Below are 144,179 nucleotides of genomic sequence, written 5' to 3' on the forward strand. Positions count from 1 at the left end.
GGACTTTTCTGATTCATCACCTTGTATTCCCGACCGCTCCGTATTCTACGAAGAGCGAACTCCTGGGATTCATACAGACTTTCCAACCTTCAGACTTTGAAGAGTCTTCTTGATTAATATTCATGATCGTTGCCATTCTTTCACCGTCTTTTCACCATTCTTCAATTCATTCGTCCCTGATTGGACTCCACGGGGATCTTTTGCCAAAAGCTTCACATCACAACCTGCAAGTGAGTGAAAATATCTAACAGTACCTGCAAAAGAGATCGTTAGACAAAAACGTGCCCCAGGCGTGCCAAAATTTCAACACTTGGGTCACTCAACCTTCCGAATAAGATTTCAAGTTTTCAATCTTATAAGCATGTATCGGAAGGGATCTCCATGTTTCAAGATGCAAATATTCTTATCAAAATAAACGGATGTTTTTGCAATCAAAGCGGTTATGAAAACAAAAAACAAAATTATTTGACTGAATATGCATTTTATTAGTTGAACAAGGTGGCTCAAAAACTGAGCAATACAAAGGAAGCAATTCCTGAAAAGAGGTAATTGCACACAAAAGGAAAAATCTATCCTAATGGCAATGTGAAACCGCGATCTCATCGGGTTCCAACTCGGTTACACCCCATATGTCCTCAGACTCTCCGCTCTTTCCGCCTTCTGAACAAGACGCTTCCGATCGATCCCTGCTGGGGATTATCCCTGTCATATCCGAAGCACAAACGATCATGCCAAACGCAGTTGTTCGTTTCAATCCCTCTTTTTCCTGGACCGCCCTTTCGGTTCCTCAGTCCACCGGGATACCCTTTTTTGCCCAAGCCGCCTTTTCAGGTTTTCGACTTGCCGGGTGTACAGTTTTTTTTCTTTTATCCATAATTTTTGCCCGAACCTTTTTCTTTTCTTTTTCTCTTGGTTCATCGGGATGCCCTTTTTTGCCTGGACTCTCTTTTCTTTGTCCAGCGGGTCAGTTTATGCGAAGTACTTTTTAACTGCGTCCGCATTCACAGGGGATGGAAAATCCTCGCCATCCATGGTCGTCAACAACAAGGCTCTTCCAGAGAAAACCTTATTGACCACGAATGGGATCCATAACTGTATATCCACTTGCCCCACGATCGCCTTGAGGAGGAAGGATCCTTTTCAATACCAGCTCTCCCACGTGATACACACGAGGTCGCACCTTTCGGTCGAAGGCACACTTCATCTGTTGCTGGTATAACTGCCCATGACAGATGGCCGCCAGCCTCTTTTCCTCAATCAGGCTCAACTCTTCATACTGAGTCCTTACCCATTCAGCCTCTTGCAATCTTACGTCCATCAGGACTCTCAAAGAGGGAAATTGAACCTCAACCGGTAGCACCGCTTCTATTTCATACACGAGTGAGAAAGGCTTTGCCCTAGTAGATGCACCGAGGTACAATACCCAGGATACAAGCTTCATACTTGCCGCATTGTCGGCGCCTTCAAATGTTAGCCTAGCAGCACAAGGAGTGGGGTCCTTTCGGCGTAATCAAAACGGTACCAACTCTGTTACCATTCACATAAACAACCCCATCAGACATCAGAATCCGTTCGGATTCAGGGTCAGGCCCCTCCTCCGGGATCGGTTCCTCACAATCTTTCGATTTGAGCACCTCGAGATGTCCTCATCAGGGAACTCAAACTTCCTTGGTCGATAATCCTCGATGGGTTGCTAGGCGAGGTAATCGGACAATACACTCCCCTTAATCGCTTTCTAAGAGGTATACTGAATATCCCATCAGTCAAAAATCGTTTACGACCTTGCAACCCGTCTGGTCAATGCTGGCTTCTCAAATGCATACCTGATCAGATCCGTCTTGGAAATCCACAAAGTGGTATGAACCAGCATACACTGTCTCAGTCGGCGAGCAGCCTATGCCAAAGTACAACAAGTTTTTTTCGAGCAGTGAATGTATTGTTTCACAGTCGATAAACTTTTTGCTATGGTAAATTGCATGCTCTTTTCGACCAGACCCGTCATGCTGATCCAGTACACACCTCATAGACCCCTCGAGGGTTGTCAAGTACAGGGTTTACGGTCTCCCTCCACAGAGAGGCATCAGAATCGGAGGCTCCTGCAACTTATTCTTTTATTATTCAATGCCCCTTGGCGATCATTATTTCACCTGACCGTTTGATCTTTTCTTTTCTTTTCCTTTTTTTCAACTCGAATGGGCTCACCCGTGGCTGTTAGATGAGATGTGAACCATGAAATGTAGTTCAATCTACCTAAGAGACCACGAACCTCTTTTTCTGTTTTCGGTTCAGGCATTTCTCGTATTGTTTTTGTTCTTCTTCTTTTTTTTTTTTTAGCAGGATCAACCTCGATTCCTCTCTTACAATGAACCCCAGCAGCTTACCGGACCGCACTCTGAAAGTGCACTTATTTGAATTCAACCTCAGTTTGAATTGTCTCAACTGGTCCACTCAGCTTGGCCAGATCTACCAGATGCCCCTCTTCTGTTTGGGACTTTGCTATCATGTCATCAACATAGCATTCAATTTCATGATGAATCATATCATGAAACAAAGTCACCATGATACGTGGCACCGGCGTTCTTGAGACCAAATGGCATCACCTTCGCTCTTGACACTCGCCTCCAGGGTGGAACCAACTTTCACTTCCTCTCCGACCTCGCCGGTGCCTGGATTAACAATCCCAACTCGCTCCTCGTGCGGTTGAATCACCTTCTCCTCTTGTTTCAACAACCTGGCTAATTCCTCCGGCAGTTCACAATCTTCTTCGCCTTCTTCTTCGGCATGATAGATCGGATTGTCGAAGCCATACAGAGGTGTAACCGAATTGTTATCAATGAGATCCGGAGAATTATCTTTTTTGAAGTCGGAACGAGACAAATCAAAAAGAGAAAAAAATGAAAACAAACATTGCCATTTTTATTTGTTTTAAACTGCAAAAATGAATGAAAAACAGGGAACACCGTTTTTAATTGAAAAACATCCATTTATTAATGATGCAAAATGTTGCAAAATGAAACACATGAGGTGGCCCTTACAATGGACCATTACGTTTCGGGCAAAACGTATGGCTTTCATGCAAACAGATTTGAAAAACAGAAATATTACTCTTCAGGATGAGTGACAGTGATGATCTTTTCAGCCTTCCAGTTCCCTGGTACGCACGATTTTATCCACGACTCCAGCTCGCGGTCACTGTCAATCTCTTCACCTACTGTATAGACGTGACCTGGATCCAGCACTCCGGCACTGACAAATGTGAGCGGTGGACGACGTCCTCTATTTTGTCTAGACGACTCTTGATCCGGCTGATAGCCAACCCCGAACATATCCGCCTTCACCACAATGTCTATGATCTTTCCCCAGCCTGGGATCCCTCCATTTCTCACCACTTCCACGGCCTGTTTGTAAGAAGAAATGGACGGCTTTTTCTCTTTCCCAGCAATAATGGCATTCTCCACCTTGACGGTTTCAACTGCCTGGCATGGTGTTTCAAATTTTTCATCATCCATTTCCACCTCCATCATTCTCTGAGCCGTTTCCCTCATCATTACACACCCGTTTGTGGCGATAGCCTGTAGCGGTGTATTCGTCGCTATATGATCTATTGATTAAATCATAAGCTAGGAGATACATTGAAATTTCCGAGTCGCCACCGCACTTTTATTTATCCAAAGGATTGGCTAAAAAGCGAACAAAAGCCTAAGAAGTTTTACACGTAGAAAACTAATAAAAAGATCAGAGATTCTGGGTAAGGGGTAAATTACGCAATGGGAAGGTGTTAGGCACCCACTACGTCCTAGGTACTCCTAGGGAGCCCTTTTCACACTTGTTATGCAAAAATTTATTATTTGTTATGACATAAAGATTGTGCAATCATGATTGGGATGATGAGAAAAGAATATACATTTTTATTGGGTTATTGGGTTCGAACGGATGAACCCGTTGCCTACGTACCTTCCATCAAAGGTAAGGATCAGAACGCCGTAGTTCGGCTAAAAGATTTCCAAAAGTGGGTTAGGTTCAATTTTAAACACAAACCCTAGGTCTTACGTTATCCACGGGAGAAAACTCAACCTTATACAAACAACAACGTCCACCATGTGAGAACAGCTTCAACCTGCCAGAGAGGGGTTAACCCTATAATAGGCAAGGAAGACTTACAATTCAATCACTAAAGACAGAAGGTGAGATTAACATCAACCACTAAGATAAATCAAACCTATAGCTCATGTATGAAAACATTAATGGACAAAGCCAAAACAAGTGAATGAGTGGAGTTACTGATTATGATTATGAAAATGGAGTCAAAGTATGATTAAGATCAATTCAAATAAGTATTATGAAATGAAGTTTGAAAAAAAAGTCAAGGACTTGAGTCCAGGTTTTTAGTTAGAAAAACATGAAGATGTTTGCACAACACTTATGTCAAGTTTGAAAAGTATAGTGTGAAAAGGTTTAGGACATAATGAATGATGAATGGATGAGAATGGGATTGTAAAACTTCTTAGAAGGTTCACTTCTTGAAATCATATAGCAGATGATTCAAGTGTGTCCTTTGGAATGGCAATTAATAATAACAGACAAGCAAAGCAAGCAAAAGCGGATATCGGATGCCAATCAATGGTCTTAAACCAATCTCCTAAGACAAAATGGGATATCAGAAGCCACTCTATGGACTTACACTAATCTCCACAGGCAAAGAAATAAAAGCGGATACCGGATACCAATAGATGGATTTACACCAGTCTCCTAAAACAGAACAGGATATCAGATGCCACTCAATGGTCTTACACTAATCTCCTCAAAAGAAAACAAAAATGAAACAGGGAAGTCAACTGCCAATCTATCTGGACTTAGGTTAACTCCACAGTATGCTCACAGGAAATCCAATGCCACATCACAGGGGCTTACAATGGATCCTCACATACAAGAACAAAAGAAACAATATGATCACAGGAATGCAAATGCCAACTTACAGGGACTTATAATTGCAACCTCTCATACAAACAGATAAACAAACTATGATCACAGGAAAGCAGATGCCAACTTACAGGGACTTATAACTGTATCCTCACATACAAACAACAAACAGATCAAATTATGATCACAGGATAACAGATGCCAACTTACAGGGACTTATAACTGTATCCTCACATACAAATCAAGCAACAGAAGATATGAGTGACCAATGAGGTCTTACACTCTATCCTTCCATATCATAGGAGCAAATGCCAAAGCAATGGACTTACAATTGTCCTCAATGGGAAAACAACAATGATAGCATCACAAAAGCAAATGAGATGATCATGCATTAATGGCAATTGACGATGATGATAAATGCATAACATATAAGCAGGCAAGTGCATATGAAGCAAATCAAACAATCAATGAATAACAAACAGCACACTCTATAGCCAAAACAATGGGGGCTCACACAAGAGGGTTTGACTTTAAAAGTCCACTGTAATGGGTAAAGGTCGCTCTTAACCTGGCCATTGAGGGGCTCAGGTGAAGCAGATGAATAGGAGATGAGGGGTGTGCCTCATTGCTTCTATCTCAGATCAGAGAGAGCATTAAAGAAAGTGTGGGAGTTCAGGAAGTAGGAACTCTCTCCACATTATTGACTCGATTGGATCTTGGGTATTTATCTCATTGCTTCAACCAGGTACTGGGAGCAAAGAGAGGACACACTGAATAGTGGGGGATAGATTGCTTATCCCTACCTTCCACCAATTGCCTTACTTGAAGGACTTTTCCTGCTTAGGACAAATATAAACAAACACAGGCATTGCCTCTTAAGGAGGACTTCAGACAGTTTGCCCGGTCAAATAACAGACCGGGTCTCCAGACTACATGAAGAAGAAGTAATTATACCTCAAAGCAAATGCTAAAAAGCAAAGCAAGCAAGCAAGTTCAAAGAACTTAGGCAACTAAAGTACCTGAAAAAAGTCAAACCAATTAGTAAACAGTTCAACAATTAAAACAAAGAGAAATGAACCAAAAGTCAACCAACAGAGGGACCAATTGTGCAAGGCACAAAGACTCAAGCATATGAGTCACCTACAAAACAAATGTTAGCACAATATAAACAATTCAAATCAAGCACATTAGAATGATCCTCAAGGCATTGGTGCTTAACCTGAAACAGATGAACTCAACATAAGCTCAGAAGACCACTAGGACTAGCCTAGGGTCAAAGATGAAAGAAAAAGTCAAGGCAGCAAGCAATGTTCAATCAAAGTCAAATTCAATCATGTAGGAAAGTAAACACAATTGGATTCAAACTTATATCATGCATCAAAGTCATTTCATATGCAAAAGAATGCAAAGCATAGCAAAGGAAGCATGCAAAAGTCAACAGCAAAGACTTCATCCAAAAGTCAACTCAAACATTTTCAAAAATTATGAAATAAATCACACTCAATCCTAACATCTAACATAGCTAGCATGTCAAATTTCAATGCATTTGGATGAGAGGAAGGCAGTCAATTAAAATCATGAAGTCAAGTCAAATTCAAGTAAGCATGGTGAAAGTCAACAAGCATGGGTCAACTTCAAAAAATCATATCAATTTGAAAACAGAAGAGAAATGAATGAGATTAACACCAATGCAAAGCTTGAGATGTCTAGTTATCACATATGAAATTTCATGGACATACAATATGATTTGAGAATTTCACAAAGGATTTGGCAAGGCATAGCACAAAAAGTCAACAAATGACCACATATGGAAGAAAATTCTCAATCAAATGGAAAACAGCAAGATTAATTCCAAGAAAATTCATACATCAATTAGACATACAAGGGATCATTCATGCAAAATTTCAAGTGATTTGGATAAAGGGGAAGCATGTGAACAAAAATCATACATTTGCATATCATTGGTGTGACACAAATTGTCACACCCTAATTCAAAAATTCATATCTATCAAACCACAAATGAGAAATCCACAAACTTTATATGGAAATGAAGATCAATGTGTCTAGTATTACCACAAAAAATTTCAAAGGCATTGGATATAACATGAGAATTTCACAATTGAAATGGCACAATGTATCATTTTGGCATACATGTCAAGAAAATAATTACCATAAAAAAAATCAGCCAATGGAAAAATCATTAAAAATCACAATTAAATGAAGGACACATTCATGATCATGAGGAAAAAATTTCAAGATTTTTGGATGAAATGTGAATGAGAAATAAATTATGGAAGTTGGATGATAAATTGGTGCAAGCATGAGCAAAAGGTATAACAAATGGTCAAACCAAAGTCAAAGCAGTGGCACAAGTGTAATTTTGGACCTCATTAAACCAAACTGTGCGTTTTGATGCATGGAAACGGAATGTTCTCATTGGCCAACGGCTAATGGAACAGTAAACACCAAAGAAACTTCATATTTTCTGATTTTTAGAAACCCTAGGGTTTAACATACAGCAGGGCAGCTCAAAATGCTCATCTTCAATCGATTATCATGGCCAACAAACCTCAAGCAAAATCACACAGACCAACATGGTAACACAAATGTGGTATTCATGCAGCATAGAACAACAGCAACCAACCAGACAATATGGGAAATGTATGAGTTCATCATCATAAAAACGAGCTTCAAGCAACATCACACAGTAACATGGCATTGGGACTACTCATACTGCAACCAAACAACAGCATACAAAATGCTTCACATGGTCATGAGGTTTCAAACAGCAGCAAGGCAACAGCATGGCATCGTGTATTCATCAACATGTAACCAAATGAAATAAACAAACAGCATTCAACACAAGCAAACATAATATGAATCAAGGTGGATTTCTGGACATGTTCCTAGAGTTTCAAACAAGCAGCAACATGGTTTCAGCATTGTAAGCACCGAATTTGGCAATGTGTAGCAGCAAGTAATCAGTCAGCATACCACACATAAACATGGGAAAAAATCCTGGACAGGGTAGTTTTGCAAAACAGCAGCAGGGTATGTATTACAGCATGTGTTCATCAGCATCATATCAACCCAAACAACAGTACATGACAGCATACAACAGCATGGATTTGAACAATAAAACAACAAAAACAAATGGAATTTCTGGATAGGGCAGGTTTTGGAAACAGCAGCATGATATCATCATCATTCAAACAGCAGACCAAACAACAGCATGGTATTAACAGCATGGTTTGGTGTTTTCAAGCAAGCAACAACAACATCAAATCAACATGATTCGAACAAACATACAACCATCATGCATTACCAACCAACACAGCATAAGCATACTTCATGAGATTTTCTTGACAAAGTAATTGGTTCAGCAGCACTCATCATATTCAGCCACATCAAACAAAAATGATTCAACCAAAACACACAACATAAGCATGAAAACCTAGGCATATTAAGATGGCAAAATAGCAGCAGGTATACATTCATGTTCATTAACAACTAAAACTCAAACAGCCCCATGGACACCACATGATAATACACTCATGATGTTTATGCAACATATAACACACAGCAACCAAAACATATGCTGGATTTCTGGAAACAGTATGAGGGTTTGGCTTATGCAGCAACACAATTAACATCATCATTCAAACAACAAGAAAACAGCAACAATCAACAACATTCAACACATCCAGCAACAATAATCTAACAGGCCCTGCAACAATTATCATCATAGAACATCAACCAACATTGGAACAAGCATGCTCATGGGAAATTTCAACCAAGTTGAGCCAACATCCAAACAGAACCAAACAACAGCAACATTGGAAATGTTCATACAGCAAGCAGAGTTTATGGTTTGGCATGGACAGCAGCATGTACATATTAAGCATCATCAAGCTAACAACAAAACCAAACACAACAGGTGGAATCCCTGGGCAGTTCAACATAACAGCAACATCACACAATAACAGCCAGCATACTCATGTTGTCACCAACATCAAACAAAATGTCTCGACCAAAACACACAATCAGCACAGCATTCAAGCATCATTCCCAAGCTCAATATCAATTGAAATTCGAACAAGGCAACAACAGCAGCAAATAATCAACCATGAACAAAATAAAACTAACCAGCCTCAATGCTCATGCAACAACTAACATCAACTAACATCACTCAACAACAGCATAAGCACAATCATGGGGATTTCATAGGCAGAGTTCTAGGTTCAAGCATAAACAGCATACACATTCATCATCAATAATTCGAATTTTCAATGATATTTCCAGAAATTAAAAACACACACATAAAGATGCTCAGCATGGCAAGGTGAATGAGAAACCAACATCAATTTTCAACCAAACATGTTGTGTACCAGGAATCGAGCAAAACATCATATGAGCACCAAACTTATTTTTCAGATTTCTTGGCCAAAATACAACCAAATTAAGCATGCTTTAGTTCTCTAGAGTCAGCATAAGAATACCTTTCAAAAGCATATTATAGCATGGTAAAAAGGGGAGGTCGATTTACTTACTTATTTTTGAAGAAAGTGTGAAGCAGTGTTGCTTTGGTGGATTTAAGGGCAAACAGATGATGATGATGCTTTGCAATGAAGGGTACTTGAGGTTGCTTGGCTCAAAGATGCAGGAAAATGTCCAATTTCGATTTCACCATGGTTGGATGCTTGGAGATGCAGAACAAAAGGAGGTGTTCCAGTTGACCAATGATGCTCAAAAGCACTCCCAAACAATGTTTAGATGATGGAGGAAGCAAGGGTTGCTCGTGTCTCTTGATGGTTGGGACAGAATTTTTCCAAATGCAAATTTGCAAGAAGAGAGTGAGAGTGTGTTTTCTGTGTGGTGGCTGTCAAAATTAGGGTTCATTTGTGCAGAAACAAGGCTTTATATCATCTGTTTAAGGTCAGCTAATGATGTGTTAAGCTGGTTTAGTGTTAATGCACTCATTTGCACTTTTGCTAAGTGGAAGAATGTGGAATTGGAGGTGCAAAGCTGTACCCGAGTTGGGCTTGGAAATGCTGTAAATGACCTTGCCAATTGCTTCTTTTGTGTGCTGCAGACCTGCTGTACTTGATTTGTTCAAATGAAGCCAATTGCCAATTTTGTCCATTTTGCATTTTGATTCAAAATGATGGGAAAATGGTGGTATGATGATGGTTTATGGCTTGAGGCAAGTTTCAAATATGGTTTAAAGCATTTCCCAATTGACCAAATCAAGAAAAAGTCAAAAACTCAAAAAGTCAAAGTTTGGTCAAACTTTGAATTTAAATGCAAAAGGTCCAAAAATGCCATTTTGAATGGTAAGGTTTTAGGTCATGAAATTTATATTTTTGGAAAGAGGATGAAAAATGTGGTGTGTAGGAAAAAACCCCACCAAATTTGGCCTTATGGTTTGAGAGTTATGGCTTGTTGAAGTTCAAAAATTGGTGAAAATGATTTGATCATATCTTGACAACCACACATGGGATTTGAGAGTTCTTGGACTTTTTGAAAATGGGAAGACAAGATCTTCAACTTTCATGTTGGGCAAAAATTCATTTGAAGCTTGTATCATGATGTAAGTTTAAGATCAAGAAGTTTCCATTTTTGGCAGTTGAAATTACAGGTCCACTTGCTATTTCTGGAAAATTTTCTGATTGGCTTGATTTTCTTCCATGATGAGGTTGAACATGATAGATGAGGCTTATACAAGCATGAATGAACTTCTTCAAATCAATTCCATCCATCAAATTCTTGATTAAATCAACTGTTGACCAAGTTTGACTTTTCTAGGGTTTTGAGTGACTGGACTTCTTCTGATGAATTCCAAACCCTAATTCCTTGAGAACTTGTTTTCAAATGATGTCTCAAGTTGTATGAATCTTTGATTGTTGATCATGGTGCCCAAATTCTGCAAGAATGGCCATCATCCATTGCTTTGACTGACTGTTGACCATCTTTGACCTAATTGCTGATGATTGCTTCCACTGCAAGCAACAAGGTTAGACTGACAATATTTTTGTACTTTTTGAATGATAAACATATGAAAGGCAAAGATATACAAATGCAAGGTATGCTTGGTGATCAAGAAACAAACCTACAAGGCAATCTACCCACTAGGAGGGGACAAAGGCATGCATTGATCCTTGAGGTTATGATATGAATGATATGGGCCATGAGGGATCTTAGGGCCCAAAATTGGGGTCTTACAGATGCCCCTATTTAAGGTCATTCTATCCGGAGAAGTGAAGTTTAGAAATCTTCATTTCGACGCGGTAGAATGGACTTAAATAACAGTAATGAGACAAATTTTGGTCCCTAAGAGACCTCATGATGCAGATGTATGTATGCAAAAGACACAAATTCTGTGGGGCATATGGTTCACACAGAAGAAAAGACGATCCATCGGAGTAATATACTCACCAGGAACAGAGACTCTAACAAGACTCTATGGGGATAATAAAAGACAAAGAAATGTGTGAACGATACACGACTCCAAACTGGGGAAAAACAAAACTGACCTAACGCGATCAAAACACGACTCTGATTAAGAAAACAGAAAACAGACAGGAGCACTCACTGGGGAGTGAAGGACTCACACTGGGAAAAGATTTCCAAAGGAAAATAAATCCATTGGAGAGACACAAGCTGACTCCTGAGGAGAAGCAACAAAAAGTTCCACTGGGGAAGGCAACAAAGAAAATGAGATGTTACCAGGCATACGGGTAACAAACTCAGGAAAAATCTGACTCCACAGGGGGACCGAGGTCATAATAGGGAGCAGAAAGGAGGGAACACCAAGGATACCGGTTACTGGGTATATAATAGGTAACCGACCAAAGCGTGAATTGGATTTCACTTCCAAAACACTCATCATCCTGAAGAGAAATAGAAAAAGCAAACTTGTTTATAGGATGGACATTCAATTCCACAAGGAAAATGAATCTTACTCTGAGGGGAAAACAATCAAAAGATTGACTCAAGAGTGAACGAGATATAATATCCATTACCGTCAGAACGTGGATAGAATACTCAGATGAGACATATTATTCATTACCGGCAGACCGTGAATAATATACTCGAAAGGAAAATTATCCTGAACCGGTTACTGGGTTGTTTATAGGATAAAATCCGAAGACGTGAATTGGTTTTCACTTCCAAAACACTCATCATCCGAAAGGAGGGCTTGAAAAAGCAAAACAACTTACAGGATGGATATTCGAATCCACAACGGGAAAACGAATCTTACTCAACTGGGGACACAAACCCAAAGAGTGCATGAGATATAATATCCATTACCGGCAGACCGTGGATAAGAAACTCGCATGAGATATATTATCTATTACCGTCAGAACGTAGATAATAAACTCGCATGGTAAGAAACACCAGAGATACCGGTTACTGGGTATATAATAGGTGATCTACCGAAACGTGAATTGGTTTTCACTTCCAAAACACTCATCATCCAACACACAAACTAGTTAAAGGATGGATATTCGATTCTACAAAGAATACGAATCTTGCTCAGTTGGGGAAAATCAACAAAGGATTCCAACTAAAGAGCGCATGAGAAATATTATTCATTACCGGCAGACCGTGAATAATACACTCGAAAGGAAAAGACACCAGAGATACCGGTTACTGGGTATATAATAGGTGACTAACCAAAAAAAGAGACAATCGATACCAAGCATACGGGTAAACGAAAGACAACTCAAAGGAATAAATTGCAAGCATCCGGCAATTATCCAACAACAAGAAATATTCGACTCCACAAAGGGAAATAACGAATCTTACTCGACTGGGGAAACACAAAAGGCTTCGACTGAAGAGTGCATGAGATATATTATTCATTACCGGCAGACCGTGAATAATATACTCGCATGGAAGATTATCCACAACCGGTTACTGGGTTAACAAAGGATAAATCAACCGAACAGAAAGGCATCGGGATACCAGAATAGGTATATAATGATAACCAATCAAAGGAGCAACAGACATTACCGACAAAAGGGTAAATGAAAGGCGAACTGCTGAGGATAAATTGCAAGCATCCGGCAATTATCGACAGGGACGAGCTGGGGATGCATTGGTAAACAACCAATGATCCGGGGAACAAATCACTAGCATACGGTGAAAAGACCCACTGGGGATAAAATTGCTAGCATACGGCAATTATCCACAAAAGACTTGCTAGGGATATAAGTGCTGATCTGAGCAACTTATACAAGCAAAAGGAAAATCATCATCAAATACTAGAATGAAGATAACCACAAAATTAGGGTTTATATCTACCGAATACGGGGTAGAAGACCAACAACTCCGCGTGGGGATAGAACAAATCACAAATCCGCACGGGAAACCAAAATAGGGTTTATAACAAACCACCAACTGCTGAAGAGCAGGAAAAATAGGATTTTACAACTACCGGGTAATAGGTAGAAAACCAAAAACTCTGGCTGGAGAATAAAAGGTGTATAACCACAAATTCTGTCAAGAAAGCCAGGAAAGATAGGACTTACAACTACCGGTTACTGGGTAGAGGCCCAAAAACATTCCGCTGGGGAACAACCCACTGGGAAGCACAAGATATCTGACAAATAGCCAATTCGGGAATGATCCGAAGAGACGGACTGAATAAAGACACGTCCTAATGAGGATATAACTCAAATAGGAAAATCCATCCCAATATATGTGTTGGGAGGAAACGGAAGAAACCGTCATCCACGAGGATATATCTCAGTGGGGAACTGCAGAAGGAAAGACAACATTTTCTGCTTATGGGGTTGACTCTATATGGAGAGATTTTAAACACCCAACATCTGCTTGGGGAGATCTGTAAAGAGATCTATATCACCATAGCAGGAGACACGACAAACAAAAGATATATGGCGAGAAATGCAACATGAATATCTGAATGTTTATGAATATGCATGAATATGCGTGATTTATGTTTGATGAATGCTGACAAAACAAACAATTCTAACACAAACAGGTTCAAAAACCAAACATCCGGTATTATACTTCCAGGGGAAAAAACAGCTGGAGAGCCAATCTGCGGAGATCCATATGCCGTAAAGCAAAGATCTGCGAGTACTGCTGAAGAAGCAGAGAATCAGATATCAGGAAACAACCCGAAACAGGGTACAGAAAGTCACAACGGGCATAACAGCCACCAAGACGAATCTGTAGGGGAACAAGAGAAATCCCAAAGTATATTTGCAGGGGATCCCAGTGTCGACTGAGAAACAAAAGTGCATGAATAAGCACGAACTGCTGTAGAAACAAATCCACAAAACTCCACTGGGGGAATAACCCACTGAGGGAGAATGATATCATCCAAATAGAATCTAACTGCATAAGCAATTCTACTGGGGAAAACTGTCGGCTACTCTCTTGGGGAACAACCACTGAGGGAGGACAGATCAAACAAGTAGATTCTGTAACGAACCACTCCACTTGGGGAGAATATACATAGCAAACTGATCACAACAAGTAGATTCTGCAATATAAGCCACTCTACTGGGGATCACAGACAGTCAGGAAATAAATCCGTTCACTGGAGGCTGAAGCCATCATCCGACCATACCGGGGGTTGAAGGAGTATTCAACAGGCGAAGCTGCCACAACAACACTCTGCAGACTAAGCTGAGGAAAAGATGGTTGCAATACTGGGATGTCAACCCAAATCAAAACTGCTCAGGAAAATAAATCCTGCTCTGCTGGAGAGAAAAACTCTGATGGAGAGATAGCAACAATTCCACAGACGACTTTGCCGGGGAAAAGGGTAAAGTACCGGGTATCAAACCACTGACTTACCGAATCTTCAAAGAGAAAGCGATCGTGCTGAGGAAACAGACAAATCCTGCTGGCACACTGTATGGGGAAAAGCGGTAACAACTCCACTTGCAACCCTGGTGGGGATACTAATAACAGCTCTACTCGCGACTCCGAGGGGAGTACCAATCAGTCAGTTATACTCATGACTGCGCTGAAGGGACAAATAAAGTCTGGGGCATACGACCCACTGGAGAAAGTGACGGGGCACCAAGGTGACAAACTATCAACCGCCAAAACTTCTCAAGAAAACACCCATGCTAGGGGAAAACTGCTGCTGGAGAGAACGAAGTCTTCAACAACACATCACTTGCAACTGTACTGGGGAACAGCCCCAACAACAACTCTGCTCGAGGAACAGCCTCAACAAAGATCTGAAGAAAGAAGATACCACCAAACCAGGAATATGAACGAATGTCTTACCTGTTGGGAATCATGCCACCCTCGGGAGAGCACTGAGATATTCTTGAGTATCCTTTCAATCTTGTGAATGTTCACTTTGTTTAAAACAGCAATTTTGAAAAATTTGATTGTTTGAAACAATGACATTTTATCAATTTAAAACATGCAAAACATTTGTTGAATTGAAACAAATAAGAGTGCAAATAAATTGGATAAAAAAAAGCTCAAATTGATTTGATGGAATGGTAGTCTGCAAATGGCAAGACTCCATAGATCTGTACAAATTTGAAATCAGTGATATATATTGGAAGAGGGCTACATTGAACATAATGATCCTTTCTCTACCAATTTGAATCTCGATGTATCCGAAGCTTCAGTTGACGACGAATCGAGAATTTGCTGACGAAATGACGACTGATGAACAGAAAGTCTTGTCAGGATGCAGTTACTTGCCAAATCCCTAATTTTTGCCTAGATTGCCCCAAAGTGAGGTACTCAATCTAGCGGGATGCAAATATATTCTTTTTTCAAGTCTCTAATTTTTGCCTGGATTACCCTTGCGGGTTCTCCACCGAGACGCTCATTTTTGCCTAAGCCGCCCTTTTTCGGGTTTTCAACTTAGCGAGCTATTCTGTTTTTTCATTTTTTTTTTTTTTTTTTTTTTTCATTTGCATATACTTTTTTTTTTAGGCAAAGTATCTCTTGACTGCATCTGAATTCACAGGACGAGTGAAATCCTCCCCATCCATTGTTGTAAGCATCAAAGCACCGCCTGAAAAGGCTCTCTTAACAACATATGGACCCTCGTAGTTTGGAGTCCACTTGCCCCTGGAATCGGGCGCGAAAGACAAAACTTTCTTGAGCACAAGGTCACCTTCTCGGAACACACGAGGCTTGACCTTCTTGTCGAATGCTTTCTTCATTCTCTGCTGATACAACTGACCATGGCACATGGCAGTTAATCGTTTCTCTTCAATCAAATTCAGTTGGTCATAACGACTTTGAATCCATTCAGCGTCAGTCAACTTGGCTTCCATCAAGACTCGCATTGATGGGATCTCCACCTCCACTGGGAGAACGGCTTCCATGCCATAAACAAGAGAGAAAGGGGTTGCCCCTGTTGAAGTGCGTATAGACGTACGATATCCATGCAAAGCAAATGGCAGCATCTCATGCCAATCTTTGTACGTGACAGTCATCTTCTGGATAATTCTCTTGATATTCTTGTTAGCAGCTTCAACAGCCCCATTCATCTTAGGTCTGTAAGGAGAGGAATTGTGGTGTGCAATCTTGAATTCAGCGCACAACTCATCCATCATCTTGTTATTCAGATTGGATCCATTATCAGTAATGATCCTCTCTGGCACACCATAACGGCAAATCAACTGATTCTTGATAAACTTCACAACCACCTGCCTGGTTACATTCGCGTACGAAGCGGCTTCAACCCATTTGGTGAAGTAATCAATTGCTACGAGAATAAACCGATGTCCGTTGGACGCTTTCGGCTCAATCATACCGATCATGTCGATTCCCCACATAGAGAAAGGCCATGGTGATGAAATCACATTCAGGAGTGTCGGAGGAATATGAATCTTATCCGCATAAATTTGACACTTGTGACATTTCTTCACATACTTGCAACAGTCAGACTCCATTGTCAGCCAATAGTAGCCTGCTCTCAACATTTTCTTAGCCATGGCATGTCCATTGGAATGAGTACCAAATGAACCCTCATGGACCTCAGTCATCAACAGGTTTGCTTCGTGTCTATCCACGCATCTGAGCAAAACCATATCAAAATTTCTCTTGTACAGCACTTCACCACTGAGGTAGAAACTGCCTGACAACCTTCTCAAAGTTTTCCTATCTTTCACAGATGCCCCAGGCGGGTAGACCTGGTTCTGGAGGAAATTCTTGATATCAAAATACCAAGGCTTGTCATCTTTCACGTCTTCGATTGCAAATATGTGAGCTGGTCTGTCCAAACGCATCACAGTAATATTGGGAACGTCATTCCACCATCTGACAACAATCATGGAAGCAAGCGTTGCAAGGGCATCTGCCATCCGATTATCCTCTCGAGGAATATGATAAAATTCAACTTCTGTGAAGAAAGTTGAAATTCTCCTTGCATAATCTCTGTATGGGATGAGACCTGGTTGATTTGTCTCCCATTCACCTTTGATCTGATTGACAACCAAAGCTGAATCACCATAGACATCAAGATATTTGATTCTCAAGTCAATGCATTCTTCAAGTCCCATTATACAGGCTTCATACTCCGCCATGTTATTCGTGCATTTGAAGGTTAGCCTTGCTGTAAATGGAATGTGCGAACCCTGGGGATTAACAATTACTGCCCCAATTCCATTTCCATATTGATTAACAGCGCCATCAAACACCATCGTCCATCTGGAACCAGGTTCTGGACCTTCATCAAGTGTAGGCTCATCACAATCTTTCATCTTCAAATACAGAATTTCCTCGTCAGGGAAGTCATACTGAACAGACTGATGATCTTCAATTGGCTGGTGCGCTAAATGGTCAGCCAAGATACTACCTTTGATAGCCTTCTGAGCTCGATACTCAATATCATACTCAGATAACAACATCTGCCAACGGGCAATCCTCCCAGTTAAAGCAGGCTTCTCGAAGATATACTTAATTGGATCCATTCTGGATATCAACCAAGTTGTATGATTAATCATGTACTGGCGCAAACGCTTAGCTGCCCAAGCTAAAGCACAGCACGTCTTCTCAAGCATAGAGTACCGAGACTCACAATCAGTAAACTTCTTACTGAGGTAGTAAATAGCAAACTCCTTCTTCCCTGATTCATCTTGTTGACCGAGTACACAACCCATCGAGTCTTCAAGAACTGTCAAGTACATAATCAGAGGTCTTCCTTCCACAGGCGGAGACAAAATCGGAGGTTCGGACAGATAATCCTTGATACTGTCGAAAGCTTTCTGGCAATCCTCGGTCCAATCATGAGACTGATCTTTCCGGAGGAGCTTGAATATCGGCGCACATGTGGCAGTCATGTGGGATATAAATCTGGAAATGTAGTTCAAGCGGCCAAGAAAACCTCGGACTTGCTTCTCAGTTTTGGGTGCGGGCATCTCTTGTATTGCTTTGACCTTTGCAGGATCAACCTCAATACCTCTTTCACTTACCACAAAACCCAACAACTTTCCGGAACGGACTCCAAAAGTACATTTGTTCGGATTCAGACGAAGCTGGAATTTCCTCAAACGCTGAAAAAGCTTCAACAAATGCTCAATATGCTCAACTTCCGTTCGGGACTTAGCAATCATATCATCAACATAGACTTCTATCTCCTTGTGCATCATATCATGAAACAAGGTAGTCATAGCTCGTTGATACGTGGCTCCGGCGTTCTTCAAACCGAAGGGCATCACTCGATAACAGAATGTTCCCCAAGGTGTGATGAATGTTGTCTTCTCCATATCCTCTGGTGCCATCTTGATTTGATTATATCCGGAAAATCCGTCCATAAAGGAAAAGACTTTGAATTTAGCTGTATTGTCTACCAACATGTCAATGTGTGGTAGAGGAAAATCATCTTTTGGGCTAGCTTTATTCAAATCTCTGTAGTCAACGCACATACGGACTTTTCCGTCCTTCTTAGGAACAGGCACAATATTGGCCACCCATAGAGGATATGTCGAAGTCACCAGAAACCCCGCATCAATTTGCTTCTGAACTTCCTCTTTGATCTTCACTGCCATATCTGGATGAGTTCTTCTGAGCTTCTGCTTCACAGGCACGCACTCAGGCTTCAAAGGCAGGAAATGTTGCACAATATCTGTATCTAAACCCGGCATGTCTTCATAGGACCAAGCAAAGATATCTGAATATTCTCGTAGCAAGCTGATCAAATCTTCCTTAACAGACCCTTCAAGAAGTGCCCCAATCTTCACCAGGCGCTCACAATCTTCAGATCCCAAGTTGACTGTTTCCAAGTCTTCGAGATGCGGCTGAATGATCTTCTCTTCGTGCTCAAGGAGACGGGTGATCTCATCAGGAATCTCTTCAACGTCATCTTCCTCTGCCTCAAATACAGGGAATTCAAAATTGGGAGATGGCGTTGGATCATTATGTTCAATGGGTTTTAGGATCAACCTGCATAATGATTTTGGTTAAGAAAAACTTCAGAATTTAAACAAACAAATCATTATGCAGATGAAAAATGTTGCTTTTACAGCTTTTATTTTTGTTTTTATGGTTTTTTGTGATCACTGATTTCATAAAGAAAAGCAAAAAGTGAAAACAAAGGAAAAACAAATGTTTTGACAATGCAAAAATTGAATGAAAACATCATTGTATATATGCTTTGCCAACAATGTCATCACTTCTCCTTTTGGCATGGGAGAAGGGTTTTAAACAAAATGAACAATTACTCTGATCTATGGATAACTGTAGGAACATCCACAGCGACCCAATTGTGGCAGACACCACCAGGAATAACAAAATTGTTCAAGTCTTCTGCATCTTCTTCTTCAATGATAGCAGCAGCTTCCTCTTCTGCAGGTTGATCAGCATGGATGAATCCTCCACTGGTGAACAGACCTTGCTCATTGCATGCCCCAGAACCATAGCCAATGCCAGCCCGGGATCGGTTATCTTCAAGTTCAAGCACTTTCCCTAATCCAGCGACTGCACCACATTCAATGGCCAGCTTAGCATCACGGTAGGAAGTGAATGAAGGAGACTTCTTCTCGATTGGTTTATCAATAGATAAAGCTTGGAACTGGGTTCCAACTTCATCCTCAGCATCAATGTACGAGAAAGAAGACAAGTTACTGACCAGGAGAGCCTTTTCTCCCCCTACTACAACCAATTTCTTGTTTTTGACAAACTTCAGTTTTTGGTGTAGGGTGGATGTCACGGCGCCAGCCTCGTGAATCCATGGTCTGCCCAAGAGACAGCTATATGATGGGTGAATATCCATTACTTGAAAAGTGATCTGGAAATCACTTGGTCCTATCTTGATCGGGAGATCCACTTCCCCAATCACGGTCTTGCGCGACCCATCAAAAGCTTTTACAACAACCCCACTCTGCCTCATAGGAGGACCTTGATATGACAATCTGGAGAGTGTGGATTTTGGCAATACATTAAGGGACGATCCAGTGTCCACCAACACATTGGACATTGCATCAGATTTGCAATTCATGGATATATGTAAGGCCATGTTGTGGTCTCTTCCCTCCTCAGGGAGATCAGCGTCACAAAAGCTCAGAGTGTTGCAAGCAGTAATGTTTGCAACAATGCTATCGAATTGTTCCAAGGTGACGTCGTGATCGACATATGCCAGGTCCAAGACTTTCTGAAGAGACTCCCTATGAGGCTCTGAATTCAGCAATAGAGAAAGAATGGAAATCTTGGAGGGCGTGTGTAGAAGCTGGTCTACAATATTATACTCACTCTTTCTGATGAGCCTCAGCATCTCATCAGATTCTTCATCAACAATGCCACTCGGGCCAACAGAAGAAACAGGAGTCTTTTGTACAGACGAGGAGGGCTGGGCAACAGCAAGTGCCGGATTCTGAACATTCACAGCATTCCCTACAGGGCGCTCAACAGATTCAGAAGAAACAGCGGGAGCTTTAGCAGGTGCGGAAAACACACGACCACTGCGGGTCAACCCACTAACATCAGCAATAGTGGTCACGGAAGTGGAAGGCAAAGGTACTTCAACCCCATCCTGGACAGCAACAGGATTGTATCTGAAAGGTACAGCCTTATCAGATGAATAAGGCGCAGGGCCAGCTGGCTTGATGATCAAAGCAGGCGATGCTTTAGGCTTGTTGCTATTATAACGAATAACAACGGGCTCAGGCAATTTGAACACCGGGGAGATGACACTCACTTCGGGCTCAACTGTATCAACATTTCGATTCTGGAGAATCTCAATGGTACCTTCATTCAACATCATTTGCAATTCACGGCGGACTTGGTCACAACCCAAGCGATTAACAGAACAGACACGGCACTTATCGTGGTTATGCTCCAAATAACTGTGCTGACACAGCATTTTATGTAAATCAACCAACGATTGCCGGATATGACTGACATACTTCACCTTGTACTTCCCAAGGTCTTCCTGGATCATATTCACGGATTTCCCATGCGAAGGCAATGGGTTCCGGGTGACATTAGGGTTGGAGTCTTCAAAACTCAGAATTCCGCTTCTCATGAGGTCTTGAACCTTATTCTTCAGCGGGAAACAGTTCTCAACGTTGTGGCCCGGAGCACCGGAATGATAGACACAATGCTGGTCTGGTTTGTACCACCATTGCGGATTGGCAGGAATTGCAGGAGGATCCCTGGGTGAAACCAACTTTCTCTCCAATAAGGAGGGATAAAGCTCTGTATATGTCATCGGAATAGGGTCGAAGCTGACCTTCTTCCTATCATAGTTCATATTTGCTTGATTGGTCGTACTTCCACGAGGCTGGTAAGCCTGTTGCTGTGGACGCTGCTGTTGCTGTTGATATTGCGGTTGTGGATATTGCTGCTGATGCTGATACTGTTGAGCATTATCCTTGAATACAGGTGCTACATGAGCCACCTGATGCTGATGTCTGGAATGATGTGCAGGCTTCCTCTGAACAGAGGGTTTTCGATGTTTGGGCTGAGACTGCACAGCATGAGCTTCACCTTCTTTCCTCTTAAATGCTCCATACCGCTTAGAGGAAGAACCATCATCTTTTGTTAACCGTCCTTCACGGACGCCTTCTTCAAGACGCATCCCCATGTTCACCATCTCGGTGAAATCAGAGGGAGCGCTGGCCACCATTCTCTCATAGTAAAATGACCCAAGAGTCTTCAGAAAGATCTTGGTCATCTCCTTCTCTTCTAATGGTGGAGTAATTTGAGCTGCCAGCTCACGCCATCTCTGGGCGTACTCCTTGAACGACTCTTTGTCCTTTTGTGACATAGACCTGAGTTGATCTCTGTCAGGCGCCATGTCAACGTTGTATTTATATTGCTTGACGAAAGCTTCGCCAAGATCATTGAAAGAGCGGATGTTGACGCTGTCCAGGCTCATGTACCAACGGAGAGCAGCACCAGACAAACTGTCTTGGAAATAGTGGATCAAGAGTTGATCGTTGTCTGTCTGCGTGGACATCTTTCTGGCATACATGACCAAGTGTGCCAAAGGACAAGTGTTCCCCTTATATTTCTCAAAGTCAGGGACCTTGAATTTAACAGGTATCTTCACACCGGGAACCAAGCAAAGTTCGGCTGCTGACTTGCCGAAGAGATCTTTGCCTCTAAGAGTTCTCAATTCCTTTCTCAGCTCAAGGAATTGATCGTTCATTGCATCCATTTTCTCGTGTACATCTGAGCCCTCAGACGCTTCAGAGTGATAAATGGTGTCGTCTACCCTCGGCATGGTATGCACGACAGGAGGAACAGGAATAGGGACCGGGCTAGATGCCGGCATTTGTGCAAATGTAGGAGCTGGCAGATCGGGCATGAAGCCGGGAGGCATCCCCCAAGGAAAACCGGGAGGCATAGCATTAGGCTGATGGGCACTGACAGGCACCGTTGAGGTAGCTACTTCAGAAATAACCGTCCGCTGAACCGGAGTTGCTGGCTGTTGAGGAGCAGGCTGATTCTGAGCAGCAAGAAGTTGCTCCATCAGAGCGCCAAGTCTGGCGACCTCATCTCTCAAACTCTGGTTCTCTTGTTCCAACTGCTCCATAATCCTTGCAGAGTTGACTCTCGTATAATACCGGTGAGTCAGCTTGTCTTCAAAATAAATGAAGAGCAGAGGGTTAGAACCAGAAGACCAGAAAAATGGGTACCTGTTTATGCAAGAATGATGCATGAAATGCTTGTGCAAATGCTTTATTTTCAAGGAACCCTCAGGGTTTTGTTTGCAATATTTTTGAATATTTAAACATTTTGATTGCTCATGGAAAATATTTTCATTCAAAATATTAGGTCAAAGAAGTACAGCATTCTTTTAATTCATTACAAAGAGAAAAGGTAAATAACATCCTATGGATCCCTATCAGCTCGGGATGCTGGAAGACGAGAAGTGTACAACTTCTTGATCTCTCTCTCATAGGCAGCCTCCATATCAGCCTTCTCCTTTGCAAGTTGATCATACTTCCTTTTCCAAAATTTGGAAGACTGAGGAAGCAGAGAAGTCCAAGCGTCGTTCGGATCATCGATCACTCGGTGCTCGAGAAATTCAATCATATCATCCTTCTCCTTGAGCTGCTGCAGCAATTCCTCTCTCTCACGGATCCAGGCACGCGAAAGGTCTTCTTCTCTCAACTCCTCTACACGTTGGGTAGGGAGGGTTGAAGGCCCAGCCACATCCAACAGTGTAGGTCTTGGATGATCATACGGCATCAAGTAGGTAGCAGCCCTCTGTCTGACCCAAGAGGTATATGGCTCCAAAGCAATGCAGTTCTTTGGACCCAATTCATTCCTACTCTTTATGCGAATATTGCGCCAAGCGCGGACAAATCTGGCTTTCAGGCCTTGGGGATCTTTACCCTCCTGAAAGAATACACCTTCTAACAGAATGTTATGGGGTTTATCCTTTAGGGGGAACCCAAGCTGACGACGTGCAAGCGTAGGGTTGTAGGTAATCCCACCACATGTACCAAGAAGAGGCACATTAGGGAATTCACCACAAGAATTGATGATCTGGACGGTATCATACACGCGATCATACCAGGTGATATCATCATTGGTGAGAGACATGAGTCTCTGAGACCACCGTAGACATCCCTTGTTCTCCTTGAAAGCAACTGTCTGCGGCAAGTGCGAAATAAACCACTTGTACAGCAGGGGTAAACAGCAGACAATAACTCCTCCATTCTTCATATTCCTCAAATGCATGGAGACATACGCATCACTCAACAAGGTCGGAACTGGATTAAGGACTAAAAAGATCCTAATGGCATTCATGTCGACGAACTTGTCGAAGTTGGGAAACAGCACCAATCCATAGATAAGCAATACGAATAGAGCCTCAAAGGCATCCTCACTCATGGCCTTCCCATAAAAGGTAGCTTGGGCAATAAGGAACTCGGAAGAAAAACCTTGAATTCCGCCTTTGATAGTCAGATTAGCTCTAATCAGATCTTCATCTATGTGCAACAGACTGGAAATCTCTCGAGCAGATGGAATACTCTCTAAGCCACTGAACGGCACTTGATCCAGAATCGGAATCCCAATAAGGTGAGAGTATTCTTCCAAAGTCGGCAACAACTGGAAGTCCGGAAATAAGAAGCAATGATAGAGCGGATCATAGAACTGAGCCAGAGTGCTCATCAATCCCTCATCCACTTGAGTAGTCAGCAACGGCAGAAGCTTCCCATATCGAGCTTTGAAACCCAAGGGATCTAATACATACGATGTCAGATTCCTTAACTCTTTGACATCAGGCTGCTTAAAGCTGTACTTCTTTGTATGCCTTTTCGGTCTTTCCATGTCTGAAAATTTTGCAAATAACCCTTTAAGTTCCTTGAAAATTTTCTTTTTTCGATGACATGAATGCGGATGAATGCGTGAATGCATGAATGCAACAAACACACTCAAGGATCAAGCAAAGCACACCAAACAAAGGTCGTGGGAAAGCTCATTGTATCCCTAATATCAATCATCCATTTTGGTGGATTTAGGTTTTCACCTTATCGACACCCAAGTTCCATTGATATTAACGGTACATGAACCGGTTCAGACATTCTTAATATCAACCAGCCGCTTTGATGGATTTAGGTTTTACACCTGATCCGGGATCCATTGATATTAACAATGCTTGAACGACTCAACCACGAATCACGGGTTTGTTGAGAGTCACGAGCATGGAGTCTCGGTTAAGAACCACCCAAAGGGAGTGTACTAGGGTTTAAACCTGCCAGACATGTTCTATCAGAGGTTCCCATAATCATCGTTCCATCTTTCGAATATTTTCGGAGGAACGAATACTCGTATTCCAAGAATATTCTCAAGAGAAACTCTTATGAGTGTAGTATCGCGTAACAATCGTATCAGAACTGACATCTGAACGACCTCCGCACTACGGTCCTAAAAATAGGCCAAGATGGGTTTGGTAAACTAAGGTCCTTGGCTTCTACGGAACATGATTGAAAGAATAATGCCTAACCACAAATAACTTGTGTGACATTATTAGTTCAACATGACCTCCACCAAGTGAATGGACTCGCAAGTCAACTGGCTAAGGACTACTCCACACCAGTCAACAAGACTATGCCATTCTCCTATCCTAGAGAGCACTCGAGTTCGGGTACAGAACTCATCTCACAGATCACCAAAGCAAACAGCAAATGTATATCAAGCAATTCAAACATTACAATCAATACATTCATCCCAAATTGTACAAAAATATGTCAGATAAAGAATAACAATATAGCACAACAAGGGTGAAAAGTAGGCAATACCACCAGGGATGCTGGTGAGGTCTCCCCAGCAGAGTCGCCACTTTTCTGTAGCGGTGTATTCGTCGCTATATGATCTATTGATTAAATCATAAGCTAGGAGATACATTGAAATTTCCGAGTCGCCACCGCACTTTTATTTATCCAAAGGATTGGCTAAAAAGCGAACAAAAGCCTAAGAAGTTTTACACGTAGAAAACTAATAAAAAGATCAGAGATTCTGGGTAAGGGGTAAATTACGCAATGGGAAGGTGTTAGGCACCCACTACGTCCTAGGTACTCCTAGGGAGCCCTTTTCACACTTGTTATGCAAAAATTTATTATTTGTTATGACATAAAGATTGTGCAATCATGATTGGGATGATGAGAAAAGAATATACATTTTTATTGGGTTATTGGGTTCGAACGGATGAACCCGTTGCCTACGTACCTTCCATCAAAGGTAAGGATCAGAACGCCGTAGTTCGGCTAAAAGATTTCCAAAAGTGGGTTAGGTTCAATTTTAAACACAAACCCTAGGTCTTACGTTATCCACGGGAGAAAACTCAACCTTATACAAACAACAACGTCCACCATGTGAGAACAGCTTCAACCTGCCAGAGAGGGGTTAACCCTATAATAGGCAAGGAAGACTTACAATTCAATCACTAAAGACAGAAGGTGAGATTAACATCAACCACTAAGATAAATCAAACCTATAGCTCATGTATGAAAACATTAATGGACAAAGCCAAAACAAGTGAATGAGTGGAGTTACTGATTATGATTATGAAAATGGAGTCAAAGTATGATTAAGATCAATTCAAATAAGTATTATGAAATGAAGTTTGAAAAAAAAGTCAAGGACTTGAGTCCAGGTTTTTAGTTAGAAAAACATGAAGATGTTTGCACAACACTTATGTCAAGTTTGAAAAGTATAGTGTGAAAAGGTTTAGGACATAATGAATGATGAATGGATGAGAATGGGATTGTAAAACTTCTTAGAAGGTTCACTTCTTGAAATCATATAGCAGATGATTCAAGTGTGTCCTTTGGAATGGCAATTAATAATAACAGACAAGCAAAGCAAGCAAAAGCGGATATCGGATGCCAATCAATGGTCTTAAACCAATCTCCTAAGACAAAATGGGATATCAGAAGCCACTCTATGGACTTACACTAATCTCCACAGGCAAAGAAATAAAAGCGGATACCGGATACCAATAGATGGATTTACACCAGTCTCCTAAAACAGAACAGGATATCAGATGCCACTCAATGGTCTTACACTAATCTCCTCAAAAGAAAACAAAAATGAAACAGGGAAGTCAACTGCCAATCTATCTGGACTTAGGTTAACTCCACAGTATGCTCACAGGAAATCCAATGCCACATCACAGGGGCTTACAATGGATCCTCACATACAAGAACAAAAGAAACAATATGATCACAGGAATGCAAATGCCAACTTACAGGGACTTATAATTGCAACCTCTCATACAAACAGATAAACAAACTATGATCACAGGAAAGCAGATGCCAACTTACAGGGACTTATAACTGTATCCTCACATACAAACAACAAACAGATCAAATTATGATCACAGGATAACAGATGCCAACTTACAGGGACTTATAACTGTATCCTCACATACAAATCAAGCAACAGAAGATATGAGTGACCAATGAGGTCTTACACTCTATCCTTCCATATCATAGGAGCAAATGCCAAAGCAATGGACTTACAATTGTCCTCAATGGGAAAACAACAATGATAGCATCACAAAAGCAAATGAGATGATCATGCATTAATGGCAATTGACGATGATGATAAATGCATAACATATAAGCAGGCAAGTGCATATGAAGCAAATCAAACAATCAATGAATAACAAACAGCACACTCTATAGCCAAAACAATGGGGGCTCACACAAGAGGGTTTGACTTTAAAAGTCCACTGTAATGGGTAAAGGTCGCTCTTAACCTGGCCATTGAGGGGCTCAGGTGAAGCAGATGAATAGGAGATGAGGGGTGTGCCTCATTGCTTCTATCTCAGATCAGAGAGAGCATTAAAGAAAGTGTGGGAGTTCAGGAAGTAGGAACTCTCTCCACATTATTGACTCGATTGGATCTTGGGTATTTATCTCATTGCTTCAACCAGGTACTGGGAGCAAAGAGAGGACACACTGAATAGTGGGGGATAGATTGCTTATCCCTACCTTCCACCAATTGCCTTACTTGAAGGACTTTTCCTGCTTAGGACAAATATAAACAAACACAGGCATTGCCTCTTAAGGAGGACTTCAGACAGTTTGCCCGGTCAAATAACAGACCGGGTCTCCAGACTACATGAAGAAGAAGTAATTATACCTCAAAGCAAATGCTAAAAAGCAAAGCAAGCAAGCAAGTTCAAAGAACTTAGGCAACTAAAGTACCTGAAAAAAGTCAAACCAATTAGTAAACAGTTCAACAATTAAAACAAAGAGAAATGAACCAAAAGTCAACCAACAGAGGGACCAATTGTGCAAGGCACAAAGACTCAAGCATATGAGTCACCTACAAAACAAATGTTAGCACAATATAAACAATTCAAATCAAGCACATTAGAATGATCCTCAAGGCATTGGTGCTTAACCTGAAACAGATGAACTCAACATAAGCTCAGAAGACCACTAGGACTAGCCTAGGGTCAAAGATGAAAGAAAAAGTCAAGGCAGCAAGCAATGTTCAATCAAAGTCAAATTCAATCATGTAGGAAAGTAAACACAATTGGATTCAAACTTATATCATGCATCAAAGTCATTTCATATGCAAAAGAATGCAAAGCATAGCAAAGGAAGCATGCAAAAGTCAACAGCAAATACTTCATCCAAAAGTCAACTCAAACATTTTCAAAAATTATGAAATAAATCACACTCAATCCTAACATCTAACATAGCTAGCATGTCAAATTTCAATGCATTTGGATGAGAGGAAGGCAGTCAATTAAAATCATGAAGTCAAGTCAAATTCAAGTAAGCATGGTGAAAGTCAACAAGCATGGGTCAACTTCAAAAAATCATATCAATTTGAAAACAGAAGAGAAATGAATGAGATTAACACCAATGCAAAGCTTGAGATGTCTAGTTATCACATATGAAATTTCATGGACATACAATATGATTTGAGAATTTCACAAAGGATTTGGCAAGGCATAGCACAAAAAGTCAACAAATGACCACATATGGAAGAAAATTCTCAATCAAATGGAAAACAGCAAGATTAATTCCAAGAAAATTCATACATCAATTAGACATACAAGGGATCATTCATGCAAAATTTCAAGTGATTTGGATAAAGGGGAAGCATGTGAACAAAAATCATACATTTGCATATCATTGGTGTGACACAAATTGTCACACCCTAATTCAAAAATTCATATCTATCAAACCACAAATGAGAAATCCACAAACTTCATATGGAAATGAAGATCAATGTGTCTAGTATTACCACAAAAAATTTCAAAGGCATTGGATATAACATGAGAATTTCACAATTGAAATGGCACAATGTATCATTTTGGCATACATGTCAAGAAAATAATTACCATAAAAAAAATCAGCCAATGGAAAAATCATTAAAAATCACAATTAAATGAAGGACACATTCATGATCATGAGGAAAAAATTTCAAGATTTTTGGATGAAATGTGAATGAGAAATAAATTATGGAAGTTGGATGATAAATTGGTGCAAGCATGAGCAAAAGGTATAACAAATGGTCAAACCAAAGTCAAAGCAGTGGCACAAGTGTAATTCTGGACCTCATTAAACCAAACTGTGCGTTTTGATGCATGGAAACGGAATGTTCTCATTGGCCAACGGCCAATGGAACAGTAAACACCAAAGAAACTTCATATTTTCTGATTTTTAGAAACCCTAGGGTTTAACATACAGCAGGGCAGCTCAAAATGCTCATCTTCAATCGATTATCATGGCCAACAAACCTCAAGCAAAATCACACAGACCAACATGGTAACACAAATGTGGTATTCATGCAGCATAGAACAACAGCAACCAACCAGACAATATGGGAAATGTATGAGTTCATCATCATAAAAACGAGCTTCAAGCAACATCACACAGTAACATGGCATTGGGACTACTCATACTGCAACCAAACAACAGCATACAAAATGCTTCACATGGTCATGAGGTTTCAAACAGCAGCAAGGCAACAGCATGGCATCGTGTATTCATCAACATGTAACCAAATGAAATAAACAAACAGCATTCAACACAAGCAAACATAATATGAATCAAGGTGGATTTCTGGACATGTTCCTAGAGTTTCAAACAAGCAGCAACATGGTTTCAGCATTGTAAGCACCGAATTTGGCAATGTGTAGCAGCAAGTAATCAGTCAGCATACCACACATAAACATGGGAAAAAATCCTGGACAGGGTAGTTTTGCAAAACAGCAGCAGGGTATGTATTACAGCATGTGTTCATCAGCATCATATCAACCCAAACAACAGTACATGACAGCATACAACAACATGGATTTGAACAATAAAACAACAAAAACAAATGGAATTTCTGGATAGGGCAGGTTTTGGAAACAGCAGCATGATATCATCATCATTCAAACAGCAGACCAAACAACAGCATGGTATTAACAGCATGGTTTGGTGTTTTCAAGCAAGCAACAACAACATCAAATCAACATGATTCGAACAAACATACAACCATCATGCATTACCAACCAACACAGCATAAGCATACTTCATGAGATTTTCTTGACAAAGTAATTGGTTCAGCAGCACTCATCATATTCAGCCACATCAAACAAAATGATTCAACCAAAACACACAACATAAGCATGAAAACCTAGGCATATTAAGATGGCAAAATAGCAGCAGGTATACATTCATGTTCATTAACAACTAAAACTCAAACAGCCCCATGGACACCACATGATAATACACTCATGATGTTTATGCAACATATAACACACAGCAACCAAAACATATGCTGGATTTCTGGAAACAGTATGAGGGTTTGGCTTATGCAGCAACACAATTAACATCATCATTCAAACAACAAGAAAACAGCAACAATCAACAACATTCAACACATCCAGCAACAATAATCTAACAGGCCCTGCAACAATTATCATCATAGAACATCAACCAACATTGGAACAAGCATGCTCATGGGAAATTTCAACCAAGTTGAGCCAACATCCAAACAGAACCAAACAACAGCAACATTGGAAATGTTCATACAGCAAGCAGAGTTTATGGTTTGGCATGGACAGCAGCATGTACATATTAAGCATCATCAAGCTAACAACAAAACCAAACACAACAGGTGGAATCCCTGGGCAGTTCAACATAACAGCAACATCACACAATAACAGCCAGCATACTCATGTTGTCACCAACATCAAACAAAATGTCTCGACCAAAACACACAATCAGCACAGCATTCAAGCATCATTCCCAAGCTCAATATCAATTGAAATTCGAACAAGGCAACAACAGCAGCAAATAATCAACCATGAACAAAATAAAACTAACCAGCCTCAATGCTCATGCAACAACTAACATCAACTAACATCACTCAACAACAGCATAAGCACAATCATGGGGATTTCATAGGCAGAGTTCTAGGTTCAAGCATAAACAGCATACACATTCATCATCAATAATTCGAATTTTCAATGATATTTCCAGAAATTAAAAACACACACATAAAGATGCTCAGCATGGCAAGGTGAATGAGAAACCAACATCAATTTTCAACCAAACATGTTGTGTACCAGGAATCGAGCAAAACATCATATGAGCACCAAACTTATTTTTCAGATTTCTTGGCCAAAATACAACCAAATTAAGCATGCTTTAGTTCTCTAGAGTCAGCATAAGAATACCTTTCAAAAGCATATTATAGCATGGTAAAAAGGGGAGGTCGATTTACTTACTTATTTTTGAAGAAAGTGTGAAGCAGTGTTGCTTTGGTGGATTTAAGGGCAAACAGATGATGATGATGCTTTGCAATGAAGGGTACTTGAGGTTGCTTGGCTCAAAGATGCAGGAAAATGTCCAATTTCGATTTCACCATGGTTGGATGCTTGGAGATGCAGAACAAAAGGAGGTGTTCCAGTTGACCAATGATGCTCAAAAGCACTCCCAAACAATGTTTAGATGATGGAGGAAGCAAGGGTTGCTCGTGTCTCTTGATGGTTGGGACAGAATTTTTCCAAATGCAAATTTGCAAGAAGAGAGTGAGAGTGTGTTTTCTGTGTGGTGGCTGTCAAAATTAGGGTTCATTTGTGCAGAAACAAGGCTTTATATCATCTGTTTAAGGTCAGCTAATGATGTGTTAAGCTGGTTTAGTGTTAATGCACTCATTTGCACTTTTGCTAAGTGGAAGAATGTGGAATTGGAGGTGCAAAGCTGTACCCGAGTTGGGCTTGGAAATGCTGTAAATGACCTTGCCAATTGCTTCTTTTGTGTGCTGCAGACCTGCTGTACTTGATTTGTTCAAATGAAGCCAATTGCCAATTTTGTCCATTTTGCATTTTGATTCAAAATGATGGGAAAATGGTGGTATGATGATGGTTTATGGCTTGAGGCAAGTTTCAAATATGGTTTAAAGCATTTCCCAATTGACCAAATCAAGAAAAAGTCAAAAACTCAAAAAGTCAAAGTTTGGTCAAACTTTGAATTTAAATGCAAAAGGTCCAAAAATGCCATTTTGAATGGTAAGGTTTTAGGTCATGAAATTTATATTTTTGGAAAGAGGATGAAAAATGTGGTGTGTAGGAAAAAACCCCACCAAATTTGGCCTTATGGTTTGAGAGTTATGGCTTGTTGAAGTTCAAAAATTGGTGAAAATGATTTGATCATATCTTGACAACCACACATGGGATTTGAGAGTTCTTGGACTTTTTGAAAATGGGAAGACAAGATCTTCAACTTTCATGTTGGGCAAAAATTCATTTGAAGCTTGTATCATGATGTAAGTTTAAGATCAAGAAGTTTCCATTTTTGGCAGTTGAAATTACAGGTCCACTTGCTATTTCTGGAAAATTTTCTGATTGGCTTGATTTTCTTCCATGATGAGGTTGAACATGATAGATGAGGCTTATACAAGCATGAATGAACTTCTTCAAATCAATTCCATCCATCAAATTCTTGATTAAATCAACTGTTGACCAAGTTTGACTTTTCTAGGGTTTTGAGTGACTGGACTTCTTCTGATGAATTCCAAACCCTAATTCCTTGAGAACTTGTTTTCAAATGATGTCTCAAGTTGTATGAATCTTTGATTGTTGATCATGGTGCCCAAATTCTGCAAGAATGGCCATCATCCATTGCTTTGACTGACTGTTGACCATCTTTGACCTAATTGCTGATGATTGCTTCCACTGCAAGCAACAAGGTTAGACTGACAATATTTTTGTACTTTTTGAATGATAAACATATGAAAGGCAAAGATATACAAATGCAAGGTATGCTTGGTGATCAAGAAACAAACCTACAAGGCAATCTACCCACTAGGAGGGGACAAAGGCATGCATTGATCCTTGAGGTTATGATATGAATGATATGGGCCATGAGGGATCTTAGGGCCCAAAATTGGGGTCTTACATAGCCGCACAACAATTATCACAACCAGGGAAATCTCCATTCTTCATCAAAGGTCTCTGAACCACAGACATTGGAGCTTTTAACTGATCCCCATTCATCAGCCCAATCGTCCTCCTATCCTCAGAAATTACATTCATCCTCATCGGACCAAGCGCGAGCATGTGATTAGCATTAACATTTAGAGATTGTGCAAAATTAATGGCCTTGGAATCCACCAGGTCTTGGACAATATGCTTAAAAGCTTTACAATTCTCCACATTGTGTCCTGGGGCACCAGAGTGAAATTCACATTTGGCATTCTCATCATAACCGGCAGGCCTCTGATCAGGTTTCAACGGAGTCAACATCCTTGGTCGCACCAATCCAAGATCCTTCAACCTCTTCAACAGAAGAGCATACGTCATGGGTGGCCTATCAAATTGACGATCAACCCCCTTTCCTCTCACTTGGTACCCAGCTCTCTGTGCTCTATGTTGAGGTGGCTGATGTTGCTGTTGTACCGATTGATTACCAGCAAGCATTGTTATCGCAGCAGTGTACGGGTGATAACGATCCTTACCCCTCTTGGCATGCACATCATTTGATTCACCCTCCTTCTTATGCTGACTATTGCCAGAGGGCTTCTTTACTCCAGACGACAGAGCATCTCTCTGGATTTCCCCCATTCTCAGCCAATTTTCAATCCTCTCCACCTTCTCGGCGATTGCCTTCTGCCCCAAGGCGAGCCCTCGCACAACATTGAATAACTCCCTCATCATCTCTTTCAATTCGAGAAGGTCGGCGTTGGGAAGATTCATCATTCCTGTGTCAATCAAACAGGTTAGAAACTGACACCTGCAAAACAGAAGACAAGTTATTATGGTTCATGCATGAATGCAATGTCTATCCATATGAGGAACTGAGCAATCACAACCATCTGAGGTACTGAGCAATCACAAATCCGACTTGGGGTTCCGAAATAAACGGAACGGAATGATACATCACCATCATCCCTAGAAAGCCCTCTGAACAGATAACCACCAGATCCTCTGAACCAGCCCAGGGAATCCTGAAATAAACGGATTCCCACTGATAAATACCACGGACAGAACTCCGGCGTCTCAGAAATAAATCCATAAATCCGACTTATAAATAGGACTCAGATCAACGGCTGAACCATTAGTCACCAGCAAAGTCACCACCAGAACATGCATCTGTAAGAATCAACCCTCCCCTCGCAGGTGAATTCTAATCAGGTCATCCTAAGGCGGATAATGGTCTCGACAATCGGGCAAAGATACTCAACGGGTTTGCCCTTTCGGGTGTGCTGTTGCAGCTCTCTTAAGATCGTCTAAACCAAAGATCCGGGAAAGAACGGTCACCGAAGTCAATAGCTCAGATGAGATAACCCAACCTAAGCGGAATAACTCCACCCGGAAGGACTCTCTCAAATGAACCTCGTCCGGCTGTGGTGACACGTCTCCTCATCATGTCGTACAACATGTGAAGAAACATGAGACCACGCTAATCCTAGGTGTATGCTCAGGCCTGGGTATTGGGCCTCACTCAGAACACCCACCCCAAAATCAGAGAAACCACCTGTACAGAAGACAGCACGATGATAATATGATGCATGCAAACAAATATGCACATATATATAACATAATAATCATAAATGCAATAAATAGAGCAGCACAAGCAACCTAAACTATCCTAGAGAGCGCTAGGAGAGACTCGCTTAGGGAAGATGGACCAGCAAGAGGTCAACTTCTGATGTCCCCAGCAGAGTCGCCAGCTGTCGCATCCGCGAAAAACAACCGGCGGGCTAAAACAAAACAAACAGAGCCGCCACCGTGCGTTATTTATCCCAAAGGAGGGAAAGGAAACGCTCGAAGTAAACCTGAAAAAGACATGGTCTCGCGACCAGAGAGAGATGGGATCGGGAGTCGGTTATGCGAAGGGAAGGTATTAGCACCCCTACGCATCCGTCGTACTCGACGGGATCCACGCTCAGAAAGATAGAAGAAAGGTTGCTAAACACCGCTCAAAAGAATGCACACTCACACTAGAATAAAACACAGATGGAAGAAGAGGGGAAAGGGCTTGCTAGGATATTGCATCCTATGCCTACGTATCTCATCTGGAATGAGAATCAGAGCTACCGTAGTTCGGCTCACGCACGCCGAAACAAAACCAACACAGGAAACCGACTGCCAATCGTTGGACTTACGTCAGACTCCACACAAACAGGCAAACATGGAAACCGAACGCCAATCGCTGGACTTACATCAGACTCCGAACCAACAAACACACTCAGGAAACCAACTGCCAATCACTGGACTTATGTCGGACTCCAACACACACCAAAGGTTAACCGGACGCTGAGTCGTCAAAAAGCAACAACAAAGGTTGAACAAACAAGCTAACAGGGAGTCTGGTACTCGAGCCTGCTAGCTGTCAAGCAAACACATGCAAAAAAGGAAAAGGGTGCCCGGAGAGACCTCGTACGATCTCCTGCCTACGTACCTCATCTGGTATGAGGATCAGTGCGATGTAGTTCCCCTGAACAGGGAAAGAACTTCTAACTTAACCAGAGACTGGGAAATGACAAACTAGAAGGGAGACTAACTCGAGCCTAATAGTTATCATGAAAATTCACCATGGTCCTAGGTTAAGGTTTCTATCTAACTTGCACAGGGAGCAAGCTATCCTAAGCAGCACAAGCAAAGCAATACAAATACAAGAGCAAGCATACACACAGTTAGCACACACTATATACAAACAAAGTGGGCTCACACAGGGTTAAGCTTTAGTCAAGGGGTCATGTCAACCTCGACAAACAAGCCACTGTATCAGGGTGATGTTAGCTCTTAACCCTAACATTGAGAGTTAGGGTGAAGCAGATGAAATAGGAAATGAGGGGTGTGCCTCACAGCTCTTATCCCTGGTCAGGAAGAGCATTGAATAATAGAAGGTGTGGGAGTTCAGAAAGTTGGAACTCTTCTCCACAAGGATTTAGACTCTATAGATCTTGGGTTAAGATCCACAAGGCATCAACATGTAATATGAGCCAAGGGATGACACACTGAATAACAGGAGATGGACTACACATCTCTTGTATCTGCCAATTGCCTTATCAAAGGACTTTTCCTGCTTAGCACAAAATTAAACACACAAAGACATTGCCTCTTAAGGAGGGCTTCAGACAGGTGCCTGGCCACATAACAGGCCAAGTCTTCCAGACTACATGAAGAAGAGAGGTTATACCTAATTGGTTAAGTAACCAAGCACAAGCAAGTTCAAAGTGAACTTAAGCAACTTATGTATCTGAAAACAATCTAACTCAGTCAGTATACAAGTCAAAAAGTCAAACAGACAATCAATAGTCAACAGTCAACAGACATAGTCAAACAAGCAATGCAACAAGGTGCAAGACACAAGCTCAACTCAAATGAGCTAAAAGCAACCTACAAAACAAGTCAAGGTTAGTCAACATCAACCCAATAATACAACTCAAGCAAATGAATCAATCCTCTCATGGCCATATGCTTCTTATCCTGAAAACAAAGCTCAAACATAAGTAACTGACCACTAGGGCAAAGCCCAGGGTCAAAGAGGGAGAAATAATTCAAAACAGAACATGAAAATTGACATGAATTAAGCTCAACCAATTAAGAACAATATCCAAGTGGTCCCATGTCAATAGAATCAACCAATTTCATTTCACAAATCATATAAGGCAAGGCATGCAAATTGGAAACTCATTAAAGCAACAGAATGAATAAATCCACATCAATTCAAAAATGATTCAATAAATCTCAAGAAAAATCATGGCTAAACAGAACACATCACATGATCATCACACCAAAATTCAAGGCATTTGGACTAGTTTAAGCATGGAAATCAAATTCATCAAGTCAAGGTAAGCAAAACAAGCTCAAATAGGGCACAATTAGATGCATCAAGGTCACACAAGCCTAAAACAGAATTGACAAATGATAAATGTCCCAAACCAAAGCCACAATAAACTTCAAAGTGTCTAGAAACAAAGTGCAAAATTACAAGTTCATAGGATAAACATCCGTCATTTCAAAAATCATTGAAGTTCATGACTATTCAAAAGTCCACAAATGACCAACCATAATGGAAAATCCCAAACAAATCAGAAATCAAATCAAAACTTTCACAAAAATTCATGATCATTCCTAACATCCAGAAAAAGCATCATGCAAAAAATCACATCAATTGGCATTTATTTGGCATGGCAAAGAAAATCAACAAGTTGAGCAAGAAAAGGTGTGACACACATTGTCACACCTACATTAACCAGATCATATCTCAACAACCAGAAATGCTAAAAATTCAAACTCAACACCAAAAGGTTCCTAAGGATGTCTAATTTAAGCATGCAAAGTTTCAAAGGCATTGGATTAAAATTCATCATTTCACAAAGCAAATGGCAAGCAAGGTTCAAGATAGCACATGCATACACAAACCCTAGGTCCAATTTAATTTCAACCGTGCACAATTTCTGGAAAAATAGTAAAAAAAAACTAGACATGATGAGGAACAACATGCAAAAATTCCCAGGTCATTTGGATCAATATTCATGGAGTTATGAATTTTCAAAACGAATGAAAAAATAAAAAAACATGAACAAGGCTAGTATGAATGGCATGGCATAAGATGAAATAATATGCAAAGCAATAATTGAAACCGTCCTCAGCCAGATTCGAACTGAAGAGGAATTTGAATTGTGGCGCTTAACAATGAAACGCGTTGTTTCATTAAAGTTGCGTGGCAAGGCAAAACAGCGAGGACCAATCATAATGCCATGTAACTGCCAGCGTGGACCAATGCATGGCTTATAACAACGAAACACATGCAAAACACGCTATCAAAGATCAAACAACATTCTGGAACAGAAACCCTAAGTTCTTCATCATGTTCATACGTGTTCTTGAGCTCAAGAACAAAATCGTCCAGAAATTCAAAACAATCACACCATTGGATTCGTCTTTCAACATACAACACTAATCTAAGCTCAATTTAACCTAACTCCACATGTATCAAGAGATTCGAGCCAAAGAATATTCACATGTCAAACTTAAAATCACAATATCTATCTCATTTCTGCATGGATCTTAATGAAACAAAGCTCAGCTTGTTCAGTGATGAAAGATCTACCATAAGCATACAACAATTTCATGAATCATGACATTCGAATTCTGACCTTAATGGAAGTGCAAAAGTGAAATTGATGCTTTCAAGCCTTGCCAAGCACAAACAGATGCTCCAATACTCTTGTATGATGGAATGGATGAATGCTTGATGCTTAACCTTGCACGATTTTGCTTGAATCTTCAATTGCCATTAATGGATGCAACCTTCAACAGTCCCAAATTTGCACGAAATCCTCTTGATCCCGCTTCAATCCAGCTCAAAAATGCTTCTAGGTGATGATTCAATCAAGGAAATAGCAATGTGTATGAAGAAAATTGAAGAACAAGTTTGAGAGCACAATGTGTGAAAATTTCAGATCTGGAAATTATGAAGTGTTAATCCAATTTCTGTTATGATTATGCTATATATATGATGTGCTAATGAAACTCTTAATCACAATTAAGCCAATGCAAGTGGATTAAGCTAAAACCAAGTGTTTATGCAAATTGTCCAATTCACCCTCATGTATGTAAAGCAATGTGTTAATACCTCAGGATTGGCATTAATTTTAGAAAACAAATAATGTAGTCACCTCTGTTGTTTTAATATGTTGGGTTGAAGAAATTCAACATCTGGACCAACATGTCATGTACGATGTCACGACATCAGGTCTGTGACATCGCACATGTGTAGGAAACTGAATTAATTAATTCAGTATATGTTTTGGGATCAGCAAGGATATCTGGTGAATATCCTAACTCCCAGGTGGAGGTCTTGAAGACTAAATCAGAAGATATATAGGCTCAAAATATGGAGATATATATGGAGAGAGTTTAGGAACTTGAAGACCTTGTTTGTAGCAGAATTTTTCTGCTGAAGTTGCAACAGCAAAGAACAAGTCTGCTGCAACTTTCTGAAGGCCCAAATCCAGTTGGGTGATTAGGTTATAAATAGCTGATTGTAATCTAGTTTTTGTAAGCCTCTTAGAATGAATTTTTAAGGGTGTGTGTAAGGTAAACCTCCCAATCTGTGGGAAGGTTACCATGTGTCTCTCAGTGGTAAACCTGAGAGTGTTTGTCACTCAAAGCCTGTAGGCAAGAGTGATTATGTTCTTGAATGAAGCTGTGAAGCAAGTTCAAGGTGTTTGCACATTACATTGTATTTGTAGTGATAGGAATGGAAACTGGAGGTTTCTATCTAGGAGTTCCTAGGTATAGATTGCATTGGGTAGGGATTAAGTGATGAGTTGTAAACGGGGGAGTTTAACTCTGAATTGATACTACTAATAGTGGATCTTCTTCCTGGCTTGGTAGCCCCCAGATGTAGGTCAGGTTGGACTGAACTGGGTTAACAATTTCCTGTGTTTGTTTACCTACTGTATGTTATAATCATGTCTGCCATAATTCAGGTTGTGTTACAGTCTGCCAATCAAGTTAATAACAAACCTGATACACAGCCTTTTGTTGGTATGTCAATCAGAATGTTTTGACATTCATCAACAACAGCACATACTGTTTAATAAGCTGATGAATTCAGTTCAGTATGTAGTGAAGTCTGGTTTTAAAAGGCATATCAGACCTGGCCAAAAGAGCAGTGTGAAATTGTCAAACGGGATGTCTTGACAGTTCTTCCAGCAAGCTGATACTGAAGTAGAGACTGGTTGGTCTTTTACAGTACAGTAAATTTAGCAGTCTGTGTTCAGGAACTAAACAGACTGAGCATATGGCTCTGGGCTTGGATGTCAGACGGAATGCTGTGACATTCATTCCTGACAGCATATGCTATATTGTTGGATGGTTAGTTTTTCTGTTTCAGGATTTTTCTCAGGCTATTCTTCAGGAATCCACCAGCTGATCTAAAATCTAGGAAACTAACAACTAAGCTACAATTAATGAACCTAACAAATAATCTATTTGTTAGCTTCTTAATAAGTGGAGATTAGTTTAACTTGTTACAACCTTTAATCTAGGAAATACAAGTACATGACCAACAAACTGGAACAATGTAACAGAGGATGTCCAAAACAGGATTGAGACATCGTGCTGATAACTGTGTAGGAAAACAACAGTAGTGAATGTTATGGTGCCCATAACAAATTGTTCCTCCTCTATAGGATGACATAGAAGGAGAGGTTGTGACACTGTGAAAAGGTGCACAATAGTACAGAGTGTAATAACTGTCTTGCTGTAATAAGTACAATGTTAGATCAGATGTCATGACTTGAAGTAGAACATCTGAATACTGACTACACCAGAATTTCAATTGGTATCAGAGCAGGCATCCTGTTCTGTCTCTGGATGAGATCCATGGGTGATACTTTCTGGTAGCTGGCAAGGAGTTATGTTAGTACTGAAGCTGGACCCTGTGTAAGGTTCTGCAATTCCCTGAATGGTCCCTTGAAGTAGGTGGATGGACTGTTCATGACAGGAATGGTGTGTTCCTGTCTCTGGAGATTGGCAATTGGCCTGAGTGTGAGACAGCTGTGCCAGTACTTAATCACATTCAAACCTGGTATGGTCTTGGAGGCCAATCTGGTGAAGTGTGTGTTCACAGGTTGAGTTGTATTATGATTTCCGCTGCATAATACCTGGCAGAACTCAAACTCTGATGTAGTTTCCCCTCATGTGGATGAAAGGCTGCTGTGTTCAAGATCTCATCATAATCTACTGAAGATGTCAAAGATACTTGAGTCTCCTCAAGTCCTCTCATCATGACATTCTCACTTCAGGATGGTAAGAGTCACTTAATTACTGATTCTCTTACTCTCTTGAGTAGTGTATATGAAGACCTTGAAGACCGTCAAGGAAGGTTTGTTCCAAGGAGGTGGAACCAATGTTCTATGTGATGTTAGAACATGTTGTTCAACAAGTATGCAGCTACTGGTTGAAGAGCAGATGTATTAGGGTTCAAACAAAGGGATAATTCTGTTTGGAACCTACTCCTGACCTGGAAGAGGAGACATCTGTGTGTGCTAAGTTGACAAGAGCAGGGTCAACTGGGTGTGTGCTCAAGAAGGTCATCCCTAGAAGTTGAGCTGGTTGAGATGTGACATTGTGCAATCTCCTGCTGTTAGGCATCTTCCTGCAATTTGATCAGGATTGGATAGTTGTTCCCTGAAGTACTATGGTGTGTTGGAAGACAAGTCTCCTGGATGTTAGCAGTCAATAATGGGGTAACCTGATTGTGATATCATTTAAGGGGATTGGAACCATGAATCTTGTTATTCAAACACCACGTTCAGAAGTGGCAGTTCTTACTAGGAGTGAGAATATGAAGATTCAGAGGTTGGTTGAGGTAATATGCTCTGGCAATGCATATCTACTATTGACTGGTGTGTGTCTCACAAGTACTTATGATCAGCTGAAGTCTGATTGGTCTGATTGGAGGAGTTAGTTGCCACTGGTAGGGATAGTGTATGTCATATTGAGACATATGTATACAATGCATGGATACTAGTGTGGAGTCTCCATGATTGTTAAGTTGAGGGGGAGTTTTGGTTAACCTCCTCAAGTTTGGTCAGCCTTGGGTCTGGTTGGCTGTTGACCTGTGTCACATGGGTTCTGGTTGATGTGTGACACATTTGCAAGGAAGGATTCATCTCTCTCATTCCTAAGGGTGAATCTAATCTGGAAAGAGTCTCAAGACTGTTGAGGTGCTTGCAAGCAGAAGATGTTGACACTAGTATTCTTATGGTGGAAGTATCTGAAAGGATAATTGGGAAAGGATTTAAGATCAATGTCTACTTGTGTCAAGTACAAGTATTTAATTGATTATCCTTGGAGCTCAAGACAACTGATGTTCTTAAAGATGTTGGAACATCTCTTCTTCAAGACCCTGTGAAGAATCACAGGAAGGATAGTACATTGAGTTATGATCTATCTCTTTGGTGGCAGCAAAAGCGTATGATCTCTGAAAAGGTTTCCTGGCAAGAAACATGTTCAGCCTTGGCATGTCCAAGAAGAAGAAGACATCAGAGCCTTGATGGTGGTTACTTGGATCAGCTTATTTCTGATCTAGGTAAGGAAGTGCAGTGGCTAATGCACACTGTGGAGTCAAGAACAAGTGACAGCATTCTTGACATCATGGAAACAGCCTTGCTTTAGGAAGTGGAATCCTTGGCAGAGCTGAAGGGTTAGTTTCCAACTGGTCCTTCTGAAGACTCATACATCAGAGTGTCTGATGTCTTTGGAGAAGAAGCAGGGATTCATCAAGGTGTGAGCTTGGATGACTTAACTGCAAATCTACAGGATGGAGGTTGTTTACTCAAACTTGGTTCCACAATCAAGTCTATGAGAACATTGAACTCTTGTTCTGTGAAGGGAGGAAGTTCTTTCAAGTGGCAGAAGAAGGAGCTGAATTCAACAGCTGGATGTCAAGCACAATGTTGTGACATTCGGTTCTGCATCAGATTCTTAGTTGATGAAGTGGCACATCAACTTGAGATAGAAGGATCTACAGGGTTGTAGATTGGACACTTCAAGTTCAAATCTCACTTGAAAGGTCAGAATATCTTTGGGAGAAGTCTGATAAACTTGGGAAGGTCAAAAGGCAGCATTTGACCTTGTCATATGAGAATTCATGAAGGAGGTAATCAACCAGTGGCATTTGGTCTATCTCAGAAGTGAGTTCTAAGAATCAAGATAATCAACATATGGCAGCAGATTATTCTTGAGTAAGGTCTGAGACTAATTACTTTCGAGTAGAAAAGTAGGAAGTTGAAGACAAAAGGAGGGGCTTCCATTCATCCCTTGGAGCTTGTGGTAGAAGTTCTGAGCTATCTATGGAAAACTGTCTCTGGTAGTGGGATGAGAGTGTATATCCCTATGTATGTCTGGGTTCCTCTGGCCCAAGCTGAGGACTCAGTAATATCTGAAGTCTATCAGATAGTGCTCCTTGTGATGCTGTGAAGGAAGTCTCAGCTGATGTTCAAACATCTTGTGAAGTGATCTTCTGTTCTGGTTAGAAGAGAAATTGACACAGAGTGTGGATGTGTTCAGCCAAGAGGGTTGGACAGAGGGTGCGCTCTTGAAGACATGAAGATGCGTCTTATGTTTTCCTTTCATCAAGTGGTCTGGAATCTCTTTGAATCAGGAAGTATGTGAAGGTCCAACCTTGGGGTGTTGGATATGATCATGTGTGACCTCCAAGAGAGTAGGTTGTCCATGACAGGGGGAGTTGTGCCCTTGTGCTGCAAGCAATCACCAAGCTTGTGGCCTGTGTGTTCTCAGATGACAAGGCAGTTATCAGGATGCTGTGATGTGAGCAGAAGAATGTCTGACCGGATGTCATGACATTGCCCTGGACATTGCTGTTAATTCCTTCTGAATTTTCAAGTCATTAGGAATTATGAGGGTGATGTGGCTAAGTCTGATAAACCAGAATAAGACTGATGGCTACAGCTGTGTGGTACAGGGGGAGTAACCATCAACTGAAGTATGGAAAGTTGGCTGTAGCAGTGCTAGGTGTCTGGAGGTATGACAGAGGTCAAAGTGAATACTGGCTGAATGCAGGAATGTTAAGACATCGCGTGCAACGTGTCTGACTGCGTATATGGAATGGTCTCCATGCACTGGAACGGCTGTTTTGGAAAAGAAACAGTCAAGAGCTATAAAAGGTATTCAAAGATAGTCTGAGATTTTGTTGGTGATTCTCTGACTGTTTCTCAGCAAAAATAAATGCATCTTGACCAAGCATTTATTTCTACCGGAAATTCCTAGGCACAGGCAGGGCTATTTAAAGGATGCAATAGCCCTCTTCCTCTCACAAGAAAAACACTCCATTCTCAGAATCATGGGGTATGTTAAGGTTTGGGCAAGCTGCGCCTGGATCTGGTTTTGTGAGGGCTTCCTTTACAAATGTTTAGCTAAAAAGGGGGAGAGAAATATAGTCCTGGGGATGAGAATGTACCAGAAGAAAGCCAACTGTGGATGTGGCAGCAAACAGAAGTTGGCATCAGGCACAAAATCCACCAGCTGGGGTTTCCACTTGTGTCTTGTGATCTGAGTTAAGAAGACAGTTGTACCTTGTGATCTGAGTTACATTGTCTATGTACTCAGCATTACATATTCTTCTGGAAGCTCTCCGGGTGAGGGGAAGGGTTCTGGTACAACTGAGTAGTGTCCCTCTTCTTCCTCATGTTCATGGTGGGGGAGATAATAACAGAGGAGTATTTGTTTTAGCTAAAATTTGCCAAAGGGGGAGATTGTTAATACCTCAGGATTGGCATTAATTTTAGAAAACAAATAATGTAGTCACCTCTGTTGTTTTAATATGTTGGGTTGAAGAAATTCAACATCTGGACCAACATGTCATGTACGATGTCACGACATCAGGTCTGTGACATCGCACATGTGTAGGAAACTGAATTAATTAATTCAGTATATGTTTTGGGATCAGCAAGGATATCTGGTGAATATCCTAACTCCCAGGTGGAGGTCTTGAAGACTAAATCAGAAGATATATAGGCTCAAAATATGGAGATATATATGGAGAGAGTTTAGGAACTTGAAGACCTTGTTTGTAGCAGAATTTTTCTGCTGAAGTTGCAACAGCAAAGAACAAGTCTGCTGCAACTTTCTGAAGGCCCAAATCCAGTTGGGTGATTAGGTTATAAATAGCTGATTGTAATCTAGTTTTTGTAAGCCTCTTAGAATGAATTTTTAAGGGTGTGTGTAAGGTAAACCTCCCAATCTGTGGGAAGGTTACCATGTGTCTCTCAGTGGTAAACCTGAGAGTGTTTGTCACTCAAAGCCTGTAGGCAAGAGTGATTATGTTCTTGAATGAAGCTGTGAAGCAAGTTCAAGGTGTTTGCACATTACATTGTATTTGTAGTGATAGGAATGGAAACTGGAGGTTTCTATCTAGGAGTTCCTAGGTATAGATTGCATTGGGTAGGGATTAAGTGATGAGTTGTAAACGGGGGAGTTTAACTCTGAATTGATACTACTAATAGTGGATCTTCTTCCTGGCTTGGTAGCCCCCAGATGTAGGTCAGGTTGGACTGAACTGGGTTAACAATTTCCTGTGTTTGTTTACCTACTGTATGTTATAATCATGTCTGCCATAATTCAGGTTGTGTTACAGTCTGCCAATCAAGTTAATAACAAACCTGATACACAGCCTTTTGTTGGTATGTCAATCAGAATGTTTTGACATTCATCAACAACAGCACATACTGTTTAATAAGCTGATGAATTCAGTTCAGTATGTAGTGAAGTCTGGTTTTAAAAGGCATATCAGACCTGGCCAAAAGAGCAGTGTGAAATTGTCAAACGGGATGTCTTGACAGTTCTTCCAGCAAGCTGATACTGAAGTAGAGACTGGTTGGTCTTTTACAGTACAGTAAATTTAGCAGTCTGTGTTCAGGAACTAAACAGACTGAGCATATGGCTCTGGGCTTGGATGTCAGACGGAATGCTGTGACATTCATTCCTGACAGCATATGCTATATTGTTGGATGGTTAGTTTTTCTGTTTCAGGATTTTTCTCAGGCTATTCTTCAGGAATCCACCAGCTGATCTAAAATCTAGGAAACTAACAACTAAGCTACAATTAATGAACCTAACAAATAATCTATTTGTTAGCTTCTTAATAAGTGGAGATTAGTTTAACTTGTTACAACCTTTAATCTAGGAAATACAAGTACATGACCAACAAACTGGAACAATGTAACAGAGGATGTCCAAAACAGGATTGAGACATCGTGCTGATAACTGTGTAGGAAAACAACAGTAGTGAATGTTATGGTGCCCATAACAAATTGTTCCTCCTCTATAGGATGACATAGAAGGAGAGGTTGTGACACTGTGAAAAGGTGCACAATAGTACAGAGTGTAATAACTGTCTTGCTGTAATAAGTACAATGTTAGATCAGATGTCATGACTTGAAGTAGAACATCTGAATACTGACTACACCAGAATTTCACAATGCTACAGTACCCGAGTTTGGCTTGGAATTCATTCAAAAATCTGTTTTGAAGAAAATGCAATTGGTGGGAAGTGAAAACAATGCATAATTTTCAAATTTGGATTTTCCCTCCAAAATTCAAATGAAAAGTCCAATATTTTTATGATGGAAATGCATGATATGTGATGCATGAATTGGATAGTGCATGTCAAGACATGAATGTTGCAAAAAGAACCATCTCAATTGGCCTTATGGTTTAAAAGTTATGCCTTCTTGAAGTTCAAATTTACTTGGTCATGATTGATCCATATCTCTTCAACCACACATGAGAAATTGATGTTCTTGGACATTTTGGAAATGGGAGAGAAAGATCTACAACTTTCATGTTCAACAAAATTCCATTTGAAGCATTTTTGGTCATGTAAACTTGAGGAGAAGACCTTTCCATTTTTGGCAATTCCAAATTACAGGTCACTTACTATTTTTGGAAAGTTTTGATCTGATCTCAAATTCTCCATTATTGATGTTTGAAATGTCAAATGAGACTTGTATGGACATGAATGAGGCATCTCTAACCATCTCCCACCTCCAAATCCATGGTTGAACTGACAGTTGACTTCTGTTGACTTTCTAGGGTTTCAGATGAATTGCATCTTGACTGATGAGCTTTGAACCTTCAATGCTTGATCAAACCACTTCAAAATGATCCCTAGGTCACATGAAATCATCTCCTTGAAAAAAACCCTGATAGACATAATTCAACTGATTAGGGTTGACCAGAGGTCAAAACCCTAATCCCAAGGAATCTGATCAGGCACCATGAACCTTGATGATGATGATGTACTATTTCAACCAAGATAATGATCAATCTCCTTGAGGAACCAAGAAACCCTAATTGAAGCACAAACCCGCAGATGATTAGTGATCAATTCATTAAGACCCTCAGGCTTGAATTCTTTAACCTCTTTATCTTCTGAGCAAGACCTAGGAGGATGGCTTGCTCAATGTTTCCACATGATATGCAAAGATGAAATGACTAATGCCCTAAAAGATGAAATGCAATATGCTAAGCTAGTCCCAAGAGAGGAGGGCAAATTTTGAGGTGTTACACATGGTATATTTGCATGGCCCAATTTGGCAACTTTTGAACTCAAAATGTTAAACATCTTTGCATGCTTCCATGTCATGATCTCAACATCAATTATGCACAAATTTGGAGTGGATTACATCATCATTTGGGCCTAGGCACATGGACATGCACCCATGTACACAACTTTCTATTTTTGGATTCAAATTTCAAATGGTGGGGAAATGAATTAATGAGCCTAGAAATACATATGCATTGCCTCATAATTGGAGGAGAACCTTACCCAAGCTCTGCCCAGTAAACCCCTAGCCACCATTGAAAGAACACCTTGAAGATTTTTTTGAAATCGAGCTTCTAGTTCAAAAAAAAATTGTGAACTAGAACTCAAAGGGTTCACATCCTTTTTCATCTCAATCATCTCCTGCAAGTAAGGGGAAGCAAGGCCAAGTGTAATTGCATCGAGATCTAGCTCAAAAGTCACCACCCGAAGGTGAATTTTCTAAAATTCTCCTTCTTCGATTCTCACTCATTTCTCAACATTTCTACTTAATTTTTGGTTGGCTGAAGTCGTGCAAATGTAGGCATTGAGATTGAGTTACTTTGAGGTTGAATCGAAGCAACTCAGTTATGGAACCTCAATTTTCAACTCCACATATCTTCTTATAGAGTGAGAGTTGGAGAAATTGGAGGTCATATTCGAAATCCCCTTGATTTTCTCTTCAAAATAGTGTATGATCCATTAATTTTGGTGACACTTTGTTCCTGACCAGTCCGATGACCTGGCCGGAGAAGATGACCGTAACTAGGCCTCCGGTGGTGCTCTGGAATTGTCCAAGTTGTTTGATCCCATGCCCACGTTATAATCTCTGCCTTTGATCCTGATTACCATCCCTGCGCGTGTGTTGACTTTCGTCTATGGTGGATGTGATGCGCTTGGCCATCAGATCTGCCACCTCAATTAATGAGGGGGATCTGATGGCCCTCGTTTTTTTGATTTAATTCATTTTCCATTTAATCATTTTAAATACCATTTTCTCATTTGATTCACTATAAATCCAATTTTAATCCAAAAAATATGGGACTTTCACCAAAATTTCATAAATAATTTCCTCTTTGCATTTCTGAATTAAAATTAACTTTTGGATTAAGTTTGATATTATTAGTGAATTTTGTGATTTTTTACTTATTTTTAATTGATTTTAAAATACTTCTGACTTTCAAAAATTCCCCCCAAAAATAGTCTAAGGTCTTTTGACCTTGTTTGACCTATGATAAATCCCTTGGCCATTTATTTGGTGATTTGAAGGGATTTTAGGTTTTTGACCTTTTAAAATGTATTTTCTTCATTTAAAAATGGAATTTAAATTGTTTAATTGATTTAAAAATTGTGTTGAGCTATTTGATTGACTTGGTGTTGACTCAACTTTTGTTTAGCTTTGATCTTGGTAGAATTGGACTTTAATTTGATTAATACCATTGAATTTAGGGGGTTGATAAAGTTTGAACTTCATCCCTCAAGATAAATGGATGGTATTGATCAAGTGAGGTTCATCCCTTGATCAATTTGGGATTCTCTTTCACTTCATCTCTTTATCTCATCTTCTTTCCCAATCCATCCATGACCAATGATTTCTCAAAAATCAAATGCTAGTTGATTCATCAATGAGCTTGTGTCAGATCAATCAACATGAGCTTGATTGAGATAGGTTCATTGATCCGCTGTCGCACACGGGTCAAAAACGAGTAATAAAATATAGTAAACGGGAAGCGACACCTCGAGTATCGTATCACAAGTATTCTTGTATTATTCTTAACCTAATGAAATTGATTTAAGGGGGGTTTATGTTTTAGTGGTCGATTTAGAAAACAAAGCAAAAAAAGTTATTAAAATAAGAGAATATAAAATAAGTCAATCTACTGTTTTCGGTTTCCGGCTAATCATTGGTTTTTACTTACCAATTCCCTAAGCGGCTTCAATCTCTATTCGATTCAAATTCGATTGACAAGTGCAATAGATATATGACAGATTTATATTCCTATATTCCGAATTAAGAAAACGGATAAATACAAGCGTGAATTAAGCAAACACGATTTACAAACGCAATTTAACGACAAAGCGACGAAAATGGCGATTAATAGTTAGGAATGCAATTATACGAAGTGGCAAGTTGTCCAATCTGTGTTTGCAAAGTCTGAATACTGGAATCTGTTCGTTGCTGAAATTGGAGATTATTCATAGCCATTTGTTTGACAAGATCCTCTAATGAAGGTCCGGAAGATGCAGAGGTGGAGACTTGGGGAGTGGTCTGTGGCAGGGGTGTGGCTAATTGTTGTTGGGTGGGTTGTTGGCTTCCATATCGAAGGTTTGGATGGTTCCTCCAATTGGGGTGATATTTGTTGGTGGACAAGTCAGGAATGTTGTACCCTTTTTTATTGTTGCTTTGGTTGAAAAAGTTAGTTGCATATGCTTGAGGCAACTGAGTGACCGACTCATCTTGAAGAATAGGACATGTGTCAGTTAGATGTTCAGTAGAAGTACAAATACCATATAACTTTGTTGTTTGAGGTTTACTCACTGCCATTTGTTTCACTAAAGAAGTAAGCTCTTCAATTCCGGTTTCTAAGGCCTTGTTGGAAGAGGAAACATGAATGTCATTCACACCTTTTGTTTGGACCATAGAATTATTTTTGATTGTGAATTGTTGGGAGTTAAGTGACATGTTCTCAATCAGGGCTTTAGCAGCAAATGAAGTTTTATCGACAAGTGCTCCACCACTAGCAGCATCAAAAATGTTTTTATCTATTGGTAACAATCCCTCATAGAAATATTGAATAAGCAGTTGTTCCGTAATTTGATGTTGAGGGCAGCTAGATACTAATTGTTTGAATCTCCCTCAATACTCAGCCAATGACTCATTTCCTTGTCTAATACCACGTATTTCTTTTCGGATTGATGCAACCCTGGAAGCAGGAAAGTATCTCTCTAGGAAGACTCTCTTCAAATCATTCCAAGTTGTGATAGAATTCGACTCAAGATAATATAACCAATCCTTGGCAGCACCCTGTAGTGAAAACGGGAAGGGTCTCAGCTTGATGTGATCTTCGGTGATTCCTTCAGGTCTCAATGGTGTAGAGCAAACAACCTGAAACTCCTTAAGATGCCTATTGTAACACCTCAAAATTTTCCCTCCTCTTCTTGAGACTAGCTTGGGTCATTGCATTTCATGTTTTAGGCCATTAGGCATTGCATTTTGCATTTCATATGAACTGAGGAGGTCATCCTCCAAAGTCTTTTCAGAAGATGGGGAAGTTAGGAGATTCAAGCCTGAGGGTCTTTATGAATTGATCATCAACCATTTGAGGGTATGGGCTTCAATTAGGGTTTCTTGATTCTTCAAAGGTCTTGAGCATTCTCTTATCTGCAAGGATATATCACCATCATCATGGTTTTATCATCATCAAGACATCCAAGGTCATCTGAGGACCAAAAGTCAACTCTGCAGTCAACTGAGGGCTATGAGGTGGGGAAATGAGTTGAGACACCTCAATCATGTTCAAATGGGGTCTATTCTTCATTCTAAACATCCATCTTGAAGATTTGAAGGTCATGGCAAAAGTTACTAAAAATGGAAAGTGACCTATAATTCAAAGTTTCCAAATTTGGCAAGTTTTTGGTCCACCTTCAACTTGACTTTTCAATATCAAAGATGTTTCAAATGGATTTTTGGTAAACATGAAAGTTGTATATCTTTGTCTCCCCTTTCCAAAAAGTCATAATTCATGTCCATATGATGATTGGTTGAGGAGTTATGGTCATTTGATCACAAGGTGTGCATGGAAATTCAAAATGGCCTAACTTTTGATGTAATGCTTCAAATTGGTTCATTCTTTTGGCAAAATGCTTCTCATGTTCAAGGCATCTCAAAATGACATCAGTTGGCTCAATTGTGCAAAGGAATCATGGTTAAAATTCACATTATTTCACACATGTGCAAATTGAAGAAAATCTCCACCATTTATTCTTGGCTTAAGATGCAAGCAAATTGATCTTCAAATCATGACCATTGGTTGCTCTTGAGTGAATTCCAATCATAACATGGAGCTGATCACGTGTATTATGGGCATGGGAGCTTAATATGCATTTTTGAAAATTGCTTCATATCTCACTAATCATGATTAGCAAATGGAAAAGATGATTAGCATTGTCATTAGCATGAAGTATAAATGGCCAAACCCTAATCATAACTGCCATAACCACCAATTTCAGATCAAAATTCAAGAACTCTCTCAAATTTCTCTCTCTTCGATTTGCATTTTTCTTCACACAAACCTCAAAGATTCTTGCATATTCTTGATCCTCATCCTTCACTGATCAAGAATCATCCACTGTTTGGAGCAATTCATCAAGAATTCGAGCAGTGCAAGAGCATTCTCATGGCAATGGAATTTGGAAATTGAGGCATGTTCAAGAGGTTTCAACCGTTTCTTTTTGCACAAAGCTTCAAAGGAAGAGTATAGGAACTGATCTGGAGCAGTAGAGCTTGAGAGATCGCGTATTCAGAAAGCTCCATTCCAAGGTGACTCAAATTTCATCCTCTCCTTTTGTTGTTTTTAGGTCATAGAATTGTAGAGCTTCATGTGTAGATCACGAGTATGTGTTTTAATTGAGTGAGAATTGAGGATGTAGTGTTGCTGAAAGTTTGGATCTCAAAACTTATTGTCTTCGATCTGCAAAACCTAGGAGGAATTAGGATGAACTAAGGTGATTTTTGGAATCTACATTGAAAACCGAGTGGAACGGTGGTGTTTTGAGGAAATTCTGGAAATTTGTGTGGTGGCGCCGCCGTGGGAGCCACCGTGCGTCTCGCCGGAGAAGACGACCGGAGCTGCAGCTCCGGCGTCTGCGTGTGCTAGGGTTTGGATGATGTGGATCCATGTGTTCACTGCGTGGAAGGTTGATTGGTGGAGAATAGCTTGACCAAAGCCACGCGAGCATTGAAAGCTGACTGTGTGTGTGACTCATTTAATGAAACGCTGCGTTTCATTGTTTTAAATGTGGAGCATTGATCTCCTAAGCGCGCCAGATCCAAGGGTGTGTGTTTTTCTGGATTTATTTGAATTAATTCGTTTCCCTCCATTTCCATTTAATAATTCATTTATTTTAGTCATTTTGTAAAATTCATTAAAAATACAAAAATTGTCCAAATGAGTCCCAATTTTTTTTCATGGTTTTGTATTGATGTCTACTTTTTTATGGTGCTAAATGCATGAATTTTGGATGTCTGGATGTTTATGTGGGAATTTTTGAATCAAGGTTGTGCCAATTTGACCTATTGCATTCAATGCATTGTGAAATCCTCATTTTTGAGCTTTTTGATCCACTCTTTTGCATACATGACATTCATACATAACATAAATTATTGGTCACTGGTTTGGATTTTTTATCACATGTTATCATCATTTTTGATACATAAAGAAAAATGTGACAATTTGTGTCACATTTTTGACATTGAATTGGTGCATTTTTGTTCACATAGCATTTACATCTTTCTGGACTTGATCTATTGCATGTTTGACATTCATGACATAAGGAACTCATACAAAAAATCCCAAAGTCATTGCATGCATTTCTGATTTGATATGAATTTTCTAAGTTGGAAGTTCATTTTGTGCATATTTTTGGTCATCACATGGCATAGGCCAATTGAGGCACTTGGTCATTGATTTGATGCTGGTCCTTTTAAGGATAATTTGGGGAGTGTTTGAAGGTGTAATGTGCAAAAGGATGGGTCCTGGATTGGTCATTTGGTTGGGTTTTGGATTTGGCCTTTGTACTAGGGTTTTGTTGTGTTGATTGGATGTACATAAACTAACTTTGTCTTGTGTTTCAGGTTTGGATACTCGTCATTGATGATTGTGAGATACAAAATGCATTGAGTTATAACCTATGTTTGTTTTGTAGGGTTTTAATTGATGTGGTGAGCTCATGAGCTCCTTTGAGTGCCAAGGCACTTATGCATTGAATTGTGTAACTGTTAGAGGGTTTCACTGCTTGTTTTCTGGTTTTATGACTGAAGTACTGACTGTTTAGTCTTTGTACAGGTACCTTAGTTGCTTGCTTGCTTTAGCTCTTGCTTGAGCATTGGATTATGGTTGACACACCACTCAGGTAGTTAGCTTCTTACTTCATGTAGTCTGAAGTCCTGTCACCTTTTTGGCAGGCATTTTGCTGGCAAGTCCTCCTTCAGAGGCTCTGTTTGTGTTTATTTAAGATTGTGCTCAAAGACCTCCAAGAAGAGGCATGTGTTATTTGATAAGACCTCCAAGAGAAGAGGCAATTGACGGATAGAAGGGATTAGCAGTCGATCCCCCATTATTCAGTGTGTCGTTCTTTATGCTCGCACTACGTGCTGATGCTTCTGAACATGTGCCCCAGATCTTTTGTACAGAGTCTGTCAAGTGGAATAGGATCCCACTTTCTGGATCCCCACGCTTTCTGTGTCATGAGCTCACCCTGGCCAGGGTTAAGAGCATGAGGTCTCATCCTCATTACCACTTTTATCAGCTTCACCCTGACGTTCAATGTCAGTGGTTAAGAGCTACAGATTACCCCTTACAGTTTGGCTTGTTTGTCGAGGTTGATATGACCCCTCTTGACTAAAGCCCACCCATTGTTTGGGCCTTTTGTATGGATATAGTGTGTGATGCTTGTTCACTTGTGTTGGTATGGTTAATTGCTTTCCTCTTCTCATCTCCGTTTCTGTAAGAGTCGTACGATTAACTTCTGAGGAAGTTGAACGTATGTAGAGTTTAGACTTGAGTTGACTCGCTTCCAGAGTGAGTCAAATTCTTGTTAGAGACCTCAACCTAGGGATTTGATTGCATGACAACTATTAGGCTCGAGTATCAGTCTCCCTATTAGTTTGTTGTTTCCCTAGTCTCTGGTTAGGAAAGTGTTTTACCCCTGGTAAGGGGAACTACGTTGCCCTGATTCTCATACCAGATGAGATACGTAGGCAGGAGGTTGTGAGCAATCTCTCCGGGCACCCTTTTGTTTTTTTTTGTGCGTTCACACCCTTTGTTGTTGAGTCTTTGTTTGTTCACCCTTTTTCTTTGTTTTGGTGTGAGTGCCTGTTCGTTCAGCGTGGGCGTGTGTGGTATGTTTATACCTTGGGGTTCATCTGTGATGATTGTATTCATTTGGGGTTCATATTGGGGTTCATTTGTGATGGTTATTATTACTTGGGGTTCATATTGGGGTTCATATTGGGGTTCATCTTCGGGGTTCATTTGTGATGCTGGTTATTCATCCGGGGTTCATATTCGGGTTCATCTTCGGGGTTCATTTGTGGTGATTGTTATTCACTCGGGGTTCATCTTTGGGGTTCATTTGTGGTGTTTGGTTATACATATCGGGGTTTATTCCGGATATTTGGTTATTTTGTTGGGGTTCATTCTGATAACCTTTGTCTTTGGTGTTCGCTGGTTAGCGATTGCTATTGTTGGGAGTCGGATGTAAGTTCATGTATTGGCATTCTGTTTCCTTCTGTTTGTTGTTGTTAGGAGTCAGGTGTAAGTCCATGTATTGGCATTTTGTTTCCTTTAGTTTGTTGTTGTTGGGAGTCAGGTGTAAGTCCATGTATTGGTATTCTGTTTCCTTTTGTTTGGTTATTGTTGGGAGTCGGGTGTAAGTCCATGTATTGGCATTTTGTTTCTTGTTTGTTGTTGTGGGGAGTCAGGTGTAAGTACATGTATTGGCATTCTGTTTCCTTTTGGGTGTGTCTTTTGACGTCTCAGCGTCCCTTTTTGGTGTCTTATTTCAGCGTGCGTTAGCCGAGCTACGAGTGCTCTGATTCTCCTTTGGATAGAGAAGATACGTAGGCGTAAGACGCGATGTCTTAGCGAGCATGTCTCCTTTTCCCCGAACTACGTTGACTCTGATGTTTGTTTCTGACAAACTACGTAGGCCCAGGATGCGACATCCTGCCGAGTCCACTTCCTCCGTCTTTTTTTTCTCTCCCCCACCTGTTTATTATTCCAGTTTGTGCAGTTTCTTTGAGCAGTTTCTTAGCAACAACCTTTTCCTTCCCTTTGAGCTATCTTTTGAGCGTGGATCCCGTCGAGTACGGCGGGCGTGAGGGGTGCTAATACCTTTCCCTTGCGTAACCGACTCCCGTACCTTGTAATATCTGGTCGTAAGACCGTTCCTTTCCCTTTCTTAGGTTAGTCCTGCGCTCCCTTTCCGTCATAGGATGAATAGCGTCGGTGGCGACTCTGTATTTTCCCCGCCGGTTGTTTTTCGCATCGCGACAGCTGACGACTTTGCTGGGGACTGAAGTTTGTAAGGACAAACTATCATACAACATATGATCATAGGTTTCGATGATGACAAATTACCACCATGGATGAATCGGCATTGTTGATTCCACCTCTACAAACCAAATGCAACATATCACCTATCATATCCTTTTCTATGCTCATCTAAACTGTTACATTTCATACAACATATGTGGATAAAATGTGGTTATGACAAAATGCATGAAAACCACAAAAATATGAATTTTTGCAGATTTGCAAGGTTTGAGTCGACCGCAGGGGTCAGCGCATGAACCACGGGTCGGCGCATAACTTAGTGCATTATCCACGGGTCATCGCACAAAAGGCTTGAGTCGACCGCAGGGGTCAGCGCATGAACCACGGGTCAGCGCACGCCGACCTATGGTCGACGCATACTATTGTGTTTTTCTGTCTGTCCAAAACTGCAGGCTATGCGTCGACGCATAGACCTGCTATGGTCGACCGTTCGTGCGCAAATTCAGTTTTTAAGTATTTCCCACTCTTTTTGAAAAGCTGTTAAATGGGTTGGTTGGTTTGTTACTATAAATAGAAGTTTAGTTACTTGTATCAACAAACATTTTGATATTTTGATTCAAGTGTTCAAAGAACAAGAAAAAGTGAAATAGGTGTCCAAGATTCTTCATCTTCATCTTCAACATCTCACAACACATCAATTACACACAACCATTTTTGAAGTGCTTTGTGATTGGTTAAAGGTGATAACGTTCGAAGCCGAGATTGAGGAATCCGGTTCGTGTTGAAGCTTGTGACAGGTTTTTTCTTGAATAAAACCTTTAGGATTTTGTCCTCCAAGACTGGTTTGATTTTTGGGGGTTTTTGGACGAATTTCTTCATCAATTTTCAGCTGAGCGAAGGTGATTGAGAAGAGGAAGTCTTCATCAATCTAGTAGCGAATTCAATGATATTGAAGGGAAGATTTCGGGTTCGATTTGTTGTAGTTGAGATCAGTCGGGCCGAGGGTTTAAAGAACTGAGGGTTATTCAACAAAGGGGCTGGAATCGGAGGTCTATCAACAACAATCGAAGGACTTGATTCACCTTGAATCAAGGAACAAGGAGTGGAAGCAACATTCAACGTCTTGAGAATTCTGTTGTATATTTGCTTTGCAATCCTTGTATAAACGGTTAAACTCAACAGGTGATATCTATTAAAGCAATCTCAATTCTAGTTTTAGAATTGAGGGCAGACGTACCCCGAAGCGAGGACGACGGGGGAACTGCCTCATCAAATCTTTGCCTTTTCTATTTTTCAGCATATTTGTTTTTTGGCTTAAAAATAAGTGATTTTTGTATAAGCACTTTTATCAAACCTTGATATTAATTTAGTAAGAAGTTAAAACTCTGTTTTTGAATCCAAAGTACAATAGGATATTGTACTAGACTAATTGGAATCACTTACTCAACATAAATATCACTTGGAGTGTTTTCGCACACCAAGTGTTTGATAATTTGCCTAAACCAAAATTATCTTAGTTGTGTATCTAGTTTGGTTTGCTCTTTGAATCATTGGAACTAGGAATCCTAGCAAGTGAAACAACAAATCATTGATAGTGTGACCAGTGTAGTGATTCTTATTCTACATTATCACTAATCCATAGGCTTGACGCATATCCGGTTTTCCAATAACAGTTCGTTTTAGACTATATTTTCCTCGGCCGCTTCCGCACTTAAAACCAATTTTCAAAACCAATTTTTAATTGGTAGCGCCGACTCAATTTTTAATTGGGATCTATTCAACCCCCCCCCCCCCCCCTTCTAGATCCGTGCCATAGTCTAACAAGTGGTATCAAGAGCTCCGGTTCACTCCGTGCTTCAAAATATAACTTCGATAGAAAATGGCTAACGAACCTAAAGGGGCTTATAATAGAGCTCCCGTTTTCAATGGTGAAAATTATAGTTATTGGAAAGACTGTATGCGGGTGCACATAAATTCCATAGATAGAAAAATATGGAACGTTATTCTCAATGGTCCAATTGAAATAACCATGACCAATGAGAATGATGAATTAGTGCCAAAGCCCGAAGCACAATGGACCGATGATGATGAAAAGAAATACAATTATGATTGGAAAGCCAAAAATATCCTAATCTCCTCATTAGGTGTAGATGAATACTATCGTGTATCCCATTGTCCTACTGCTAAGGCCATGTGGGATTCACTACAAATCGCCCATGAGGGGACGAACGATGTTAAGTTGGCAAGAATCAACACACTAACACAAGAGTTTGATCTCTTTTTCATGGAGCAAGGGGAAACCATTGCTGACATGCAAAAGAGATTTACTCATCTTATCAATCGATTACATTCATTAGGTAGGCCTGTTTCCAATGTTATTGCTACTAATAAGATCTTGAGATGTCTTAACAGGGAATGGCAGCCGAAAGTGACCGCCATCAAAGAAGCAAATGATCTCACCGTATTAGACTTGACAACATTATTTGGCAAACTACAAGAGCACGAACAAGTACTCTTGAGCCTAGAACAACACGAAAAGAAAGAAAAGAAGGACAAAATAAAGGTGAGTGAAAAGAAATCAATAGCTCTTAAGACTTCCTCCTCGAAGTCTCAAGCAAAAGAGCAAAGTGATTATTCCTCGAGCGACGAAGAAAAAGAGGACAAGAGCGAAGATATGGGGTTGTTCGTTAAACGTTACAATCGTTACGTGAGAAAGAACGACATCCAACATTCCGAGAAGAACTTGGTAAACTTCCGGAAACAATCGAGGTACTCTAAAGATGATGACTCAAAAGGTAAAAAGACTAGAGGGTCGTGCTACACTTGTGGAAAGCCCGGTCATTACAAACCGGACTGTCCGATGAACAAGAAGACAAAGGAAAAGGAATCATACAAATCACACAAGAAATCATCAAAGCCAAGGAGAGCATACATAGCTTGGGAAAGCGATAGCGACTCCTCCGATGATGAAAGTTCTAGTGATGAAGATGAAGCTGTAAACATATGCCTCTCTGCTCATCAAAAGAACAAAAAGAAATAGGTACGGCATGCTAAATATGAAAAATCCTCTAGTATGTCTCATCATGAATTACAAGTTGCTTTTGATACTTTACACTGTGAAGCTAAAGAGGCCTTTAAAAGGCTTGCCTCAAAAAACAAAATTTTTATCCATTTGGAACAAAAAATTCGAGAATCCGAAAGGAAACTTGAGGCACTCAAAGCTTCTATGGTAGAAAGCACAAAAGCAGGTTGTGAGGACCTTAGAAATAGAATAATCAACTTTGGGTGTGATACTTGTTATATTTGGCAAGGTGAAGTAAGAAACCTAAAGGCCAAACTTGACAAGGCTCTTGAGCCCAAGATTACCTTTGCAATCGATAAATCAAACTTTCGAAAAAGTATGGTTAATCCATATCAAAAATATAAATATGTTATAAAGGATGAAGATAGCAAAGGCAATCAAAATGTAAATTTCTCTTGTCTTTATTGTTGCAAGAAAGGCCACTCCATTGCTAAATGCAGGTTTAGGAGATTCTTAGTTCCTAAAGGCATTTATCAATGGCTGCCCAAATGCAACCATTTCGTTACTCACCATTCAGGACCCAATAAGCCATTGGGTACCTTCTCGTGTTAATTGCATTTCCATAGGTACAATGCCTCGAGACCACCGAGAGAAGATGGGTTCTCGACAGTGGATGCTCAAGGCACATGTCAGGAGACATATCACTCTTCATTGACTTCGTGGCTAAGAAGAAAGGATATGTAACCTATGGTGACAACAACCGTGGAGCAATACTAGGTAAAGGTAGTGTAGGCAACCTTCTTCCACTACTATTTCTGATGTATTGCTTGTCGAAGGTCTTAAACACAATCTACTTAGCATCAGTCAATTATGTGACAAAGGATACAATGTATCTTTTTCAAAAGATTGTTGCAAAATTGTACATAATGATGATAAGAAGAGTATGTTTAATGGTCTGCGAGTGAATAATGTCTATATGTTAGACTTGAACGAAGTATCGTTAACAAGTGACAAATGCCTTGTAACAATGAGTGAAGATTCATGGTTATGGCATAGGCGTTTAGCACATGTTAACTTTAACTTACTAAATAAAGTAGTCTCAAAAGATCTAGTCCTAGGTCTCCCCAAAATAAAGTTCACCAAGGATCACCTTTGTGATGCTTGTCAAAAAGGGAAGCAAACGAGGATCTCATTTAAATCCAAAAATATTGTTTCAACAACGAGACCTCTCGAACTTCTTCATATGGACTTATTTGGACCGTCTAGGATTAAAAGTCTAGGAGGAAATTATTACGGTTTCGTAATAGTGGACAATTTTTCTAGATTTTGTTGGACTATCTTTTTAGTAAGCAAGAGCGATACGTTCGCCGCCTTTGAAAGGTTTGCTAAGCTTTCCCAAAATAGTGGACGATTTTTCTAGATTTTGTTGGACTATCTTTTTAGTAAGCAAGAGCGATACGTTCGCCGCCTTTGAAAGGTTTGCTAAGCTTTCCCAAAATAAATTAAATACCAACATTGTTTCAATTAGAAGTGACCATGGGGGTGAGTTCGAAAACCATTTATTTGAAGAATATTGCGGTAACCATGGTATCGATCATAACTTCTCCGCTCCACGTACTCCTCAACAAAATGGGGTTGTGGAGCGTAAAAATCGAATTTTGGAAGAATTGGGAAGAACAATGATTAACGAAAGTGGTTTACCGAAATATTTTTGGGCCGACGCCATTAGTACGGCGTGTTATGTTTTGAATAGGGTGCTCATTCGCCCCATTCTAAATAAAACACCGTATGAGCTTTTAGAAGGGCGAAAGCCAAATGTTTCTCACTTACATGTTTTCGGTTGCAAATGTTTTGTATTAAATAACGAAAAGGAAAACTTGGGCAACTTCGATTCCAAAGCCGACGAAGGTATCTTCCTCGGATACTCTCAATCGAGTAAAGCATATAGAATATATAATAAACGATTACTTGTTGTGGAAGAGTCTGTACATGTCACTTTTGACGAATCCTATCCGAGAAACGTCGGAAAGGGTAGTGTTATTCATGGTGCAGGTACATCTACGGAAGACATACTCAAGGGTGGCGAGCCGGGGATTGATCAACCCGACAAAGTCAAAGTTGAGGAGGATAAAGATGTACACCATGAGGAAACCGAGGTAGCTCATTCGCCTTCAAACGATGATCTCCCTCAAGCTTGGAAGTCTCCCAAAGACCATCCAATTGACAACATTCTCGGAGATATCTCAAAGGGTGTTACAACTCGATCGAAGCTAAGTAATTTCTGTTATCACTTCGCTTTCGTTTCACAAATGGAACCTAAAAACCCTAAAGAAGCCCTACTCGATGAACACTGGTTTTTGTCAATGCAGGAGGAACTAAATCAGTTCACTAGAAATGAGGTTTGGGACCTTGTCCCTCCTTCGCGAGATCATCGAGTAATCGGCACCCGATGGGTGTTTAGGAATAAGTTGGACGAAAACGGGGTAATAACCCGTAACAAGGCGCGTTTAGTCGCGCAAGGGTATAACCAAGAGGAAGGCATCGACTATGAGGAAACTTATGCGCCGGTTTCCCGACTCGAGGCTATACGCCTTCTCCTTGCCTTCGCTTGTGCGAAAGACTTTAAACTATTCCAAATGGATGTTAAGAGTGCTTTCCTTAATGGTTACATAAATGAAGAAGTCTACGTCGCACAACCTCCGGGTTTTGAATCTCATGAGTATCCCGATCATGTTTACAAACTAAAAAGGGCTTTATATGGTCTCAAACAAGCTCCTAGAGCTTGGTATGAGCGACTAAGTAAATTTTTACTTGATCAAGGTTACTCAAGAGGAAAGGTTGACACAACTCTCTTCATTAAACGTCAAGGAAAGCACTTGATATTAGTACAAATTTATGTTGACGATATTATATTTGGGTCTACTAACATGAATCTCGTGAGAGAGTTTTCGTATCTTATGTAGGGTGAATTCGAGATGAGTATGATGGGGGAGCTCACATACTTTCTCGGTTTGCAAATTAAACAACTCAATGAAGGAACATTCGTGAGTCAAACAAAGTATTGTTTGGACCTTATCAAGAGATTTGACATGGCAAAAGCCAAGGCCATTGACACCCCAATGCCAACATGTACAAACTTGAATAAAGATGAAAACGGTAAGGATGTAGAGGTAAAAAGGTATAGAGGTATGATTGGATCACTTCTCTATCTTACTGCTTCTCGTCCCGACATTATGTTTAGCGTGTGTATGTGCGCAAGATACCAATCATGTCCCAAGGAATCCCATCTAAAAGCTGTCAAACGAACACTTCGATACCTATACGGTACTCCGAAGTATGGACTATGGTATCCCAAAGGTAATGATTGCTCATTGGTAGGTTTCTCTGATTCCGATTTTGCCGGTTGCAAATCGGATAGGAAAAGCACTACTGGCACTTGTCACTTATTTTCAAATTCCTTGGTCAGTTGGCATAGCAAGAAACAAGTCTCAGTTGCTTTGTCAACCGCCGAAGCGGAATACGTTGCCGCCGGTAGTTGTTGTGCTCAAATCCTATGGGTTAAGCAACAGTTATTGGATTTTAATCTCAAACTCGAACGTATTCCCATTTTCTGTGACAATACAAGTGCCATTAATCTTACCAAAAATCCTGTGTTGCATTCTCGCACCAAACATATCGAAATTCGACACCACTTTCTTCGGGATCATGTAGAGAAAGGTGATGTTGTATTTGAACATGTTAACACTAAAAATTAACTAGCGGACATTTTCACAAAGCCGCTAGCTACTGAGCCTTTCTTTCATATTCGCCAAGAACTTGGTATTCTCGACATTTCAGAACGGGCATTATAAATTGCTTGCTTTATCTTATTTCATTTAAAACTATAATCTTGTACTTCTAACAAGTTAATGTTGTTGCAAGCACAAGTATATTGTTCATCAAGTTATTCCGGCATCGAGGTGATATTGTTCCTTTACCCTTCTCTCTCTCTCAACCTTCATGGCTAAATAGGTGTATTACATGATAATATTGTATATATATGACCTGTCTCTTATACCATATCTGTTTGGATGTTTAAATGTTGTATGGCATTCTATTTATGCATCAAACAAGTGAGCATATGTGCATAACAGTGAAAATTGCAAAATTTGCTTGTATGAGTCGACCATAACAGGGCAATGGTCGACGCACACTTCAAAAAATTTCTTTTTTTCAAAATTCAAACAGTATGCATCGACGCATGCAGGGGTATGGTCGATGCATCGCACGAAAAATCAGTTTTTCTCTGCAGAAAATGTTCAAACTTCCCATGCATTTACATTTCAAATTCTCATTAAGTGTGCATTCAACCCACTACATTGTGAGTTGCATCTACCTAGTGCCTATTGTCTCTTGGCCTCTCCTCTTCCCAAAAACCCTAAATCCTCATCCATAAAAAGGGCAAACCTCCTTCTTGCAAATCACTCTCAAAATCTTACACCAACCTTCAATCTCTACTTTCACAAAAAGCTTCAAAATCATTACCCATGGCTTCCTCATCCCGCAGACCTACCGGTAAGAGATCAAGGGAATCATCCTCTGCATCCTTACCCATTACCGCTGTATCATTAGTTCCACCGGCTCTTGTCGACTCCTTCAACAAAGACATTGGTAAAAGAGGAGTTATGAGGCAACATGCATTCTACAAACTCACAGCAGAACGCATGCATCTCGCAGTATCACGGTATTGTCAAATTCCTGGAATGCAATGCCAAATATAGCAAAGACCTAGTCCGTGTATTCTACACTTGCCTTCATGACAAATTTCGTGGTCAAAAGTTTCACTCCAGGATCGGCACAACAAAGGTATCTTTCAAGTCTGCTGTTTGGAATAAATATATTGATCTGACATTGGCTGCTGATGAAAATCCTCTTGCTGAGGTAACTGATTCTCACACAATAGAAGGATATGAGTTTAAGAGCGCTTTGAACGCTATGCTGAAACGACCGTACCCAGACCATATTGTGAACACTGATGCGTTCCCACGAACTGTCACTGCCGGTAAGCTGAAAACAGGTGAGCGCATTCTCCAGTGGATTGTGTCACGCATCCTGCGACCTAAGAAGGATGGCCTTTCCCGAGTTGAACAGGCTGAGGTTCATCTCATATATATTCCGAAGAATCAGCGTAAAATAAACTGGCCCTACTACATTGCTAGTAGGATGTTCAGTTTACGAGACTCCGGACGAGGAACGACTCTTGCCTACGGATCTTTTATTCAAGAGGTTCTTACTGCAGCCGACGTGGATTATCCGTCCTTTCCGTATACCTCTATTTCCTCAGATAAAGAATTCAGCCCAAAAACTTTGTCTATGATGGGATATTTTTGGTGTGATGAGCGGAGAATATACAAAATTTGTTCGCAGAGGGTATATTCCTACGACTGTTGAAGAAGATGATGAAAGTGATGAAAGTGAAGAAGAAGACCAAGAGCAAAACGAAGAAGAAGGAGCAGAGCAGCACGATAGTCCTCCATAAGCAGACACTCACGACTACACAAATACCGCTTGGGTTCAGAATACATATTCAGCTGAAGAAGATGCCCCCAACCATGGTGGCTGGGGTGAATGGCAACATATGGGCTGGTCAACACAACGCCAATTCTATCAGCCGTATCAATACGGTGCTGAAGAATCTCCACCGTCTCCTCCGCAGCAAGAAAACTCTTCTGAACTTTTAGATATGATGCGAAATATGCAGCTGGCTCAACAATCCTTCATACAAACTCAGGATGAGCGCTATGCTCATATTAGTAGCCAGCTTCAAGCACAAAATGAGAGGCTCGATAACCTCTCTACCAGCATGAATGAACGGTATGCAGCATTCACTGAAACATTTGAACGACAGGAGCGGTCCGTCGATGTGGGCCTCAAGTATCTAAGTAGTGTTGCTGACCAAATAACGGATGGTTGTTTCGGTCGAGGACGAGGCCATTAGGGCATAAAACTGCATATGCATTTGTACTTTTGTTGTTTGACTAAACTTATTATCTGTTATGCTTGTTTGCTAATAGTTTAATGTTATCTCCTTTTCAATTTGTTCAGTAATAATATTTGGTGTGTTATTGTTATATGATTCGTTATCTCCTGTTGAATATCATGTTATGTTGAATAATAGATCTCTTTCTCTTTTTGATGTTGTAAAAGGGGGAGAAGAGCATGTACCAAGGCCAAGCCAAGATATTCACAACAATTAACAGTCTGTTTTGCAGTCAGCCTTAGATTACAAAAGAAAGGGGGAGTGTGTGTAAATATTGCATGTTGTTTTGTCTTTGGTTTCACAAAGGTTGTCATCATCAAAAAGGGGGAGTATGTAAGGGCAAACTGTCATACAACATACGATCATAGGTTTCGATGATGACAAATTACCACCATGGATGAATCGGCATTGTCGATTCCACCTCTACAAAACAAATGCAACATATCACCTATCATATCCTTTTCTATGCTCATCTAAACTGTTATATTTCATACAACATATGTGGATAAAATGTGGTCATGACAAAATGCATGAAAACCATAAAAATATGAATTTTTGCAGATTTGCAGGGTTTGAGTCGACCGCAGGGGTCAGCGCATGAACCACGGGTCGGCGCATAACTTAGTGCATTTCCTACGGGTCAGCGTACAAAAGGCTTGAGTCGACCGCAGGGGTCAGCGCATGAACCACGGGTCAGCGCACGCCGACCTATGGTCGAAGCATACTGTTGTGTTTTTCTGTCTGTCCAAAACTGCATGCTATGCGTCGACGCATAGACCTGCTATGGTCGACCGTTCATGCGCAAATTCAGTTTTTAAGTATTTCCCACTCTGTTTGAAAAGCTGTTAAATGGGTTGGTTGGTTTGTTACTATAAATAGAAGTTTAGTTACTTGTATCAACAAACATTTTGATATTTTGATTCAAGTGTTCAAAGAACAAGAAAAAGTGAAATAGGTGTCCAAGATTCTTCATCTTCATCTTCAACATCTCACAACACATCAATTACACACAACCATTTTTGAAGTGCTTTGTGATTGGTTAAAGGTGATAACGTTCGAAGCCGAGATTGGGGAATCCGGTTCGGGTTGAAGCTTGTGACAGGTTTTTTCTTGAATAAAACCTTTAGGGTTTTGTCCTCCAAGACTGGTTTGATTTTTGGGGGTTTTTGGACGAATTTATTCATCAATTTTCAGCTGAGCGAAGGTGATTGAGAAGAGGAAGTCTTCATCAATCTAGTAGCGGATTCAATGATATTTAAGGGAAGATTTCGGGTTCGATTTGTTGTAGTTGAGATCAGTCGGGCCGAGGGTTTGAAGAACTGAGGGTTATTCAACAAAGGGGCTGGAATCGGAGGTCTATCAACAACAATCGAAGGACTTGATTCACCTTGAATCAAGGAACAAGGAGTGGAAGCAACATTCAACGTCTTGAGAATTCTGTTGTATATTTGCTTTGCAATCCTTGTATAAACGGTTAAACTCAACAAGTGATATCTATTAAAGCAATCTCAATTCTAGTTTTAGAATTGAGGGAAGACGTACCCCGAAGCGAGGACGACGGGGGAACTGCCTCATCAAATCTTTGCCTTCTCTATTTTTCAGCATATTTGTTTTTTGGCTTAAAAATAAGTGATTTTTGTATAAGCACTTTTATCAAACCTTGATATTAATTTAGTAAGAAGTTAAATCTCTATTTTTGAATCCAAAGTACAATAGGATATTGTACTAGACTAATTGGAATCACTTACTCAACATAAATATCACTTGGAGTGTTTTCGCACACCAAGTGTTTGATAATTTGCCTAAACCAAAATTATCTTAGTTGTGTATCTAGTTTGGTTTGCTCTTTGAATCATTGGAACTAGGAATCCTAGCAAGTGAAACAAATCATTGATAGTGTGACCAGTGTAGTGATTCTTATTCTACATTATCACTAATCCATAGGCTTGACGCATATCCGGTTTTCCAATAACAGTTCGTTTTAGACTATATTTTCCTCGGCCGCTTCCGCACTTAAAACAAATTTTCAAAACCAATTTTTAATTGGTAGCACCGACTCAATTTTTAATTGGGATCTATTCAACCCCCCCCCCCTCTAGATCCGTGCCATAGTCTAACAAAGTTGACCTCTTGCTGGTCCATCTTCCCTAAGCGAGTCAATCCTAGCGCTCTCTAGCGTAGTTTGGGTTGCTTTTACTGCTTTATTTATTGTATTTGTGATTATTATACTGTGATTGTATATATTTGCATATATGTTTGCATGCATCATATTATCACTGTGTTGGATTCTGGACAGATGGTTTCTCTGATTTGGGGGTGGGTGTTCTGAGTGGGGCTAAAACCCAAAGCCCGAGTATACACCTAGGATTAGCGTGGTCTCATGTTGCCTCAATGTTAGATCAGCATGTTGTTGTGACATGACATACCACAGCCGGACGAGGTTCTTTTGAGAGAGCTCCTCCTGGTGGAGTTTCCACTATGGTTGGGTTACCTCTTTTGAGCTGTTGACTTCGGTGACCGTTCTTTCCCGGATCTTTGGTTTAGATGATCTTATGAGAGCTGCACGGCACACCCGAAAGGGCAAACCCGTTGAGTATCTCGTCCGATTGTCGAGACCATTATCCGCCTTAGGATGACCTTATTAGAATTCACCTCTGAGGGGAGGGGTTTGATTCCTACATATACAGGTTTTGTTGGTGACTCTTTGATGGTGACTGTGGTTTGGTCCGTGATTTAGGTTCTATTTATAAGTTGGATTTATGGATTTATTTCTGACACGCCGGATTTCGGTCCGTGGTATTTATCAGCGGGTTCCGTTTATTTCGGATTCCCTAGGTTGGATTTGAGGTTACATGTTCAGATGATCTTGTTGATATCCGTTCAGTGACTTTCCAGTGATGATGGTGATGTATCCTCCGGTTCCATTTATTTCGGAACCCCTGAGTTGGATTTGTGGTTACTTAGTCCCTTGGATGGTTGTGATCAGTTCTGAGATCGGAAGCCAGTACAGTTGATGTTCATATGTCTTGGAGGATGGCACTTTGCATTGCATTCATGCATCTGTATCGTTCCCATTTTGCATTTATCCGCATCTAACTCATGTTCATCCATATCCAGGGTACATTCTTGATTGAGATCCTGGTTGAGAGACATCTTCACAATTTTCTGTTCCGTACGACAAAGCCAGATGATTAATGTCAGAATATTATTGTCGAATTATTATCCGTCTCAATGAAGCCAGGATCGAAAGACAGAATGTTCCTCATACGGATAAACATTACATTCATGCATGAATCATAATAACTTGTCTTCTATTTTGCAGGTGTCGGTTTCTAACGTGTTTGATTGTCTCAGGAATCATTGCTCGCGCACGCAGAGTCATCCCTCGGCATGTAGCTCGTCCGCACAGATACTTTACCAGACGCAACAAACCCTGACTGATGGATTCATCCAACGCTGACAGTCTTGAGCTGAAAGAGAAGATGAGTGAGTTGATCAACGCCATACAAGGGTTCGCCTTGGGGAAGAAAGCACTCGTCGAGAAGGTGGAGAAGCTTGAGCTGGCTTCGGTGGCCAATAATGGCAATAGTCAAGAGGGTAACTCCAACAATGGTCCTGGTGGTTCTAGAGGTGGTGGTGATCCCAGAAAGAAGGCAACTAATGGTGGTGTAGTCATCAACGGTGGTGGTGGTCTTGGTTTTGCTGCAGGCAGTGGTCCAGGTCATGTTGGCAACATTCTGAAGGAAACTCAGTTTGCTCCTTTCTTTGGGGCTGTGGAGGATAAAGAAGAGGATCAGTTCTCTCTGCTGAATGAGCAGTTCGGTCAGTATGGTGTTCAACCGCCGAACAAAGAGATTCAGGTACTAGCAGAAAAGATCAGGGCTCTGGAAAGCCATACCACTCCGGGGACTATTAACATGACAAATATGGGGCTGGTTGAGGGGATTGTGATCCCACAGAAGTTCAAGGTGCCCACGTTTGACAAGTACAATGGAAGTTCTTGCCCGGAAACTCATCTTCAGGCATTTGTTCAGAAGATATCTGCCTATACCATGGATCAGAAGCTCTGGATGTACTTTTTCCAGGATAGCTTATCTGGCGGGTCTCTTGAGTGGTACACCAAGCTGAGATCGTCAGATATAAAGAGCTGGCAGGATTTGGGGGATGCTTTCTTCAAACAATACCAATTTAACGCTGACATGGCACCAAGCCGTACCCAGTTGCAGGGTATGTCTCAGAAGCCGAACGAGGGGTTTAAGGAGTATGCACAGAGGTGGAGAGAGTTGGCTGCCAGGGTTCAACCCCCATTAGTGGATCGGGAGATGTCGGACTTGTTCATGGGTACTCTTCAGGGGACTTTTGCTGAGAGGATGGTGGGATGTCCAGTTATTGGTTTTGCGGATATAGTAGTGGCTGGTGAAAGGATTGAAAGCTGGTTGAAAATGGGGAAAATACAAGGAAATGCTCCGTCATCTAGAGTGAAGAAGCCCTTCGGAAATGGTCAGCGTAAGAAAGAGGGTGACTCGAGTGTTGTGTACGCTTAAAGAGGACACGGCAGGGATCATTACTACCAGCATACTGCTGCAGTAACAATTCCTGCTGGTAATCAACCCGCACAACAACAATAGCAGCCACCTCAACAGAGAACGCAAAGGGCCGGATACCAAGTTAGGGGAAGGATGGCAGATCGCCATTTTGATAGGCCACCCATGACATATGCCCTTCTGTTGAAGAAGTTGAGGGATCTCGGGTTAGTACAGTTGAGGACGTTAGCTCCGTTAAGACCAGATCAGAGGCCTGCAAGTTATGATGAGAACGCCAAGTGTAAGTTCCATTCTGGTGCTCCCGGGCACAATGTTGAGAGTTGTAAAGCCTTTAAACATGTTGTTCAAGACTTGATGGATTCCAAAGCCATCAATTTTGCACCATCGCCGAATGTTAATGCTAATCCCATGCCAACGCATGGTCAGATGACGGTGAATGTAATTTCTGAGGATAAAAGTAAAATCGGGGTGACGGATTTGGATCAGTTGAGGACCCCAATGGCTGTGGGTGAAGAGACTGACAGTGACTGAGAGCTCGACTCATGGATAAAACCGTGCGTACCAGGAATAGAGATCCAGAACTGGAAAGCCGAAAAGATCATCAATGTCACTCTGCGTGAAGAGTAATATTTCTGTTTGTTAATTCTGTTTGCATGAAAGCCATACATTTTGCCCGAAACGTAATGGTCCATTGTAAGGGCCACCTCATGTGTTTCATTTTGCATTATTTGCATCATTAATAAACGGATGTTTTTCATTAAAAGCGGTGTTCTCTGTTTTTCATTTATTTTTGCAGTTTAAAAATAATACAATAAAAATGACAATGTTTGTTTTCATTTTTCTTCCTTTTAATTTGTCTCGTTCCGACTCTGAAGCAATGCATGAATCAACATTCATGCAGATGCGATTGTTCTCCGGATCTCATGGATAACAACTCTGTTACACCCCTATATGACTTCGACAACCCGATCTATCATGCCGAAGAAGAAGGCGAAGAAGATTGTGAACTGCCAGAAGAGTTAGCCAGGTTGTTGAAACAAGAGGAGAAGGTGATTCAACCGCACGAGGAGCGAGTTGAGATTGTTAATCTGGGTACCGAGGAGGTCAGAAAGGAAGTAAAAATTGGGGCCGCTTTGGAGATGAATGTCAAGAGCAGAATGGTAGCACTGTTGAAAGAGTATGTTGATATCTTCGCCTGGTCTTATCAAGATATGTCAGGGTTGGATACCAATATTATTGTACACAAGTTGCCATTGAGAGAAGATTGTCCTCCAGTAAAGCAGAAGTTGCGCAGAACTCGACCCGAGATGGCCATGAAAATCAAAGAGGAGGTACAAAAGCAGTTGGATGTTGGTTTCCTAGTTGTCACTAATTATCCGTCTTGGGTCGCGAACATTGTGCCGGTACCGAAGAAGGATGGAAAGGTGAGGATGTGTGTGGACTACCGGGATTTGAACAGAGCTAGCCCGAAAGATGATTTCCCATTACCTCACATCGATGTGTTGGTAGATAATACAGCTCAATTCTCGGTGTTTTCCTTCATGGATGGCTTTTCTGGCTATAATCAGATTAAAATGTCGCCAGATGATATGGAGAAAACAACGTTCATCACACCGTGGGGTACTTTTTGTTATAAGGTGATGCCATTCGGTCTCAAGAATTCCGGTGCCACGTATCAAAGAGCTATGGTGACCTTGTTTCATGATATGATTCATCATGAGATTGAATGATATGTTGATGACATGATAGCAAAGTCACAAACAGAAGAGGGGCATCTGGTAGACCTGGCCAAGTTGTTTGACCGGTTGAGACAATTCAAATTGAGGTTGAATTCGAATAAGTGCACTTTCGGAGTGCGGTCCGGCAAGTTGTTGGGGTTTATTGTAAGTGAAAGAGGAATCGAGGTTGATCCTGCTAAAGTAAAAGCAATACAAGAAATGCCTGAACCGAGGACAGAAAAAGAGGTTCGTGGTTTCTTAGGTAGATTGAACTACATTTCACGGCTCATATCTCATCTGACAGCCACGTGTGAACCCATATTCAAGTTGTTGAGAAAAGATCAAACGGTCAGGTGGAATGATGATTGCCAAGCGGCATTTGAAAAAATAAAAGAATATTTGCAGGAGCCTCCGATTCTGATGCCTCCTGTGGAGGGGCGGCCGTTAATCCTGTACTTGACAGTCCTCGAGGGGTCTATGGGGTGTGTACTGGGGCAGCATGACGAGTCTGGTCGAAAAGAGCATGCAATTTATTACCTTAGCAAAAAGTTTACCGACTATGAAACAAGATATTCACTGCTCGAGAAAACTTGTTGCGCTTTGGCATGGGCTGCTCGCCAACTGAGACAGTATATGCTGGTTCATACCACTTTATTGATTTCCAAGATGGATCCGATCAAGTATATATTTGAGAAGCCAGCATTGACCGGACGGGTTGCGAGATGGCAAATGATTTTGATTGAATACGATATCCAATACACTTCTCAAAAAGCAATAAAGGGGAGTGTATTGTCTGATTACCTCGCCCAACAACCCATTGAGGATTATCAATCGATGAGATTTGAGTTCCCTGATGAAGACATCATGTTTCTCAAATCGAAAGATTGTGAGGAACCTATCCCGGAGGAGGGGCCTGACCCTGAGTTCGAATGGATTCTGATGTTTATGGGGCCGTTAACGTGAATGGTAGCGGAGTTGGTGTTGTTTTGGTTACGCCGAAGGGATCCCACATTCCTTTTACTGCCCGACTAACATTTGAATGCACCAACAATGTGGCTGAGTACGAAGCTTGTATCTTGGGTGTTGAAGAGGCGATTGATTTGCGAATCAAGAACCTTGTTATTTATGGAGATTCAGCTTTGGTCGTAAACCAGGTTAACGGGAAATGGCTTACGCATCAATCCCACTTAATTCCATACCGGGATTATACGAGGAGATTGTTGACGTTCTTCACCAAGGTGGAATTACACCATGTGCCGAGGGAAGAAAATCCTTTAGCAGATGCCTTGGCTACTCTGGCCGCTTTGATTAAAGTGCAATGGTGGAATCAAGTTCCTAGTGTTGAGGTGGGACGGCTGGATAGACCGGCTTATGTGTTTGTCGTCGAGACAGTGCCTGATGATGAAAAGCCATGGTATTATGACATCAAGCGTTATCTGGAGACCCAAGAGTATCCCGAGGGAGCGTCTAAGAAGGACCGAAAGACTCTGAGGAGGTTGGCCATGGCGTTCTATCTGAATAAGGATTGGGTTTTGTACAAGAGGAACTTTGATTGGGTTTTGCTCAGGTGTGTCGATAACAAAGAAGCAAGCCAATTGATGAAAGAGGTGCACGAGGGATCGTTTGGTACCCACGCCAGTGGGAATGTGATGGTGAAAAAGTTGCTAAGGGCTGGATATTACTGGATGACAATGGAGGCTCAGTGTTTCAACTTCGTACGGAAATGTCATAAATGCCAGATTTATGCTGACAAGGTACACGTGCCTCCAAATCCGTTGAGTTTTATGTCGTCTCCGTGGTCGTTTTCTATGTGGGGCATTGATATGATCGGAAAGATCGAGCCTACGACTTCGAATGGGCACCGGTTCATATTAGTGGCTATTGATTACTTCACCAAGTGGGTGGAAGCGGCATCTTATGCAAACGTGACGAAACAGGTCGTGGCCAGGTTCCTGAAAAGAGACATCATTTGCAGATATGGGGTTCCCGAAAGAATCATTACTGATAGTGGTTCTAATCTTAACAACAAGATGATGGTAGAACTATGTCGGGAGTTCAAGATCGAGCATCACAATTCTTCTCCTTATCGTCCAAAGATGAATGGGGCGGTCGAGGCGGCTAATAAGAATATTAAGAAGATTGTGCAAAAAATGGTCGTGACTTATAAGGATTTACACGAGATGTTGCCGTTTGCATTGCACGGGTATCGGACCTCAGTGCGTACATCTACTGGGGCAACGCCTTTCTCGCTTGTGTATGGGATGGAAGTTGTGTTACCAGTTGAGGTTCAGATTCCGTCATTGAGAGTCCTGATGGATGTGAAATTGGAAGAGGCTGAATGGGTAACGACTCGGTATGAAGAGTTAAGCCTGATTGAGGAAAAGAGGCTGGCGGCCATTTGTCATGGGCAGTTGTACCAGCAGCGAATGAAGCGTGCTTTTGACTGAAAGGTGCGACCTCGTGTGTACCATATGGGAGATATGGTGTTGAAAAGGATCCTTCCTCCTCAGAACGATCGTCGGGGCAAGTGGACACCCACTTATGAAGGTCCATTCGTGGTCAAGAAGGTTTTCTCTGGCGGAGCCTTGTTGTTGACGACCATGGATGGTGAGGATTTTCCATCCCCTGTGAATGCGGACGCAGTTAAAAAATACTTCGTATAAGAGACCCGCTGGACGGAAAGAATAAAATAGTCCAGGCAAAAATGGGCATCCCGACGAACCAAAAAAAATGATGAGAATGAAAAGGTTCAGGCAAAAATTAGGGATAAAAAGGAAAAACTGTACACCCCGCAAGTCGAAAACCCCACAAGGGCGGCTTGGGCAAAAAAGGGTATCCCGGTGGACTGAAAACCCGAAAGGGCGGTCCATGCAAAAGAGGGAGTGAAATGAACAACTGCGTCTAGCATGGTCGTTTGTGCTTTGGATATGACCCATGGATAATCTGAAAGCGGAGATCGGTCGGAAGCGTCTTGTTTCGGAAGGCAGAAAGCACGGAGAGTCTTGAGGACATATGGGTTGTAACCGGGTTGGAACTTGATGAGATCACGGGTTCCCATTGCCATTAGGATAGATTTTCCTTTTGTGCGCAATTACCTCTTTTCCGGGATTGCTTCCTGTGTACTGCTCGGTTACGAGCCACCTTTTTCAATCAATAAAATGCATATTCAGTCAAATAATTTTGTTTTTGTTTTCATTACCGCTTTGATTGCAAAAACATCCGTTTATTTTGATAAGAATCTTTGCATTTTGAGATATAGGGGTCTCTTCCAATGCATGTTTAGAGGATTGAAACTTGAAATCTTATTCGGAAGGTAGAGTGACCTGGGTGTTGAAATTTTGGCACGCCTGGGGCACGTTTTATCTGACGGTCTCTTTTGCAGGTGCTGTTGGTTATTTTCACTCACTTGCAGGTTGTGGTGCAAAGCGTTGCTTTTTGACAAAAGACTCCTTTGAGGTCCAGTCAGGGATGGAGGAATTGAAGAATGGTGTAGAGATGGCGAAAGAATTGTGACGATCCTTGAGGGTTAATCAAGAAGACTCTTCAAAGTCTGAGGACTGGAGAGTTGGCACGAATCTAAGGAGGTCGATTTCCTTGGAGTAGGGAGAAGTCGGGAATACAAGGTGATGAATCGGAGAAGACCGGATGAGTCTGGGAGCTTTCAAAAGTGGAAAGTTGACATTATGGTTAGATGGTGGATACCAGTGTTCGATGAGTCGACGGGTGTTCCGTGTCAAGTATTCCGTATCTCCCCAGCGGGTTCGAGGTCGGTGTTTCCTCAGCAGCCAGGCCTGAAGGTGGTTGCTCCCCCGGCAGGGGTGTGCGTTGGTAGTGTTTTCCCCAGTTTTCTTCCCCAGCAGATTGAGTTCAGTGGAGGTTATCCCCAGTGAGGGTTACTCTTTCCTCGGCATCAGTGTTATCCCAAGCAGGGTTGGAGATTGGAGCGATATCGAGTGCCTCAACAGAGTTGCTCGTGCCGTCCCCTGAGGGGGATACTTTTTATGCATTCATCATTTAGAGAAGCATAGCATATTGCATAACTAATTGCGTAGCGTTTCCATGGTTATGGAGCATTACGCTGTAAAAACTCATGCATCGGCATTGCAAGCGTAAGCTAGTCTCAAGCCGTGGTTATCGTTTGAGAGTTGGTTTAGCTGGTTGGTGCAGATGTTACTCTGGGGAGTTTGGCATCGTGATTTTGAATCAACAGTATTCCCCAGTAGCGCGGTATTGGAGGAAGAGATTCCGCCGTAAGGAGATGGAAATGAAAATTGGAGAACGTTACGCGATCAGTGTGGAAATTGGGGTCCACCAGGAGAAAAGGAAGTGCTGGGCATTTTCTGGAGAACGGGGTTCAACTGGAGATGGAGATTGGAGTTGAAGATTGTATCCGGGATGAGGTCGTCAGGATTATCTTCTGATCATGTGTTACCTTAGACTTTGGCGAGGCCAACAGAAGTCGTCATGGGTGTCTTCAAGGGAAGAAATGCACATGTTACCTTCCTTTTGTGAAGGTGTACCCTCTGGTATGTCGCCATCAGAGTGGTGGTTGGTGTTATTTCCACGTTGCCAACGGAATTATCACAAGAGAATGGAGAACGGGGTTCAAATGGAGAAAAGGAGACACATGGTGTCTTCTGGAGAATAGGGTTCACAACGGCGATCGAGAGTTATCGTCAGGCGACTGGGGTTCAAATGGAGAACGGGGTTCATTGTTTGGCAGCAAGAATGACATGAAGTTGTCGGGGTTCAAATGCGGTTATCAGGGATCATCCATGCGAGAAAAAATATTTGTGTAGGGGTCCAAGAAAAAGCAAAAAAGAAAATAGTTTTTGGGGTTCAAGAAAAGCATATAATAATATTAATTCCCAGCGGAGCGTAAATTGTTCGTTTGTTCTTGGTATTCAACCACTTTTCACCCTGATCATCTGAAAGCCGAGGCTGTTCATATCGACAGGTTCACGGTGGATTGAATAGGGGCAGCCTGTTCGAGGCTTATCTTTATTATTCCCAGCAGGGGTCGTTGGCCCGCGCGCCGCCTCGATTATCATTTTCCCTATTTTTGCCGGTGCTGACAGGCATGCAATTCTTCAGGTATTCAGACCGAAGTGGTATTCAGGCCAGTTTTCCGATGTTCAAATCGAAGAAGTTTCCGACATTTAGGTCGATGCAACTTGTGGCATTCAGGCCAGGTTTCCGGTATTCAGATCGAAGTGGCGTTCAGGCCAGTTTTCCGATGTTCAGATCGAAGAAGTTTCCGACATTCAGGTCGATGCAGCTTGTGGCATTTAGGCCAGGTTTCCGGTATTCAGACCGAAGTGGCATCCAGGCCAGTTTTCCGATGTTCAGATCGAAGAAGTTCCCGGCATTCAGGTCGATGCAACTTGTGGCATTCAGGCCAATTCTTCAGGTATTCGGACCGAAGTGGCATTCAGGCCAGTCTCTCGGTGTTCAGACCGATATTAATAATCTATATCGTCCGATGCTAGGATCAGAGTCATTTCTAGTATTCAGACTGATGAGCGGCATTCAGGCCATGGTTATTTCTGTGTTACCATTTATTTTGGTATCCAGGTTAACGTTCTTTTCGGTATTCAGACTGATTCTCACCGTACTAGACGGATTTTCCTTTCAAGACCACCTCTTTGTCGATTCTGACAGGCATTGTTACCTCACTTCACTTCAACGCAAATTTTCAGGCTTTTATTGTATTCAATCCCTTGATGCCTCAAAAGTGCAAGAGCCGCTGCTATCTTCTTTTCGGGTCTCCAGTGGATTGAATAGGGGCAGCTGTAACACCTCAAAATTGCCCTCCTCTTCTTGAGACTAGCTTGGGTCATTGCATTTCATGTTTTAGGGCATTAGGCATTGCATTTTGCATTTCATATGAACTGAGGAGGTCATCCTCCAAAGTATTTTCAGAAGATAGGGAAGTTAGGAGATTCAAGCCTGAGGGTCTCTATAAATTGATCATCAACCATTTGAGGGTATGGGCTTCAATTAGGGTTTCTTGATTCTTCAAAGGTCTTGAGCATTCTCTTATCTGCAAGGATATATCACCATCATCATGGTTTTATCATCATCAAGACATCCAAGGTCATCTGAGGACCAAAAGTCAACTGTGCAGTCAACTAAGGGCTATGAGGTGGGGAAATGAGTTGATACACCTCAATCATGTTCAAATGGGGTCTATTCTTCATTCTAAACATCCATCTTGAAGATTTGAAGGTCATGGCAAAAGTTACTAAAAATGGAAAGTGACCTATAATTCAAAGTTTCCAAATTTGGCAAGTTTTTGGTCCACCTTCAACTTGACTTTTCAATATCAAAGATGTTTCAAATGGATTTTTGGTGAACACAAAAGTTGTAGATCTTTGTCTCCCCTTTCCAAAAAGTCCTAATTCATGTCCATATGATGATTGGTTGAGGAGTTATGGTCATTTGATCACAAGGTGTGCATGGAAATTCAAAATGGCCTAACTTTTGATGTAATGCTTCAAATTGGTTCATTCTTTTGGCAAAATGCTTCTCATGTTCAAGGCATCTCAAAATGACATCATTTGGCTCAATTGTGCAAAGGAATCATGGTTAAAATTCACATTATTTCACACATGTGCAAATTGAAGAAAATCTCCACCATTTATTCTTGGCTTAAGATGCAAGCAAATTGATCTTCAAATCATGACCATTGGTTGCTCTTGAGTGAATTCCAATCATAACATGGAGCTGATCATGTGTATTATGGGCATGGGAGATTAATGTGCATTTTTGCAAATTGCTTCATATCTCACTAATCATGATTAGCAAATGGAAAAGATGATTATCATTGTCATTAGCATGAAGTATAAATGGTCAAACCCTAATCATAACTGCCATAACCACCAATTTCAGATCAAAATTCAAGAACTCTCTCAAATTTCTCTCTCTTCGATTTGCATTTTTCTTCACACAAACCTCAAAGATTCTTGCATATTCTTGATCCTCATCCTTCACTGATCAAGAATCATCCACTGTTTGGAGAAATTCATCAAGAATTCGAGCAGTGCAAGAGCATTCTCATGGCAATGGAATTTGGAAATTGAGGCATGTTCAAGAGGTTTCAACCGTTTCTTTTTGCACAAAGCTTCAAAGGAAGAGTATAGGAACTGATCTGGAGCAGTAGAGCTTGAGAGATCGCGTATTCAGAAAGCTCCATTCCAAGGTGACTCAAATTTCATCCTCTCCTTTTGCTGTTTTTAGGTCATAGAATTGTAGAGCTTCATGTGTAGATCACGAGTATGTGTTTAGATTTGGAATTGAGTGAGAACTGAGGATGTAGTGTTGACTGAAAGTTTGGATCTCAAAACTTATTGTCTTCGATCTGCAAAACCTAGGAGGAATTAGGATGAACTAAGGTGATTTTTGGAATCTACGTTGAAAACCGAGTGGAACGGTGGTGTTTTGAGGAAATTCTGGAAATTTGTATGGTGGCGCCGCCGTGGGAGCCACTGTGCGTCTCGCCGGAGAAGACGACCAGAGCTGTAGCTCCGACGTCTACGTGTGCTAGGGTTTGGATGATGTGGATCCATGTGTTCACTGCGTGGAAGGTTGATTGGTGGAGAATAGCTTGACCAAAGCCACGCGAGCATTGAAAGTTGACTGTGTGTGTGACTCATTTAATGAAACGCTGCGTTTCATTGTTTTAAATGTGGAGCGTTGATCTCCTAAGCGCGCCAGATCCAAGGGCGTGTGTTTTTCTGAATTTATTTGAATTAATTCGTATCCCTCCATTTCCATTTAATAATTCATTTATTTTAGTCATTTTGTAAAATTCATTAAAAATACAAAAATTGTCCAAATGAGTCCCAATTTTTTTTCATGGTTTTGTATTGATGTCTACTTTTTTATGGTGCTGAATTCATGAATTTTGGATGTCTGGATGTTTATGTGGGAATTTTTGAATCAAGGTTGTGCCAATTTGACCTATTGCATTCAATGCATTATGAAATCCTCATTTCTGAGCTTTTTGATCCACTCTTTTGCATACATGACATTCATACATAACATGAATTATTGGTCACTGGTTTGGATTTTTTATCACATGTTATCATCATTTTTGACACATAAAGAAAAATGTGACAATTTGTGTCACATTTTTGACATTGAATTGGTGCATTTTTGTTCACATAGCATTTGCATCTTGCTAGACTTGATCTTTTGCATGTTGGACATTCATGACATAAGGAACTCATACAAATAATCCCAAAGTCATCGCATGCATTTCTGATTTGATATGAATTTTCTAAGTTGGAAGTTCATTTTATGCATATTTTTGGTCATCACATGGCATAGGCCAATTGAGGCACTTGGTCATTGATTTGATGTTGGTCCTTTTAAAGACAATTTGGGGAGTGTTTGAAGGTGTAATGTGCAAAAGGATGGGTCCTGGATTGGTCATTTGGTTGGGTTTTGGATTTGGCCTTTGTACTAGGGTTTTGTTGTGTTGATTGGATGTACATAAACTAACTTTGTCTTGTGTTTCAGGTTTGGATACTCATCATTGATGATTATGAGATACAAAATGCATTGAGTTATAACCTATGTTTGTTTTGTAGGGTTTTAATTGATGTGGTGAGCTCATGAGCTCCTTTGAGTGCCAAGGCACTTATGCATTGAATTGTGTAACTGTTAGAGGGTTTCACTGCTTGTTTTCTGGTTTTATGACTGAAGTACTGACTGTTTAGTCTTTGTACAGGTACCTTAGTTGCTTGCTTGCTTTAGCTCTTGCTTGAGCATTGGATTATGGTTGACACACCACTCAGGTAGTTAGCTTCTTACTTCATGTAGTCTGAAGTCCTGTCACCTTTTTGGCAGGCATTTTGCTGGCAAGTCCTCCTTCAGAGGCTCTGTTTGTGTTTGTTTAAGATTGTGCCCAAAGACCTCCAAGAAGAGGCATGCGTTATTTGATAAGACCTCCAAGAGAAGAGGCAATTGATGGATAGAAGGGATTAGCAGTCGATCCCCCGTTATTTAGTGTGTCGTTCTTTATGCTCGCACTACGTGCTGATGCTTCTGAACATGTGCCCCAGATCTTTTGTACAGAGTCTGTCAAGTGGAATAGGATCCCACTTTCTGGATCCCCACGCTTTCTGTGTCATGAGCTCACCCTGGCCAGGGTTAAGAGCATGAGGTCTCATCCTCATTACCACTTTGATCAGCTTCACCCTGGCGTTCAATGTCAGTGGTTAAGAGCTACAGATTACCCCTTATAGTTTGGCTTGTTTGTCGAGGTTGATATGACCCCTCTTGACTAAAGCCCACCCATTGTTTGGGCCTTTTGTATGGATATAGTGTGTGATGCTTATTACTTGTGTTGGTATGGTTATTTGCTTTCCTCTTCTCATCTCCGTTTCTGTAGGAGTCGTACGATTAACTTCTGAGGAAGTTGAACGTATGTAGAGTTTAGACTTGAGTTGACTCGCTTCCAGAGTGAGTCAAATTCTTGTTAGAGACCTCAACCTAGGGATTTGATTGCATGACAACTATTAGGCTCGAGTATCAGTCTCCCTATTAGTTTGTTGTTTCCCTGGTCTCTGGTTAGGAGAGTGTTTTACCCCTGGTAAGGGGAACTACGTCGCCCTGATTCTCATACCAGATGAGATACGTAGGCAGGAGGTTGTGAGCAATCTCTCCGGGCACCCTTTTGTTTTTTTGTGTGCATTCACACCCTTTGTTGTTGAGTCTTTATTTGTTCACCCTTTTCTTTGTTTTGGTGTGAGTGCCTGTTCGTTCAGCGTGGGCGTGTGTGGTATGTTTATACCTTGGGGTTCATCTGTGATGATTGTATTCATTTGGGGTTCATATTGGGGTTCATTTGTGATGGTTATTATTACTTGGGGTTCATATTGGGGTTCATTTGTGATGATGGTTATTCATCTGGGGTTCATATTGGGGTTCATCTTCGGGGTTCATTTGTGGTGATTGTTATTCACTCGGGGTTCATCTTTGGGGTTCATTTGTGGTGTTTGGTTATACATATCGGGGTTTATTCCGGATATTTGGTTATTTTGTTGGGGTTCGTTCTGATAACCTTTGTCTTTGGTGTTCGCTGGTTAGCGATTGCTATTGTTGGGAGTCGGATGTAAGTCCATGTATTGGCATTCTGTTTCCTTCTGTTTGTTGTTGTTAAGAGTCAGGTGTAAGTCCATGTATTGGCATTCTGTTTCCTTTAGTTTGTTGTTGTTGGGCGTCAGGTGTAAGTCCATGTATTGGCATTCTGTTTCCTTTTGTTTGGTTATTGTTGGGAGTCGGGTGTAAGTTCATGTATTGGCATTCTGTTTCCTGTTTGTTGTTGTGGGGAGTCGGGTGTAAGTCCATGTATTGGCATTCTGTTTCCTTTTGGGTGTGTCTTTTGACGTCTCAACGTCCCTTTTTGGTGTCTTGTTTCGGCGTGCGTTAGCCGAGCTACGAGTGCTCTGATTCTCCTCTGGATAGAGAAGATACGTAGGCATAAGACGCGATGTCTTAGCGAGCATGTCTCCTTTTCCCCGAACTACATTGACTCTGATGTTTGTTTCTGACAAACTACGTAGGCCCAGGATGCGACATCCTGCCGAGTCCACTTCCTCCGTCTTTTTTTTCTCTCCCCCACCTGTTTAATATTCCAGTTTGTGCAGTTTCTTTGAGCAGTTTATTAGCAACAACCTTTTCCTTCCCTTTGAGCTATCTTTTGAGCGTGGATCCCGTCGAGTACGGCGGACGTGAGGGGTGCTAATACCTTCCCCTTGCGTAACTGACTCCCGTACCTTGTAATCTCTAATCGTAAGACCGTTCCTATCCCTTTCTTAGGTTAGTCCTGCGCTCCCTTTCCGTCATAGGATGAATAGCGTCGGTGGCGGCTCTGTATTTTCCCCGTCGGTTGTTTTTGCGTCGCGACACCTATGCGGATCCTCACCTGCAAGACCACTAAACCTTGGCAACAAGTGTATTAAACCAGATTTCAACTCAAAAGGAATAGTAACATCAGCATATTCAATTCATAAACCATTGTAATTTATATCAGGAGCATCAAGTTCTCTCAGAGTTCTTTGGTCAGCCATATTAAACTCAATAGAAAAAAAAAATTAACAAATAATGAGAAAACACATAACTAATTCAGCAATGCAGCAACAAATAGGAAAATACCGACAATGTCCATATTAAGAACAAACAATTGAAATACGAAAAAAAACGATTAAAATAAAATACAAAAAATACAAAAAAACGAAAATCAATCTAATAACGTCAATTAAGAATTTTGAGATTTTTTTCATAATTTTTTTGAAACTACCAAAATAGAAAATAAATCATAAAAAATAGAAAAATAGGGAATTTCGATTTTTTAGGGTGGCGTCCCCTATTTAGTCCCTAAATAGAGGCTTTTGATCCTTGATTTTTTCCTAGTTAATCGACAAAGAATTGGAATAATTTGAGATAATTTTCTAAAAAAAACAGATTTTTTTAATCCTAAAACGCAAAAAGACCAAAACGCAAGAAAGTTAGGGCAAAAATATGCTAAAACACAACACCTATGACTATAATAATAGCTAGACTATAATAATGGTTAAAATTCACAAGAATCCCCGGCAACGGCGCCAATTTGATCCGCTGTCGCACACGGGTCAAAAACGAGTAATAAAATATAGTAAACATGAAGCGACACCTCGAGTATCGTATCACAAGTATTCTTGTATTATTCTTAACCTGATGAAATCGATTTAAGGGGGGTTTATGTTTTAGTGGTCGATTTAGAAAACAAAGCAAAACAAGTGATTAAAATAAGCGATTATAAAATAAGTCAATCTACTGTTTTCGGTTTCCGGCTAATCATTGGTTTTTACCTACCAATTCCCTAAGCGGCTTCGATCTCTATTCGATTCAAATTCGATTGACAAGCGCAATAGATATATGACAGATTTATATTCCTATATTTGGAATTAAGCAAACGGATAAATACAATCGTGAATTAAGCAAACACGATTTACATACGCAATTTAACGACAAAGCGACGAAAACGGCGATTAATAGTTAGGAATGCAATCATACGAATTTAATCAAAACCATTCCATAAAATACAGATTAAGCAAATGAAATTTCATAGAATAAAATTGAAAGAGAACGAAATTAAATTGATAGAATAAAAACCTCAAAGCCTTGGAAATTCGGTTACAGCAGATTGACTCTAGGAGATTAGTTCCTCTTCATGATAGCCCAAAAGCAAAAAGTTATCGTGAATAATATCTAATTGCTACATTACCGCGGCTTCCCTTTTAAACAGAATAAGGGTTTCACTTATAATTCAAACTGGACTGGAAAACCTAAATTCGGCCCAACAAATGACCCAAAAGAAAAAAAATTCTAAAGTACGAAACTTCAACGAATTATTTGAGACGTTTTCACTCCAAATAAGATTTTGATTTCAACATAAAAGTTGTATCTCTTTATCTTAGCCTTCCAACGACTGGTAGCACGCCTCAATCCGATACTCCTAGCTCCAGTTATGAATTTATTCGTGCATATTGCTAATGCTGAAAATAAACTGCGAAAAACAAATAAGTGTAAAAATAAGATAAATTATAAAAACACATTAAAAGGGAAAAATAACCAAACTAAAACATGGAAATGCATAAGTATAAATATATAAGAATGTGCATCAAAATGCACTGATCAAATTCCCCCACACTTGAACTTTTGCACTCCGAGCAAAATTTAAAAAAAAGCAAAGAAAACACAAACACATCATTAGTTACTCATCTTAGGCTACAAGTCTTCTTCGGTTAAGTTTGCATCGATAGGTACTAATCTTGCACACTAAGGATATCGTAGGAACACTAATCCATAATTGTACAGTCATAAACCTCCTGAATACACAAATCAACTCGAATCATGTTATTATGTTAAAGTCTAACTTACTCATCCTTCTTTTTGCTCTTTTTCATTCAGGCGCAATCACATTAAGCCCGTTATCTCCACACAACCATAGCAAGGCGAACGGTTAGTGACTCTGATCCTTTTTGCACGGGATTCTAGTACTTATGTGGCATAACCCTTTGCTTACTCAGTTGTAGTTGCGGGGGATCGGACCGTAATCCGCCTTACCAAGTTCAGCACCAGAAACCGCTGAACCAACTGACAACGAGTCTTATTTTCAATTTTTCTTTTTTTTTTTTAAGGTTCTACATCCGTTGGGTTAAGTGACCGGGTGAGGGTCACCAAACTTAGAAGGTGCATTCCCTTTTCTTTCTCTTGTTTTTTCTTTTTCGAACACTCACTTATATTCATCGGCTTCCCTGCGTAGAGTGTGTGTGAGATGGTGCTGGCTGCTGAAATAAACTACTCAAGAGCTATCAGAGAATGAGAATTTAAGGCTAAAACAAAATAAGAATTCGAATCAATTTCCATATGCAGGAGACTTACGGTGTTAAGTCGATACCGATCTTGTGAATTTTTCCCAGGTCTCCGCAAACTAATCTCAAATTAGTCAGTCTATAGCCTAAAACATTCAAGAAGATGCATTTTTTTTATTTTTTTATGACTGAAAACAAACAAAACACTAACAAAAACAAAGAAACAAAACAAATAAATGGTTCCCTCCCTCACACTTAAAACATACATTGTCCTTAATGAAAGAGCATAAATATAAAATAAGAGTGAGAGAAAGGAAAGAACACACCCGAGGAGTCAAGGCGGATAAGTGATTGCATAAGCAGCCTTTCCTAAAGAGAGTTCTTCTACAGTCTCTTCTTCCAAAGTTGGGTTCTCATGTAGTAGCTTTGGGTAGTGTCCATTGACCTTGAAATTTTGATTAGTGCATTTGCCTTGTATTCCAGGATCAAAGAAGAATCTTTGATAAGTAAAAGTGTTGAATGGGCACGTGAAAATGATCTCCTTTTTCACAACATTAAGAATGAAAGGATTATGGGGATGCCTCACTACTTTTGTTTCATCTTTAAGTGAGATCTTGTTCATACATATGAATGGGCAAATATCACGAGTGTCAGCCAAGGTCCATCAAATTCGCTTCTTATATTTCTGCTTAAGTTGAAGCTTTGATGAATAATATGAATCCTCGGGAAGTGGTTTAGGCTCTAAAGAATGTGGTTGTTCAATGCATGGTATGTTTGGGGCAGCTTGAATGTCAAGAGCTTCAGCCACATAAACAACTTCATTTATACTATCACCCTGCAAGGCAGCATCAATCTCAACACAAACAACACAAAGGTTAGTGTCAGTACAATCATCACATGAATAAACATCATCAAACTCAGATAAAGATGGAAAATCAAGTGAAAACAATTTAGAAAAGGTGTCATCAACCAACTCAAAGATCAATTCAATATGAAAAACATAATGCTCCTCCAAGGGATGTTTCATGGCATCGAAAATGTTAAATTTTGCGACAATGTCACCAAATTCCATGGACATGGTTCCATCGTCGACATCAATTTTTGTTTTCGCTGTTTTCATGAACGGTCTGCCTAAAATGATGGGCGATCTGCTTGAATTTGTTTCTCCATACATGTCCAGAATGTAGAAATCTGCAGGAAAAATCAAGTCATTAACTTGAACAAGCACATCTTCCACTACTCCAATAGGGCGAGCATTACTTCTGTTCGCTAGTTGAATGATTAAACCTATATGCTGTAAAGGACCAAGATCAAGGTTATTATAAACAGAAGTAGACATAACATTAATGCTTACTCCCAAATCAAGCATGCAATTGTCGAATTTACTATCCCCATTGGTACATGGAATATAAAAAGTTCCTGGATCCTTGCACTTTTGAGGTATGGCCTGATTGAGGGTTGAAACAGTAGCTTTTTCAGGTGAATGTTTAGGCTGGATAAGGGCTAAAATGTTTCGTCCCAAATTTACTCTCTCATTACCCTTCAACCTTTTCTTACTTGTGTACAAGTCTTTTAGAAATTTTGGATAATTTGGAACCTGCTTAATAACATCAAGGAGCGGAATGTTTACCGCAACTTTTCTAAAAACATCCAATATCTCTCTTTCCTTGTCTCCCTCCTCAATTCTTTTATTTTCCAGAACTCTATGTGGGAAGGGGACTGGTGGCACATACTCCTTTTCTTTAATTTTTTCAGATGAAACAGGTTCAGATGGAGTAGGTTCAGGTTCAGATGTTACCTCAATAATTTTTTATTTTTTTCAGGGGCTGTTTTTGTAACCTTTCCAGATCTCAACAAAATCGCACTCACATTAGCATTAGAATCCTTTGGATTGACAACTGTTTGGGCTGGAAGTTGGTTTGATCCTTAGGCTTGCTGCATGGCATTCATCGAAGTGGCAAGTTGTCCAATATGTGTCTGCAAAGTCTGAATACTGGAATTTGTTCGTTGCTGAAATTGGAGATTGTTCATAGCCATTTGTTTGACAAGATCCTCTAATGAAGGTCCGGAAGGTGCGGAGGTGGAGACTTGGGGAGTGGTATGTGGCAGGGGTGTGGCTAATTGTTGTTGGGTGGGCTGTTGGCTTCCATATCGAAGGTTTGGATGGTTCCTCCAATTGGGGTGATATTTGTTGGTGGACAAGTCAGGAATGTTGTCCCCTTTTTTATTGTTGCTTTGGTTGAAAAAGTTAGCTGCATATGCTTGAGGCAACTGAGTGACCGACTCATCTTGAAGAATAGGACATGTGTCAGTTGGATGTTCAGTAGAAGTACAAATACTATACAACTTTGTTGTTTGAGGTTTACTCACTGCCATTTATTTCACTAAAGAAGTAAGCTCTTCAATTCTGGTTTCTAAGGCCTTGTTGGAAGAGGAAACCTGAATGTCATTCACACCTTTTGTTTGGACCATAGAATTATTTTTGATTGTGAATTGTTGGGAGTTGAGTGACATGTTCTCAATCAGGGCTTTAGCAGCAAATGAAGTTTTATCGAAAAGTTCTCCACCACTAGCAGCATCAAAAATGTTTTTATCTATTGGTAACAATCCCTCATAGAAATACTGAATCAGCAGTTGTTCGGTAATTTGATGTTGAGGGCAGCTAGATACTAATTGTTTGAATCTCTCCCAATACTCAGCCAATGACTCATTTTCTTGTCTAATACCACATATTTCTTTTCGGATTGATACAACCCTGGAAGCAGGAAAGTATCTCTCTAGGAAGACTCTTTTCAAATCATTCCAAGTTGTGACAGAATTCGACTCAAGATAATATAACCAATCCTTGGCAGCACCCTGTAGTGAAAACGGGAAGGCTCTCAGCTTGATGTGATCTTCGGTGATTCCTTCAGGTCTCAATGGTGTAGAGCAAACAACCTGAAATTCCTTAAGATGCCTATGCGGATCCTCACCTGCAAGACCACTAAACCTTGGCAACAAGTGTATTAAACCAGATTTCAACTCAAAAGGAATAGTAACATCAGCATATTCAATTCATAAACCATTGTAATTTATATCAGGAGCATCAAGTTCTCTCAGAGTTCTTTGGTCAGCCATATTAAACTCAATAGAAAAAAAAATTAACAAATAATGAGAAAACACATAACTAATTCAGCAATGCAGCAACAAATAGGAAAATACCGACAATGTCCATATTAAGAACAAACAATTGAAATACGAAAAAAAACGATTAAAATAAAATACAAAAAATACAAAAAAACGAAAATCAATCTAATAACGTCAATTAAGAATTTTGAGATTTTTTTCATAATTTTTTTGAAACTACCAAAATAGAAAATAAATCATAAAAAATAGAAAAATAGGGAATTTCGATTTTTTAGGGTGGCGTCCCCTATTTAGTCCCTAAATAGAGGCTTTTGATCCTTGATTTTTTCCTAGTTAATCGACAAAGAATTGGAATAATTTGAGATAATTTTCTAAAAAAAAACAGATTTTTTTAATCCTAAAACGCAAAAAGACCAAAACGCAAGAAAGTTAGGGCAAAAATATGCTAAAACACAACACCTATGACTATAATAATAGCTAGACTATAATAATGGTTAAAATTCACAAGAATCCCCGGCAACGGCGCCAATTTGATCCGCTGTCGCACACGGGTCAAAAACGAGTAATAAAATATAGTAAACATGAAGCGACACCTCGAGTATCGTATCACAAGTATTCTTGTATTATTCTTAACCTGATGAAATCGATTTAAGGGGGGTTTATGTTTTAGTGGTCGATTTAGAAAACAAAGCAAAACAAGTGATTAAAATAAGCGATTATAAAATAAGTCAATCTACTGTTTTCGGTTTCCGGCTAATCATTGGTTTTTACCTACCAATTCCCTAAGCGGCTTCGATCTCTATTCGATTCAAATTCGATTGACAAGCGCAATAGATATATGACAGATTTATATTCCTATATTTGGAATTAAGCAAACGGATAAATACAATCGTGAATTAAGCAAACACGATTTACATACGCAATTTAACGACAAAGCGACGAAAACGGCGATTAATAGTTAGGAATGCAATCATACGAATTTAATCAAAACCATTCCATAAAATACAGATTAAGCAAATGAAATTTCATAGAATAAAATTGAAAGAGAACGAAATTAAATTGATAGAATAAAAACCTCAAAGCCTTGGAAATTCGGTTACAGCAGATTGACTCTAGGAGATTAGTTCCTCTTCATGATAGCCCAAAAGCAAAAAGTTATCGTGAATAATATCTAATTGCTACATTACCGCGGCTTCCCTTTTAAACAGAATAAGGGTTTCACTTATAATTCAAACTGGACTGGAAAACCTAAATTCGGCCCAACAAATGACCCAAAAGAAAAAAAATTCTAAAGTACGAAACTTCAACGAATTATTTGAGACGTTTTCACTCCAAATAAGATTTTGATTTCAACATAAAAGTTGTATCTCTTTATCTTAGCCTTCCAACGACTGGTAGCACGCCTCAATCCGATACTCCTAGCTCCAGTTATGAATTTATTCGTGCATATTGCTAATGCTGAAAATAAACTGCGAAAAACAAATAAGTGTAAAAATAAGATAAATTATAAAAACACATTAAAAGGGAAAAATAACCAAACTAAAACATGGAAATGCATAAGTATAAATATATAAGAATGTGCATCAAAATGCACTGATCAAATTCCCCCACACTTGAACTTTTGCACTCCGAGCAAAATTTAAAAAAAAGCAAAGAAAACACAAACACATCATTAGTTACTCATCTTAGGCTACAAGTCTTCTTCGGTTAAGTTTGCATCGATAGGTACTAATCTTGCACACTAAGGATATCGTAGGAACACTAATCCATAATTGTACAGTCATAAACCTCCTGAATACACAAATCAACTCGAATCATGTTATTATGTTAAAGTCTAACTTACTCATCCTTCTTTTTGCTCTTTTTCATTCAGGCGCAATCACATTAAGCCCGTTATCTCCACACAACCATAGCAAGGCGAACGGTTAGTGACTCTGATCCTTTTTGCACGGGATTCTAGTACTTATGTGGCATAACCCTTTGCTTACTCAGTTGTAGTTGCGGGGGATCGGACCGTAATCCGCCTTACCAAGTTCAGCACCAGAAACCGCTGAACCAACTGACAACGAGTCTTATTTTCAATTTTTCTTTTTTTTTTGAAGGTTCTACATCCGTTGGGTTAAGTGACCGGGTGAGGGTCACCAAACTTAGAAGGTGCATTCCCTTTTCTTTCTCTTGTTTTTTCTTTTTCGAACACTCACTTATATTCATCGGCTTCCCTGCGTAGAGTGTGTGTGAGATGGTGCTGGCTGCTGAAATAAACTACTCAAGAGCTATCAGAGAATGAGAATTTAAGGCTAAAACAAAATAAGAATTCGAATCAATTTCCATATGCAGGAGACTTACGGTGTTAAGTCGATACCGATCTTGTGAATTTTTCCCAGGTCTCCGCAAACTAATCTCAAATTAGTCAGTCTATAGCCTAAAACATTCAAGAAGATGCATTTTTTTATTTTTTTATGACTGAAAACAAACAAAACACTAACAAAAACAAAGAAACAAAACAAATAAATGGTTCCCTCCCCCACACTTAAAACATACATTGTCCTTAATGAAAGAGCATAAATATAAAATAAGAGTGAGAGAAAGGAAAGAACACACCCGAGGAGTCAAGGCGGATAAGTGATTGCATAAGCAGCCTTTCCTAAAGAGAGTTCTTCTACAGTCTCTTCTTCCAAAGTTGGGTTCTCATGTAGTAGCTTTGGGTAGTGTCCATTGACCTTGAAATTTTGATTAGTGTATTTGCCTTGTATTCCAGGATCAAAGAAGAATCTTTGATAAGTAAAAGTGTTGAATGGGCACGTGAAAATGATCTCCTTTTTCACAACATTAAGAATGAAAGGATTATGGGGATGCCTCACTACTTTTGTTTCATCTTTAAGTGAGATCTTGTTCATACATATGAATGGGCAAATATCACGAGTGTCAGCCAAGGTCCATCAAATTCGCTTCTTATATTTCTGCTTAAGTTGAAGCTTTGATGAATAATATGAATCCTCGGGAAGTGGTTTAGGCTCTAAAGAATGTGGTTGTTCAATGCATGGTATGTTTGGGGCAGCCTGAATGTCAAGAGCTTCAGCCACATAAACAACTTCATTTATACTATCACCCTGCAAGGCAGCATCAATCTCAACACAAACAACACAAAGGTTAGTGTCAGTACAATCATCACATGAATAAACATCATCAAACTCAGATAAAGATGGAAAATCAAGTGAAAACAATTTAGAAAAGGTGTCATCAACCAACTCAAAGATCAATTCAATATGAAAAACATAATGCTCCTCCAAGGGATGTTTCATGGCATCGAAAATGTTAAATTTTGCGACAATGTCACCAAATTCCATGGACATGGTTCCATCGTCGACATCAATTTTTGTTTTCGCTGTTTTCATGAACGGTCTGCCTAAAATGATGGGCGATCTGCTTGAATTTGTTTCTCCATACATGTCCAGAATGTAGAAATCTGCAGGAAAAATCAAGTCATTAACTTGAACAAGCACATCTTCCACTACTCCAATAGGGCGAGCATTACTTCTGTTCGCTAGTTGAATGATTAAACCTATATGCTGTAAATGACCAAGATCAAGGTTATTATAAACAGAAGTAGACATAACATTAATGCTTGCTCCCAAATCAAGCATGCAATTGTCGAATTTACTATCCCCATTGGTACATGGAATATAAAAAGTTCCTGGATCCTTGCACTTTTGAGGTATGGCCTGATTGAGGGTTGAAACAGTAGCTTTTTCAGGTGAATGTTTAGGCTGGATAAGGGCTAAAATGTTTCGTCCCAAATTTACTCTCTCATTACCCTTCAACCTTTTCTTACTTGTGTATAAGTCTTTTAGAAATTTTGGATAATTTGGAACCTGCTTAATAACATCAAGGAGCGGAATGTTTACCGCAACTTTTCTAAAAACATCAAATATCTCTCTTTCCTTGTCTCCCTCCTCAATTCTTTTATTTTCCAGAACTCTATGTGGGAAGGGGACTGGTGGCACATACTCCTTTTCTTTAATTTTTTCAGATGAAACAGGTTCAGATGGAGTAGGTTCAGGTTCAGATGTTACCTCAATAACTTTTTTATTTTTTTCAGGGGCTGTTTCTGTAACCTTTCCAGATCTCAACAAAATCGCACTCACATTAGCATTAGAATCCTTTGGATTGACAACTGTTTGGGCTGGAAGTTGGTTTGATCCTTAGGCTTGCTGCATGGCATTCATCGAAGTGGCAAGTTGTCCAATATGTGTCTGCAAAGTCTGAATACTGGAATTTGTTCGTTGCTGAAATTGGAGATTGTTCATAGCCATTTGTTTGACAAGATCCTCTAATGAAGGTCCGGAAGGTGCGGAGGTGGAGACTTGGGGAGTGGTATGTGGCAGGGGTGTGGCTAATTGTTGTTGGGTGGGCTGTTGGCTTCCATATCGAAGGTTTGGATGGTTCCTCCAATTGGGGTGATATTTGTTGGTGGACAAGTCAGGAATGTTGTCCCCTTTTTTATTGTTGCTTTGGTTGAAAAAGTTAGCTGCATATGCTTGAGGCAACTGAGTGACCGACTCATCTTGAAGAATAGGACATGTGTCAGTTGGATGTTCAGTAGAAGTACAAATACTATACAACTTTGTTGTTTGAGGTTTACTCACTGCCATTTATTTCACTAAAGAAGTAAGCTCTTCAATTCTGGTTTCTAAGGCCTTGTTGGAAGAGGAAACCTGAATGTCATTCACACCTTTTGTTTGGACCATAGAATTATTTTTGATTGTGAATTGTTGGGAGTTGAGTGACATGTTCTCAATCAGGGCTTTAGCAGCAAATGAAGTTTTATCGAAAAGTTCTCCACCACTAGCAGCATCAAAAATGTTTTTATCTATTGGTAACAATCCCTCATAGAAATACTGAATCAGCAGTTGTTCGGTAATTTGATGTTGAGGGCAGCTAGATACTAATTGTTTGAATCTCTCCCAATACTCAGCCAATGACTCATTTCCTTGTCTAATACAACATATTTCTTTTCGGATTGATACAACCATGGAAGCAGGAAAGTATCTCTCTAGGAAGACTCTTTTCAAATCATTCCAAGTTGTGACAGAATTCGACTCAAGATAATATAACCAATCCTTGGCAGCACCCTGTAGTGAAAACGGGAAGGCTCTCAGCTTGATGTGATCTTCGGTGATTCCTTCAGGTCTCAATGGTGTAGAGCAAACAACCTAAAATTCCTTAAGATGCCTATGCGGATCCTCACCTGCAAGACCACTAAACCTTGGCAACAAGTGTATTAAACCAGATTTCAACTCAAAAGGAATAGTAACATCAGCATATTCAATTCATAAACCATTGTAATTTATATCAGGAGCATCAAGTTCTCTCAGAGTTCTTTGGTCAGCCATATTAAACTCAATAGAAAAAAAAATTAACAAATAATAAGAAAACACATAACTAATTCAGCAATGCAGCAACAAATAGGAAAATACCGACAATGTCCATATTAAGAACAAACAATTGAAATACGAAAAAAACGATTAAAATAAAATACAAAAAATACAAAAAAACGAAAATCAATCTAATAACGTCAATTAAGAATTTTGAGATTTTTTTCATAATTTTTTTGAAACTACCAAAATAGAAAATAAATCATAAAAAATAGAAAAATAGGGAATTTCGATTTTTTAGGGTGACGTCCCCTATTTAGTCCCTAAATAGAGGCTTTTGATCCTTGATTTTTTCTTAGTTAATCGACAAAGAATTGGAATAATTTGAGATAATTTTCTAAAAAAAACAGATTTTTTTAATCCTAAAACGCAAAAAGACCAAAACGCAAGAAAGTTAGGGCAAAAATATGCTAAAACACAACACCTATGACTATAATAATAGCTAGACTATAATAATGGTTAAAATTCACAAGAATCCTCGGCAACGGCGCCAATTTGATCCGCTGTCACACACGGGTCAAAAACGAGTAATAAAATATAGTAAACATGAAGCGACACCTCGAGTATCGTATCACAAGTATTCTTGTATTATTCTTAACCTGATGAAATCGATTTAAGGGGGGTTTATGTTTTAGTGGTCGATTTAGAAAACAAAGCAAAACAAGTGATTAAAATAAGCGATTATAAAATAAGTCAATCTACTGTTTTCGGTTTCCGGCTAATCATTGGTTTTTACCTACCAATTCCCTAAGCGGCTTCGATCTCTATTCGATTCAAATTCGATTAACAAGCGCAATAGATATATGACAGATTTATATTCCTATATTTGGAATTAAGCAAACGGATAAATACAATTGTGAATTAAGCAAACACGATTTACATACGCAATTTAACGACAAAGCGACGAAAACGGCGATTAATAGTTAGGAATGCAATCATACGAATTTAATCAAAACCATTCCATAAAATACAGATTAAGCAAATGAAATTTCATAGAATAGAATTGAAAGAGAATGAAATTAAATTGATAGAATAAAAACCTCAAAGCCTTGGAAATTCGGTTACAGCAGATTGACTCTAGGAGATTAGTTCCTCTTCATGATAGCCCAAAAGCAAAAAGTTATCGTGAATAATATTTAATTGCTACATTACCGCGACTTCCCTTTTAAACAGAATAAGGGTTTCACTTATAATTCAAACTGGACTGGAAAACCTAAATTCGGCCCAACAAATGACCCAAAAGAAAAAAAATTCTAAAGTACGAAACTTCAACGAATTATTTGAGACGTTTTCACTCCAAATAAGATTTTGATTTCAACATAAAAGTTGTATCTCTTTATCTTAGCCTTCCAACGACTGGTAGCACGCCTCAATCCGATACTCCTAGCTCCAGTTATGAATTTATTCGTGCATATTGCTAATGCTGAAAATAAACTGCGAAAAACAAATAAGTGTAAAAATAAGATAAATTATAAAAACACATTAAAAGGGAAAAATAACCAAACTAAAACATGGAAATGCATAAGTATAAATATATAAGAATGTGCATCAAAATGCACTGATCAAATTCCCCCACACTTGAACTTTTGCACTCCGAGCAAAATTTAAAAAAAAGCAAAGAAAACACAAACACATCATTAGTTACTCATCTTAGGCTACAAGTCTTCTTCGGTTAAGTTTGCATCGATAGGTACTAATCTTGCACACTAAGGATATCGTAGGAACACTAATCCATAATTGTACAGTGATAAACCTCCTGAATACACAAATCAACTCGAATCATGTTATTATGTTAAAGTCTAACTTACTCATCCTTCTTTTTGCTCTTTTTCATTCAGGCGCAATCACATTAAGCCCGTTATCTCCACACAACCATAGCAAGGCGAACGGTTAGTGACTCTGACCCTTTTTGCACGGGATTCTAGTACTTATGTGGCATAACCCTTTGCTTACTCAGTTGTAGTTGCGGGGGATCGGACCGTAATCCGCCCTACCAAGTTCAGCACCAGAAACCGCTGAACCAACTGACAACGAGTCTTATTTTCAATTTTTCTTTTTTTTTTTGAAGGTTCTACATCCGTTGGGTTAAGTGACCGGGTGAGGGCACTACGCCAAATAAGGGAAAAGAGGGCGCTTATTTTGGCCTATAACAGCGCTTTTAAGCGCCCTCTAATCTGGCGCTGGCATAGGTAAAGACAGCGCTTTGTTCTCCTGGAGAAAGCGCTGTCTAAAGTGGCCACATTATAGTGCGCTTTAAGAAAAAAGCGCCCTCTGGAGTGGTCCATACAGGGACACCTTAGAGGGCGCTTTCTGGAAAAAGCGCCCTCTAAAGTTGTCAGTGTAAAGTGTTTAGAGGGCACTTTCAGGAAAAATCGCCCTCTAAAGTTGTCATTATAAAGTGTTTAGAGGGCGCTTTCAGGAAAAAGCGCCCTCTAAAGTTGTCAATGTAAAGTGTTTAGAGGGCGCTTTCAGGAAAAAGCGCCCTCTAAAGTTGTCAATGTAAAGTGTTTAGAGGGCGCTTTCAGGAAAAAGCGCCCTCTAAAGTTGTCAATGTAAAGTGTTTAGAGGGCGCTTTCTGGACAAAGCGCTCTCTAAAGTGTTAGTTATTTTAAAAAAATTTGTTTGAAAAACAGTGGATATATATTTAATTGGTAACCTGTTCGCATGCTGCAAAAGTGTAAAATTCATATTGATTTCATCCTTTAATCCAATGTTATACACCATTAATCCATTGATATATACAACATGAATCCATTTATATACAACATTAATCCTCCATATATACAACATTAATATATGATTCTTTGATCAACAATATACAACAACATATTCTCAAAGTACTACAATTAAGAGAATAAAACATAGCAACCAACACCCAGTGACCACTGTATCCAAAAGCTGTCTAGTAGTTCTAACCAATACTAAACAAAAACGCCCATCCACCCATGGTGGCAAACATGTTCTGTATATCCAAAAGTTGTCTAGTAGTTCTATCGCACATCCATACAAAATAAGGCTCAACCAAAACAACAGATGGCAGCATAAGTAGTCCCCTGCAAAAAGAACACGTCCAAATGCAAATAACACAGAACTGTCAAAAGGCGATTGAGCAACAAATAGTAAACAATGGCATAAAGTTAAATGACATAGCTAATATTACCTGAATTCCTGCATGGCTGTTAAGGTAAAAATCAAATTCCCTAGGGTGACAAATGTCGGTGTCTACCACGGTTCCTTTGACAATTTAGAACAACAAAATCAGCAAAAAGTGATAAATTCAAATGATAATATATACCAGCTGTGTTGAGAAATATTTTGAAAAAACCTGGCATAATTTTTCCACTTCTATCGGTCTCTTTGGGGTTGACAGGAAAGAGACGGGTGTGATGTCTCTTTTGGACCACTACAAAAGTAACTTTAGGTAGATACCCATCCTCTATTGAGACACAAGCCTGATGAAAAAAAATTAAAAATTAAACGCAGAGAATTTAGTGGTGTATTTTATGAACGACAAAGTAACAAGAAATCAACTTTGAGAAGTCCTAAATTCTGCCTACAATACAGGGTTGCAAAGTTGATGCAACAAAAAACATATAACAATATATGGTAAGTACCTGTATCTCCGACCATATTTTTTCTTTGCCAACCTTCAAGTCCGGACTTCTCCAATTATCACATGTAATCGGAATATGTTGTCGAACAAGGAAACCAATGTAACTTGCCAACATTGAACCCTTATCTTTTGAAGATAGAATTGATATATGTTTAGATGGACATGTTCCATTGTCGTAGAGGGATACTTTCAAATATCCAGCATCATCATCTACGCGAATGAGGCTTGACGATAATAGAGCATCTCCATCTAAACAAATATCAATTGATACTTTCGAGCATCCCTTGCCCCTTGCACGAATGATTGACTTCATAATAGCCATTTTACCTGTAAAAAAGAAAACAATTAAAATCAGATGACAAATGTAAAAACAATTAAAATCATAAAAGTCATTTTACCTGTAATAAAGAAAACAATTAAAATCATTTGACCTGTACCTTTTTCACTAAGTTCTCTTTCTTTTCTTGGTTGGAATATGTTCTACATGTCTCTTAACAACACGGACGGTTGGATTGATCCAAATACCCTCATTATGATCATTTTTAATATATGAATCATTTGATATATTATTCTCATCTTGATCATTTCTGGTAAACGATTCAATCTCAACATCAATATCACATTGATCTCCAGTGTTTTCATCAATTACTTTGTTGGAAAAAAGAACTATAGACCATTTCGTACTTTTCTGATCATTGACATAGAACACTTGTCTAGCTTGAGAGGCTAGAATAAAAGACTCATCTTTGTATCCCACCCTATTAAGATCCACTTGCAAAAATCCTGACTTATCCATTCGAATGCCGTTATTATTTTCAACCCACTTGCAACCAAATATAGGAATCTGAAACTTCTCATAATCAAACACCCAAATGCGCTCGATAACACCAAAATACGACAGATTTGCAAATTTGGGGTTTAAGTCCTTCACACTTGATATGTGCATTGCTTCAGCTACCACGGTGACACCACTATTCTGCATAGTACTTTTATCATCTTGTTCTTTGGTATAAAATGTGTATCCATTAATCGCGTATGCGCTATAAGAAAAAACATGGAAACTTGGACCATATGCTAAGCATCTCAACCTTTCTGTTATTGAAGCGGGATCTGAATAATACTTTGAATAAATATGATCCTTAAACCAAGGTATAAAACATCGATTGTGCTCTCGTACTATCCAATTTTCATTTCTATTGGAATTTAAACCTCGGAGAACATCCTTGTGAATTTCAACATACGGCTCAACCTCATTCTCATTGTGCAGAACATACAAATGCACTTGATCCCGTTCGACCCTTGATACTGCCACGATTTTATTTCCAATTAGATTTTTTCCTTCTTTCTTTTCGACAAGCTGAGACTTGGGGAGTCCGATTGACTGAACATTAGACAAATATTCAGTACAAAACTTAATCGCTTCTTCAACAATGTATCTTTCAACCATACAACCTTCTGGTCGACTTCGGTTCTTCACGTACCCTTTTAATATTTTCATATAACGTTCAACAGGGTACATCCATCTCATATAAGCTGGTCCACACAATTGTGTCTCTTTCACAAGATGAACAACTAGATGTACCATTATGTCAAAAAATGATGGAGGAAAAAACATTTCAAGCTCACACAAAGTAATAACGATTTCTTTTTGCAACATTGGTAAGATCGCAGGATTGATCACCTTACTGCAAATTGACTTGAAGAAAGAACACAACTTAGTTATAGAGCTTCTTACTTTTTCTGGAAGAATAGAACGTATACCTATTGGGAGAAAATGTTCCATTATAACATGGCAATCATGGGTCTTTAAACTCTTTAACTTGAGGTCTTTCATAGACACAAGTCTTCTAATATCTGAAGAGTACCCTTCTGGAACTTTAACTTCACTTAGAAACTTACACAATGTTTTTTTCTCCTTTCTAGATAGAGTATAAGCAGCAGGCGGTAGATATGTTCGTTTTCCTTTCTTCAAGGGTCCTAATTCAGTTCTTATTCCCATCGCTATCAAGTCCTTTCTTGCCTTAAGGCCATCCTTAGACTTTCCTTGTATATTGAGTAACGTGCCAATAACACTTTCAAATACATTTTTTTCAATATGCATAACATCAAGAAAATGTCTCACATACAAGGACTTCCAATACGGCAATTCAAAAAAAACTGACCTCTTCTTCCACCCACTTTTGACAAGTGTGTGGGCAAAAGGCTTGCCAAACTGAGTATCCAAATCTTTCACCTTTTCAAAAATTTGATCACCCGTCAATATAGGTGGAGCTCTGCCTTGTTCTGTCTCTCCATTGAACCCCTTTCTCCATCCACGGTAGTGATGATTTGAATTTAAGAATCTCCGATGACCGAGAAAGACATTCTTCTGACCAAACTCCAAGCGCTTCCAATCTGTTTTATCTTCACAAATAGGACACGCACATTGACCTTTTATGCTATACCCTGATAGATTTCCGTATGCTGGAAAATCATTAATTGTGCCAAACAACATCGCCCTCAAGTTGAAACTTTCTTTCCTATATCCATCATAAACCTCCACACCGGTCTCCCACAAAATCTTTAAATCTTCGATTAAGGGCTTCAAGTACACGTCTATGTCATTCCCTGGTTGTTTAGGTCCAGAAATCAACATAGACAACATCATGTACTTACGCTTCATACATAGCCATGGAGGTAGGTTATAAATCATAATAATCACAGGCCATGTACTGTGTGAGATACTCTGGATACCGTGTGGGTTCATTCCATCAGTAGATAATGCCAAGCGAAGGTTTCTTGATTCTTCTCCAAATTCAGGATAATCATTATCAATTTTCAACCACTGTGGTGAATCTGCCGGATGTCGATACTTTCCATCTGTAATTCTTTTATCTGCATGCCAGGTCAAGTGTCTTGAATCGGTTTCACTACGAAACATGCGTCTAAATCTCGGAATAACAGGAAAATACCACAAGACCTTTGCTGGAGACAACTTGTTCTTATATCGCGAGACACCGCATTTAGGACACTCATTTAACGATGCATACTCATTTCGAAACAAAACGCAATCGTTTGGACATGCATGTATCTTATCATAGCTCATGCCAATAGAGCACAACATCTTTTTGGTCTCATATGTTCGATTGGGAAGAACATTATCCTCAGGAAGCATATCTTTCAAAAGGGCTAATAACTCTGTGAAACTTTTATCCGACCACCCATTGCCCGCCTTTAAGTTGTACAACTTTAATACCGCAGACAATCTTGTGAATTTAGTGCAACCATCATACAAAGGTTTCTCTGCATCACTTACCAACCTCTCAAACATTTCGGGACAATCCTTAAGATCTCCTTCAAGTGCTTCTGCAATCTCTTCAACTCGATCACAATCGTATGTATCTGCGCCACTATAGTTTGAGGCATAGGTCGTACTATCCCCCGGTTCAACATTCTCGTTACTTTTCTCACCATGCAAATTCCAACATGTATAACTTCGATCAATTCCATGCCTCATTAGATGCGATGTCAACTGAACTGCGTCAACCTGTTTCCCATAACAACAACCCAAGCAAGGACATATCATTCTACTGGGGTCTTCGGCGTGCGCAACGGCAAACTTAACGAATTCTAATACCCCATTCTCGTACTCTCTCGACAATCGATTGGAAGACATCCATGTATTATCCATTACTAATTAGAATAAACAAAAAACAATTTCAGAAGAGTTCAAACACATTCGGACCTAGGTTTCTAATGATACTGGTGTTGACACAAAATCAGATATTCATAGGTCGTATAACCCTAACTACTGGGTAATGTAGTCCCATTGCATGTGCTATCATGGTCACTAAAAACCAACCGTCAATTGCCTAATAAACCCAAACAAACGTAGGGCTTGAAATTTAACGCATGCGCTATCAAATTTAAAATGACTATGAATATTAAAACTTTACAGGTTGAAACAAACGTAGAACAAACAACAATAACATAAAACTGAAATGGGGCAAAGCTAAAACAAAGCAAGAAATAGGGCAAAGCTAAAACGAAACAAACGTACCTTTGGTGCCAGAAGGAGGAAACGTCGTAGATCTAACAGAGGTGGAAGGAGAACGCCTTAGAACCCTAACGTGAAAAAGAACGAAAATAACAGAGAGTGAAATAACAAAACGCGCAGTATGTTATAATTTTAATGTTTACTAAAAGGGGACCTTAGAGGGCGCTTGTGGAAAAAAAGCGCCCTCTAAGGTGCGCTGTCTATTGCTCCTTATTTTTTCGCTTCACTTTAGAGGGCGCTTTTGTAATAAAGCGCCCTCTAAAGTGCGCTGTTGTACATGGACTTAGAGAGCGCTTTCTTAGAAGCGCCCTCTAAGGGTATCCTTAGAGGGCGCTTTCATAAACGCGCCCTCTATTGTTGTCCCTCAATTTCCTCATTATTTTTTCGCTTCACTTTAGAGGGCGCTTTTGTAATAAAGCGCCCTCTAAAGTGCGTTGTTGTACATGGACTTAGAGAGCGCTTTCTTAGAAGCGCCCTCTAAGGGTATCCTTAGAGGGCGCTTTCATAAACGCGCCCTCTATTGTTGTCCCTCCATTTCCTCATTATTTTTTCGCTTCACTTTAGAGGGCGCTTTTGTAATAAAGCGCCCTCTAAAGTGCGCTGTTGTACATGGACTTAGAGAGCGCTTTCTTAGAAGCGCCCTCTAAGGGTATCCTTAGAGGGCGCTTTCATAAACGCGCCCTCTATTGTTGTCCCTCCATTTCCTCATTATTTTTTCGCTTCACTTTAGAGGGCGCTTTGTTTCAAAAGCGCCCTCTAAAGTGCGCTGTCTATTCCTCCTTATTTTTCTCTTCACTTTAGAGTGCGCTTCTTTAAGAAAGCGCCCTCTAAGGTGCGCTGTCTATTCCAATTTTTGGCATAGTGGGGTCACCAAACTTAGAAGGTGCATTCCCTTTTCTTTCTCTTGTTTTTTCTTTTTCGAACACTCACTTATATTCATCGGCTTCCCTGCGTAGAGTGTGTGTGAGATGGTGCTGGCTGCTGAAATAAACTACTCAAGAGCTATCAGAGAATGAGAATTTAAGGCTAAAACAAAATAAGAATTCGAATCAATTTCCATATGCAGGAGACTTACGGTGTTAAGTCGATACCGATCTTGTGAATTTTTCCCAGGTCTCCGCAAACTAATCTCAAATTAGTCAGTCTATAGCCTAAAACTTTCAAGAAGATGCGTTTTTTTATTTTTTTATGACTGAAAACAAACAAAACACTAACAAAAACAAAGAAACAAAACAAATAAATGGTTCCCTCCCCCACACTTAAAACATACATTGTCCTTAATGAAAGAGCATAAATATAAAATAAGAGTGAGAGAAAGGAAAGAACACACCCGAGGAGTCAAGGCGGATAAGTGATTGCATAAGCAGCCTTTCCTAAAGAGAGTTCTTCTACAGTCTCTTCTTCCAAAGTTGGGTTCTCATGTAGTAGCTTTGGGTAGTGTCCATTGACCTTGAAATTTTGATTAGTGCATTTGCCTTGTATTCCAGGATCAAAGAAGAATCTTTGATAAGTAAAAGTGTTGAATGGGCACGTGAAAATGATCTCCTTTTTCACAACATTAAGAATGAAAGGATTATGGGGATGCCTCACTACTTTTGTTTCATCTTTAAGTGAGATCTTGTTCATACATATGAATGGGCAAATATCACAAGTGTCAGCCAAGGTCCATCAAATTCGCTTCTTATATTTCTGCTTAAGTTGAAGCTTTGATGAATAATATGAATCCTCGGGAAGTGGTTTAGGCTCTAAAGAATGTGGTTGTTCAATGCATGGTATGTTTGGGGCAGCCAGAATGTCAAGAGCTTCAGCCACATAAACAACTTCATTTATATAATCACCCTGCAAGGCAGCATCAATCTCAACACAAACAACACAAAGGTTAGTGTCAGTACAATTATCATATGAATAAACATCATCAAACTCAGATAAAGATGGAAAATCAAGTGAAAACAATTTAGAAAAGGTGTCATCAACCAACTCAAAGATCAATTCAATATGAAAAACAGAATGCTCCTCCAAGGGATGTTTCATGGCATCGAAAATGTTAAATTTTGCGACAATGTCACCAAATTCCATGGACATGGTTCCATCGTCGACATCAATTTTTGTTTTCGCTGTTTTCATGAACGGTCTGCCTAAAATGATGGGCGATCTGCTTGAATTTGTTTCTCCATACATGTCCAGAATGTAGAAATCTGCAGGAAAAATCAAGTCATTAACTTGAACAAGCACATCTTCCACTACTCCAATAGGGCGGGCATTACTTCTGTTCGCTAGTTGAATGATTAAACCTATATGCTGTAAAGGACCAAGATCAAGGTTATTATAAACAGAAGTAGACATAACATTAATGCTTGCTCCCAAATCAAGCATGCAATTGTCGAATTTACTATCCCCATTGGTACATGGATAATAAAAAGTTCCTGGATCCTTGCACTTTTGGGGTATGGCCTGATTGAGGGTTGAAATAGTAGCTTTTTCAGGTGAATGTTTAGGCTGGATAAGGGCTAAAATGTTTCGTCCCAAATTTACTCTCTCATTACCCTTCAACCTTTTCTTACTTGTGTACAAGTCTTTTAGAAATTTTGGATAATTTGGAACCTGCTTAATAACATCAAGGAGCAGAATGTTTACCGCAACTTTTCTAAAAACATCCAATATCTCTCTTTCCTTGTCTCCCTCATCAATTCTTTTATTTTTCAGAACTCTATGTGGGAAGGGGACTGGTGGCACATACTCCTTTTCTTTAATTTTTTCAGATGAAACAGGTTCAGATGGAGTAGGTTCAGGTTCAGATGTTACCTCAATAATTTTTTTATTTTTTTCAGGGGCTGTTTTTGTAACCTTTCCAGATCTCAACGAAATCGCACTCACATTAGCATTAGAATCCTGTGGATTGACAACTGTTTGGGCTGGAAGTTGGTTTGATCCTTAGGCTTGCTGCATGGTGCCCCTATTCAATCAGCTGGGAACCCGAATGGATGAGAGCAACGGCTGTCAGACTTTCAGGGTAAACAGGGATTGAATACTAAGAACCGTAGAAATTTGCACCGACTGGGATCCACCAATGGAAACGTCCACTGGGATTTGATTTTTATTACTGGGTATTTTTGTTTTTTTTTTTTGTTTTCAAAAGGTACGGCCACATCCAGACATCGCAATGACGATGAATGGGAAAAGAAATCACAACTAGATGCCAACGGACAATCTAGGAAACACTCAACGTTCACCAAGGCCAACGGAGAGGTAAATCCACAGGGGGACAGGTACAACTAGACGTCATAGGACGAATAGGAAGACTCACGTTTATCGACACCAACGGAGAGGAGGAAAACTCAGCCAGACGTCATAGGACGAAAGGGAGACTCACGTTTATCGACACCAACGGAGAGGAGGAAAACTTCACTAGGGAAGGGATAGCGACGTTATGAACATCGAAAGAGGATGTTTACCGACATCAAAAGAAGACCAGACACTTACGCATGACTGGAAATCACCGAAGGATGGTGTTTACCGACACCAAAGAAGACCAGACACTTACGCATGACTGGAAATCACCGAAGGATGGTGTTTACCGACACCAAAGAAGACCAGACACTTACGCATGACTGGAAATCACCGAAGGATGGTGTTTACCGACACCAAAGAAGACCAGACACTTACGCATGACTGGAAATCACCGAAGGATGGTGTTTACCGACACCAAAGAAGACCAGACACTTACGCATGACTGGAAATCACCGAAGGATGGTGTTTACCGACACCAAAGAAAACCAGACACTTACGCATGACTGGAAATCACCGACGGATGGTGTTTACCGACACCAAAGAAACAACACACGCGGGTGCTGACAGGATACTAACATCCACAAGATGACAGGGCAAGGCTGAACACTTGCAGGGGGTCTCACTGGGGAACAAGGTCACGACAGCGAGCAAACAGGAAGGAACACCAAGGATACCGGGTTGTGGGTAGGAAACGGGTGACCGACCAAACGTGAATTGGTTTGTGTTCCAAAACACTCAACATCCTGAAGAGGGCTAGAAAAGCAGTCTTGTTAAAGGATGGACATTCGATTCCACAGGGAATACGAATCTTACTCTGCTGGTGATAACAATCGAAAGATTGACCAAAGAGTGCATGAGATATATTATCTATAGCCGTCAAAACGTAGATAATAACCTCGCATGGAAGATTATCCATAACCGGGTTGTAGGTTGTTAGATGGATAATCGACCGGAAAGAAAGGCATCGGTACCAGGACTAGGTATGCAAAAGATGACCAATCAAAAGAGGATAAAGTTGCTAACTCGGAGCAAATATCCAAAAAGAAGGTGAAGACCCAATGGGGACAATACTGCTTGATCAAGGCAAGTATCCAGAGGGGAAAAGAATATTAATACCACAAAGAGGGGATTACATCTACCGGTTTGTAGGCAGAAAACCACAGAAAAGTGACCAGTCATCATCGGGATGAGCACAAAGGGTCAACTCCAACAAGGGGAGGAATGTGGGATTTTACAACTACCGGTTTGTAGGTAGAGGCCCACAAACCATATCCGCCAGGGGATGAAAGTGGGATTTTACAACTACCAGCTAGTGGGTAGAAAACCACAAAGATAGGACTTACAACTACCGGTTTGTAGGTAGAAGCCAACAAACAATATCCGCCAGGGGATGAAAGTGGGATTTTACAACTACCAGCTAGTGGGTAGAAAACCACAAAGATAGGACTTACAACTACCGGTTCGTAGGTAGAAGCCAAAAATTCCGCTGAGGATAAGATGAATGAGTGCCGGTTAGTGAGCGACTATTCATTTATGCCCCAGGGAAGCACAGGAGGCAACAGAAAGCCAAATTTTAGGATCGATCCAAAAAGGCAGACTGAAACAAGACTCATCCTAATGAGGAAAGAACTCAATAGGGACAACCCATCCCGTATAGGGAGGGAACGGAAGCAACCGTCATCCACGAGGATGTATCTCAGTGGGGAAATGGCAGGAAAGGATAGACACTTTCTGCTTAAGGGATTGACTCTACGTGGAGGGATCAGACACACCCATATCTGCTTAAGGAAAATCTACTAGAGAGATCTTGTATTACCAAATAGCAGAACGCAATCATCAACAGACACACGGCAACAAATGCAACATGAGTATCTGAATGTTATGATTATGCATGTATGCATTATGCATGATGAATGTTGACAAACAGACATGTTCAACACGCGGGTCCAGGGATCAACCACCCGGTACCACTCATCCGGGGGGAAAACCAAAGTCATCATCCTGCAGGGGAGGAAGAGCCACAAGAGGCTTCCGGAGGGATCGTCGGTCACAACCGGAGAACAGAGTTCAACATACAGGCGTACGTGCCACAACAACTCGTGATGAAAATCAGAGATACCAAGGAGCAACCAGATCTCTGATGAGAAATACAAAAGCATTGATAAAGCTCCTCATGCCCACAACTCCGCTGGGGGATCCATCTGAGGGCATGACATAGTACTGGGATGTTGATCTACCAAATACTGAATCTTCAAAGAAAAACACCCACGTTGGGGGAGAGCTGAAGACTGCTCTGCTGGAGAGGCGAAAGTTGAAGTCTTCAGTAAACACTCTGCTAGGGGAGCTGCCCCACAATAATGTCCGAAACAGCAAACTTGCTGGGGATGCCCCACGATGAGGCTCAGACAGCACTCTACTGGGGATGCCCCACAATAGAGCTAACGGGGACTTGGAGGAAGAATTTGTACTGCCGGGAACATGAAGATGAACAATTTTAACCAACACTGCATCGGGCAACTTCACTGAGGAGAGACCATACGAGGTTCTGCAGGACAAAGATACAGTCATGCTCGAGATACGAACAATTGTCTTACCTGTTGGTAATCATACCACCCCCGGGAGAGCACTGCGGATCTCCTAAGTATCCTTCCATCATCGTGAACGTTCACTTTGTTTAAGAACAGTTTTTGAAAAATTTATTTATTTTGAAAACAATGATACTTTATCAATTAAAACATGCAAAACGTTTGTTGAGTTGAAACAAATAGGAGTGCAAATAATTGGATAAAAGCTCAAATTGATGTAATGGAATGGTAGTCTGCAAAGGGCGAGACTCCATAGATCTGCACAAGTTTGAAATCGGTGATATATATTGGAGAGGACTGCATTGAACATAATGACCTTTCCTCTACCATTCTGAATTTTCGATGTATTCAAAGCTTCAGTCGACGACGAATCGAGAATTCCTGACGGATGACAGATGTATAGCACAGTCTTGTCAAGATGCAGTTACTTGCCAAATCCCTAATTTTTGCCTAGATTGCCCCAGTGTGAGGTGCTCAATCTAGCGGGATGCAAATTCTTTTTTTTTTTTTTTTTTTCTCTAACTTTTGCCTGGATCGCCCTTTCGGGTTTTCAATCCACCGAGACGCTCCTTTTTGCCTAAGTCGCCCTTTGGGGTGTTCGACTTAGCGAGCTTTTGCTTTTTTTCTTTGTTTTAGGCGAAGTATTTCTTGACTGCATCGGAATTCACAGGACGAGTGAACTTCTTCATCCATTGCTGTAAGTGTCAAAGCACTGCCTGAAGAGGCTCTTTTGAAAACATATGGACTTTCATAGCTTGGAGTTCACTTGCCCCTGGAATCGGGCACGAAAGACAAGACTTTCTTGAGCACAAGGTCCCTCGGAACACACGAGGCTTGATCTTCTTATCGAATGCTTTCTTCACTCTCTGCTGATATAACTTGACCATGACACATGGCAGTTGATCTTTTCTTCTTGATCGAATTCAGCATCAGTCAACTTGGGACTTTGAGGGTGCTATCTTTCTTTTGTTTTTTTTTTCTTTTGATTTTGCTTTTGATTTTGCTTTCTTTTGATTTCTTTTGATTTTGCACCCTCCTCTTTCTTTTTCTTTTTCTCTTTTTTTTGATAAATGCCCCAGTTGGCTGTTCTGCTGATTCTCGAGATGCAGCTGAGTGTGATCTTCTTTTCTTGCTCAAGAAGTCGGGAAATCTCGTCAGGAATCCCTTCAACATCATCTTCTTCCGCTTCGAATACAGGGAATTCAAAATTGGGAGATGACGTCCGATCATTATGTTCAATGGGTTTGAGAAACAACCTGCATAATGATTTTGATATGAAAAGCTTTTTGAAAATCAAACAAGACAATCGTTATGCAGATGGAAAGATTGCTTTTATTCTTGTTTTTTAGGGTTTTTTGTGATCACCAATTTCATGCAAAAAGCGAAAAGGGAAAACAAATGGAAAAACAAATGTTTAACATGAATTTATTTGAATGAAAATATCATTGCACAAAATGTTGCCAACAATGTCATCACTTCTCCTTTTGGCATGGGAGAAGGGTTTTTAAACAAAGTGATTATTACAAAGACTTATGAACAACTGTAGGAAAGCCCACAGTGACCCAATTGTGATAGATCCCATCGGGGACGACAACTGTCAGTATTTCTTGCGTCAGCAGCTTCTGCTTTCCGAACAACCCTTCTGAAGAAAAAGTCGGCGTCAGCCCGGGACTTGTTATCTTCAAGCTTGATTAGCATTGGGACCTAAGTCTTCCAAAATCAGAATACCTGACCTCACAAGGTCTTGAACCTTCATCTTCAGCTGAAAGCAGCTATCCACATCATGACCAGGAGCACCCGAATGATACACACAATTCTGTTCAGGCCTATACCACCACCGAGGGTTGACGGGTATGGGCGGCGGGTCTCTGGGAGTAATCAAGTTTCGCTCTATCAGAGTGGGATACAGTTCGGCGTAGGACATGGGGATTGGATCAAAAATGATCTTCTTCCTCTCATTACTTGTACCAGCTTGATTGTCAATGGGAGGCTGGTAAACCTGCTGCTGAGGATGACGTTGTGGACACTGATGCTGCTGAGCTGGTCTTCTCTGTTGCTGTTGAGTTTGAGTTGCTGGGATAATCACAGCAGCAGCCTGACGATACTGTCCTCTGTTTGCACTCCTTCGACGGTGCACAGCATTTGTTTCAATCTCTCCCCTTTTGGGTGCCCCAGAGTATGTCTTCTTAGAACTGGAAGAACTTGAAGAACCAGGATGGCGAACCGGAGCGCGGGTTGTTCTGACATTAACAGTCTCTGCAGCAAGAGGCTGTTCACTGATTCTGATCCCCCTCAATTCATCACCCACATCAAAATTACTGGCGGGAGCGGCAGCAGCAACATTATCATCCACAGGAACACCCACTGGTGAAGCACGGTTGGCAGCTGGAATCACAGCTTCCAGTCTCTGGGCTAAGGCACGCAGCTCCTCTTGCCCCTGAACGACTCCTTGCATCATCGTCATAAACTGGGCCATGTTTGCCCTCATCTCGACCAATTCTGTCTGAACCTGATCCATAATCTTCTGAAGATTGAGTCTGGTTGAGTGGCGATGCGGTCAGCGGTCAGCAATCCTGTCTCAGTCAAGAACCGAAGTGAGAAGTCTCGTCCCCAAACATGTCTGCAATGCAAGGATGATATGTGCATGATATGCATGATGCGAATGCTATTTTATCATGAATGATCCTGAAAAGGATATGCATATGCGAGTTAACTTTTTTTTCTTTTTTTCATGCATTATTATTTTTTGAAAATAAACATGCTACGATGCAAATGATGCAACATGACTGGTCAAGCTGTGCGTCTCAAGGCACAGGGTCAATGCTTCGGCTTGAACTCTGATCACAAACATCTGAAACCCAAAGTCAATCTGATCAACTGGCATCTGAACCCAAATCTGGAGAACCGAGTCACCATAAATCCGACTTGTGGAGTTCCGAAATAAACGGAACTGGAGATTGCGTTACTATCATCACAGGATCATCCACTGAACGGATGACAGCCAACTCCTCTGAACAGGTACTCTCAAATTCAACCCGGGGATCCGAAATAAACGGAACCCGCTGATAAACCACGGACAGAACTCCGGCGTCCCAGAAATAAATGTCCATAATTCACAGTCACCGTCATTACCGAGAGTCACCAACTGTACCTGTTAAAATGATCAATCCCCCCCACTCACGGGTGTAGTCTAGGCCAGGGTAAAGGCTGAGAGAGAAACGCAGCATAAATAACCTTTCGCAGAATACCATCATATACACACCCGAAGTATGTAACGACGATACCCCACCAGGGTCTGAACTGCTCGTGATATCAATGTTCTGCTAAGTGGCGCCATACCACCCGCTTCCCATGAATCACTCTATTCCTAGGTATCCTAGATTTCACTCATGGTCTGGGTATTGGACCTTTTACCTCAACTGACTCCCCCCCACACAGAGAAAACAGACAGCCAGCCAGTAATGAATAATGAATATGAATGCAAACATCAATGCACACAATCAATGCAAACAAATAAATGTACATATACACAATGAATGCAATAAAATACAACAAGCAGAAAGCAACCAAAACCCTAATCCTAGAGAGCGCTAGGAGAGACTCGCTCAGGGAAGATGGATCAGCATAGGTCAACTTCTCTTATATCCCCAGCAGAGTCGCCAGCTGTCGCATCGCGCGAAAAACCGGCGGGAAAAGAAAGAAACAACAGAGCCGCCACCGTGCGTTATTTATCCCAAAAGAGGGAAAGGAAACGCTCGAAGTAAACCTAGGAAAGAACATGGTCTCGCGACCAAAGAGAATGGGTTCGGGAGTCGGTTATGCGAAGGGAAGGTGTTAGGCACCCTACGCATCCGTAGTACTCTACGGGATCCACGCACAATAGAAAGGAAAATTGGTTGCTAAACACTGCTCAAATACTCACACACACTGGCTGAAAGAGACAAAAGAGACTGACTGAAACTGACTCGGCAGGATATCGTATCCTGGGCCTACTTAGTCTATCAAGCATAGACATCAGAGTCGAAGTAGTTCGGACTGGGGAAACGACACATGCTCGCTAGGATATCGCATCCTATGCATACGTATCTTCTCGGACGAGAGAAGAATCAGAGCATTCGTAGCTCGGCTGACACGCACGCAAACAAACAAAACACACACAGGCAAACGTGGAGCCTGAATGCCAATCACTGGACTTACATCAGCATCCGAACCAAAACGCACGCACACTGGAACCCAAATGCCATTCGATGGACTTACATCGGCTTCCAAGCACACAACAACACAACAAGTTAATAGGGAGTCGGGGACTCGAGCCTATAACTGTCAAGCAACACACACAAAAGAAAAGAAAAAGGCGCCCGGAGAGATCATCTCAATCTCCTGCCTACATACTTCATCTGGTGTGAAGATCAGGGCGATGTAGTTCCCCTACGCAGGGACAAGGATCTAGCCTAACCAGATAACAGAGGGAGACACAACACTAGGGAGACTACGACTCGAGCCTAGATGTTGTCATGCAAAGGTCAACCCTAAGTTAAGGTTTCTAGCTAAATGGCACAAGGGCCAACCTATCCTAGACAAGGCTTGCACAGGAAGCAAGGGTCTCGATTGCAACTAGGGCAAGAGAAAGGGGAGATCTCAATCACAACAGGGGTGAGAGAAAAGAATTAGATGTTAGCGGTTAGTCAAACTCGGCAAGACATCGCGTCTCGTGCCTACGTATCTCATCTGAACATGAGAATCAGAGTTGCCGTAGTTCGGCCAAACAACTCTAAGCATGGCTCACACAGGGAGTAAGCCACACAGACTTGACTTGCACAGGAAGCAAGTCAAGCACAACCTACCTTGCACAGGGGAAAGTCTAAGCTAAACCTGAAGAGGCAAAGCAAACAGGCAATCACAATCACAAGAAACACACTCTATATGCATACAAGAGGCTCACACAAGGGTTAGGCACTAGGGCCAACTGGAATGGGGTCAGAGGTTGCTCTTAACCTTGCTATTGAGAAGCTAAGGTGAAGCAGATGAAAGGATGAAGTGAGGATGAGACCTCACAGCTCTTATCCCTGGCCAGGGAGAGCTAATAGACAAATGAGCATGGGTCCAGAAAGTGGGAACCCTTCTATACTCGAAGACTCTGACACTGTACACTTTGTACAAGATCTTGGGTTTGTATCCCCATGCATCCACACACAGCAGTGTGAGCAGAGGGATGACACAACAAGAGTAGTGGGGGATAGATTGCATATCCCTACCTTCCACCAATTGCCTTACTTGAAGGACTTTTCCTGCTTGGGACAATTTTAAACACACACAAGCATGGCCTCTTAAGGAGGACTTCAGACAGTTTGCCCGGCCAAATAACGGGCCGGGTCTCCAAACTACATGAAGTAAAAGAGATTATACCTCAAGCAAGTTGCTAAAAAGCAAAGCAAAGCAAGTTCAGAGAACTTAAGCAACTAAAGTACCTGAAAAAGTCAAAACAATCAGCAAACAGTTCAAAAGTTTAAATCAAAAGGAATTGGTAAACAGTCAACACAGATGGTCAACTGTGCAAAGCAAGACTCAAACACATGAGTCAAACCTACAAAACAAAGGTTAGCATATGATAAACAATCAAGTTCAAACAAGTTTGAATGATCTTTGAGGCATTGGTGCTTAACCTGAAACAGGAACTCAATTGTAAGCTCAAAAGACCACTAGGACTAGCCTAGGGTCAAGGGTGAAAGAAAAAGTCAAAACAGCAAAGAAAAGTCAACTAAAGTCAAAGTCAAACATTTAAGAAGCTATCACAATTGGGCCCACATTCAAATCATGCATTATTATCATTTCATGAACATTTGAAGTCAAAGTAAGGCAAATGAAAGCACAAAAAGAAGTCAACAGAATGACTTGCATCAAAAGTCAACCCAAACATTTTCAAAAATCATCAAATAAATCACACTCAATCCTAACATCTAGCATGGCAAGCATGTCAAATTTCATGGCATTTGGATGAGAGGAAGGCAGTCAATTAAAATCAAGAAGTCAACATAATTTCAAGTAAACACAATGAAAGTCAACAAACATGGGTCAACTTCAAAAAATCATATCAAATTGAAAACAGATGAGAAATGAATGAGATTAACACCAATGCAAATATCAAGATGTCTAGTTATCACATATGAAATTTCATGGTCATACAATATGGTATGAGAATTTCCCAAATGATATAGCAATGTGTAGCACAAAAAGTCAACATTTGACTAGGCAGGGAAGAAAATTCTCAAATAAATGGAAAACAGCACAATCAATTCCAGGAAAAATCACACATGAACTAGACATGTAAGTGAGGGATCATGCAAAATTTGGGGTCATTTGGATGTAAGGAAGCATGTCAAACAAAATTGGAAAAATGCACATTCATGGTGTGACACCAAATGTGACCTCTAACTTCAGAAAATCATATCTCACACACCACATATGATAAATGCACAAACTTTATACGAAAACAAAGGTGAATGAGTCTAGTTTCTCCACAAAAAAATTCAGGGTCATTGGATACAACATGAGTATTTCACAATTGTTTTGGCAACATGTATCATTTTTGGCCACATTTCAAAAACCCTAAGGCCAATTAATATCCAATGATCAGAAAAAATATTAAAAAAACATGGTAAAAAACTAGACATCCCACAGGTCACAATGCAAAAAATCCCATAATTTTTGGAGTTGAAATGAATTAAAAATGAATTGTTGAAGTTGATGAACAAAATGGATAAAACATGAGCAAAAAACATGGAAGAAGGGTCAAACATGGTTGACCGAGTGGCATAGATGTAAATATGCCTTCCACTTATCAAAACGCCTGCGTTTAAGACCAGGCCACGAAATGTTCCAATTGGTTAGCAACCAATGGAACAGTAACAAGGAGCAACAGCAGCCAATCGAAATTCAAGATTCTGGGAATGGTCATACAATCTAGGGTTTTGGTAGCAACATCAGCATGTATCATACATCTTCATGCAATCAATCAAAAACGAAATCCAACAACAGCACATAAACAGCAGGGCATTGGTACAGTAGGCTCATGTAACATACAAACAAACAATAAACCAGCACATTCAGGTGGATTCTGGGCAAGTTTAAAGACATGAACAAACAGGGTATCATCACCTTCATCACAATCGACCATGAACAATTTCTCCAGAAAACGATAACAAGCATATCAAAAGCTTCAGCAACACAAACACAAACATAATATAACATCCATTACCATCAATCCAAGCTCACATGGAAGAATCAAACAGAAAATTATTTGAACACCAATCTTCAAAATCAAAATACTCACTCCATACTTAACCATTTTCAACAATCTAAGGCTCTTTGGACTCAGCAAGACGTAATCTATCTAAAACATGGCACGAATTTGGGAATAGTGTGATTCGAAAACTTACCTATTCTTGAAGAAATCTGATATGCAGTGATGTTTTGGCTGTTATGAGCTTAAACAGATGGAGGTCTTGGTCCCAAATGATGTATCCTTGAAGAAGTTATGCTCAACCTTGCTTGGTTTGACTCTAGCTCCAAGCTGCCATGGGAGAGTGCTTTTGAAAACAGGACACGATGAAGGTGTTACAGCAGTGATTTGATAGTGCAAACAGCTTCCAAATAGTTGATGGATAATGGAACAATGAAGGGAACTCGAGTCTTTTGAGTTTATGAGCAGAAATTGCCAATATGCAAAAATGCAAGAGAGGAGAGAATGAAGTTTCTGTGCGTGTATGGCTTGTGGCTAGGGTTAGAAAGTCCAGAAAATTCACTTTATATTGTCTGTTTAAGGTCCACTAATGAAATGCTAAACTGGTTTTGTCTTAATGAAGTGATTTGCCTTTTTACTAATGTGCACACAAGTGGATATGGAGGTGTGAATCATGCACGATTTGGGCTTAATACAGGCTGCAAAGACCATCCAATTTGCTGTTTGTTGTCTACTCATGAAGTGCTAACCTTGCTTTTACTTAATGAAGCCAATTGCAAAATTAACAAGTTTGCACCTTTTGGTCAAAATGGTAGCATGGTGATAGCATGAACACAAACTTGGACTTGGAGCATGTTGCAAATACCATATGAAACAAATCCCAATTGGCCAAAGTGAGAAAAAATCAAAGAATCAAAAAGTCAACTATTGGTCAAACTTGATTTTTAAATGAAATAGGTCAAAAAATGCCATTTTGATTGGCAAGGTTTTGGTTCATGAAATTTATATTTTTGGAAAGAGGAGGAAAAATGTGGTTTGTAGGAAAAAACCCCACCAAATTTGGCCAAATGGTTTGAGAGATATGGCCTTTTGAAGTTCAAGAAAATGTGAAAATGATATGATCATATCTTGCAAACCATTCATGGGATTTGGGAGTTCTTGGACTTTTTGAAAATGGGAGAACAAGACCTTCAACTTTCATGTTGGACAAAAATTCATTTGAAGCTTGTATCATGATGCAAGTTGAGGATCAAGAAGTTTCCATTTTTGGCAGTTGAAATTACAGGTCCACTTTCTATTTTGGGAAATTTTCTGATTGGCTTCAAATTCTTCAGTGATGTTGATTGCCATGACACATAAGGCCTATTAGGACATGAATAAGCTCTCTCAAACCATTTCCATCCATCAAAACCATAAAATCAACCACAGTTGACCAACTTTGACTTTTCTAGGGTTTTGGATAACTGAAACACTTCTGATGAATTCCAAACCCTAATTCCTTGAGACCTTGACTTCAAATGATGTCCCAAGTTGTATAGACTCTTGATTATTGACCATGGTGCCCAAATTCCACAAGAATGGCCACCATCCACTGCTTTGACTGACTGTTGACTGTCTAGGGTTTTTGCCTGGCTATGCATTGACTGATGACCCTTGAGCCTTCAACCCTTGACTTGAACACTTCAAATGGACCCCCAAGTCATGTGAACTTGTTGGACAAACCCTAAGGCTTTTGATCCTTGAGAAACACCTTTGCTTGATTGGTTGACTGATCTCCTGATCAGTTTGACCTAATTCTTGCTTGCTTGCTCTTGAGGCAACTGAGGACTATGCAAATGCTATGCAATGGATCATGATATGCTATGACCTAATATGAAATGGTATGTACAATGATAGGTGCAAATTTGAGGTGCTACACATGGCATTCATCGAAGTGGCAAGTTGTCCAATCTGTGTCTGCAAAGTCTGAATACTGGAATTTGTTCGTTGCTGAAATTGGAGATTATTCATAGCCATTTGTTTGACAAGATCCTCTAATGAAGGCCCGGAAGGTGCGGAGGTGGAGACTTGGGGAGTGGTCTGTGGCAGGGGTGTGGCTAATTGTTGTTGGGTGGGCTGTTGGCTTCCATATCGAAGGTTTGAATGGTTCCTCCAATTGGGGTGATATTTGTTGGTGGACAAGTCAGGAATGTTGTCCCCTTTTTTATTGTTGCTTTGGTTGAAAAAGTTAGCTGCATATGCTTGAGGCAACTGAGTGACCGAATCATCTTGAAGAATAGGACATGTGTCAGTTGGATGTTCAGTAGAAGTACAAATACCATACAACTTTGTTGTTTGAGGTTTACTCACTGCCATTTATTTCACTAAAGAAGTAAGCTCTTCAATTCTGGTTTCTAAGGCCTTGTTGGAAGAGGAAACCTGAATGTCATTCACACCTTTTGTTTGGACCATAGAATTATTTTTGATTGTGAATTGTTGGGAGTTGAGTGACATGTTCTCAATCAGGGCTTTAGCAGCAAATGAAGTTTTATCGAAAAGTGCACCACCACTAGCAGCATCAAAAATGTTTTTATCTATTGGTAACAATCCCTCATAGAAATACTGAATAAGCAGTTGTTCGGTAATTTGATGTTGAGGGAAGCTAGATACTAATTGTTCGAATCTCTCCCAATACTCAGCCAATGAATCATTTCCTTGTCTAATACCACATATTTCTTTTCGAATTGATGCAACCCTGGAAGCAGGAAAGTATCTCTCTAGGAAGACTCTCTTCAAATCATTCCAAGTTGTGATAGAATTCGACTCAAGATAATATAACCCATCCTTGGCAGCACCCTGTAGTGAAAACGGGAAGGCTCTCAGCTTGATGTGATCTTCGGTGATTCCTTCAGGTCTCAATGGTGTAGAGCAAACAACCTGAAATTCCTTAAGATGCCTATGTGGATCCTCACCTGCAAGACCACTAAACCTTGGCAACAAGTGTATTAAACCAGATTTCAACTCAAAAGGAATAGTAACATCAACATATTCAATCCATAAACCATTGTAATTCATATCAGGAGCATCAAGTTCTCTCAGATTTCTTTGGTCAGCCATATTAAACTCAATAGAAAAAAAAATTAACAAATAATGAGAAAATACATAACTAATTCAGCAATGCAGCAACAAATAGGAAAATACCGACAATGTCCATATTAAGAACAAACAATTGAAATACGAAAAAAAAACGATTAAAATAAAAGACAAAAAATACAAAAACACGAAAATCAATCTAATAACGTCAATTAAGAATTTTGAGATTTTTTTCATAATTCTTTTGAAACTACCAAAATAGAAAATAAATCATAAAAAATAGAAAAATAGGGAATTTCGATATTTTAGGGTGGCGTCCACTATTTAGTCCCTAAATAGAGGCTTTTGATCCTTGATTTTTTCCTAGTTAATCGACAAAGAATCTGAATAATTTGAGATGATTTTCTAAAAAAAACAGATTTTTTTAATCCTAAAACGCAAAAAGACCAAAACGCAAGAAAGTTAGGGCAAAAATATGCTAAAACACAACACCTATGACTATAATAATAGCTAGACTATAATAATGGTTAAAATTCACAAGAATCCCCAGCAACGGCGCCAATTTGATCCGCTGTCGCACACGGGTCAAAAACGAGTAATAAAATATAGTAAACAGGAAGCGACACCTCAAGTATCGTATCGGAAGGATTCTTGTATTATTCTTAACCTGATGAAATCGATTTAAGGGGGGTTTATGTTTTAGTGGTCGATTTAGAAAACAAAGCAAAAAAAGTGATTAAAATAAGCGATTATAAAATAAGTCAATCTACTGTTTTCGGTTTCCGACTAATCATTGGTTTTTACCTACCAATTCCCTAAGCGGCTTCGATCTCTATTCGATTCAAATTCGATTGACATGCGCAATAGATATATGACAGATTTATACTCCTATATTTCGAATTAAGCAAACGGATAAATACAATCGTGAATTAAGCAAACACGATTTACAAACGCAATTTAACGACAAAGCGACGAAAACGACAATTAATAGTTAGGAATGCAATCATACAAATTTAATCAAAACCATTCCACAAAATACAGATTAAGCAAATGAAATTTCATAGAATAAAATTGAAAGAGAACGAAATTAAATTGATAGAATAAAAACCTCAAAGCCTTGGAAATTCGGTTACAGCAGATTGACTCTAGGAGATTAGTTCCTCTTCATGATCGCCCAAAAGAAAAAAGTTATCGTGAATAATATCTAATTGCTACATTACCACGGCTGCCCTTTTAAACAGAATAAGGGTTTCACTTATAATTCAAACTGGGCCGGAAAACCTAAATTCGGCCCAACAAATGACCCAAAAGAAAATAATTCCTAAAGTACGAAACTTCAACGTATTATTTGAGACGTTTTCACTCCAAATCAGATTTTGGTTTCAACATAAAAGTTGTATCTCTTTCTCTTAGCTTTCCAACAACTGGTAGCACGCCTCGATCCGATACTCCTAGCTCTAGTTTTTAATTTATTCATGCAGATTGCTAATGCTAAAAATAAACTGCGAAAAACAAATAAGTGTAAAAATAAGATAAATTATAAAAACACATTAAAAGGAAAAAATAACCAAACTAAAACATGGAAATGCATAAGTATAAATATAGAAGAATGTTCATCAAAATGCACTGATCATTCATCCCATTTTATTTTTTGTATATGGTATTCTTTAGGAACTTGGTTATTTATACCTTGTGTCAAACATGCATTAACACCAATATTATTATTGTCTGACCTCAGATAGTTGTGACTTCTATATAAGTCCAATTATGATTGTTTAACATAGCGCTAAATTTGTCCCGAAAGCAGTAGCATTTTTGTAAGTGAGATTGTAAGTCTCCTATTCCTCATGGTATTTTGTCAAGATTTTACCTCTTTCACATTTATGAGAGCTAGTGGCATACTTGTTGGTTTTGTCCAAGTTGAAGCCCTTCTCATAGATGTTGTCTAGGTTCATATCTTCGTGCTTGTGAGTGGATGGTTGAGTGTTCTCCAAAGAATGATTTAAATAATTTTCTTCTTGCACTAATATTTCTTTGTATTGAATTTAATTTTAATGTCATTTACTTTAATGCAATTTAAATTCTTGCACTTTATTATTCATTTTCATTTACATTCATGCAAGTTGTTTATGTTTCAGTCATTTTCACTTTGCTCACTTGAACCATTGTATTTGTGCTTGTGATATTACTTTGTGTTTGTAACTTTGTTTTGTTTGTGGTCTTAGGACCTTAAAATACTTAATAACAACAAAAACCCTAAAAAAATATTGGTGGACTGTTGGACCTCTGCCTAAGACTTGATATGAACTTTGGACTTAGAGTAGGCGACATCCCTGAGCTATGGAAGAACTTAGCCAATGCCATTATTTGAGACCATTTCTTGGCCAATGTCATTCATCTGATACAAGCCTTGCGAGACTCCTTTCATTTATATGTTATACTCATTCTCTCTGGTCTGATTTGTTATTTTGATCTTATTAATATCATCTGATGTTTCTCTTTGAGTATGTTTCAAGGGATATTTCATCTGATACATCTAAAAGACATTGAAGACTGCTTGCTTTTGGAGTGCTTGCTTGGATGTTTGGTTATCTTTATTTGATACCATTTGGTCTTCTCATTAATTTCTTGGATAATTATGCTTGTTGGTTGCTTAACAGTCCAAAGGAAATGGTTTTCTATCTGAAACTATTGTCTTGTAGATGCTTCCTATTGGTTAGATCTTTTCAACTCTAAACTTTTAAATCCTGTCTAGGACAGTCCCTTCATCTCCTCCTCTCCTTCTTTAATTTAAAAATATCTCTCTCATTTCAAAACATTCTTTGTTTGTGTTTTCAACTTAGACTTGTTTTAATGAGTAGAAACTTTGGCCTTATGCCATTGATTTTCAAAACATTTTCTGAATCAAATTTGTAAATGAACTTAATCATATTGACTTAACTTTCAAAAAGACAAAAAAAACTAACAACCTCATCTAATCCTTTTGGCCACTTTGTGCCTTTTCCTTTTAAACTTTTTCAAAAGAGAGCATTTAGATTTGAGTTATCTTTGGTTGAGATATAATTCACCCATTTCATGATATATTGATTGTAAGTCTTTCCATTTAATAGGGGTTAGTGGCATACTTGTTGATTCTCCCATTGATAACAAAAGATCTTTAAGCTTTTATTAAAATCAATCCATCAATCTTTGAAATTTTTACCATGAACTACGACGTTTTGATCCCTCATTTTTATGTTAGTACGTAGGCATAAGACCGAAGGTCTTGTCAAACACAAAAATATAATAAATAAATTCTTTTCTCATCCCCATATTCAATTTCCAACAAACATATTTTCAACTAAGACACTTGCACACAAAAAGGGCTCCCTTGGAGTATCTAGGACACTTTGGATGCTAAAACCTTCCCTCTATGTAACCAACCCCCTTACCTGTAATCTCTTACATTTTATTAGTTTTGATTTGAAAACTTATTATCTTTTGGATTTATTCGTACCTTTTCCCTTTTCCTTTGGAAACAATAAAAGCGCGGTGGCGACTCTGGTTTTATGGACGTTAAGCTAACCAATAGTTCAATGGTCATGAATTTACCATTACACCCACCATCTGAACCGGGTCAAATGCGACCGATGTTCATCCATATTCATCTTCATCCCCAATCAAACCCTAATATTGCATGTAGAATGAGCAATCAAACAGTAAACATAATTTAATTCAGTCAAACATTTCCATTTTTATTCCAAAACATTCAAAACACGAATTACATTACCAAATCCAGACCAAGTACATCAATTATAATTCACAAACCCTAATCTATTTTCTAACTAAATCAAATACATAATCAAATCAAATCTAAAATTCCTAAATCAATTAATCTAATTAAAATCCTAACCCTAAAAACTAATCTATAAGAACCTAAGTCTATGATTTAATGAACGACGGGAAAAAAAATCCAAAAAGACTTCAGCTGCTGTAATCCAGACCTTTTCACTAAAGCTTGAATCAAAGTAGAATTAGGGTTTCACATCAAAACCCTAATTTCTCTAAGCCTAGCCTCCATCAAAATCCAAAAGAACCTCATATCAAACAAGGAAAAGAAGAAGTCAAAAACAAGAAGAGGATAATCAGATCAAAAGGAGAAAGGAAAAGAACCAAGGATTACCTTTGGTGAACCGGAATAAATCTCCATTCCGTAGGTCAGTATTTATTGCTCGATATATTATTTATTTTGATTGTTAGGGTTAGGGGCTAGGGTTTGTTAATTTTGAAATTAAGTAGTTTTATTGGGGTTAGGGAAGGTCGATTTATGGATCATCTAAGGTTTATGGGGTTTATGGATAATGGTTAGGATTAGGGTTCATTTGGGAAGAGGGTAGGGTTCTTGGGTTCATGAGAACCTAACTAGGGTTCTTCGGTTGAGGGGTTTCTGGGTTGAAAAAGTTGTTTAGGGTTCATCTTATGAACCCTATGAACCCTAGGGTTCATCTTATGAACCCTATGAACCCTAGGGTTCATCTGGGGAACCCATGTATGAAGGTTGAGGGTGTTTTTGGAAAAAGTTGGATGAACACTTGAAGTTCCTGGTTGAAGATCAATTGGAATCCGGGGAGGATGATGGTTTAAAGGGTGGCCAAAAGAGAGAGTAGGGAGAAGAGTTAGAGACAAGGAAGAGAAGATAGGGAGCGGGGAAGGTAAGAGAGAGAAAAAGGGTTGAGAAATAAGAGAGCGCTGAGAGGGTTAAGGGTAATATACCCCCACCACAACCTCTTTGATGCCAGCCAAGTGGCCCTCTTGGGGCTCTCCATATTAGTTGACTATCCTAGTCAATTGATTCCCCCATGCGCATGCAAGCACCATACATCCCCATTGACTTCCCATCTGAAACACTCATTTGGAATACTTTGAATGGTAATCCAGATCAAGGGCCACAGTGTAATCTCATCAGATCCATAGGAACATGATCAAAAGGCCAGGAGGGAGTCAAACCTAGACTCTCTCCGTAGACTCCTCCTTCCATGTGGGCTTAGAGAGGCCTCTCTCTAGTGATGTTAACACCCCCCCCCCCCCCAATGGCCCATTTGCTAGTCTTGTTCAAAACATACCCCCTGGTTTAATTAACTAATTTATTTGATTAATTTTGATTATTAATTTAAAAACTTCATGATTAATTCAATTAAAGTAATAACTATAATTTTAATCATTCTTAAAAAATTTAATTAATAATTATCTAATTATTTCACTTAAGGTTTAGGGTTTAATTTGATTAAATAAATTAGGGTTAATTATATTAATTATAGTATTCATATTTTATTAATTAGGGATTTATATTATTAGGGTTAATTAAATCAAGAAACATGGGATAGAATTAGGGATCATTTTCTAGGGTTTTAAGGGATATAAAAATGGGATAAAATTGGGATATGGGATATATCTTATCACATCTAATTTAATTTATTAGTATTATCTTATTACATCTAATTTAATTTATTTTTATTAAATATATTTTCAAATATAATGGGACAAGGACATGGGATACAATGTGGGATAAAACTCCAAAATTTTCAAGGGTCAAATTTCGGGATAAAGGATTATGTCTAATATCTAATTATGATGCCTAATTGATTTTCTTAAATAAATTAAATACTATTTTTTGCAAGGGATAAAGGGATAAAATTAATTTAAACTCACTGCAAACTGTAAGACCTCTACCCTAGTGTATTGAGGCACTTTTCAAAAATTGAATATTTCTCCGCCCCCGGTGCGTGAGAAAATTTTAAGGGATAAAAACAATAAAACAACCAACATTTTTTAAGAAGAACTATGGTACTCTGATTCTTCGCCTAATGCAAAGGTACGTAGGCACAGAGTTGTAAACTCTAGAGAGTACGACTATAAAAAAATCTTTTTGGGTCTCTCATCTATTTAAATAGAATACCTTCAGTAAGTAAATAAATAATTAATAGTTAATCAATAATTAAGCAAATATCTTAGGAATACACACTAGCCCTAAAATTATAGGAAGATCCCATTGAGTACAATGGAGGTAAGGGGTTTCTAGTATATTCCCCTTACTTAACCGACTCCCAAACCTAGATCCTCACTCTTAACCATTAGGTTTTCTCATTATTTCCCTATTCCTTAGGAACGAATAAAGGATGGTGACGACTCTGTCATTTTTCCAGCCGCGACAGCTGACGACTCTGCCGGGGAGTTCTTATACTTTCCCCAAAGATAGTCCATCATAACCTTGGGTTTTAAGGTTGTGCTTGTTTCTTTGTGTATTTGTTTTCTTTTATTTATATTTATTTATTTATTTTATTTCTTATTATATTATTATGCCTGTCATATCATATTGGTTGGGATTTTCAAAGGTTTGAAGCCAAAACCCAGGCTTGAGAAAAATAATAAGCTTAATTAAGGGGTCGTCATGTCTTGACCACTGTGGTTCTCATCCTGTGGGGTCTTTCATGACGATTCCGCCTAGAGTAGATTAATTCAAAAGATTTATCATAAGAAGGCTAGCACTTCTTGATGATGGAACTTTAAATTTGGTCCTGACTCCAGGGACCTCTTCTAGAACGTCCTCAAATTAGGGTGACCTTATGTTATCAACCTACAAGGGTTCTTACTAAGGTCACACCTAGATGAGACTTACCCCGAAGGGTTACCATAGGAAGGCTTTATCCTTCTCATGGTAAAACAATGGTAACATGTAAGTATGTTATATATTAGATATGCTTCTTATGATTAGGTTAAATTAAAAAGCGTTCATATCATCATACCATTTGCATTAAAATGAGCATTTTTGCATATCTTTACTATTTTTTAGGGAATTTCAAAATTTATTGTAGGTACTTGTTGGAAATGAATTCAAATAAAAGGACAACCCTTCGTTTCAAGGCAACAATACCAGAATTCCAAAGCCTAAAAGTTCTTCAAGGTCTGATGCCTAATTCCATTCAGAGAAAGTTCACACTTAAATATGGAAGGATTCTTGATCTTTTGAGAGTCCCTGTAAAAGTAGAGGTTGTCACTACCTTGGCTCAATTTTTTGATCCACCCCAGTGGTGTTTCTTGTTTCAATACTTTATGTTAGCCCCTACATTAGAATAATTTGGGTTATACTTGGACCTTCCTAAAGACAGAAAGGGACCCTACGTGGGAATGAGGCAAAAGGTAAAGCCTAAGGAATTTGTTGTGACTTTAGGGATACCCACCGAGGATCTGTCGTCGCACTATAAAGAAGACAGAGATATACAAGGTCTCAAGAGAAGTTACTTGGAGGGAATAGCCCGAAGAATGGTTGGGGCAGAAAGATGGGGGGTCCTATGTTGACGTTTTAGCTTTGATAATGTTTGGGATAGTCCTTTTCCCCAATGTGAGTGACTTTGTTTATGCCGCTGCTATCAACATCTTTTGACCTATAAAGAATCTAGAGGTAGATCCAGTACCTGCTCTGCTAGCTGATGTATATAACACCATAAGCATCTGCCACAATAAAGAGAAGGGATTGTTATGCTGTTGCATTCTGTTGTTGTACCAATGGTTTGCCTCCCACCTTTAGAAGGACATCCATATGATATAGACCAAGGATAATCATGCTTGGGCTCAAAAGCTTATGTCCCTTAACTAAAGATTGATCCTCTAGTACCCAAAGAAGAGAAACGTCAGGGATATAATTATCAATTGTGGGAGTTTTCCTAATGTACCCCTTATTGGTTCCAAAGGGTGCGTTAACTACAATCTCATAATAGCACTGAGACAATTGGAACACCCCATATGGGAGAGGCCTAAGGAAGACGGGCTAGAGGAGTTTATCTTGCATAGTGGAGATACCTCACACAAAGATCCGTTTAGAAAGGTTACACGTGCATGGGAAAAGGTGCATGTAAAGGAAAACAAGCTAGAGAGGAAGGATACTTCATCCGAAGAATTCTACACCCCATGGGTTAAGGAAATGGTCCGTTTGATTAAGCTACCTTTTGTGTTTGACCCAACGTATGTTCCAAACATGCTTGGTCCTATTCTAGTGTCCATTGAGGAGACCGGCCGTCTCATAGCCACTATTGTTGGGTCAAAGCAAGATAGGGAAGGCTTGGAGCATAGCCTTTATGAGACGACTTACGAAAAGAATCAGATAAGTTATGACCTTGAGCAAATGGACAAGCAACTTCTTAAGAATATGGAGGAACTCCAGGCTGAAAGAAGTAAAATACAAAAAATGTTAGGAGGTTTATTTACCGCAGAAGTTGACTTTAAAAATCTCAATAGTAAATTAAAGGAAACTGAAGCTGAATGTCAGAGGTGGAAGAGGTCATGGGAGCTAGCCTTATGGGAACAATAAGAGAGGGAAAGCGCAGTAATGACTCAAATTTATGGATTCGAATGGGCACTTGCGGAATCTCAAGTTGCTGCTGCTAGGCAACAAAAACTATGGATAAAAGCTTAGCATATGCTACCACATAATTGGAGGAGGACCTACCAAGAGCTCTGGAATCTTAGAGAGCATGTGCATCTTCAAGCCCAAGATCACGAAGTCTTGACAGCTTAAGTCACACAATTAGAGGGAGAAGTCCAGTACATAAGGGACCTCACCATTACTGCTCAAATCATTGTTCAAGAACAAGGTGACTGGGCTGAAGCATGGAGGGTTGAACATTCTAATTTGGTAGAGTTCTCTAACAACTTGGTTCGGGACATCCCTAGGATGTACAAAAGAGTTGATGGTGTTGCAAACTTCCACAACACCCCACAAGATGTACTTGAGTTTATTAGGTTGTGTGATATCATGTTGAAGGAGTTTAGGGCCCACTTGAAAGTGGCCATGGAGGCATCACTCTAGTTTTTGTTTTCTATTAGGAATTTTTCTTTTCAATTTTTATTACTTGATGTACTGTTATTAGTGGGCATCATCACCGTATGAACCTTTGCTTTGGATTTATGAATAATGTTGTTTTTGTCAATTATATGGTATCTATAATTGTGTTCATATTCCTAAAAACATGCAACGAAAAATTTTGAATGTTCCCCAAAGAAATAAAAACAAAACATTTTTACATGCATCATCATGCATTCATACATGCTTCATTTCACATGCATTAAAAAGAAAACAAAATCATTTTTCATACTTTTCCAGTATCATCGAACATGACAACCAAACTCTCCAAACTGGAGCTCAACGTAAGAAGGCCATGGAGCAACTTGAACAAAATCAGGCATCACTTAGAGTGGATATGGACTCGGTCAAAGGGAATATGGAGGAAATCAAGGACAAGATGGATCAACTCACGAAAGCCATTACCAACATGATGGCAAGAGAGGTTGAGGCTGATAAAAGGAAGCTAAGATTTACACCTGTGGATGGTAAACCTATATAAGGATTTACATCTGACACCCAAGGGGGCGAAGCTAAGAATGGTACTCCTCATCCTGAAGGATCCATCCCAACCATTATTCACAATGGGATCTCTCGTCCCATATAAATACCAGTCCCGCAGGACAATTATGTGGATCTGAGCCAACAATATGAGGATGAAGATCATAGGGGTATGGTTCAGGAAAGTAAACCAACTACTCACCCTTCTGCCACTATTGGGGAAACAATAGTTGAGGACAAATATAAAATCTTAGAAGAAAGATTGAAGGTTTCGGTATCTTCAGAGTTGATGCTATGTTGATGTGCTTAGTACTGGATGTTGTTATACCTCCAAATTTTAAAGCTCCTGAATTTGAGAAATACAAGGGTGTCAATTTCCCTAAGAACCATCTCAGGATGTTCATCAGAAAGATGGTTGCCTACGCAGCAAATGAGAAACTAATGATGCATAGTTTCTAGGACAGTCTAAGTGGGGCATCCCTAGACTGGTATATGTAGTTGGAAAGAACCCATGTCAAGACTTATGAGGACCTAGCTAATGCCTTCTTAAGGCAATACAAATATAACCTGGATATGACTCCTAATTGCATGCAACTCTAGAACCTGTCTCAAAAAGGCAGTGAATCCTTCAAGGATTATGCTCAAAGATTGAGGGAACTGGCTTCTCGCGTACAACCTCCACTTTTGGAGAATGAGCTAGTTGACATGTTTATGGGTACCATACAAGGTCCTTACTATAAAAAGATGATCGGTTCAGTATCTACCAGATTTGCTGACCTGATAATAATCGAGGAAAGAATTGAGAATGGCTTAAAAAGCTGTAAGATTGGAAAATCGTCCTTAAATCAAAATAGTAACAAAAGGTACTCCAACAATAATAATTTGAAGAAAGGTGAGACCAACATTGTCACCATTGAGGGGAGTTCTTAGGTTCCCTACAATCCTTACGTAGTTGCAGTAGGTCCTAATCAATATTCACAACAGGCATACTCTAGGCCTCAAGCACAATAGGCTAGAGCACCGCCTCAACAAAATCAACAAAATGGGTACGCCCGGAGGGATCAGCAAAGACCATTGAAGGAATTTGACCCCATACCTATAATATATACTCAGGTCTTGCCATACTTAATTCAAAAGGGATTGGTAGAGATTAAACCTCTAGCACCTCCGCCAAATCCCCCTCCTCGTGGTTACGATGCTAATGCCAGGTGTGACTTCTATGCTGGATCACTAGGACATACTAACGAGAAGTATTTGGCACTCAAGTTCAAAGTACAAGACTTATTGGATCGCAAGATTATCTATTTCGCTCCAGATGGTCCAAATGTGAAGGGAAATCCAATTCCAAGACACTATGGTTCAACCATCAATGCGGTGGAGGGACTAGACGACAAAGTTCTAACCCAAGTAGTAGGTCAAGTGAGGATATGTCAAGGGTATGTGAGAAATTGATTTGTTACAAAGCATTCGAAAGGTTACGTGTTGACTGTAAAATCTGCCTAATCAACCCGACACATGTGGAAGGATGAAAGAGTGACTTCAACAAATGATGAATGAGGGTTTGGTCCAAATTGGGTATACAAGGAAGTTATAAGATGTCTTATTTATAGAATCTCAGGGGTACACACCTTTTGAGATCCCTTACCAGCAAATGGAAGCTCCAGCACCATTTCAAATACCACTTCCAATATCTTCTCAAACATCAGTACAAATACCAGTTCCAGTGCCATTTCAAATTCCATTTCAAATACCAGTAAAGTTAGAAAACCCTATTGTCTTTCGTGTTCCTGCACCATTCCCATTCGAAAGCACTAAGTTTGTACCTTGGAGTTATAACTAATAATACTAGAGCCACCAGTCACTAGTATTGCTAGAATCGGGGGCATGACCCAGAGCAGAAGAGTGTTTGCTCCTGAACAACAATAGAAAGGAAAGACACCTAAGGGTTCAAAAGAGAAGGAATCTAAATCTTCCAAGAAGACTATACCTCAAGAAAAAATTGAGGAATTCTTAAGATTGATCAGAAAGAGAAACTACAAGGTGGTAGACCAATTGAGCCAAACGCCCTCCAAAATATCCATACTATCTCTATTGTTAAGTTTTGAATCTCATAGAGAATCCCTGTTGAAAATATTAAACGAAGCCCATGTCACTTAGGACATAACAGTAAATCAATTTGATGGTGTGGTGGTTAATATCACCGCTAGCAGCTATTTTGGATTTAGTAATGATGAATTACTACCAAAGGGACACGCTCATAACAAAGCTTTACACATATCCGTCAAATGCCAATATAGTCTTCTATCAAGGGTATTAGTGGACACATGCTCGTCTCTAAATGTTACGCCTAAGAACACTTTTGGGAAATCTGAATAATGTAAGAACCTACATGAAAGTTAGTACTTTGTTGGTCAAAGCTTTTGATGGTTCAAAGAGGATGGTAATTGGAGAAGTTGACTTACCAATAACTATAGGACCTCGTACCTTTATGGCCACCTTTCAAGTAATGTACATCAATCCATATTATAGTTGTCTTATAGGATGACCTTGGATCCGTGCCGCAGGGGCCGTCACTTCAACCTTGCACCAAAGGTTCAAATTCATAATTGATGATAAGCTAATAATCGTCAAAGGAGAGGAAGACATGTTTGTTAGTCATCTTTCATCCTTCAAATACATAGAAGCGGATGGAGAAAAATGTTGGAAATACCTTTTCAAGCTTAGGAGATTGCATCAGTCAGTCGAAGAAGAGAACAATCAATATCCCCCTGGGAGAAGATGTCAAAATTGATCAAGGGTAGAGATGCACATGGTTGGGACAAGCTGTTGGAGATACCAGAGAAAAAGGATCGGCTCGGGATGGGTTATAAACCAACTAATAAAGGAGTTCAGAAGACATACCAGAAGAAACTCTATACACTTCAAGAAGCTTTCCATAGTGCGGGATACCGGGATGAAGATTAAGTGGTTGTGGTTGAAGAGAAAGAAGGGATACCCAACTTGGGTGTCACTATTCACAAAATATAACTCTCAACAATTGGAAGGCTATCGAGATCCCGGAGATGATTTCCAGTTCGAAGTAATTTATTGTTTTTTTTAAATAATAATAAGTCAGTTGTTATGCCCAAGGCAAATGGACAAACTTTGTAGGCCCCCATTCATTTCAAGTACTTATTTATGAATAAAATTGCATTTTGTTTTCAATTAAGATCCTTTCCTTTCATTCTAAATTTTCTTTTCAAAAATGGCAATCCCATTCCATATTCTTTCATTTTTATCAGATCATCTAAAAGATAATAATAAATAAAAATATTCCTCATGTAGATTAACAAATGAACCTATTGAAAATGACATTTCTATAATTCCTTATAACTTTGGATTACCAATTAACCAAGCGGAAGAAGGTGACGACGATGATTGTGAACTGCCAAAAGAGTTAGTCAGGATGTTGAAGCAAGAAGACAAAGAAATTCAACCTCATCAGGAACCATTGGATGTGATCAACCTGGGGACTGAAGAAAACAAGAAGGAGGTTAAGGTTGGCACTTCCTTAAAATATGAAGTCAAGAAAAGGTTGATCGAGCTCTTACATGAATACACAAATGTGTTTGCTTGGTCATACCAAAGTATGTAAGGGTTAGACACAAACATTGTCGTACACAAACTACCACTCAAACTAGAGTGTCCTCCAGTTAAGCAAAAATTGAGAAGAACCAGACTAGACGTGTCTCTCAAGATCAGGGAAGAGGTCAAAAAGAAGCTCGATGCAGGGTTCTTAGCTGTTGCAAAATATCCAGAATGGATGGCTAACATTATGCACATTCTGAAGAAGGGCGACAAGGTTAGAATGTGTGTAGATTATCGGGATTTGAATAGAGCAAGTCCTAAAGACGACTTTCCACTACCACACATCGATGTACTAGTAAATAACACCACTCATTTCTCACTCTTCTCCTTCATGAATGGATTCTATGGTTACAATCAGATAAAAATGGATCCCGTGGACATGGAGAAAACCATGTTTATCACTCCTTGGGGCACCTTCTATTATAAGGTAGTGCCTTTTGGATTAAAAAATGTTGGGGCAACGTATCAAAGGGAAATGGTGACTCTGTTCCACGATATGATCCATAAATAAATAGAGGTCTACGTTGATGATATGATTTCCAAATCATAGACCGAAGAGGATCACAAAGTCAACCTACAAAAGCTATTTAATCGTCTAAGAAAGTTCAAATTACGTTTGAATCCGGCAAAGTGGACCTTTGGGGTCAGATCAGGAAAGTTATTAGGGTTCATAGTTAGCTAGAGGGTAATTGAAGTCGATCTCGATAAAGTGAGAGTCATCCAAGAGATGCCAACTCCAAGGACGAAAAAGGAGGTTTGAGGATTTCTTGGGAGACTGAATTACATTGATAGGTTCATCTCACATCTTACGGCTACGTGTCAACCAATCTTCAAGTTACTCAGGAAAAATCAAGCCATTGAATGGAATGAAGGTTATCAAAAGGAATTCGACAGAATCAAGGAATATCTGCAAGAGCCACCTATCTTGGTACCACCAGTCCCAGGGAGACCATTTATAATGTACCTAAAAGTACTTGATAACTCTATGGGATGTGTATTGGGGCAACAAGATGAGACCAGAAGAAAGGAGCATGCAATCTATTACCTAAGCAAGAAATTTACCAATTGTGAATCTCGGTATTCACTATTGGAGAAAACTTGATGTGCCCTGGTCTGGGTTGCTCGACGACTCAGACAATATATGGTGTGTCATACTACTATATTGATATCCAGAATGGATCCTATCAAATATATCTTTGAGAAACCTGCAGTAACTGGGAGAATAGCCCGATGGAAAATGTTAATAACGGAATATGATATCCAGTATGTCACACAAAAAGCTATAAAAGGGAGTGTGCTAGCAGATTACCTCGCGCATCAGCCAATAGAAGATTATCAACCTATATAGTTTGACTTTCCTAACGAAGATATTATGGTAGTAGGGGATTGTGAGACCCCAGATCCCTATGAAGGACCCGAACCAGGATCATGATGGAAATTGGTATTCAATGGTGTCTCAAATGCATCCGGACATGGAATTGGAGCCGTCATAACCTCCCTAACAGGGTACCATATTCCCTTCACGACTAGGTTATGCTTTACTTGTAAAAATAACATGGTAGAATATGAGGCGTGTATCCTAGGGATTAACAAATCCATTGACCTAGGAATCAAGATCCTAGAAGTATATGGAGATTCAGCTCTCGTCATCAATAAAATCAAGGGAGAGTGGGGGACCCATAACGCTAAGCTAATCTGGTACCAAGACCACGTCTGGAAGATGATCACTTACTTTGAAGAGATTACCTCCCACTATATTCCTCGGGAGGAGAATCAACTAGCAGACGCCTTGGCTACTCTATCATCCATGTTAAAGGTCAAGTGGTACAACGAAGCACCAACTGCAAGAACTCACCGTTTGGATAAGACGGCCTATTGCATGGCCATAGAGGTAGAAATAGATAATAAACCACAGTTTCATGACATCAAACAATTTTTTTTCAGAAATAGGATATCCTGCAAATGCCTCGAATGGGGATAAGAAGACACTCAGAAGATTGGCCTCCCAATTCTTCCTTAATGGGGATGTACTTTACAAGAGGAATCATGACATGGTTTTACTCAGATGCCTGGACGGGTATGAAGAAAACATGCTTATCAAATAATTTCACGAAGGATCCTTTGGCACTCACACCAATGGACATTCCATGGCTAAGAAAATTCTCCGGGTAGGATATTACTGGATGACTATGGAAACCGATTGTTTCAAATACATCAAGAAGTGCCACAAGTTCCAGATCTATACGGATAAGGTACATGTTCCTACTACTCCCTTAAATGTTTTGACCGCTCCATGGTCGTTCTCCATGTGGGGTATAGACATAATCAGGATGATTGAGCCAAAAGCTGCGAACGAATACCGGTTCATCTTGGTTGCTATCGATTACTTCACCAAGTGGATAGAAGTTGCTTCTTACACCAATGTGACAAGACAAGTGATCGCATGATTCATCAAGAATGATATCATTTGTCGATACGGGGTTCCCAACAAAATCATCATAGATAATAGGTTGAATCTAAATAACAAAGTGATGAATGAGTTATGCGAGACTTTCAAGATTGAACACCATAACTCGTCACCTTATCGACCAAAGATGAACGGCCAACAAGAATATCAAAAAGATCATCTAGAAGATGGTTAAAACCTATAAAGACTGGAATGAGATGCTCCGTTTTGGCACTACACGACTATAGAACTTTTGTTCGCACTTCAATAGGAGCAACTCCTTTTTCTATGGTATACGGTACTGAAGTTGTACTCCGTATCAAAATAGAGATCCCCTATTTAAGAGTCCTAATGGAGACCAAATTAGACGAGGCAGAATGGGTACAAACCAGGTTTGATCAATTAAACTTCATAGAAGATAAGCGCATGGTTACAGTATGTCACGGGCAACTATATCAACGAAGGCTCAAGAAAGAATTCGACAAGAAAGTTCGCCCTAAACATTTCTAAGAAGGTGATCTAGTGCTCAGAAGAATTCTACCCATCCATAAGGATCCCCGTGGCAAATGGACTCCAAACTACGAGGGACCATATGTCATGAAGAAGGTCTTCTCTAGCGAAGCCTTGATTCTCACAATCATGGGTGGAATGGAGTTACCACGATCTATAAACTCCGATGTAGTCAAGAAATACTATGCCTAGAAAAAGAGGATAAAAATCCCGCTAAGTCGAAAACCTTAAAGGTCGACTTAGGCAAAAATTAGGGTGTCGAGGTGGATTGAAAACTTGAAAGAGCAATCCAGGAAAAAATTAGGGACTAGTATAAAAAATAAAACCCGATAAGTCGAAAACCCAAAAGGGTGGTTGATCGGAAAAATAGCAAGTGTACTATTTTTCCTGTTATAGTAATAAAGGGGAAATTCTCTGAATGTCGATCTCAAGGATTGGAAGTTAATATCGAGTTTAATTCATCGTTCAATTATACAAAAATTATAATTGAGTTTTTTTAATTCAAAATTATAAATATAAAGGCAAAGGAAGATAATAATGAAAAATAAGGGTTTGCAAGGTAAGAGGAACAATGCCATGGAAGGTGTATGATGTATCCCGGTAACAACTCTGAGTCACTATTGCATCAACAAATATCAATCACTACCAGTTCTCAAGGGTATTTTCTCCCAAGTCCTTGGTGAGAAAACCTTTAATCATTCTACCCTAATTTCTATGCCCATAGGCAATTAGGGTGAATTTAAGCTTTATTATATCAAGAATGCTCTGATTCATACAGAGTATCCCTAGTCCTAGGTGATATCTACTGTAGAGTAATCTTATGAAAACCTTTACAATGACCGTCCAGCCTAATTGATAACCATACAACAATCTCGATTAGTCCGAAATAGAAAGCATTAAACACATCAAAAGATTACCGTAAAAATAATATTATAAATGCAATCGTAAACTCATAGTCATTACAATTCTAAATCAGGGACACCTCCTAGCATTAGGGGGTTTAGCTACTCATATTTTTCAAAAAAAATTCAAGATAAAAAATACACATTACAAGTAATTGGATGACTTGGATCTTCAACCGCTTTCGCTCATGAAAACCTTCCGCTCTCCGAATTCCTTGACCTCTGTAATCCTTACTCATCTGACAATATTGTGTTCGCCTCATTCCAAGATGATCTTTTCTCTTATAGGAACTCTCCTAACAGTGAAAATCCCTTGGCAGAAGGTGGAAATCTCCAAAACATCCCTGCAGCTTAAGCCCAATGAAAAAGCCCGAAAACTGGAAAATTAGCATTTTGGGCTGACATTGGCCGTGTCAGGCCACTATCTTGGGCATTACTTCTTCTTTCTTGGCCTTCCTCCTAACACTAGGCATGGTAACGGGGCGGGTTGGGCATGATTTTTACCTCCCCCAAACCCAAACCCGAATCCCAAAATTATCCCCGTTCCCCGCCCCAAACCCAAACGGGGATGGAGAATCAAAATCCAAACCCGTCCCAAACGGGTTCAGGTTGGGTTCGGGTATCCCCGCCCCGCCACCATTCATTTACTGAAATCAATTCTTTTAATAGAAATATTTATTTTTTTTCAAAATAAAATTACATTACAAATAATAAAATAAAACAATCTAAAAAACTTCCATACATACATTTCAAATATTTTAAATAATATATTCAAATTAAAATATCAAAAACATTAATCACATATTTAATATTCTAAATTATCAAAAATAAATAATAATATACATAATGAAATAAACGGGGCGAGTTTGGGGGCGGGTTCAGGGTGGGTACTAATGTCCCCATTCCCCGACCCGTCCCCATAATTTATAATCGGGGGAAACCCATACCCGAACCCAAACTTAGTCAAAACGAGTTTTCCCCGTCAACTTCGGGGTGGGTTCGGGTGGTTACCCGCGGGTACGGGTTATGTTGCCATGCCTACCTGACACGGCCCGTGTTAGGTCACACGGGTGGCCGTGTCAGGCCTCCTAAACTGTGAAATCTTCTTTTTTCGACTGTCAGAACTTTCCACTTTCTCGCATTGAGTCGGTTGGATCTTCTCCGTGGATCTGGAGGGCATAAACACGACAACCAAAGCGTAAAATCACGAAAACACAAAATAAAACTGACAATTAATAAAATTGCTTAAATAACTTACATGAATGAGAATTAACTTTAAAGGTACCATAATGCATACACAGTGTCTCAAAATCCTTGGTTTCTTGTCGGATAAGCAATGAAAACATAGTGAAAATGGTGACCGATCACAACCCCAAACTTAGCTCATTGCTTGTTCTCAAGTAATGTCCTATACGACACAGTGTGTCACTTCCCAAAATTTGCATTCTTACCATAATACTGTCGAGATCTTTCGTCAACGCCTTCACTCTCCCGTTCATAGTCCCTGCTTTTCCTAATGAGTTTTCCGCCGCACTTCCACATCGAGGTACCACTTCACCTGTCAGATTATATCACACTCTCACCAAGTCTCTCGGGATTAAAGTGTTTTCACTCATAATTCAGAATATGCAATATCAACTCATAAGTTTGAATAGTTTCTCCTTTCATATCAACTACACACAACACACACTTTTTGAGGTCTTTTGGGTTATAATGGGGCTTGGGTTATGGTGTGGTAAATACAAACAAAAGGGAAAATAAGTGGTTTTGGGTTCAGAGCCAATGTGATTATTCTTTTCACTGTGTTTGTTCATTTTACTTCTTTTCTTTTTCAATTACTCAGTTCTTTTTCTTCTTTTTTTTGGATGGTCGTTTTTCTTCTTCTTAATTTTTTTCCGCACTCACCTTGGTTTTTGATACTTATGGGGTTTTACCCCAAACTTAGAATTTAACACAACTTAATGACATCATATTGACTCCGAACAGGGTAAGGAAGTGTTTTGGGTCGCGGGTTACATTTATGTGGTTAGACAAACAAAGGGTACAAGCTCAAATGGGGTTAACAAAGGATATCATTAAAGGGATGGCTAGAAAGACTCAAGGATATAATCAAACAACGTGCCTCAGTGTGTGTATACATGCAGTGAAATTCCCAGAGAACCTACGAAAAGTCAGAGTGATAAATACATACCTGAATATCGCTCATGATGACAAATGTGTTTGACTTTTTATGCACTCACCATGTTAGGTAAAGCTTGACAGCATCCACAATACTTCGAGTATGATGCGGCTTCTTACTCAACTCGGAATGCACAAGGAACCTATGTTAGTTGAGCTTTAAAAGTTGTGTTCAATATTTTCTTCAGCAGTATTGACTTTCTAGGAAGGTCCTTCGCAACAAGCAATAGTAAGTGGAGTTATCATTTCATCCACTACCGCTGTTGATCATTACCTCATCCAACTATAATACCAAGAACCTAAAATACATGCAACACATGATACCCGACAGTAAAAATAAACCAAATGTGAACAGTAAAAATTGGGAACTAAATCAAATAAAACATAAAACAAAACAAAAATAAAAGCAAAAAGCATAGGAAAACCTCCCTCACACTTGAACTAAACATTGACCTCAGTGTTTTAGAACATGATAGAAGAAAGGTGACTCACAATACACCACTGAGGGGGCTGGGGCGGAAAGTGCAACATGTCCACACGATATTCAAAATTTTGAAACAAATTTCAAATTTGCAGGCCTGACACGGGCCGTGTCAACTGACACGGGCGGTCGTGTCAGGCCACTGTCTCTTCTCTTGGTTGGGCGTGACCTTCAGTATTCCTGACACAGGCCGTGTCAACTGACACGGGCGGCCGTGTTAGGCTGTTGTTATGCTCATTTTTCCAACTTTTTCCATGTGAGTACCCTCTCCCTTTAAGCAAGGCACTATGCAAACCTAAAATAACAAATAAACACAAATAATAATTAAAAATAGTAACGCGTGTGTTGCCTCCCACGAAACGCTTCGTTTAATGTCACATGGCCCGACGGTTCATTCCCCTTGTTATGGGGGTACTTCATCCTCCAAACCTTGTTGCACCTCTTGTCCAAACCTAGGAAGTTGTCTCTTTCATCATTATGGATTCCTTTGTGCCACAATTCCTTTTTAACCTCCATCTCCTTACCTTGTTTTTCTTTTCTTTTCTTTCTCTTGGTTTATGGAATGGAGATAGGAGTATTTCCATTCAGGGTGGCTAATGGCAGTGGTGAGAGTCGAGAGGGACCTCCTGTATCTTTCTCTGATGTTGGTATGTTACTTTGTCTTCTCGCCTCTGTCCTGATTAAGCCTACTTGATAGTGAGATTATGTATCTTCCTCTAGCTCCTGATCTTCAATAGCATTCAATGTTATCTCTTTGTCGTGAACTTTCAAGGTTAACATGCCTTGATCCATGTCGAGATTGCATCGACTTGTCTGCATGAAAGGTCGATCCAGAATGATGGGTGCCTCATCATCTTCAGGTATGTCTAGCATTACAAAATCAACAGGAAAACTCAAGTCCTCTATTGTTACCAGTACGTATTCTGCTATACCATATGCATCCTTTCTTGAATGATCTGCAAACATCAGATTGGTCTTTGTATCACTGACATTTTTAATACCCAACCTGTGATAGATTGATAATGGCATCAGACTCACACTAGCTCCAGAATCTATTAGTACCTTTTTAAAGGTTCTTTCTTTAATTGTGCAGGTACTGTTACCATTCCCGAATCCTTTTGTTTGTTAGGAATTTTCTGCCCAAGTGAGTTTGCACTATATTTTTCCTTCCAGGCTACCAGTTCTTTTGTTGTTGGTTTCTTTTCGGCCATTACCTCTTCCATTAATTTCTTGTACATGGGCATTCTTTCGAGTGCTTCAAACAAAGACATGTGACCCTTGACCTTTGTAAACATTATCATGAATTTCTCCAAGTATGACTCTCTTGGTTCCTTCTTTGTCACTCTCTGAGGGTAGGGCAACTTAATCATCTGTTTAGTCTCCTTTGTAATTTCCTCTTCAGTCGGCTCGCCCGGTGATGTAACTTTTTTCTTTTTAGCGGCCTTTTTTATTTTTCATCGTGACAGTACTAATATTCTCTTGATTTCTAGGATTTTGAACAGTTTCACTTGGTAAGGAACCTGGTGTTCGAGAACTTACTAGTTGTTGTGCTATCTGACCCAGCTGAACTTCAAGATTCTTTAGAGAGACGGTGGTGTTTTTCTGATTGTTTCTAATTTCTTCTTCAAATTTCCTATTTTGAGCAGCCATGTTTTCAATGTAAATCTCCCAATCTACTTTCCGTGGAGCTTGTTGTTGTTATGTTGTTGATATTGAGTCTGATATTGACCTTGACCTTATTGTGGAACATTCCCTTTCTGATCTTTCCAAGAGAAGTTTAAATGATTCTTCCAACCTGGATTGTAAGTGTTGAAGTAGGGGTTATTATGCTTTAAGAATTTTATCTCTTCAATTTGTTGAGGAGTTGCAAAGCAATACATGGTGTGGTGAGGTCCATTACAGATTTCGCAAATGATAGTCTGAGCAGGTTGAATTTGAGCTACCTGTCGAGTACCTATATTCATCGCTTTCAATTTCTTTTCTACTTTAGCAGCGACTGTATCTTCCAAACGGATTTTATTTGCTTCTACTTTCAGATCAATGACTCCTTCAAGTTTGCTTGTACACCTATCATATAATTCCAGATGCTCGTTTGCGGATATCGCTTCAATGATCCTTTTAATACCGGTGGCTATTGAGAAATTTGTTGAGCCACCGACTGCTGTATTAATCAATTGTTTTGTCTTTATTTTCAGCCCATTGACAAACATTTGCATTTGTTCAGTCTAATCCATATTATGAGTTTGGCAAGCTACCATGACCCTTTTGAATCTTTTGTAGGTATCTCCCAAAGACTCACCATCTTTCTGTTTGAAGTTCAAGATTTCATACCTTTTTCTCAAAAATACTGATGCTGAAAAATACTCATTTAAGAAAGTTGTTTCCATCTCTTCCCATGATGTAATACTTCCAGCTAGAAGAGAGTAGAACCACTATTCCGCCTCTTCAGATAAAGTGAACGGGAACATTCTTAACTTCCTTGCTTCATCAGTATGACCATCAATTTTCAAAGTAGTACTCATGGTCATGAATCTCTGCAGGTGCTTGTTGGCATCTTCATTAACCTTTTCGGTGAAAGGTTTTCTCTCAAGTTGATTGATTGTGCTAGGATACAGTTGAAAATTTGTCACATTTACCGGTTGGTTGACAATGGTTAATCTACCACCCGGTGCATTTGCACCTCCATAGATAACTAAGAGTCTTTCCGGAGGTGGAGGCGGTAGAACTAGAGGAATTTCAACCATAGTTTCTTTTTATGAATCTGAGTGATCAGAGGGAACTTCTTCTTTGGAATGTAATGTAGCGTTTATGCGTCTCCGGTGAAGGATTCTCTCAATTTCTACGTCAAAAAGAAATTCTGCTGAGGGCTTTCCTCGTATACACAGATTAGTGAATGAAAATATATAAATGACAGAAAAATAATTCTATTGCAAAGCAACAAAATTTCAACTGAACTAAAAGTGAACTCTATATTTTGGCAGTCCCCGGCAACGACGCCAAAAACTTGATCGGAAAAATAGTAAGTGTACTATTTTGCCTGTTATAGTAATAAAGGGGAAATTCCCCTAATGTCGATCTCAAGGACTGCAAGTTAATATTGAGTTCAATTCATCTTTCAATTAAAACAAAAATTATAATTGGGTTTTTTTAAATTCAAAGTTATAAATATAAAGGCAAAGGAAAATAATAATGAAAAATAAGGGTTTGCAAGGTAAGAGGAACAATGCCAGGGAAGGTGTATGATTTATCCCTGTAACAATTTTGAGTCACTATTGCATCAACAAATATCAATCACTATCAGTTCTCAAGGGTATTTTCTCCCAAGTCCTTGGTGAGAAAACCTTTAATCATTCTACCCTAATTTCTATGTCCATAGGCAATTAGGGTGAAGTTAAGCTTTATTATATCAAGAATGCTCTGATTCATACAGAGTATCCCTAGTCTTAGGTGATATCTACTGCAGAGTAATCTTATGAAAATCTTACCAATGGTGGTCCAGCCTAATTGATAACCACACAACAATATTGATTGGTCTGAAAGAGAAAACATTAAACACATCAAAAGATTACCGTAAAAATAATATTATAAATGCAATCGTAAACTCATAGTCATTACAATTCTAAATCAGGGACACCCCATAGCATTGGGGGGTTTAGCTACTCATATTGTTCAAAACAAATTCAGGATACAAAATACACATTACAAGTAATTGGATGACTTGGATCTTCAATCGCTTCCGCTCATGAAAACCTTCCGCTTTCCGAATTCCTTGACCTCTATAATCCTTGCTCGTCTGACAATACTGTGTTCGCATCGTTCCAAGATGACCTTTTCTCTTGTAGGAACTCTTATAATATAGTGAAAATCCCTTGGCAGAAGGTGGAAATCTCCAAAACGTCCCTGCAGCTTAAGCCCGGTGAAAAAGCCCGAAAATTGGAAAATTAGCGTTTCGGGTTGACACTGGCCGTGTCAGACCACTGTCTTGGGCATTACTTCTTCTTTCTTGGCCTTACTCCTGGCACAGCTCGTGTCAAGTGACACGGGTGACCGTGTCAGGCCTCATATACTGTGAAATCTTCTTTTTTCGACCGCCGGAACTTTTCACTTTCTCGCATTGAGTCCGTTAGATCTTCTCTGTGGACCTGAAGGGCATAAACATGACAACCAAACCATAAAATCACGAAAAACACAAAATAAAACTGACAATTAATAAAACTGCTTAAATAACTTACGGAAATGAGAGTTAACTTAAAAGGTACCATAATGCGTACACAGTGTCTCAAAATCCTTGGTTTCTTGTCGGATAAGCAACGAAAACATAGTGAAAATGATGACCGATCAATGGTCCAGGAAAAAATTAGGGATATCCAAAAGGCATGTGACTGCATCATTTATTTCATCCTACAACCAGAATTCAGATGGGAGTAATTAATTCAATCATCACTGTTGGAAGCAAAGTATTAGGACCTCAAAGACATAAGGATAATATAATGTGTTGGTTTCAATAGGGACAAGAATAAATATGGTTTTCATTGCCATTTGTTACATCTTCTTATATTTTCGGTAATCTCTCCTTACGGGAATTACATCATTATGTACTATTACCTATTTACGGTCCAAATATCAATTAATAAAATTTGTTTTCCGAATCTCTTTCTTTGCTTTTCAATTTTTACGCTTGATTACAAAATGTCAATTAGTTGTGAATAACGCATTGAAACATTGGGCATAATAAAAAAGGCTTTCAAGAGAAAACATATTTTACTTCGATTTAGAAAATGTCAAAGGGATCATATTCTTACAACATTGCCTCTCAAAACACAGGGTCCACAAATCAACAGTCACGATCTAACTAGTACAAAGTTCATTCCTTTTAAAAAAAAAAGCACATTGCATACACATATCATAAAAAGAGGCGTCAACCCAAAAACTGCATCATGCATAAAACATACATCAATTTAAGATATGCATACGCATGAACATGCATACATAATATGTGGCATAAGCTTTGTGACCACTCTTAGAGGTTTAATCCCCATCTATACCAACACAATCCCCCTAAGCCGGAACACTTATTGACCTTCCCTAGTAAGTAGCATTCATGCAATCACCTTTTCACTAAAGGACTCCCCCAGCAAGCTCATTCACCACGAGTCTTCAAAGGAATTTATCCAGTAGTAGATCATCCTAAATGATCGTTATCAACTAGTGAGCAGGTCTTCACCTCTCACATCCCCCAGCTCACTAATTTATCCCACACGTGGGATACTGTAAGACCCCAATTTTGACCCATAAGACCCCTCATGCCATCTCATAGCTTTGCATTGGCATTAGGATCACACCTTGGTATTCTCCTCACCTATAAATCATTGGGTTTGCATTGGGAGATATCATCAAGCATATATGATTGTATCATACTTTATTTTCTTTATTTACCAACCAAAATACTAAAATATGTCTAGTATAGCTTTGTTTCTTTTGTAGGTAGTGTGTGTATGTCCATTCGAGCCCCACCAAGCCCACAACTAGGGCTTGAGACCCTCAATGCAAGAGATCAAGAAAGAAAAGGTACACATTGGTTCTAAACATCATATATGGATCCCCATATTCTTTATTTGTCATTTTGATCAAGGGTTCATCAAGAGTTTGAAGCTTATTTGTCAAGCAATTCCTAATTCATCTAGGTATCTTGTGTGTCTTCCTCAGCAAGTTTATTTAATAGTTGGTCAAAGATATCAAGGGATAATTCATTTTATATAATCATAAGCATATATGATCCTCCATGATCCCCTAATAGCAAAGGAACTTCAAGTATGCAAGTTGATTCAAGGAAGTTGACCAAAAAAGTCAACTGGTTAAATCCAGGGTTTCCTAGACCCTATATCCTACAATTTTTGTTATATGAAAATGATTCCAAGAGAAAAGTTACTTTTTATTAAATTCCAAACATCTTTAATGTTGGGATAAAGAGTTAATTTTTCTTGGAAATTCATTTTTTATGGTGAAATACTATAGGTCATTTTGTTTGTGCCCTAAATAGAAGGTCAACTTCTAAGAGCCATAACTTCCAAATTTTTATGATATGAAGATGGTACAAGTTTCATGATTAATTTCAAGTTGTCTTATTAACCTTTTCTTATTTGAGAAAGATAAAATTATACATGAAAAGTCATGTACCATGAGGAAACATTATAGATCCATTTTGGTCCTCATCATTGAACAAGCAAATTTCCTCAACTTCTAAAATTCATAACTCCATCATCCAAACCCCAATGCAAAATTTGTGGTCAAATTGAAGGGAATTTAAAGAGATACAACCATTTAGAAGGATCCAAGTTCATTTGAATCTCACATCAAAAGTTATTCAAGGTGTAAAGAAAGGTCATTTGGCTTATAACTTAGAAAAATTTATAAGTATGTTTGATACCTCCACCTTCAAGGTCAGTTTTCTCCATTTCCAAGCTTCAAATTGAAAAAGTCATAACATCAAAGTTGTTCCTTATGATGAGAGATTTCCAAAAAGTCCAAGATTACATCATTTGGATGATAAATAAGGGTCTTGCGCATGAGGTCTTTCCATGGCTTGTTTTGGCAAGTTTTGAGCTCCAAACAATGCTCAACTTTGCATGGTCTTGTATGATGACTTCAACAACCTCCTTGCACGATTTAGAGTGGATTCTAATCATTAATTGGTCATGTACTATCACCCATGCACCAAGGATTGATCATTTTTCATTCAAAATTGGAAAGGTGCATATATCAATTGCTTGGGCTATAAATCAAACACCATTTGCTCATAAATAAAGGAGGAGACTACCCAAGCTCTGCTAGCCATTTCCATAACCTCACACCATAGAATTCTTTGAAGATTTCTTGAGAAATCGAGTTTTTTGTTCAACTCATGTTTCTGAACAAAAACTCCAAAGATTCATTCCCTTTTCCACTTCATTGAGTTTCTGCAAGCAAGAGGAAGAGAAAGCACAAAGAGTTACATGAAGAACAAAGCTCATAAGCAGCTCAGAGAAGGTAAATTTCATAAAACTTCATCTCTTCGATTCTCCCTCCATACTCTAGATCTAAGTTGAATTTTGTGATGGCTTAAGTCCTGCCAATGTAAGCAACATGACTGAGTTGTTTTGAGCTTGATTCGAAGCAACTCAAGTTGAACACCTCTGATTTGATCTTCACTTTTCTAATTATAGAGTGAGAGATGAAATAAACAAAGGTCATATTCGTGATACTTGCAATTTTTCCTTTCAAATGATGTTAGATCCATCGATTTCTGGGCAAGTATGTTCTTGACAGTCTGGTGACCCTCACCGGAGAAGACAACCGGAGCTAGGGCTCCGGTGGTGGCGTGGCAATGTCCTCACCCTTGGATCTCTCTTCCATCTTTTAATCTGAGCCTTGTTTGTGTTTACCATATGTGTGGTGCATTGACTAAAGGAACACATGGAACACGTGTTTTGAATCACCTCAATTAATGAGGAGTGATCTGATGGCTCCGGATTTTCCGTTTTATTTTTTCTAAATTGATTTTTAAATAGCCATTTTTTAAAAATTCACCATAAATTCATTTTTGATCCAAAAATTATGGGACCAACACCAAAAATTCAAAATATTTTCTTCTTCCTATTTATGATTTAAAATTAATTTTTGGATTAAGTTTGATATTTTTGGTGATTTTTTTGATTTTTAACTTGTTTTAATTAGTTTTTAATTACTTATGACTTTTGAAAAATACCAAAAAAATTACTCAATGATCCTTTAAACTTACTTGACCTATGATGAATCACTTGGCCATTTCTTTGGTGTTTTTGAGGGGTTTTAGGTTTTTGATCTTTGAAAACTTATTTTTCTTCATTCTTAAAAATGTTTTAAAAATAGTTTAATTGATTTAATGA

Source organism: Lathyrus oleraceus, chromosome 5 (assembly GCF_024323335.1).
Source record: "Lathyrus oleraceus cultivar Zhongwan6 chromosome 5, CAAS_Psat_ZW6_1.0, whole genome shotgun sequence".
NCBI lineage: Eukaryota > Viridiplantae > Streptophyta > Magnoliopsida > Fabales > Fabaceae > Lathyrus > Lathyrus oleraceus.